Source organism: Anomaloglossus baeobatrachus, chromosome 3 (assembly GCF_048569485.1).
Source record: "Anomaloglossus baeobatrachus isolate aAnoBae1 chromosome 3, aAnoBae1.hap1, whole genome shotgun sequence".
NCBI lineage: Eukaryota > Metazoa > Chordata > Amphibia > Anura > Aromobatidae > Anomaloglossus > Anomaloglossus baeobatrachus.
The window spans coordinates 409,871,333-410,015,511 of NC_134355.1; the positions used below are offsets into that span (position 1 = coordinate 409,871,333).

Consider the following 144,179-nt stretch of genomic DNA (forward strand, 5'->3'; position numbering starts at 1 on the left):
AACATTATGTTTGTCGTTAAACTGGGCAAAGACTGAACCCAAAGTGTGTTAAGAAGTCAGTGAAAGGTGGTGGAGGAAGTGTCATGGCTTTGAGAATGTTTTCTGCAGCAGGAGTGGGAACTCTCATGCAGCTACATGGCAGAGTGAATACAAGTGTATATCAGAATCTTCTTCAACAACACGTGGTTCCTTACTTGCGTTCATCACTCAATCAGCCAGCAATTTTCATGCAGGACAATGCACCCTGTCACTCAGCAAAACAGGTAAAGAGTTCCTTGAAACAGAAAACATTGAAACAATGAAATGGACAGCCCAGAGTCCTGATCTAAGCCCAATAGAAAACCTCTCGAAAATCATTGGTGACAAAGTTATGGCCAAGAAACCCACACCAGTCAACGAACTGTGGAAGAGGCAGGAAAAGTGGACCAAAATCACACCACAGCAGTGTGAGAGACTAGTGATGTCCTGTTGCTGCAGATGTGTTGAAGGCATACAAAATAAAGGCCTATATGTGACGTCCTGGATAGAGTTGAGCGGATTGGTCATAATCCGGGTCCGGTGGATCCGGATCGGGTTGCCGCCGAAGTCCGGATCCGATCCGGAATCCGCAGCCATACAAATAAATGGGGAACGGGATCCGGGACGAGAGAGAGACAGAGAGAGAGAGAAGAGAGAGAGAGAGAGAGAAGAAAAATAAAAAAAAACGGATCCGGATCGTGCACCCCGAATCCTGGGTACTAGTCGGACTCGGATCGGGCCCTCAAACCGTGCGGATCCGGATTTTGCAGATCCAGGTCCGCTCAACACTAGCCCTGACCTAGTCAGGTCATCCCAGGTAGTCCCATGCACACACACACCTCCCCTTAGTAAGGTGACAGCAGCCAAACTACAAACTTTTGTCACCACCCTCCGGGTTTAATGTTCACACCAGGGTGGCGGAGCCAGGTGGTTGGCTCCGCCTACTGAGGAGTTCACAGGCCCGGAGGCGAGAAAACAGTCTAGTTTAGTCTTGACAGTGGAGTCAAGTGGAGTCAAGTTCAAGGGCAGACCTGTGCTCAGGCCTGCCAAAGTCTACACCAGGTGTCTGGGTTGGAGCCCAGTCACCTCTGGCAAAGAGGCAGACGGTGGTGGTCACCTGCAGGAGCTGGGATTACAGCCGGTGGAACCGTAGGGACCAGGGACGGGTGGTGGCCCACCAGTACCGAACCGGGGAACTGATTGGAAACCGGAGCACCAGGAGGGGTACTCAGACCCAGTACGAGGCCCAGAAACAACTAGGCTAAGTCAAATCAACTGATTGAGGACTGGACTTTAGGACCTTTCCCACACAAGACCCGACTGAAGACAACAGCCCAACCATTAGGATAATGCCACCGCCAAGGCATAGAGACCCAAGGGGCCAGCGTCTGCAGGCAAACAGGGTTCTCTCGACACATAGCAAGCCGGGGAGCAGACTACCGTTGCTTAGGCATAAGAGTCGCAACTTTTACAACAGAGAGGTGCAGGAGAAAGGCGGAGACCACCAACCTGTTAATCGGAAACTGCAGCCGGCTGTGGGCACCATTCACCATCCTGTTTGGTTTACCAGAGACTCCAGCGTGTTTATCATAGTGAGTACACCAGTGCCTTCGCGCCGCGCGCCGCACCGCACCGACACCCCAGCACGCATCCATCCCCTCGCCTCAGCACCTCCCTTGGGCCCCCGGGACCATCACCCCCTACCCACGGAGGGGGTCAACACCAAGCTGTGCGACACCATCCCCGGGAGCCTAGTCAATGGCAGCGGTGGTGTCCATCCATTCACCACAACCCGTGGGTGGCGTCACAAACTTAAATCCCCTGCAAACCACGGCGGCTCCGGCTGTGGACCTCCCCACTGAAGTCCCTACATGTAGAGCCAACCCCCTTTCAGAGTGACGTGACCCCCGGGTCCGTGGAGAGCTCAAGCCACCCACCGACGAGCACGGATCCGAGCGGCTCGGCAGCCGACCGATTCCCGGGGCGGTACATATACACTTCCTACTGATTGGTGACTGTTGTTATCTTCAGAAAATTTACTTAGAATTTTTCCCTGTGCTACAGTCATCATTGTTCTCTAATTATGATCATCACGTTTTGGGCAAAATAAAGTTTTATTTTGATAAACTTTGGATCTTTTGTAAAACACTGTTCTAGTGACATGATGTACCCCTTACAAAAAAAACCCTTACATAATTTCTGGAAAAAAGCAAGTGATCAAACATTGTTGTCTAATTTTTTTCTCTAGTGTAACTACAGTGTTTCTCTGAAAAAAAGAAAGGTTATTTTTATTCATTTTTGCTCCAAAAGATGCTTTTGATCTTATTTTTAGGGGATCTCTTATTTTTCCATGAACAACAATCTACCTTTATTCTTGAACAAAAACATAAATCATAATTTATTCAAATATAGTCGTAACCATAGCCAAACCCCAGTGTTGTGTACCCTCACAGTGCTGTATACCCTAGTGATGTTTGTGCTTCACCAGCTCTGTCCGTGACCCCCTAGTGCTGTCTGTGCCCCCCTAGTCCTGTGTGTGCCCCCATAGGGCTGTTGGTGCCCCCCTAGTGCTTTCCACGCAGCCGCCATCAGTGCTGTCCTTGCTAGTGCTGTCCATATCTACAAGTCCTCTCTGTGCTCCCTCAGTGCTTTAAAACTCCCAGTGCTGTCTACCACCCCAGTGCTTTGTGCCCCCACAGTGCTGTGTACCCTCACTATTGTCAGTGGGTCCCAGTGCGGTCAATGCCCCCCAATGTTGTCCGTGTCCCCAAGTGCTGTCCGTGCCACCGCCAATGCTGTCCAAGCTGCCGCCAGTGCTGACCTTGTTCCCCAGTCCTGCCTGTGCCCCCAAGTGCTGTCCGTGCCACCTCCAATGCTGTCCATGCTGCCGCCAGTGCTGACCTTGTTCCCCAGTCCTGCCTGTGCCCCCCAGTGCTGTCCATGCTGCTCAGTGCTGTCCGTGCCACTACCAGTGCTGTTCATGCCATCCAGTGCTGTCCGTGCTCCCTCAGTGCTGCCTGTGCTCCCCCAGTGATCTATATGCCCCAGCCTCTCCTGCGATATATATGCCCCAACATCTCCTGTGATGTATATGCCTCCAGCATCTCCTGTGATGTATATGCCCCAGTGTCTCCTATGATGTATATTTCTCAGCCTCTCCTCTGATGTATATGCCCCCGCATCTTCTGTGATGTATATCCCCAGCATCTCCTCTGATGTATATGTCCCAGGCCCTCCTGTGATGTGTATGCCCCTAGCCCCTCCTGAAATGTATATGCCCCCAGCGTCTCCAGTGATATATATGCCCCCAGCATCTCCTGTGATATATTTGCCCCCAGCCTCTCCTCTGATGTATATGCCCCCAGCCTCTCCTGTGATGTGTGTACCGCCAGCATCTCCTCGAATTTATGCACCCCAGCATCTCCTGTGATGTGTATGCCCCCAGCCCCTTCTGAAATGTATATTATTTATTATTATTATTTATTATTATAGCGCCATTTATTCCATGGCACTTTACAAGTGAAAGGGTATACGTACAACAATCATTAACAGTACATAACAGACTGGTACAGGAGGAGAGAGGACCCTGCCCGCGAGGGCTCACAGTCTACAGGGAATGGGTGATGGTACGATAGGTGAGGACAGAGCTGGTTGCGCAGTGGTCTACTGGACTGAGGGCTATTGTAGGTTGTAGGCTTGTTGGAAGAGGTGGGTATATGCCCCACCTTCTCCTGTGATGTATATTACCCCAGCCTTTCCTGTGATGTATATGCCCCAGTCCCTCCTGTGATATATGTGTCACCAGCTCCTCCTGTGATGTATGTGCTCCCAGCATTTCCTGTGATGTAGATGCCTCAAGCCTCTTCTGTAATGTATATGCCCCCAGCCTCTTCTGTAATGTATATTGCCCCAGCCTCTCCTGTGATGTGCCTCCAGCCCCTCCTGGGATGTGTATGGCCCACCCCAGGGCTTTGGAGTACTCGGTCGCGGGCCTTGTATTCACCGGGACGTATCACGGGTGGCCGTTGCCCGGTTCCGTGACCCTGGGGGTCGCTTAAAAAAGGGATTTTGTACAAAGGATAAATAAAAATAAATTGTTTCCCGTGACGCCACTTGCGGTATGTGGCTATATGGGGAAAGCCGCCGCTGCAAAGTATTTCACTGCTGGGGCTGATGGTTTTAGGCAGCTTAGGTGTTATGGCCCTCCGCAAGTAGAGCTAGGCCCAAGGGGAGAATGATGGTGGTTGTAGTGTGGTGCTGCAGACGTACAGGAAAAATTCAGACAACACAGGGGCTGCGGTTTAACTTGTACTTTACTCACTAGTTTGGAGTTGCTGCAACCCGGCTGGTGCTGGTCTTTACCAATCCGGTTTTCCCTTTGTTCCAGTGCCGGTGTAGTGATCTGGTGAGCTTTACTTCCTTGCACCCGTCTGTAGTTGGTGGGTCCCAGTGGCCTGGAGCATTTTGGGGGTCTCCTCCTATTGTCACTGTCTTGGCCCGTATGGCAGGCAGCTTGAACCTCTCTTGGGTCGGACCCCTGTCCACGTTCCCAGGTTCCCTCTCTGCTGCTGTGTCCCGGACACTAACGTCGGTGAGGTCCTTGATGGTCCCCTCACCGGGCAGGTTGTTATCAGGTGAGCCTGTAGCGTCTTCCTGAACTAGGGCCCTGTGCCCCCCCAGTGCTTGGTCCAGTGAGTACTCCCTGTACTCTCCCTGGCAACCGTACTCCTTTTACTCAATCAGTCACTTTACACTTCTCGTCTGTGTACTGACTTCTGACTTCACAACTTGCTGACTGAACATCTAACTGACTTCTGTCTAACTGACTTCTTTCTGACAAGATGTTCGTCTCCCATTACTCCACTGACTAGCCCCTCCTCCTCCCAGGTTTCTGACTAGTGCATTAGCTTGTCATCCAGTCTGGGGAAAAGGGTGTGGATATGTGTGTTTGTGGTATTTTACCAGCACTGGCCTTCCAGGAATCCGAGGTTAAATGTAGTACCATGTAGCACCTGACACTCAGGGGCGCCACATTCCCCCATGGTAAATCCCAACATGTCCTCGGGCTGCAAACATAAACAAAAACTTATCACATTTTTTAATATGCAGAAAAACTTAAGAACTTTCTTCCCTTGCAAGAGAGGCATTTTTCTTTGAATGTTGCAATAAAATATAACATTTATACATGAGACACCCCTTCTGCCACCCACAAGCTGGAGTCCTTGGTCTCCTCTTCGAAAGACTATGTTGCAGAATTAGGGTCCTCTTCGAAAGACTTTGTTGCAGAATTAGGGTCCTCTTCGAAAGACTTTCTGCCTTATTACGCTGGTAGTTTGCACAACTGGTGCAACTATTTACAAGGCAAGTTCTTGCTACTATTAGTCCAGTAACTGGTGGTCCATTTTTATAAACATTATCAAAATATCACATTATTATATTTAAACTGTAATCAAGAAACAAACTGGTAGCAACCTGGTTTCAGCTCCCAGGGATTTGGAAAACAGGGATCCGGGTCAGCTGGCCTCCTGGGATCATCACACAGGGTTTGGGGGCATTGATCACGTGCACCTCTACTGCCACCTGGTGGTATGGGCGAGATTGGTGCTGGTAGGGAAGCGAGGACTGGTGATGCTGCGCAGCCTCTGCTGGACATTTCACCATGTCCAGGGCGTACCAGCCCCACTCTCCATAGAGCCGGTTGTATAAGACCTCATCACCCGGGTGTAGGTCTCATCCAGGGTGTCCTTTTGGGAGGTGGGCCGTCACATCCCGCCAGGAGACACAGACCCCTTGTCCCCGTCCCGACTCCACAATGAAGCCCCACCCCTTTACAGGGTTAAATGTCTCCACCACACGCTGGTACAATGGCCCTCCGGCCTTGCTAGTTGCCCACCGGAGGTGCTGCTTCTTCTGCAGATTACGGGCCTCTATCTGTGCCTTTTGGGCCTCCCGCTGCTCCTGCTCTCGGGCCAGCTGGTTGATCATGGCCTGGCACAACACCCTGGCACAACACTCCTCATCAATGGCTACCTTCTGTTGGGCAATCACTACCCCCCCACTCCAGATCTGGTTTGAAGGCCTCCGGGTCTGGTGCCGGGCCATCCTGATCTGAGTAGCTTGCGGCCGGGTCGCCGACAGCAGCTTGGGGCGGTACCTGGTCTGTTGCGGCTGGGTCTGATGGCGGCGTTGTGGCCTGGTCCTTCACGGCCAGGTCTGATGGCGGTGTTGCGGCCTGGTTGAGGAAGGATGCTGGTAGACGGATAGGTGATATCAGGGAGGGCTCTGTTGTCACGTCCTCCCTCTGCAGCTCTGCAAGCGGTGCCTGGTTCTCGTGGGCCCGCAAGCCACCACCGTCTCCATCATGCCCGCTCACCACTCCTCTATCTGCTGGAGCTGCTATGCCCGCATTTCCCAGCACAGCCGATGGACCTCTGCTTCCAGCCTCTCCGCAGCCCACAGCCTGGAGCAGCCAGGTTCCCCTCCGCAATCCCTTTGGGCAGACATTCTCCTTCTGCATCTGGAAACATTCTGTAGTAGGGTTCCGGGTTCCCTGCACTAGTTTTACTTTTACATGGCTTGGTGACTCCCAGGGGGCGGGATTTTACTTTGCGCCCTTTTAAAAGCCATTCTCTTAGCAGGCAATTGCACAAGTTCAATCACAAACACAGCCCATAAGGCGCACGTCACCTGGTGTTACTGGGTATAGTCCTATCCTGTTCGTGATGCCAGAAAGCTGACCCACCCCAGGGCTGATGGTTTTTAGGCAGCTATGGTGTTATGGCTCTCCGCAAGTAGAGCTAGGCCCCAGGGGAGGATGATGGTGGTTGTAGTGTGGTGCTGCAGACATATAAGAAGAATTCAGACAACACAGGGGCTGTGGTTTAACTTGTGCTTTACTTAATGGTTTGGAGTTGCTGAAACCCGGCTAGTGCTAGTCTTTACTAATCCGGTATTCCCTTTGTGCCAGTGTAGTCACCTGGTGAGCTTTACTTCCTTACATCCCTCTGTAGTCGGTGGGTCCCCGTGGCCTGGAGCGTTTTAGGGTCCCCACCTGTTGTCACAGTCCTGGCCCATATGGCAGGCAGCTTGAACCTCTCTTGGGTCGGACCTCTGTACCCATTTCCAGATTCCCTCTCTGCTGCTGTGCCCTGGATACTAACGTCGGTGAGGTCCTTAATGGTCCCCTCACTGGGCAGGTTATTGTCAGGTGAGCCTGTAGCAACTTCCTGAACTAGGGCCCTGTGCCCTGCCGGTGCTTGGTCCAGTGAGTACTCCCCGTACTCTCCCTGGCAACTGTACTCCTTTTACTCAATCAGTCACTTTACACTTCCTGTCTGTGTACTGACTTCTGACTTCATGTCTTGCTGACTGAACGTCTAAATCACTTCTGTCTAATTGACTTCTGTCTGACAAGATGTTCATCTCACTCCACCGACTAACCCCTTCTCCGCTCAGGTTTCTGACTAGTGGATTGGATGAGTGCCGACCAATAGGTGGCCATCCATCAGTTCCATCTCTAGCTTGTCACCCAGTCTAGGGAAAAGGGCGTGGATATGTGTGTTTGTGGTGTTTTACCAGCACTGGCCTTCCAGGAATCTGGGGTTAGATGTAGTACCCTGTGGCACCTGACACTCAGGGGCGCCACATGTATACCCCCTGCATCTCCTAGAATGTATGTGCACCAGTCTCTCCTGTTATGTGTATGCCCCCAGCCCCTCTTGAAATGTATATGCCCCAGCCTCTCCTGTGACATATATGTCCCAGTGTCTCCTGGGATGTGTATACCACAGCATCTCCCTGTGATATAAATGTCCCCAGCCTGTCCTGTGATGTATATGCCCCAGCGTCTTCTGTGCTGTGATGTGTATGCCCCAGCATCTCCTGTGATGTGCATGCCCCAGCGTCACTTGTGATGTGTATGCCCCAGCGTCTTCTGTAATGCGTATGCCCCAGCCTCTCCAGACCGAGACAAACCTGGAAATGCAATTGTGAGAAGCAAGATGATCAATATCACTGAACATCATGGCTGCAGCAAAGAGAAGCAGCTCAAGCCACCACAGTTGGGGTGAGTTAATTAATTGTTTGATCAAATATAGATGCCCACCCATTACTAACCTCTGGGCTTGATGTCAGCTGTCGATTGACAGCTAAGATCAACTCCATTAACTATTACTCTGATTTCCACCACACTAGGGCAATCAGGATGAGCCGGGTAAAGAACCAGATTTGGAGCATCTAATTAACTTGCCATTTGTTGGGTGGCTGCAGGCCTTTATTTTTAGGCTGAGAAGAGCCAAATAACCATGACCCTTCCCACCTTGATAATACCAGCCCTCAGTGGTCTACTTTACCTTGATTGGATATTGAAAATATGTTTTTTAAAACAGCATAGGATCCCCTCTATTTTTAATAACTAGCCACAGTAAATCAGACAGCTGGAGGTATGCAGTGCAGCCCATAGCTGTCTGTTTTACCCGTTCTTATTATCAAAAATAGGGAAGAACCCCACTGTCACGGTTTTTCCTCCCCGACCACATGGCTAGGGGGCGGAGCCTTTATCCTGGGCCTCTCTTCTGGATCGAGGAAGCTTTTTATAGTGTCATCCCCGGTGAATCAGCACCGGCTATAAGCTTAGCGCTGGTCTCCTGTGATTGCTGGTCCCTGTAAGTGTTGATGCTGACCTGTTCCTCCTGAGCCCGAGCCCTCTGTCTATGTCCGTTCCCCGATCCCACCTCCGTTACTCCCTCTAGCTCCGGTTGTTTTTCACCCTTCCTACCTCCCCCTCTCTGTTGTTCCTCTGGTATTGACCTCGGCCTGACCCCGACCTCGCTTCTGCTTGTTGCTTCGGTCTTCGTACTCTCAGCTTAGTGTATGACCCGGCCTGCCTGACTTTCCCCCGCATGCCTTATGGCATCTGCTTTCCGGCTTGTGCAGAGAGTTACTGCAACAAGCACACACGGCGTGCCTACCTCCTCACTGACTCGGCACTGTTTAGCTTCTGCCCTGCAGGGCTCCAGCTTCCCCTAGTGGCAGTCTGACGCACACATCATTGTTTTAAATTATTGTTGTTTATTTTACACTAATACAGCTGACTGACTGCAATCAATCACAGATGCATGCACAGAGAGTGGGCAGCGAGGGGCGTGTATAGCAGTCTGACTGTAATCAATCAGAGATGCTGGCACAGGGGGCAGCATGGAATATTCATGTAGTTTAATGAGTAGGCAAGAAAAGAGTCTGAAGGCCATGTTATCTTTTGCGAAACACGGTACGTATGATTGTCCTGCTCTTAAGCCCATTTTGCTTCCTTTTGCAGCCCCCTAAACCTTACCATGACCATTTTACAACTATCTTACAGCACAGAGGTTCTGGTACCCATTAACTTGTATGGGGTTCGTTTTTTGGGGCTCAAGTTCGGGTCAAGTCCAGTTCCCAAACCGAACTTTTTATAAAAGTCCGGCTGAACATGACGAACCTGAACTTCCAAGCGTCTGCTCAACTCTAAACAGGTATACTTTAAGGATCTAGGTACACAGATTTTAGAAAGGAAGGTAAATTTCACAGTGAATTACCGTACTAAATTTTAGCTCAATGACAGTGAAAATACAGTGGTTGTACCAGGGATTGGTTATTGATTGAAAAAGTGCATTGCGTGCTATGTAACAAAATATACTAGTCAAACAAAAGTGTCTTATGTATAAAATGTAAAAGAAAGGTCACTGGGAAACAAGGTTTTTTAGGATTCTGTCCATGATCACCATGTATTTTGTGTACATATAATTAACATGAACAGAGCGCCAAACAAATCACCTTTTGCACACTTTTTAATTTTTGTGTTGTTTGATATAATTATTATTCTGCTCTTGGTCACTGCTAATCCAATAGGAAAAATAACTTCCACATAATACAACACAAGTGCTCCATGACGTAAGAAGTATACAATAACACAAGAGTCACAGAGTGGTGGAGCCCTCCCTGTAGGCGGTGGAATGGGCAGCTGAGGTGGAGTCAGTTTAAAGCTCAATATTCACATGGTTTGGTCTCTTCTCAATGTGAAAGGAAAGGCTTTAGGGACATCTCTCCGGTGACAGGTGCAGTCAGGTGGCAGTGTCCGGAGACTGTTTGGTGTCATTCAGCCCTGTCTGAGCCTTGACATTTTCTCTGCTTGCAACAAGATCACAGCTTGAGACCACATCTGACCTAAAAGGGTAAGCTGTGCTGAAACTTTGATTCTGCCTTTTGTGTCTACTCTAACTTTTTCTTATGTATGGCTTCTGAAGACCTTTCTGAAATCGCAAAAAATAAGGTCTAGATGTCATTGGATACATAAAGTTCTTATATAAAATTATAATCACTGACAAATATGAATTTAAAAACACATTTTATTTATATACACATAGTATTTATACTGTATGACCACCATCTATCTATCTATCTATCTATCTATCTATCTATCTATCTATGACTATCTCTCTATTAATGTATTTGTTCATTATTTATTTATCTATCATCTAGCTAGCCATCTATCTATTTATCTATCTAGGGACATTTATATACACATTCTTCTTTTCTGTCTTTAAGACAATTAGATTTATGCTTTGCACATGAAGCGCTAGGGAGCCATTGGAATGTGTCCGCGTTGAGCTGTGACCTATCTTGGGACATGCTCTATCTGGGCACTCTGCTATTTCTAGAACTGACGCTGATCTCTTGTAACAGATGCAGCTAGTGGAATGTGAAGTAGGGGGGCTGAAAGCTGTTTTGGGAGGTTGGGAAGATATCAGTCAGCAGGTGATCCACAGAATTGACATGACACTAATAGACTGTATACAACTAGGCCTTTCATGCTGTCACTTCTTAAAGACAGTATAGCTAAGATTACAAAATCCAATATGAAGTGATCCCAAAACCAAATGCCTAATAAAGAGATCCCGTTTTTTTATTTAATTTTTCTTGACTAGTTTATTTTCATCCCTATATTGTTCTGTATGCCCATTTTTTATATCATTATTTCGTCTATATGTTCGTTTTTGATATTTGTACGACATCCATTTTTTTACATCCACAATTTAAAAAATAATAAAAGGTCCAAGTCAGTTTCTTATTTAATATTTGCAGTTGATCTTCATTGTTTTTACATACCAATCTACAGAGACATGTCCTAGAGTACTCTAGCCAGTTTAAACAATAGAACAAGCCCACTGATGAAAAACTATTTGCTTCTCACAAATATTAAAAAAAAATACTGAGGCGTGAATAAGGCCCCAGTGTATGGCAGATACCCGATCATAATTGACAACATTTTAAAACAAAGCAAAAATATATTCTGGCGCATTCAGGTATATCACATAAAATCAAAGCACTGTTCTCCATTTTGAAGGACAAGATAAGAGTAATTGAGGCGCAAATTTGGGGAAATGGTTATGCTATCATTGACTAGAAATAAACTGGAAAACAAAAGAAACACAAATAAGGTCTTTTCCGAGGGGTACTATGGATTAATAACACCGAGGGTGCTCATCTTGAGGGGCTCTGATTCACAACAACTAGACGCACATGTCAAACCAGCTGCTGCAGCCCAATGTGGAACCAGATAAATCGCATGGGGTCAAATGCCGCACTGCCGAAGTAAGGAACAATCCAGAGGATTCTGTTCCGTGACTTTATTTCTTCACGTTCCGGACACAACTTTCACCTTCTTCAGTAAAAAAAATCATTTGACTTTTCCTGAAGAACAAAAAAGATTTCTCCGGAACGTGTCGAAATAGTCTACTGAAAAGAATCCACTGGATTGTTGCTTAGGGGTGCTTCACACACAGCGAGCTCGCTGCCGAGATCGCTGCTGAGTCACGCTTTTTGTGACGCAGCAGTGACCTCATTAGCGATCTCGCTGTGTGTGACACTGAGCAGCGATCTGGCCCCTGCTGCGAGATCGCTGCTTGTTACACACAGCCCTGGTTCGTTTTTTTCAAAGGCGCTCTCCCGCTGTGACACACAGATCGCTGTGTGTGACAGCGAGAGAGCGACAAATGAAGTGAGCAGGGAGCAGGAGCCGGCGTCTGGCAGCTGCGGTAAGCTGTAACCAAGATAAACATCGGGTAACCAAGGTGGTTACCCGATATTTACCTTAGTTACCAGCCTCCGCCGCTCTAACGCTGCCTGTGCTGCCAGCTCCGGCTCTCTGCACATGTAGCTGCTGTACACATCGGGTTAATTAACCCGATGTGTACTGTAGCTAGGAGAGCAAGGAGCCAGCGCTAAGCAGTGTGCGCGGCTCCCTGCTCTCTGCACATGTAGCTGCATTACACATCGGGTTAATTAACCCGATGTGTACTGTAGCTAGGAGAGCAATGAGCCAGCGCTCAGTGTGCGCGGCTCCCTGCTCCCTGCACACACAGCTAAGCGGTGTGCGCTGGTAACTAATGTAAACATCGGGTAACCATACCCGATGTTTACCTTAGCTACCAGTCTCCGCAGCTTCCAGACGCCGGCTCCGTGCAAGCGCAGCGTCGCTTGCACGTCGCTGCTGGCTGGGGGCTGGTCACTGGTCGCTGGTGAGATCTGCCTGTTTGACAGCTCACCAGCGACCATGTAGCGATGCAACAGCGATCCTGACCAGGTCAGATCGCTGCTGCATCGCTAAAGTGTGAAGGTACCCTTACTTCAGCAGTGCGGCATTTGACCTCTTCTTATGCTATTTATCATTGATTAGAGGACATTCCCTCCGTCTGGGGAAACAAATGTACAATCTCTATAGAGGTAAAGCTTGTTTACCATAAGAGCTACTCATCTGTTCAACATAAAAGCCATGATATAAATATCTATTTAAAAGTTCTTGGTCTTGTAATGTTAATCCAGTCGTTCGACATTCGGGATCAGGAGTGAAAAATTTGCTCTTTTGCTGTAAACAGATTAATTATAGTTGTTCCTATACCTTTCTCTTTATTAATTCCCTGCCCTTGGTTGACCTTGACAAATGTGTGTTTATGTATATAAACATATATATACATATATAAACATATATATATATATATGTTTTATATATATATATACATATATAATATAACATAACATACATAATATATATATATACATATATATATATATATATATATATATATATATATATACATATATATATATATATATATATATATAGCCACAATTAAATTTAACATCTCCACCACACTAAGCTGACACATGTTCAGGGACAAAAATTTCCAGGAAGACTTGTTTGAAACTAGATACTTTCTCTTGAAATGTGGGACAGCTGATGTCCAGGTCGGGTTGTATGACAGCAAAGGCCTAAACATATGCCTGGTTATACAATTTAGAGACCATTTTAGCAGACAGCCCCCATATAGTAATACAACATTACAAATGAAGTTTCATATTTAATTTTGGGAAATGAAATTTAAAAAGTGTCTAGTCTGAGGAGATTATAAATACACCATGATTTTAGGTGCATATTATATTATATCAAATCATAACTGCATTATAGATTAGTTTTTTATTAGTTTGAGAAGAACACTACGTAGGTCTTAAATGCTCAATTGTCATAGTTTTGGTTCAGGGCTCTTTCTGGTGAGCGCATTATACCGTCATTTTCTGTCCGTGTGCTCCATGGACTGCAGCACCCATTATAGCCTATGTGCCAATGCACATGACTGATTTTCCATATGGACCAATGGCTTCTATGGAAAAACCCCCACAAAATGCACTACTTTGTAACTGCCAGGCAGCTCCTACACTCATCTGGTATATGGATGAGCACATGGATCTGCACACAGAGCCAATCATATTTGCAATTTGTGAACTTGACTGGCCTGAGTATTAGGCTGGAGTCACAAGAACTTATGAAAAAACGGTACGATTGTCATCCAGGAGAGTAGGACAATTTTTTCTCATTTGTCATCTGTGTGCTGTACATGTGCAATCTGTCTTTTTTCCCTCAGCAGCTATTAGTGATTTACAGGACCATTTAGAGTGTTCTGTGCTACATGATAGTAATGTATCCATAAAAACAGACGTCACTATGATAGTCCATGTGATCAGCGTCAGACTGGCTACTGGAGGAATCTCCAGTAATGCCAGGCCTGGATTCAGTTACCAGCATTGCACTCTCACCTGAGCTCCAGAGTGCAGCCTAGACTGAACCGTGAGCGCCGAGTGATTGATTCCTCGGTGATTGCGACAGCGAGCGCCGAGTGATTGATTCCTCGGCGATTGCGGTTCTGTTCATGACAGCTGCAGACATCCCGGGCTGCTCTCCGGTGCTCTCACCTGAACTCCGGAGTTCAGCCTGGCCTGTCCGCAGCTGTTATGAACTGAACCGCAATCGCCAGGGAATCAATCACTCGGCGCTCGCAGTGCAGTCCTGCAAACTCTGAGATCAGTCCAGGCTGCAGGTGAGAGCTCCGGAGTGCAATGCAGGTATCTAAATCCAGGCCTGGCATTTCTGGAGATTCCTGCATGTGATGTCCGTTTTTTACTTGCACCCATTAACTTGTATTGGCGAGTCTCGGATGATTTTGGCAGCAAATCATTATGTTGCGACTTTTCTCTCATCCAGAATCTGGATGGGAGAAAAGTTGACTAACTGCTCTCGCTCATTGACTAACATTGGTCCAAGTGTAATGACAGATTTTCTCACATTGAACTCACCCGATTCATACGCTTGTGTGAGTGTACCCTTAGGATGACTATCTAAACCTGCATTGTATTAGAAATTCTCAGGTTGGTTTCCAAATCAATGCAAACTCACTGTTGTACCCCATTGCCTTAGTTTGTGAGATTTTAGCATTCTTGATGGCAAGAACATTGAGTGCAAACTGCCATATTCCTATTCTCAAACATACCAGTAGCACACCAGAACTCACAACCATGGTTTTTCACTCAAGTGTAAATGGAGAATGAGAATTAAAAAGGAACCATTGTTTTAAATTTTATTTTACAAACCAATAGTAAACATGAAAATAAGCAACTTTGTAATATATCTTATTAGAGAAATCTGCATTTTTCTCCTCCTGTACTAATCTTTCACTCTCAATTCATGGCTAAAATCTGAATTTAGTGACGAAAGATTTTGTTATTACTGAGATTTGACAGTTGGGACTCACACTTTACACTACATTATGTGCCTATATACACACATTTAATTAATAAAAAAACTTTATGGGAGTGCTTATGTAAAACAACAGCTATTTTTTAAGTCTTTATCTGTTCTATCCATCTTGTTCATTAAATTGTTTCCACATATTCATTAAGGCTGGTTTCATATGTCCAATATTCATGGTCAAAGTGACAACCATGATGTCTGGACTAGTCACGGGTCTTCTAAAACTAACTCAATAGACTCATAAACAAATAACTTGCAAACAGGCTAAAGATTTCAGTTCGTAAATGGACTGTGAATGTTGGCCTAAAGCGGGCTTTACACGCTACGATATATCAAACGATATGTCGTCGGGGTCATGTCGTAAGTGACACACATCCGGCATCGTTTGACATATCGTAGCGTGTGACAGCTACGAGCGACTGTGAACAAGCAAAAATAGTCACCTTATCATTGGTCGTTGACACGTTGCTCTTTTTCTAAAAATCGAACGTCCGGTTGTTCATTGTTCCCGAGGCAGCACACATCGCTCCGTGTGACACCCCGGGAACGATGAACTGCAGCTTACCTGCGGCCGCCGGCAATGCGGAAGGAAGGAGGTGGGTGGGATGTTTACGTTCCGCTCATCTCCGTCCCTCCGCTTCTATTAGCCGGCCACTGTGTGACATCGCTGCGACGCCGAACGTCCCTCCCCCTTCAGGAAGTGGATGTTCGCCGCCCACAGCGAGGTCATTTGGAAGGTAAGTACGTGTGACAAGGGGTTACAACTTTGTGCGACACGGGCAAGAAATTGCCCGTGCCGCACAAACGACGGGGGCGGGTGCGATCGCACATGCGATCGCACGAGATATCGACGCATGTAAAGCAGCCTTAAGGCCGCCTTCCCACAGTCAGTGTTTCGAGTATGTGTGGTGTCAATTTGCACCTGTACTGGAGACTCGTTCTCACACATACTCATTAAAATCTCTGTCGATTTTCACACCTTGTTTTTACATGGATCATGTGTCCATGTGCACCACACATGTGTCCGTATGATCCACAAGGAGACATGATTGTTTTTTACTATAGGCCAATAGAAGTCTATGGAACCTTGAAAGAAACGTATAGCACACAAGTGTAAAGAGGAAAGCGATAGAAAGACGATAGCTAAAAGATTGATAGATAGAGGATAGCTGATAGAGAAAAAGAGAGAGAGAGATGATAGAGAAATAGATGATAGACAGCTAGATAAATTTTGCAGCTATTAACCAAATAGATAATTAAAAGAAAAAAATGATGTAGGGTCCCCCCATTTTTTGATAAAGAGCAAAGGTAAATCAGACAGATGTGAGCTGATATTATCAATCAGGGAAGGTTCATGGTTTTTGGGCCCTTCCCAGACTAAAAAATACCAGCCCTCAGCCATCCCTGATGTGGCATATAATATTAGATGTGCCAATTGTGGCACTTTGCCTTGACTTTTCTCAATTGCCCAGGTGCATTGTCATTCAGGGAAATGGTAGCTGGGGTTGATGTCAGCTGTCCAAAGACACAGCTAACATCAAGCCCTAGTGTTAAGAATGGAGACGTGTCTATCAGACACCCCCATTACTAATCCCAAAAAAAACACTCCTTGATACTCTCCTTCCCCTGGTTCACCACTTAAAAAAAAACCAAACAAGCAGGTCTGCCATTGTCTAGTCAGTCTGACACCGTCCAGGGAATTCTATGTAGTCCAAAAATGGAAACCTGAAAAACATAAAAAGAGAGAAATAAAAACAAAAGAAACTGTCTCTCGTTCACTAATTTATTAGAAAGCAAAGTTTCCAGGTCCGACGTAGTCTAACACTTCCCACGACGTTCCTCTATTACATTGATCAAACACTATGGAGGCATAGAACGAGGCTCGGTGGGCTTTGAGCAGCAGCCTCTCCCGGGTCTCACTGTGATCCACTAGACCTGGCGATGGTGATGAGGTGTGACGTTACTGCTTTTTCACAGTGATGAACGGTGACATCAGTAAAGTCCACACTTATCTCTGTGATGAGCAGTGACATCAGTAATGTCACTGCTCATCACAGTCATAAGCGAAGACATTACTGACGTTCCCAATCATCACAGTCACCATAGCATTTGATAAACGTATTCAAAGAATGTTGTGGGAACTGCCGGAATAGGTTGGATCTGGGAACTTTGCTTTCTAATAAATTGGTGAATGAATGACACTCTCTTGTTTTTCTTCCTCTCTTTTTATGTTTGTAATGTTTCAATTTGTGGCTGTATGGGTTTTTGCTTTTTTTATAAATTGGTGAACCAGAGAGAGTTGGGCAGTGATTTTTTAAATGAAGTTGTTTTTTTTTTTTAAAGTATTTATGTTTGTCTGTTTATTGTTTTTTTAACCTACTGGGTTAGTAATGAGGGTGTCTGATAGACACCTTTTCATTACTAACACCAGGGATTAATGCCAGCTGGCACTACACAGCTGACATCAAACTCAACTACACTTACCTTGATTGTAACCACGCCAGGGCAATCGGGAAGAGCCAAAGGCAAAGCGCCAGAATTGGCACATCTAATGTGATGCGCAACTTTTGGGGTGGCTACAGGCCAGTATTTTTAGGATAAGAAGGGCCCAATAACCCTGATCTTTTCCAGCTAATAACCATGGTCCTTCCAAGGTAAAGCAGACATCTAACAGCTGTCTGCTTTACTTTTGCTGGTTATCAAAAATGGGGAGATCCCACATCGTTTGTTTCTTTTAATTATTTATTTGGCTAAATAGTTGTACAATCGATCTATTAACTATCTATCTATCTATCTATCTATCTATCAATCATCTATTATCTATTTTTGCACATCTTTTACACATCCAAATCATTCATTTCAGTGTTATGAGTTTTTTCCTGTACATATCACAAGGATGTCACACAGATGTCACACAGACAGCACACATACACATGGAAGACATTCAGATGACAAACACACACACACACATAATCCCACAATTGAACAAAAAGGTATGTGCCACAAGTGCATTTTTTGAGTGTATATGTGAAGGTGGCCTTCGCCCTAGACTAAAGCGGGCTTCACACACTGCGATATCGGTACCGATATCACTAGCGTGGGTACCCGCCCCCATCTGTTGTGCGACACGGGCAAATCGCTGCCCGTGCCGCACAACATCGCTCAGACCCGTCACACCTACTTACCTGCCCGGCGACGTCGCTGTGACCGGCGAACCGCCTCCTTTCTAAGGGGGCGGTTCGTTCAGCGTCACAGCGACGTCACAGCTGCGTCACTGAACCGCCGCCCAATAGAAGCGGAGGGGCGGAGATGAGCGGGACAAACATCCTGCCCACCTCCTTCTTTCCGCATAGCGGCCGGGAGGCAGGTAAGGAGAGGTTTCTCGTTCCTGCGGTGTCACACGGAGCGATGTGTGCTGCCACAGGAACGAGGAACAACTTTGTTACTGCTGCAGTAACGATATTTGAGAATGGACCCCCATGTCACCGATGAGCGATTTTGCACGTTTTTGCGATGATGCAAAATTGCTCATAGGTGTCACACGCAACGGCATTGCTAATGCGGCCGGATGTGCGTCACCAATTCAGTGACCCCAACCACTTCGCATTAGCGATGTCGTAGCGTGTAAAGCCCCCTTAAGGTAAAATATAATTATTGATGGTATACTGGGAAAAGGGAAACAATAATGAAAAATTGCTCTTAGCTCTCAGTTGTAAAAATTAGACTAAAGGGGGCTTTACATGCTGTGATATCGTTAGTGAATTATCGTCGGGCTCACGGTGTTTGAGACGCACATCCGGCGTCATTAACGATATTGCAGTGTGTGACAAGTAGAGTTGAGCGCGGTTCGTGGTTCGTGGTTCTCCAGTTCTAGGCTCGAGTGATTTTGGGGCATGTTCTAGATCGAACTAGAACTCGAGCTTTTTGCAAAAGCTCGATAGTTCTAGAAACGTTCGAGAACGGTTCTAGCAGCAAAAAACCAGCTAAATCCTAGCTTGGTTTCTGCTGTAATAGTGTAAGTCACTCTGTGAATCACACTATTATGACATTTCAGTGTATAGTGTGCGTGAACAGCGCCTTCAGATCACTGCTGTTTCTATAATGGCGATCGCCATTTTTTTTTTCTTTTTCTTGTCTTCCTTCCCTAAGCGCGCGCGTCTTGTGGGGCGGGCCAGCATGTCAGCCAATCCCAGACACACACACAGCTAAGTGGACTTTTAGCCAGAGAAGCAACGGCATGTGTGATAGGATGTCCATGTCACATGTCCCTGCATTATAAAAACGGACATTTTCCTCCAGGACGCCATTATCTGCCTTCTGCGTCTTTGGTGTCAGACATCACTGTCGCAGCTCCGTCCTCCTGAGTCCTATCGCCGATACAGCTGTATGCGCTGCATACACAGCGTTAGACAGCTTAGGGAGAGCACTTTCTAGCAGTCCTTTTAAGGGCTCAAACCGGCAGGGTCAGAGAGCCATAGGTGACAGGTCCTGAAAACAGCAACAGCGTCTGTGTAGCCAAGGTCAGGGATTTCCTCCCTGCATTTCACCATTAGGAGGGAATAGAAAGGCAGGCTTCCATTCCTCTACCCAGAGCCCCACAATCCTGCCACTGTACCCTCTTGTCCTCTGCACACTCCAACTCATTATAACTAAGCCATTATACTAGCAAACACTCAGTGTACCTAGTGGCATCCTAAACGTGGCTATTGGACTTTGCTATAGTCCCACTAGTGCAAAGACATTTGCAGAGCACGTCTGCCTGCATTGCACACTCCAACTCATTATAACAAAGCCATTATACTAGCAAACACTCAGTGTACCTAGTGGCATCCTATACGTGGCTATTGGACTTTGCTATAGTCACACTAGTGCAAAGACATTTGCAGAGCGCGTCTGCCTGCATTGCACACTCCAACTCATGATAACTAAGCCATTATACTAGCAAACACTCAGTGTACCTAGTGGCATCCTATACGTGGCTATTGGACTTTGCTATAGTCCCACTAGTGCAAAGACATTTGCAGCACCTCTACCTGCATTGCACACTCCAACTCATGATAACTAAGCCATTATACTAGCAAACACTCAGTGTACCTAGTGGCATCCTATACGTGGCTATTGGACTTTGCTATAGTCACACTAGTGCAAAGACATTTGCAGAGCACCTCTACCTGCATTGCACACTCCAACTCATTATAACTAAGCCATTATACTAGCAAACACTCAGTGTACCTAGTGGCATCCTATACGTGGCTATTGGACTTTGCTATAGTCACACTAGTGCAAAGACATTTGCAGAGCGCGTCTGCCTGCATTGCACACTCCAACTCATTATAACTAAGCCATTATACTAGCAAACACTCAGTGTACCTAGTGGCATCCTATACGTGGCTATTGGACTTTGCTATAGTCACACTAGTGCAAAGACATTTGCAGAGCGCGTCTGCCTGCATTGCACACTCCAACTCATTATAACTAAGCCATTATACTAGCAAACACTCAGTGTACCTAGTGGCATCCTATACGTGGCTATTGGACTTTGCTATAGTCACACTAGTGCAAAGACATTTGCAGAGCACCTCTACCTGCATTGCACACTCCAACTCATGATAACTAAGCCATTATACTAGCAAACACTCAGTGTACCTAGTGGCATCCTATACGTGGCTATTGGACTTTGCTATAGTCCCACTAGTGCAAAGACATTTGCAGCACCTCTACCTGCATTGCACACACCAACTCATGATAACTAAGCCATTATACTAGCAAACACTCAGTGTACCTAGTGGCATCCTATACGTGGCTATTGGACTTTGCTATAGTCCCACTAGTGCAAAGACATTTGCAGCACCTCTACCTGCATTGCACACACCAACTCATGATAACTAAGCCATTATACTAGCAAACACTCAGTGTACCTAGTGGCATCCTATACGTGGCTATTGGACTTTGCTATAGTCCCACTAGTGCAAAGACATTTGCAGCACCTCTACCTGCATTGCACACACCAACTCATGATAACTCAGCCATTATACTAGCAAACACTCAGTGTACCTAGTGGCATCCTATACGTGGCTATTGGACTTTGCTATAGTCACACTAGTGCAAAGACATTTGCAGAGCCCGTCTGCCTGCATTGCACACACCAACTCATTATAACTAAGCCATTATACTAGCAAACACTCAGTGTACCTAGTGGCATCCTATACGTGGCTATTGGACTTTGCTATAGTCACACTAGTGCAAAGACATTTGCAGCACCTCTGCCTGCATTGCACACTCCAACTCATGATAACTAAGCCATTATACTAGCAAACACTCAGTGTACCTAGTGGCATCCTATACGTGGCTATTGGACTTTGCTGTAGTCACACTAGTGCAAAGACATTTGCAGAGCGCGTCTGCCTGCATTGCACACTCCAACTCATTATAACTAAGCCATTATACTAGCAAACACTCAGTGTACCTAGTGGCATCCTATACGTGGCTATTGGACTTTGCTATAGTCACACTAGTGCAAAGACATTTGCAGAGCGCGTCTGCCTGCATTGCACACTCCAACTCATGATAACTAAGCCATTATACTAGCAAACACTCAGTGTACCTAGTGGCATCCTATACGTGGCTATTGGACTTTGCTATAGTCCCACTAGTGCAAAGACATTTGCAGCACCTCTACCTGCATTGCACACACCAACTCATGATAACTAAGCCATTATACTAGCAAACACTCAGTGTACCTAGTGGCATCCTATACGTGGCTATTGGACTTTGCTATAGTCCCACTAGTGCAAAGACATTTGCAGCACCTCTACCTGCATTGCACACACCAACTCATGATAACTCAGCCATTATACTAGCAAACACTCAGTGTACCTAGTGGCATCCTATACGTGGCTATTGGACTTTGCTATAGTCACACTAGTGCAAAGACATTTGCAGAGCCCGTCTGCCTGCATTGCACACACCAACTCATTATAACTAAGCCATTATACTAGCAAACACTCAGTGTACCTAGTGGCATCCTATACGTGGCTATTGGACTTTGCTATAGTCACACTAGTGCAAAGACATTTGCAGCACCTCTGCCTGCATTGCACACTCCAACTCATGATAACTAAGCCATTATACTAGCAAACACTCAGTGTACCTAGTGGCATCCTATACGTGGCTATTGGACTTTGCTATAGTCACACTAGTGCAAAGACATTTGCAGAGCGCGTCTGCCTGCATTGCACACTCCAACTCATTATAACTAAGCCATTATACTAGCAAACACTCAGTGTACCTAGTGGCATCCTATACGTGGCTATTGGACTTTGCTATAGTCACACTAGTGCAAAGACATTTGCAGAGCGCGTCTGCCTGCATTGCACACTCTAACTCATGATAACTAAGCCATTATACTAGCAAACACTCAGTGTACCTAGTGGCATCCTATACGTGGCTATTGGACTTTGCTATAGTCCCACTAGTGCAAAGACATTTGCAGCACCTCTACCTGCATTGCACACACCAACTCATGATAACTAAGCCATTATACTAGCAAACACTCAGTGTACCTAGTGGCATCCTATACGTGGCTATTGGACTTTGCTATAGTCACACTAGTGCAAAGACATTTGCAGAGCGCGTCTGCCTGCATTGCACACTCCAACTCATTATAACTAAGCCATTATACTAGCAAACACTCAGTGTACCTAGTGGCATCCTATACGTGGCTATTGGACTTTGCTATAGTCACACTAGTGCAAAGACATTTGCAGCACCTCTGCCTGCATTGCACACTTCAACTCATTATAACTAAGCCATTATACTAGCAAACACTCAGTGTACCTAGTGGCATCCTATACGTGGCTATTGGACTTTGCTATAGTCACACTAGTGCAAAGACATTTGCAGAGCACCTCTACCTGCATTGCACACTCCAACTCATGATAACTAAGCCATTATACTAGCAAACACTCAGTGTACCTAGTGGCATCCTATACATGGCTATTGGACTTTGCTATAGTCACACTAGTGCAAAGACATTTGCAGAGCGCGTCTGCCTGCATTGCACACTCCAACTCATGATAACTAAGCCATTATACTAGCAAACACTCAGTGTACCTAGTGGCATCCTATACGTGGCTATTGGACTTTGCTATAGTCACACTAGTGCAAAGACATTTGCAGCACCTCTGCCTGCATTGCACACTCCAACTCATGATAACTAAGCCATTATACTAGCAAACACTCAGTGTACCTAGTGGCATCCTATACGTGGCTATTGGACTTTGCTATAGTCCCACTAGTGCAAAGACATTTGCAGAGCGCGTCTGCCTGCATTGCACACTCCAACTCATTATAACTAAGCCATTATACTAGCAAACACTCAGTGTACCTAGTGGCATCCTATACGTGGCTATTGGACTTTGCTATAGTCCCACTAGTGCAAAGACATTTGCAGAGCGCGTCTGCCTGCATTGCACACTCCAACTCATGATAACTAAGCCATTATACTAGCAAACACTCAGTGTACCTAGTGGCATCCTATACGTGGCTATTGGACTTTGCTATAGTCACACTAGTGCAAAGACATTTGCAGCACCTCTGCCTGCATTGCACACTCCAACTAATTATAACTAAGTTGCATTGTCAGGGATATTTATTCTTTATTATTCTGCTGTTAATAAAGCTAGACCACCACTGCAATCTACAAAACCTCTCAATTTTTACTACCACATTTTCAGTCCACAATCTTGTCGCAATCAACATGAGTGGCAAAATGACAGATGCTGGTGGAAAGGGGAAGAGGCGTGGTGGAAAAGGCAAAAAAGGTTTTGTCCGTGGGGAAGGTGGCAAAGCTCCATTATCATCTGCTGAAGATAGACCATCTACCAGCAAAAGTAAGATGTCTACTACTTACCGTGGACAATCCGATGTGCTCCCTTTTTTACGGACACGAACAACAGGAACAAAGGTAGATGATGGGCAAAAAAGGAAAATGCTTGAATGGATCTCAAGTGGTCCAACAAGTGCCCTCTCAGCCACTTCAAGTACCGCATCCAAAAAACACCAGTCCTCTGAGTTGTCATCCCAATCAAACTTGCTTTCTCCCAGCTCTGAAGTCTCCATCAGCCCTGCACAGTATGGTGGAACTGAGATGGCTGAGTCTGCAGAGCTGTTCAGTCACACTATAGCCTGGGAATCAGAGGTCTGCTCCCAAGCTACAGTGAGTACAGAACAGGAAATGGTCTGCAGTGATGCCCAGAACCTTTGTGACTCTGATTCAGGCCGTGAGGACCAAGTTTCTGAGCATAATGTTGACCCTTTGTCACAAACTGTAACACCTGTGGTTATAGACAATGAGGAACATACTGATGAAGATGAGACGCAGATACCTGATTGGGATGACAACTTAAATATTCGGTCAGGGCAAGAAGAGGCTCGGTCTGAGGGGGAGGGGAGTGCAAACACAACAATTGATGATGAAGTTCTAGATCCCACCTACTGTCAACCCACAGTCAGACACTCAAGGAGGTCAACAGAGGCGGTGGAGGAGGATGCAACCGACGACGAAGTTACCTTGCGCCTTCCTGGACAGAGTCAGAGCACTGGTAGCACGTCTACAACTGCATCCTCAGCCACCACTCTGCCTATGAGCATTATTCGGGGTGGATCAACAGGTCGCATGGCCTCTAAGCCTTGCCTAGCCTGGTCCTTTTTTGACATAGAAAAAGATCGCCCAAATTATGTGATCTGTAAACTTTGTCATGATTCTCTTAGTAGAGGTCAAAACCTCAGCAGTTTGACAACTTCTTCCATGAATCGTCACATGAATAAATATCATAGGTCCCGGTGGGAAGCTCACCGTGCTGCAATGCGGCCTAGCGGAGCGAACCATCCACCGCCTGCCCCTTCCAGTGCATCCGCGCGCTCTTCATCTTCTAGGACTGTGGGGACAGCTGTCACACCTGTTTTTCCACGCACAACTTCCACCACTGTAACCGCAACAGGCAGTTTGCTTGGTAGGTCGTCAGTTGGTTTGGAAGGGGAAACAAGTGAGTGTGTACAGCTCTCTCAGACATCGATAGCACCAACGTTGGATGAAGGCAACATCATGTCTCCGCCTGCACTTTCCTCACAAACCTGCATTTTTCCAGGGACACCCTACTCAACACCGTCTACACACAGCAGCCAGATCTCTGTCCCTCAGATGTGGTCAAATAAAAGGCCACTTCCTGCGACCCATGACAAAGCTAAGAGGTTGACTCTATCCCTCTGTAAGCTGTTGGCTACCGAAATGCTGCCTTTCCGCCTAGTGGACACACAGGATTTTAGAGACCTTATGTCTGTCACTGTGCCCCAGTACCAGATGCCTAGTCGCCACTACTTCTCTAAGAAAGGTGTGCCCGCGCTACACCAGCATGTCGCACACAACATCACCGCTTCCTTGAGAAACTCTGTGTGTGAACGGGTGCATTTCACCACCGATACTTGGACCAGTAAGCATGGACAGGGACGTTACATGTCGCTGACTGGGCACTGGGTAACTATGGTGATAGATGGTGAAGGGTCTGCTGCACAAGTCTTGCCGTCCCCACGACTTGTGTGTCAATCCTCTGTCTGTCCAAGTTCCGCCACTGCTTCTGCATCCTCCACCTCATCTGGGTCCTCCACCTCCGCCCCAAGCCTGCCTGGTCAGGCCACCAGCGTTCTCACTGCGCAGAAGGAATCACGCACCCCTCATTACTATGCTGGCAGCAGAGCGCAACGGCATCAGGCGGTCTTTAGCTTGACATGTCTTGGGAATAAGAGTCACACAGCTGAGGAGTTGTGGTCAGCTCTGCGGTCCGAGTTTAATAAATGGTTGTCTCCACTCAACCTGCAGCCTGGTAAGGCCGTGTGCGACAATGCTGCAAACCTGGGTGCGGCCCTTCGCCTGGGCAAGGTGACACACGTACCTTGTATGGCTCACGTGTTGAACCTTGTCGTCCAGCAATTTTTAACACACTATCCCGGCCTAGATGGCCTTCTGAACAGGGCACGAAAACTGTCTGCTCACTTCCGCCGTTCAAGCGCCGCAGCTGAGCGACTTGCATCGCTCCAGAAGTCTTTCGGCCTGCCGGTTCATCGCCTGAAATGCGATGTGGCGACACGCTGGAATTCAACTCTCCACATGTTACAGCGACTGTGGCAGCACCGCAGAGCCCTGGTGCAATACGTCATGACGTATAGCCTGGGCCAACGAGATGCAGAGGTGGGGCAGATCACCCTGATGGAGTGGTCTCAGATCAAGGACCTATGCACCCTTCTGCACAGTTTCGACATGGCGACGAATATGTTTAGCGCTGACAATGCCATTATCAGCATGACGATTCCAGTCATTTACATGCTGGAGCACACGCTAAACACTATTCGGAGTCAGGGGGTGGGACAACATGAAGGGAAGGAACTACAGGAGGATTCATATGCGCAAGGGACAACAACATCACAAAGGTCCAGACGTTCATCATCACCAACGCAGCAGGCATGGGACCATGGGGGACAGGGATCGACAAGGGCGCATAGTAGCAGGCGAAATGTTGAGCAAGGTGCATGAGAACATGAAGAAATGGAGGACGAACTGGCCATGGACATGGAAGACTCAGCGGATGAGGGAGACCTTGGTCAAATTTCAGTTGAAAGAGGTTGGGGGGAGATGTCAGAGGAAGAAAGAACGGGTAGCACCTCTATGCCACAAACACAGCGTGGACTTGATCCGCATGGCTGCGCAAGACACATGAGTGCCTTTTTGTTGCACTACCTCCAACATGACAGTCGTATTGTCAAAATTAGAAGTGACGATGACTACTGGATTGCCACACTATTAGATCCCCGGTACAAGTCCAAATTTTGTGACATAATTCCAGCCATAGAAAGGGACGCACGTATGCAGGAGTATCAGCAGAAGCTGTTACTCGATCTTAGCTCGGCTTTTCCACCAAACAACCGTGCAGGTGCAGGGAGGGAATCTCCCAGTTGTAACTTGACAAACATGGGACGGTCTCGTCATCTTCAACAGTCTACCCGTACCAGTAGGACCGTATCTGGTGCTGGTAACAGCAATTTTATGGAATCTTTTCATAATTTTTTTAGACCCTCTTTTGCAAGGCCACCAGAGACAACAAGTCTGACACATAGTCAACGGCTGGAGAGGATGATACAGGAGTATCTCCAAATGAACATCGATGCCATGACTTTGCAAATGGAGCCTTGCTCCTTTTGGGCTTCAAATCTAGAAAAATGGCCAGAGCTCTCCAGTTATGCCTTGGAGATTTTGTCGTGTCCAGCTGCCAGCGTTGTCTCTGAACGTGTCTTCAGTGCTGCTGGGTGTGTGCTGACAGATAAGCGCACGCGTCTGTCCAGTGACAATGTGGACAGACTGACGTTCATCAAAATGAACAAGTCATGGATCCAGAAGGAATTTACTACCCCTGTGTCATCCTGGGGAGAGTAAATGCTTGTGGATTTGGAATGTGCTTGATGCAAATCAAAACATCCTGTTTGCAACTAGGGCACAAGTGCTGCCACTGATGGGGTGTCTGTGTGGCCCAATTTTTGGAAAAAAGGGAGACTCCGCTTGGAGTAACCCTTGCTTGATGTGTTTTTAAAAGAAGCCAAGATGAACAGAGCTGGGATCAGGAAAGACTTTGCTACCTACCCCGGTGTCATCCTGGGGACGGATAAGAATGGCGTATTTTTGAATGTGCTTGATGCAAATCTAGCTGTGAAGTGTACAACTGGGGCACAACTGCTGCCACTGAAGGGGTGGGTGTGTGTGGGGCCCAATTTTTGGAAAAAATGGAGACTCCGCTTGGAGTAACCCTTGCTTGATGTGTTTTTAAAAGAAGCCAAGATGAACAGAGCTGGGATCAGGAAAGACTTTGCTACCTACCCCAGTGTCATCCTGGGGACGGATAAGAATGGCGTATTTTTGAATGTGCTTGATGCAAATCTAGCTGTGAAGTGTACAACTGGGGCACAACTGCTGCCACTGAAGGGGTGGGTGTGTGTGGCCCAATTTTTGGAAAAAAGGGAGACTCCGCTTGGAGTAACCCTTGCTTGATGTGTTTTTAAAAGAAGCCAAGATGAACAGAGCTGGGATCAGGAAAGACTTTGCTACCTACCCCGGTGTCATCCTGGGGACGGATAAGAATGGCGTATTTTTGAATGTGCTTGATGCAAATCTACCTGTGAAGTGTACAACTGGGGCACAACTGCTGCCACTGAAGGGGTGGGTGTGTGTGGGGCCCAATTTTTGGAAAAAAGGGAGACTCCGCTTGGAGTAACCCTTGCTTGCTGTGTTTTTAAAAGAAGTTAAGATGAACAGAGCTGGGATCAGGAAAGACTTTGCTACCTACCCCGGTGTCATCCTGGGGACGGATAAGAATGGCGTATTTTTGAATGTGCTTGATGCAAATCTAGCTGTGAAGTGTACAACTGGGGCACAACTGCTGCCACTGAAGGGGTGGGTGTGTGTGGGGCCCAATTTTTGGAAAAAAGGGAGACTCCGCTTGGAGTAACCCTTGCTTGCTGTGTTTTTAAAAGAAGCCAAGATGAACAGAGCTGGGATCAGGAAAGACTTTGCTACCTACCCCGGTGTCATCCTGGGGACGGATAAGAATGGCGTATTTTTGAATGTGCTTGATGCAAATCTAGCTGTGAAGTGTACAACTGGGGCACAACTGTTGCCACTGAAGGGGTGGGTGTGTGTGTGGCCCAATTTTTGGAAAAAAGGGAGACTCCGCTTGGAGTAACCCTTGCTTACATTGTTTTTAAAAATGATCAAAGATGCACAGCGCTGAGATCAGGAAAGACTTTGCTACCTACCCCGGTGTCATCCTGGGGACGGATAAGAATGGCGTATTTTTGAATGTGCTTGATGCAAATCTAGCTGTGAAGTGTACAACTGGGGCACAACTGCTGCCACTGAAGGGGTGGGTGTGTGTGTGGCCCAATATTTGGAAAAAAGGGAGACTCCGCTTGGAGTAACCCTTGCTTGATGTGTTTTTAAAAGAAGCCAAGATGAACAGAGCTGGGATCAGGAAAGACTTTTCTACCTACCCCGGTGTCATCCTGGGGACGGATAAGAATGGCGTATTTTTGAATGTGCTTGATGGAAATCTAGCTGTGAAGTGTACAACTGGGGCACAACTGCTGCCACTGAAGGGGTGGGTGTGTGTGGGGCCCAATTTTTGGAAAAAAGGGAGACTCCGCTTGGAGTCACCTTGCGGTGTTTTACATGACTTTAGAAGGGCGTGCCATGCCTATATCTGTGTGTCCTCCTCTTTTTCCTTGTCCAGCTGTTTTGTTTTCGCATGAGTATATGTCCTTGTCACTTTCCCATGTGTTTGTGTTGTGTTGTGAGTTGTTTGTCACCTTTTGGACACCTTTGAGGGTGTTTTCTAGGTGTTTTTATGTGTTTGTGAATGCCTGCCATTGTTTCCTATGCAGTTCGAGTTCGGTTCGTCGAACGTTCGACGAACCGAACTCGAACGGGACCTCCGTTCGGCGAACCGACCTCGAGCCGAACCGGGACCGGTTCGCTCATCTCTAGTGACAAGTATGAGCGACCTTAAACGATCGCAAAAGTGGTCAAAATCGTTTGCCGCTGAGAGGTCGTCCTGAAACCAAAAATCGTTTTCTGCTTATTAGCGATGTTGTTCCTCATTCCTGCGGCACCACACATCGCTATGTGTGACGAACATCTCCTTACCTGCCTCCACCGGTAATGCAGAAGGAAGGAGATGGGCGGGATGTTACGTCCCGCTCATCTCTGCCCCTCCGCTTCTATTGGATGCCTGCCCTGTGACGTCGCTGTGACAGGAAAGGAGGCGGTTCACAGGCCAGAGCGACATCGCAGGGCAGATAAGTCCGTATGACGGGTGTTAGTGATGTTGTATGCCACGGACAACGATTTGCCCATGTCGCACAACCGACGGGGGTGGGTATGATCGCTTGCGATCTTGCTAGCGAGATCGCAGCGTGTAAAGTACCCTTTATAGGGGTGGCTTTATTAAGACTGATATTGCACATTTAAAAATCACGGACCATGTTTTCATCAAACAGCTGACTAAATTGTTGGGTCCCCTAAACAGAGTTAACTATCTCACAGGCATATATAAAGCCGCTGGCTCAGGTCAGGTAACCAGGAGGTTGGGCTGTGTATTGCAAACAATCCAAGCAACGTCTAGGTTTCACAGACATGTGAAACCAGCTGAAGCGTGACATTTCATATGCTAGTTGTAATATGATGCACCTTGAACTAAAGGCCATCATACACATAAGATGGCTGTCGGCAGAATGATGATTTTAGCATCTACACAGGCACTCCCATACACAGGTTTTGTCGATTGACAGAATCTGGGAAACAATTTGACTATCAATTTGATATCAGACAAGCCAGATTGATATTCCCGCAACAATCAGTTGTCCAGTGCTCCCATACACATTAGACAGTCAACTGATATCATTGGGTTTGGCTGACATTAGCCTAATGTGTTAAGACCTAAACATGTGCTTTTTTTTCATAGGTGAATACCTCATAATAAATTAGGTACATCTCTAGTTTTTTGTGTGCTATAATTTGGCACTAATATCTGACATAAATGAGAGTAAATATGTTGGACTGTGTAATATTGTGTCGTCTCTCTCTAAGATCCAACCACTTTTCAAAAAGTTGGTTATAACACTGAAAATCAGCAGAAAAAGTTTAGCTTTTTGCCACTATAAAGCTTTCTTAATACAACTAATAAGTTCCCCCCACAGCAGGGGCATACAGTCTATAGCAGCAGACTATGCAGTTGCTATGATGCCCATGAGCTGAGGGTACTTAGTGCCGGCACTGTCCCCATCCTTTACCCTTTGCACAGGACATTTTAATTTCAATAGTATCTTTATCCTCAAGATGCAGATACCATTGAATACAATAATGAAAGAGGAAGCCAGGACTCCTTATTTCATCCTTCTCCATATTTGTCTGAACCATTACAGTGTGTGAGGAGCTGTGGGGTCCATCATAGTGTGTATGGGACTGTGGAGGCAATCATAATTAGTGTCAGGGGCTGTAAGAATAAATCATACTGTGTGGTGGGTTTGGGGGGGAAATTATAGTGCGTGGGGGTTTGTCGGGTCCATCATACTGTGTTAAAGACTGTGGAAGCCATCATGCATGGTGTTAGGGGCTGTGGGGGTCCATCCTACTCTGTGTGGGACTGTGTGTAGAGCTGTGGGAGCCATCATACTGTGTTGGGGGCTGTGAGTAACTATATTGTTTGGTAGCTCGGGTGCCATACTGTTTGGAGGCTGTTAGATAGTCATCACACATTGTGTCAGGGGCTGTGGGGTCAATTACACTGTGTAAAGAGCTGTGGGGGCCATCATACATGGTGTGGGAGTTTGTGAGGATCCATCACACTGTGTTAGAGACTGTTGAGAGGCCAACATACATGGTATGGTGGGCTTAGGGGATCCATCATACTGTGTAAGGTGCTATGGTCTCTTATACATGGTGTGGGGTCTGTGTGGTCCATCATATTGTGTGGAGAGCTTTTGAACCATCATACCATATGGGGGAGGGCTGTGAGGACATTGACGGGTGGAGCCAGGTGATGGCCGGTAATGCTCCACTCCCTTTTCTCACTCCAGTGTTGTGCATGTGTTCCGCCCCAGCTGGGGGTGCGACACTTACTTGCGCCTTCGATGGCTCCTCCACCATCCTGTCATTGGTCACCGCCATAGACATCGTACTTGGACATCAAAGAAAGTTTTCCTTGAACGCAATCTTAACTTTTTTATTCAGTATAGAAGCTTTCTGGGAGACATCTTCATAACAGAAATTTCAATCTTCATAACAACCTTCCTAGGACAGACATGCCACTTTCTGCTGTGCTACTTTTCTGCGGCCACTGCTCAACGGGCTAACCTTCTGTCCAGAACTCACTCTGGGCACTATTCCTCCAGCAGCTGAGTCTGACTTCTATGGTCCAGGTCTCTTGCAGTCGTGCCCGTAGGACACAATGAAGGATTCCTCCTGAAGGCCTGGGTAAACTCTGGAACAGAGTTTGTGGTCCCAGGAGCTCCTGTGCAGCACTGTTCCATCTTCATAAAACTGAACTGAGCTGCTTTCCTTGCTCTGTCTGAAATTACAAACTTTATCCCTCCCACTGTGCTCTGTCTCCCTGGTTACCAATGTACCGATGTCCAGCTGGTCTGATAACATTCTGCACATCCTTTTGGTAAGGCTGTGTGCCCACGCTGCGGAAAAGTCGCAGAATTTGCCGCAATTTTTTCGCGCAAATTCCGTGCATTTTTCAAAAATCCACAGTACAGCGAGTCCCCAGCCATTTCTATGGCATTTGGGGAGTGCTGTGCTCCTGCTGTGTTTTTTTCCGCAGCGGAAATAATGCGGATTTCCCTGTGGAAAAATCTGCAGCATGTGAATTATTCCTGTGGATTTCTCCGCAAGGTCCCATATTTACCTACCTTGATAGCAGACACCGGAATCACTTCCTCTAGTGCAGAGGAGCGCAGTGGAGACAGGAGCAGGAAGGAGGAGGTGGGCGGGGCCTGCATAAGCTCCGGTCATGTGACAGCCAGAGCTAGTGCAGGCCGGCCCACCTTCTCCGGCAATGTGCAGACAGACACGGCCGGAAAGTGAAGTGCTGCGTGATGGAGGTAAGTGTGAACTCCCCGATCACTCAGCACTTGTTCTGCATTGAGGATGCAGTGCCGAAGCCATGGTACTGTATCCTCAATGCAGAATGACCGCAGCATATCCGCAGGACATTCCGCAATACAACCGCAGCATGTAAACAGACAAAGTTGTGCTGCGGTTTTCTGTGCGCTCCTGCGGAATGTCCTGCGATATATCCGCAGGACACTTTCCCCATGGGCACATAGCCTAACACTCTATGAACACACTATCAAACACTGAACTGTCTGCACCTGTCCTACACTAATCTAAGCACGTTGCTAACTACTCCTATCATCCACTCCAGCACGCTTGTTTCCCTACATGTCTACAATAAGACAATTAACACCCTATCTTAATATTCCTATGACTGTTACTTACTATAGTTTACTTCATATTGCCGCGGCAAATTTTTAGGCCACGCCCCCTAACCACACCCATTTCACAGTCACGCCCATATCCACTCCCCATCCACACCCATTCAGCACGGACACGCAGGCAGCCGGCGGGCCTCCAGCACGGACACGCAGGCAGCCGGCGGGCCTCCAGCACGGACACGCAGGCAGCCGGCGGGCCTCCAGCATGGACACGCAGGCAGCCGGCGGGCCTCCAGCACGGACACGCAGGCAGCCGGCAGGCCTCCAGCACGGACACGATGGCAGCCGGCGGGCCTCCAGCTCGGACACGCAGGCAGCCGGCGGGCCTCCAGCACGGACACGCAGGCAGCCGGCGGGCCTCCAGCACGGACATGCAGGCAGCCGGCGGGCCTCCAGCACGGACACGCAGGCAGCCACAGTGAGGCGGCCGGTCGCCCGCACAGTGAGGCGGCTGGTCGCCTTCACAGACAGGCGGCCGGCCGCCCGCACAGAGAGGCGGCCGGCCGCCCGCACAATGAGGCGGCCGGCCGCCCGCACAGACAGGTGGCGGGGGGCGCCCGCACAGACAGGTGGCGGGCCGCCGCACAGAGAGGCGCGGGCCGACCGCACAAAGAGGCGGCCCGAACAGAGAGGCAGCCGGTCGCCTTCACAGACAGGCGGCCGGCCGCCCGCACACACAGGCGGCGGGGGGCGCCCGCACAGACAGGCGGTGGGGGACGCCCACACAGACAGGCGGCGGGGGACGCCCGCACAGACAGGCGGTGGGGGACGCCCGCACAGACAGGCGGCGGGGGGCGCCCGCACAGACAGGCGGCAGGGGGGCGCCCGCACAGACAGGCGGCAGGGGGGCGCCCGCACAGACAGGCGGCAGGGGGGCGCCCGCACAGACAGGCGGCAGGGGGGCGCCCGCACAGACAGGCGGCAGGGGGGCGCCCGCACAGACAGGCGGCAGGGGGGCGCCTGCACAGACTGGCGGCGGGGGGCGCCCGCACAGACAGGCGGCGGGTGGCGCCCGCACAGACAGGCGGCAGGGGGGCGCCCGCACAGACAGGTGGCGGGCCGACCGCACAGACAGGCGGCCGGCCGACCGCACAGACAGGCTCCGGCCGGGGGTGAGGGGGGAGGGAGGGAAATCAGCGCTGGGGAGATTAGTTTACTGTACCAGCAGCAGCACAGGCAGCGCTCCTCTCTATGCCACGTCTACTAGGATGGTAGGAGGGAAAAGCAGGGAGGCGGAGAGAGAGTGGGTGGGCGGAGCCCGGGAGCCGGCCGTCCCGCCCGTGGCAACGGGACAAACAACGTAAAGCGTGAAAGTCCCGCTGTATCCGGGACGGTTGGGAGGTATGCAGCATGTTAGAATGTGTATATAAGATCCCACTGGTGGTGGCCGCAGCTTATAGGCCCCAAATCTGGTGACAGGTTCCCTTTAAAGTGAACCTGTCAGGTGCAATATGCACTCAGAGCCAGGAGCAGTTCTGGGTGAATATTGCTAATCCCTGCCTAACCGTCCATGTATACGCTAGCATAGATAAAGAGATCAAGAACAAATATTTTTAAAGATCTTATATCTTATGCTAATGAGCGCGGGGACTAGTCACAAGGGCGTTACTTCACTTGGCTAGTCGGCTCGCATAGCATGTTAGCATGTTATTACGCCCCTGTGTGAGTACTCACACGCTATGTGAGCCGACTAGCCAAGTGAAGTAACGCCCTTGGGACTAGTCCCCGCGCTAATTAGCATAAGATATAAGCTCTTTAAAAATACTTTTTCTATAGATGCCTTTATCTATGCTAGTGTATACAGGGACAGTTAGGGAGGGATTAGCAATATGTACCCAGAACTGCTCCTGGCTCTGAGTGCAGATTGCACCTGATAGGTTCCCTTTAAAGGGAACCTGTCACCAGAAATTTAGCAAAAAAAATAAAAGATTCCCCTCTGCAGCTCCTGGGCTGCATTCTGGAAAGGTTCCTGTTGCTATTGTGCCCCCTTTGAGACCTAAAAAAATACTTTATGAAGTCTTACCTTTTTGTATGCAAATCTGTTTTTATGGTCACGGGGGCGGGCTGCCTGGCGTCCGTTATTCCCCCTCCTGCCGCTGTACGCCGTCCCCCATTGCTCATTTCCATACATGAGGACGCCTTCCTCATGTAACTGTCCTCCTGAAGTTTTGTGCATGCCCAGTGCCACTCTCGCGGGACTGAGCACTGTGCAAAGTGTAAACGCTTTTGAGGTGATTGCGCAGGCGCGAGATTATGGGCGGCGCTGTGATTGTCATCAGCAGCGTCATCCAAGTACCCACCCATAATCTCGTGCCCACGCTTCTCACTCTGCCTCCACCGTTTTGCGCAAGCACTGTCCATATGAACCATGTTACCTATTACCGTGGGCGTGAGATTATGGGCGGCGCTGTGATTGTCATCAGCAAAGTCATCCAAGTACCCGCCCATAATCTCGTGCAAGCAGTAATAGGTAACATGGTTCATATGGCCAGCGCTTGCGCATAACGGTGGAGTCAGAGGGAAAAGTGCGGGCACGAGATTATGGGCGGGTAGTTGGTTAACGCTGCTGATGACAATCACAGCGCCGCCCATAATCTCGCGCCTGCGCAATCACCTGAAAAAGCGTTCACATGCGCAAAACTTCGGGAGGACAGTTACATGAGGAAGGCGTCCTTGTGTATGTAAATGAGCAATGGGGGACTGCGTAAAGCGGCAGGAGGGGGAATAACGGACGCCAGACAGCCCGCCCCCGTGACCATAAAAACACATTTGCATACAAAAAGGTAAGACTTCATAAAGTATTTTTGTAGGTCTCAAAGGGGGCACAATAACAACAGGAACCTTTCTAGAAGCAGCCCAGGAGCTGCAGAGGGGAATCTTTTATTTTTATTGTGAAATTTCTGCTGACAGGTTCCCTTTAACTGGTAGGGGAGCCAGGATAAAGCAGAGCTGAACCTGTTGGGAAGCCAGGACCCAGCAGCTCCACAGGCAGGAGACCACTGATCGGTAAGCTAATAGAAGCCTGCAGATGTCACTCTGCATAGGTTATTACTGGCCAGTGCTATCTGCAGGAGAGATAAGCGCTGATTGCAGGGTCTCCTCAGCTTCCTGATTCCCCGTGTGTCTGCAGCAGTGAGAAGCCGCAAACAGGGAGTCAGAGAACAGCTGCAGAGAAACGCAGGCTCTGGGGCTGGGGATGTCCGCTCTGGGGAGGGGGGGGTCGGCTCTGCTGCAGGGGGGGGCGGCTCTGCTGCAGGGGGGGGGTCGCTCTGCTGCAGGGGGTGATTCATACCTCAGCAGCCGTCACAGGAGTTTCAAGGTGCGCGCTCGACTCTGTAATGAATAGAAGGGAGAAACAGCGAGGCGGGGCTACAGTGGGTGGGCGGAGCCACGGGACAAACAGCCTCACGGGCGGGACTCGGGATCAAAGGCTCAAAAGAGGGACTGTCCCGCTGTATCCGGGACGGTTGGGAGGTATGTAATAGGAAGGGGAGCAAATCGACCACCTCCTACACCATTATACTGTATGGAGAGCTGTGGGGACATCATATTGTCTGGGGGCTGTGGTGGGATACATCATTCTCTGTAGTGGAGCTGTGGGGTTTATCATATTGGGAGGGATATAGGGCCATCAAATTGTGTGGGTGGGCTATGAATCATCATATTGTGGAATGGGACTGCGGGTCATCATACTATGTGGGGGGTTCATTGAGTATCATAATGTTTGTGAGGAGCTGTAGAGCATCATGCTGTTGTAGAGTGATGTGAAGCATCATACTTTATGTGAGGGGGCTGTGGGACATAATACTGTGGGGGCCTGTGGGACCATCATACTTTGTGTGGGTTATTGTGGGAGAAAATCATATAAGTGAATTTCATAAGGTATCATACTATGTATGGAGGAATGTTTGTGGGCAACATGCTCAATGAAAGAGGTATCATAGTTGGTTAAAACACTAAGGGGCTTCACCAGGGGCACTATGTCTGTGTGCATGCAGCTAAACATGTCTCTCTCCAATTCAGACATATGCTTTTCTGTGACTGCAGCTATGTGCTTCAACCCCACCAACTTCATTGATTTTTTTTCGGAGGTGAGGAGACAATATGGACTTTTGCCACAGAGTCCAATTATTTATATGTATGCCACTAGTCTATAGTATTTACTTTATAGTATTTGCCTTTAAACTAATGTTTAAATCAGTTTTTATCTGATTATGCTCTAATCTGGCTAAAATTCATTGTGAAGGAAGGGAACGGGAAGGAGGTGAACTGTTACATCACTAATGTGAAAAGGAGATACTGTGATATACACTGTAAAAAGAGGTATTAGTTATTGTAGAGGAAGAAAAAGAGCGGAGCTGCAGCATCACCTGTTTTCTACTGTATGTAGGCCTATAATAGATTGAAATGTAGCCATTATATACTAAGCAAAAAAAATCTCCATTTCATCTCTACTACAATTTTGGACACTGTCTACCTATTTTTGGTCACCTACATTGTAGTAACTGAGCTTGATATGTCCCATTTTCTTCACTTAGAGAGGCTTCAGGGCTCTCACAGCCACCATGATTTCTTCAGCACTTATCAAATAATATTGTGGTCCTTTTTGCATTTCCACTCCCAAAGTAAAGGAAATGGGTTTTGATATTTTAGGATTGCAACTTCCAATAGGTGGAAATAGAGTTCTTGTCTTCTCCACTCCGAAAAAGCTGTTTGCATATTTAAATTCCCAGAAGAATATTGCGTGGCCTATAAGTCTTCTTACACCGACTTGCCCTTTCCACCAAGCAGAAATGTTATACCTTAGATTGAATGTGATTATTATTATTCATTATTATAGTGCCATTTGTTCTATAGTGCTTTACTTGTGAAAAAGGCATATACATAATAAAAACAAGTACAATTATCATGAACAATACAAGGCACAGGCTGAGGGAGAACGAGAAAGGATCCTGCCCACAAGAGCGCACAGTCTACAGGGGATAGATGAGGATACATTAGGTGAGGGTACAGCTGGTCTTGTAGTGGTAAAGTGAAATCAGGGTTACTGCAGGCTGTAGGCTTGTCAAAAGCAGTAGGTCTTCAGGTTCCTTTTAAAGATTTCCACTGTAGGTGAAAGTCTGATATGTTCCAGTGTATGTGGGATGCTCAAGAGAAATATTCTGTGCGATTGTGGGAAGATGAGATAAGAGGGAAAGAGCGAAGGAGATCTTGTGAGGATTGGAGGTAGGTACCAGGTGACTAGGTCACAGATGTATGGAGGAGATAGGTTTCGGATGGCTTTGTATGTCATGGTTAGCGTTTTGAACTGGAGTCTTTGGGCAATGGGAACCCACTGAAGGGATTGGCAGAGTGGAGAGGCCAGGGAATAGTGAGGTGGGAGGTGGATTGGTTTGGTGGTAGTGTTTAGGATTGTTGGGATGTAAGAGTGCTAGAAGGGAGGCCACAGAGTAGGAGGTTGCAGTACTCAAAGAGGGAAATGATGAAGGCATGCACTAATGTTTTTGCAGACTCTTGGTTAAGGAAAGTATGGCTCTGGCAAACATTTCTGAGTTGGAGTCAGCAGAAGGTGGAAAGGGCTTGGATGTGTGGCTTGAAGGAGAGAGCAGAGTCAAGGGTTACCCTGAAGTAGCGAGCTTGTGGGACTGGGGAGAGTGAGCAACCATTGATTCTGTTGGGGGAGTTGAGTGTGATGGACAAAAGATGATGAATTCTGTTTTGTCCATGTTAAGTTTTAGAAATTGAGCAAAGAAAAAGGATGAAATAAGAGACAGATATTGTTGGATTCTGGTTAGTGAGGAGGTGATTTCATGTCCAGAGAGGTAGATCTGCGTATCATCAGCATAGAAATTATACTGAAAGCCGTAGCACTCTATGAACTGTCCCAGGCCAAAGGTGTAGATGGAAAAGAGGAGGGGTCCAAGAACGGAACCTTGGGGGACACCGACAGATAGGGCCAAGGTGAGAAGGTAGTGTGAGAGTGAGAAATGTTGAATGTCAGGTGGTTAGTATGAAGAGATTCAACACAGTGTGTGATGCCAAGGGATGAGAGAATCTGTAGTAGGAGGGATTGGTCCACTGTGTAGAGGGCAGAGAACAGGTTCAGAAAGACGAGGACAGAGTACTGTCTCTTGACTTTGGCGGTTAGTAGGTCATTGGTGACTTTAGTTAGGGCAGATTCAGCTGATTGATGCAGTTGGAAGCTAGATTGTAAACGGTCAAAGAGGGAGCAGAAAAACTGGGAGGACAGTTCAAGATGGACATGTTGTTCCAGTAGTTTTAAGAAATACTGTGGAGAAACAGTGCAGTAGCGTCTTACCCAATAAAAGAAAATGGTAAAGAGAGCAGGCCACTCACCTGGTGTTGTTGTGTGACACGCAACCAATATAGAAGCAAAAACACATCTCTCGCAAGATACATGAGCCTTAAGGCTGAAGGTTATGGAAAGAAGCTGGAAGAAGCGTGGAATGATCTGCGCTGCTGTAGATAAACTGAAGGTCCAGTCCGTGAAGTGGATGAAAAGGTGCTTTATTTTAGACGTTTCGGAGTGAAACCCTACTCCTTCATCAGATCAGGCACCGAATTACCAAACTGTACCAATTGGTAATTTGGTGCCTGTTCTGATGAAAGAGTGGGGTTTCACTCCAAAACGTGAAAAACAAAGCATCTTTTCATCCACTTCACAGACTGGACCTTCGGTTTATCTACAGCAGTGCAGATCATTCCACACTTCTTCCAGCCTCTACCTGTAACCAGTAGTTTTAAGGCATAGGGGAGAAGTGATACGGGGCGATAGCTAGACAGAGGATGGGTCAAGGGAGGGCTTTTTGAGGATGGGTGTGATCGAGGCATGTTTAAAGCATGAGGGGAAGACACCAGTTGTTAGTGATAGGTTGGAGAGATGGCTTAGGGTTGGGACTGCATGCATACATTACTGTACTACTGTTCTTTGGCAACTCTTTCTAGATCCTTCATTTCATGATAAATATCAGTCACATATCATGAAAAATACAATTTTCAGGAATAAACACTCTGTTTGTGACAAAAAAACATATCTCCGACACCATATGGAGGATTTTAAAAGCAAAAATTAGATTATTCAGGGAAGTAGTAGGAATAAAATAAGAACAAAAATGGTCCACTGTTGACATTGTGACAGGTCTTCTTTAAAGATTCCCCAAAGTATAACACAATGATATATCCCTTGCCCTCATTGTTTCTTTGGTAGAGGTCTGACCATTAGAATCCCCATGAAAGAAAGTTGTCATGCTTCCATATGATTCCTGTATTCTTCTCTTCTCCATATTGGGAAACACTTGCAGTTACACAAAAATACCTGAAAACTACTTGTTGCAGTGTTTATAACTGTGTACAACCTGGTGTTGGGACATGGTGTATAGAGTGCCATAAGTCAATTTATAGTTTGCTGTCAGGTGAGTATTAAAGGGACCCTGTCAGCAGAAATTTTGCTTTAAACCTAAAAGTTTCCCCTTCTGCAGCTCCTGGGCTGCATTCTAGCAAGGTTCCTATAGTTTTTGTGCCCCCTTTTAGACCAAATTAAATACTTTATAAAGTTGTACCTTTTGGTATGCAAATCTTCTAAATTATCCATGGAGGCGGGCTGTCTGGTGTCCGTTACTGTCCCTCCTGCCGATTTACGCCGTCCCCCAACGCTCGAGATTATGGGCGGCGCTGTGATTGTCATCAGCAAGTGCCCGCCCATAATCTCGTGCCCGCGATTTCCCCTCTGCCTCCAGCGTTCTGCGCAAGCGCTGGCCAGATGACTGATGTCACCTCTTTCCTATCGTGCCCTGGAGCAGGAAATAGATGGGAGGAGCGGAGCAGGACACCACCGGTTACAAGAGGTAACGTCGGGTCATCTGGCGAGCACTTGTGCAGAACGCTGGAGGCAGAGGGGAAAGGGCTGGCACGAGATTATGGGCCGGCACTTGCTGATGACAATCACAGCGCCGCCCATAATCTCGAACATTGGGGGATGGTGTAAATTGGCAGGAGGGACAGTAACGGACACCAGACAGCCCGCCCCCATGGATAATTTAGAAAATTTGTATACCAAAAGATACAACTTTATAAAGTATTTAATTTGGTCTAAAAGGGGGCACAAAAACTATAGGAACCTTGCTGGAATGCAGCCCAGGAGCTGCAGAAGGGGAAACTTTTAGGTTTAAAACAAAAGTTCTGCTGACAGATTCCCTTTAAGAAACATTGAGGCTATGTCTGCACTTTGCTTTTTTGCTGCTTTTTCAACTGCAGCGTTTAATGCCAAAATGGATGTGTTCTGCTTTTCAAGCAAAGTCTATGGGAATTTGGGTTTCTTGTGCGCACTATGCTGTTCAAAATGCTGCCTTTTTGTGGCAGAAATTTGGGTAAAAACTCTGCTTTTCAGTTCAAAACGCAAATGGCAAAAACAATTGACATGTTGCTTCTTTGAAAAGCAGAGTTTTTGCCCAAATTTCTGCCACAAAAAGGCAGCATTTTGAACAGCATAGTGCGCACAAGAAACCCAAATTCCCATAGGCTATGCTTGAAAAGCAGAACACATCCATTTTGGCATTAAACGCTGCAGTTGAAAAAGCAGCAAGAAAGCAGGTAAAAAGCAGGTAAAAAGCAAAGTGAGGACATAGCCTAACCGGAATCTGTCAGCAGGATTTTACTATTTAATCTGCAAGCAGCATAAGTTAGGGACAGAGACCCTAATTCCAGTCATGTATCACTTAGTTTACTAGGTTCAATAGTAGTGTAAAATCATAATTTTCTCTGTTGCAGATTTAGGTAGAGCTTGAATGTTGAACTGTGTATAACCTCGCCCTCATCACTGATAGACAGCTTTCTGTGAACATTGTATATTGACAAAAAGATGATAATCAGTGGTAGGGGTGTGCTTGTACTACAAGGCACTAAATCAGCTGTCCTGCAGTGATAATCTCCTGTTGACAAAACACTGATTTTATTGAAAACACAGGCCAGTATGTGACATATCCCTGAAATCAGGCTGTCTGCTACCATTTCATAGCAAAAACCTGCTGACAGATTCCCTTTATACACTGTAATGTATTAGGACAGTGATTTATCAAAAATTGCTGATAAAACAATTGTATAATAATGTATGTAGAGTACTTGTAAACCAAAAGACAATTTAAAATGCTCCAATAATATCATTAATATTTGAAAAAACATATATGGATAAAGCTAAACAGGACATCCACCCAAACATTAAAATGTTAATCTTGCAAAAATATCTAAGGTGCTGTATATGTTTTGTACAATTTAGGTTTTATGAACAAAGTGTAAGGCGGGCTTTAAACGTTGCGACATCGCTAGCAATTGCTAGCGATGTCGAGCGCGATAGCACCCGCCCCCGTTGTACATGCGATACCTGGTGCTTGCTGCCGTAGCGAACATTATCGCTACGGCAGCTTCACATGCACATACCTGGTCGGCGACGTCACTGTGACCGCCAAATAATCCCTCCTTCAAGGGGCAGGTGCGTTCGGCGTCACAGCGACGTCACCGAGACGTCACTAAGCGGCCGACCAATAGAAGCGGAGGGGCAGAGATGAGCGGGACATAACATCCCGCCCACCTTCATCCTTCCGCATTGCTGGTGGACGCAGGTAAGGAGATGTTTGTCGTTTCTACGGTTTCACACACAGCGATGTGTGGTGCTGCAGGAACGACAAACAACATCGTATCTGCAGCAGTAACGACATTATGGATATGAACAACGTGACACAGATCAGCGATTTTTTACGCTTTTGCGCTCGTTCATCGTCGCACCTAGGATTTACACATTGCAATGTTGCTACCGGCGCCGGATGTGCGTCACTAACGATGTGACCCCGACGATATATCGGTAGCGATGCCACAACGTGTAAAGCCCGCCTTAAACTCAGTAATATACAGCTCTGTCAAAAATTAAGAGACCACTGAAAAATTTTCAGTTTTTCCTCTTTATAGGTATATTTTTGAATAAACTGTAAATTGTTCTTTTATTCTATAAACTACTGACAACGCCTCCGAATTTCCAAGCAATAAATTTTGTATTTATTTTCTGAAAATGAAAAATGGTCAAAATAACAAAAAAAATGCATTGCTTTCAGACCTCAAATAATGCAAAGAAAACAAGTTCATAGTCATTTAGAAACAACAATACTAATGTTTTAACTCAGGAAGAGTTCAGAAATCAATATTTTGTGGAATAACCATGATGTTTAATCACAGCTTTCATGCGTCTTGGCATGCTTTCCACCAGTCTTTCACACTGCTTTTGGATGACCTTATGCCACTCCTGGTGCAAAATTTATGCAGTTCTTTGTTTGATGGCTTGTGAATATCTATCTTTCTCTTGATCACATTCCAGAGGTTTTCAATGGGGTTCAGGTCTGGAGATTGGGCTGGCCATGACAGGGTTTTCATGTGGTGGTCCTTCATCCACTCATTGATTGACCTAGCTGTGTGGCATGGCGCATTGTCCTGCTGGAAAAAAAAACAGTCCTCAGAGATGGGGAACATTGCCTAAGCAGAAGAAAGCAACTGTTTTTCCAGGATAACCTTGCATGCGGCTTGATTCATATGTCCTTCGCAAAGTTTAATCTGCCCAATTGGACAATAGGTAAGGTAATCTTCTCTGATGAGTCTAATTTTCAATTTTGCCCAACATCTGGTCGTCTAATGGTTGGACGTAGACCTGGAGAGGTGTAAAAGCCACAGTGTCTTGCACCAACTGTGAAATTTGGTGTAGGATCGGTGATGATCTGGGGATGCTTCAGCAAGGCTGGAATTGTGCAGAGCTATTTCACTTTATTCATTTTTTTAAAGATATAAGTCCACATTATGCACATAAACTTAATGGGTGCCAATGACGATGAGCAGGACTGTAATTAGTATTTCTGTTCTATTTAAATGAGATGTGAATAAAACAATGGGCAAAATTGGCTTCTTGCATAGAGTTAAAGCAGCATTTCGTACTCTAAAAGATATTAGCCAAATTAGCATTTAAAGGGGTTATCCAGCACCTCTCACGTCTGTATCGGGAGTCATTGGCCACTTGTCTGGCATCATCTATGTCCGGCAGTTATTGTGCATGAATCTTATTTTATTATAAAGAAATGAATGATACATGATAAGTGACTGGTAGATGGCATAGCAGTGCTTCTCAGCTTCCCATGCACCATTCTAATTGTGTTAACCACACATAGTAGAACTTTAAAAAGAGCAAGATAATAAGTGTTTTGTGGACAAACAAACATGTTAAGCAAACTTAATGCAAGCATGAAGGAACTAATGCGGTACCTTCAGATGTAGAGTGGCGCAAAGCGATAGGCAAGGGATTGACTATGAACACCAAGGCATGCTATGTAAAATACCTGGTTCTGGCTTGGTGTCTGGACTTCAGCTGTGTGGGCTGGGAATTCATGTAGGCTACATATTGCTGCTGGAGTTGACTAGCCAAGAAGAGATGGCAACTTAATTGCACAAGTAGACCAACTATTGACTTTAAACCACAACTCTTTACTGTATGGTTCATTGTCATTTTCAACTTCACACTTCAGATAGAGGGCACATATCTTCCAGAATGTTATATTTTCCCTCTGCATTAACAGACACAATTCATTTTCCCACTGGATTCAGTCCAATCTAACTGGGCCGGTGAGTCCCAGTGCAACCCAGTACAGTAACAACCACCTTCCCTTCATGTAGCCCAAAAAAAAATGTTTATCCAGCAGCAATATGGATAAAACTCTCAAATTTATTGAAACTGTTTTTTAAAACATTATAAAACACAGGACACTGACGCGTTTTGGATGTCGGTCTTTAGTAGTAGGTACGTCCAAAATGCGTCAGTATCCTGGGTTTTATCATATTTTTTAAAAAAATAAATAAATCAATACATTTGAGAGTTTTATCCATATTGTTGCTGGACAAACATTTTTTGTCTACTTCCTGTGTAAATCAGCCACGCATCTTCGTGCACCTGCAATTCCTCTAGATCAATACAGCGGCTGTTTCAACATTCAACAGACTGTTGATAAGCTGATCATTTTGGCTTTTTTTTCCTCTTCCCTTCATGTAGGCCCACATCTGGATGTCTAGCAGAACACCACTTGGTTGGTTGGGTTGACTACACCACATGGCAGTTGAGGTTAACCCAGTACCTTGACAGCTAAGGGGCCTGGCCATCAGAGTCCAGCACCAGTGGAATTCACGTGGTACCTTGCCAGTTAAGAGGCCTGGATGTACGGAATCTGCTCTCTGGATCCTATAGCCTGGAGTCACTCTGTGTCTCTGGCCCTTCATACTATCTTGCGTTCTGTCTCCCTTGCTCCTTTGCCACAAATTACCCACTGTATGTGACCTTTATGATCAACCTACTACACATCAGTCACATTTGCTCACTAGGCCTTCACTGATTCCTTCTAGAATGAATCATACTTTCCCTGTAAGCTGACCTCTCCTGGGGTGGGCTAGTTCCAACGTTATCTGTTTCTGTGCCTGCGGTCTGTTGCATGGCAAACATATCCTTTTACTTATATTCCATTATCTTCGTTACATTATGCTATCAACACTGCTACAGCTTACACATTACTACACCTTACATTACACATTCCTATATTATACACGATGCATTATACTTTATATCTTATATCCTACAGAACTACGTCTTATACACTACATTACACCTTATACTATACATTATACAGGAACATATCACACTATTAATGCTTATCACACTCTGTATCACAATACAACACAACATTTACAAAAGATGCAAGACATAATTCAAATTGCACAATATTGATGCGATTGGTGTCTTCAGGGGCAGTAACGCGATAGCAAATGTTCACCACTCTTACACAGATGTGAAATATAGTAATATTTGCCAAGTATCATTTCCCTCTAGGTTTAATGAGTGGTTTTAATAAGGTGTGCTCTGAACACACTTATAAGGCTTACTCAATTGCAGCTTCAGCAAGTGGTGTAACAGAATAAACACCAGCTGTCCTGCCATGAAACACAATCACTTACATGTCGGCAGGGAATGTACCACATATATCCCATATCTGTGCTGTGAGGTCAGCATATGGATGAACAGCAAGGGATTAAAGGGATTGTCTCAACTTAAAGGGAATCTGTCATAATAGTGTCTGGGCCCTGGACAAATGGGGGCCCTCTCATCATCCGACGGGCAGGCTGGACAGGGGGGTTAGGGGGAAATCCGCCCTGGGCCGCTCCACTGGGAATTATGCAGGACTGCCATATGGCTGTGCAGGGCTCATTGCTTGACGACTGTCACTTTAACAGATATGGGCATGCACAGTGCAATATACAGCTGTGTCTGTGACCAGTGACGAGGCAGGGAAGGCACACAAGCAAAATTAAAGGCGCAATGCTGTCATCCCTGCAATGATCAGCCTCCTCCCAGCAGGGATGCTGACCCACTCACCTCCGCAGCTGGCCCGCACTTGCCTGCTTGGCTTCCCCGCAGTCCCCCACGTGGGTCTATCCTGCTTTCTCTTCCCGGGGCCTGCACATGCTGCACAGGTCCTCCTGGAATACACCTTCTGGTTAAGGGCCTGTGCACAGCAAATCTTTTCCTGGAAATGCCCCTCAGCCTGTCGCTAAGAGGCATGGGGTACTTAAGGAACTCTCCCTCTAGGGGAGGTGCCTGAGCAACATGGTTAGTTGTCTGTTCCCTAGCGAGCTAGTTTCCAGGTCCCTTTGTGCACTGTCCGTATCCGTGCGAATGTACATTTTCTGATTCCTGTTTCCTAGTCCCATCAGTATTCCTGGTGCCTGTCCATCCTGACCATGCCATCAGCTTCAGCCACCCTGGTCGTCCCTGTCTATAGTAGTGACTCTGCCTGTCTGTCCCAGGCATGCTATCTACCTCAGCTGTCCCCGTCTACACTTGTGACTGCCAGTTTGCGCTTGTGTCCGTCCTTGTCCTGGCGGTCAACTGCCACAGTTCCAGTTACTGCCCTGGGGGTGGCATCTGGCATCCGTCTCATGGCAGGCACTTAATCAAGCCCCTCCCACTTAAGGGTAAGCTTGGGCTTCACCTGTGGTCCAGTGGGTCCACTTCTGTTTGCTGCCTTCCTATCAAGAGCGGTGAACATTACCCTGTTAAAGTGACCAATCAAGCAGCGAGGCCTGCACAGCCACATACCTGGAATGAGCTAGACGAGAAACAAACCGGGAGAGGTCTTAGTACCAACTGCGACGTTCCAGAAGCAAAGCTGACTCTGCTTGTTGCATGGGAGAGTGCAGAGTTCAGACCAGCCATGCAACCATGCCAGTGCTGTGAGCTGTCAATCTTCAAAAGCACACTGCCCCCTGGCAAGCAGAATACCAAAGTGGTAATCTCATAAAGAAGGAAGACAAGGCAAGCCCTTAAATTTTAACCTTATACTCCCAAAAATTACTTTAACCTCTTCACAACATGTGCGGTTCATGTACAGCACTGTGAGAAGTGCGTTCCTGCAAGCAGCTGTACATGTACAGTACAGCGCTGCAAGCAAAGATGGCTTTTATCTCTGACAATAGGCAATCCCTGTATGTTACCACGGAGGGCTGCACTGCCCCCCGCATCGGCAATCACTGTGATTAGCTGGTCAATTCTTACTAGCCAATCACAGCGTGCTAGCAACATAGTTCGTAAAAATCGAATGTGTCAAGCTATGATTGGTGATGTCTGAGACAGCATCAATCATAGCAGTTAAAATGGATGGGGTGATCGCAGAGGCACATTTATATAATACAACTTTTAGCACAGAACGGCTAATCAATGGTAATTGATTAGGCACATTTGCAGAAAAAAATTAAAAGTTCTGGGTAGCCTCATAGGGTGTAAGTGTTGTGACTATCAATTTAATTTTTTCATGCAAATTTTTTTTTTACTTCTCCTGATTTTTCTTTTCATGTTTTTCCTCTATTTTTTTCTGTTGTTTCTTCTATTTTTTTCCTTTTTTCTTTTCTTTTCTACGTTATTTTGTTCTTTTTTTTCTTTAATTTTTTTATACATTTTTTTCTCTACTTTTTATAGTAAATATATTAATACAAATATGTATAATAGCATCATTTGCACAAACATTTCCACTGGTTAGAAGAATAAAATAATGGCCCATTTGTCAAGAAGATGCTATTCAGCAGAGGAAGCATACGCTTTTCTTGCCTTTGACACATACAGTATTAAGACAGTGAGGAAGATCCCATATTTCTTGATTTTTCATCTTCCTCCTCATCCTCTTCCTCCTCATCTAGTGAGGAGGGACACCAGCAAGGCGCCCTAGAACCAAGGCAACCCCTTCTACCTCTTATGGACTCAATCCCCTGAAATTTATCTGCCTCTAATTCCAGATTGCTTGGGCAGCTAAGAAATACAACTTCATGATCCAGGACTCACTGAAATTGACTTTTTCAAAGTCTTCTTGAGTGAGGATATCATAAATCTTATGGTGGCCCAGACAAATTTTCATACCTATCAATTTTTCACCCAGAATCCCATATCATCAGATGGACCCCTGTAAATGCAGCAGAAATTATGACATTTTGGGTCATTGTGCTGCATATGGGCATAGTGAAAAAATAGAGCTTCAGCAATACTGGAGTACTGATATACATCATTATTCCATATGGCTATGACAAAAACTGACTAACATGACTAAAAGCACTATAGTCAGTGTTCCCACTTGCAAAATTTTTATAAAATAGCAAAACTTTACTTAAGACCGTTGACAAAATTATAAAGCTGTAAATCTCATCTAATTGGCAAGTTGTCGCTTTTTTTCTAAGAGAATGTTAACACTGTCGAGGTTACTTGTGTCTAGTGTCCTTTAAAGGGAACCTGTCAGCAGAAATGTCCCCTAAAACCTAACAGATTCCCCCTCTGCAGCTCCTGGGCTGCATTCTATAAAGGTCCCTGTTATGATTGTGCCCACTTTCTGACCGAAAAAAAGTGTTTATAAAGTTGTACCTTTTTGGCTTCTGATTCTGTAAATCCGTCACGGGGGCGGGCTGCCTGATGGCCGTTATTCTGCCCCCTGGTCCTGTATGCCGCCCCCATCGCTGATTTCAATACTTCTGGACGCCGCCCACTGCTCCAGCCATCCCCGCGCATGCCCAGTGCCCATCTCTCGGGGATGAGCACTGTGCCCAGCGTCACCGCTGGTGACGTGCACGCAGGGTTAAGATTATGGGCGGTGCTGTGATGTTTATTCCTAAGCAACCGCCCATAATCGCGGGACCGCGCTTTCGGTGTAGTCACTGCTCCGCGCTCTTCCCATCTATTTCCTGTCTCGGGGCAAGATGGGAAGGAGGCGAAGTGAGGTCAGCAGCAGCGCGCTTGCGCAGAAAGAAGCAGGCCGAGGGGGAAAGCGCGGTCCCGCGATTATGGGCGGTTGCTTAGGAATAAACATCACAGCACCGCCCATAATCTTAACCCTGCGTGCACGTCACCAGCGGTGACGCTGGGCACAGTGCTCATCCCCGAGAGATGGGCACTGGGCATGCGCGGGGATGGCTGGAGCAGTGGGCGGCGTCCAGAAGTATTGAAATCAGCGATGGGGGCGGCATACAGGACCAGGGGGCAGAATAACGGCCATCAGGCAGCCCGCCCCCGTGACGGATTTACAGAATCAGAAGCCAAAAAGGTACAACTTTATAAACACTTTTTTTCGGTCAGAAAGTGGGCACAATCATAACAGGGACCTTTATAGAATGCAGCCCAGGAGCTGCAGAGGGGGAATCTGTTAGGTTTTAGGGGACATTTCTGCTGACAGGTTCCCTTTAAATTGAAGTCTCTTGCTTGTCTCCCATGACTTGCATAAACATTTTAGACAGAATATAAACTTGTTGTACTTTTTAATTAAAGTTCTAATTCTGGAAGCAGTGATCCATATATCTCATGGGTAATAAGCAAATCCGACAAGTCATTTACCAGCGGCCACACGTATAAGAAGGAAATTAATCATACAATAAATGCATGATTCATTAGTTTTATTTAAAAGTAAGAAACTTTGTGATAAAGATGTATATACTGTAAATCTCAACTACTTATAGCCTTTACCTAGCTTTATTTCAATGCCCTAAAGCTATTGCGGATTGTACCAAATGGTTAACCCTAGAACGCATACCTGGGGCCTCGCAGGACTGCTAGGTCACTTGTTTTCTATGGTAGATTTCGCTTTCTAGCGTTAAAGAGAACCAATCACCAGGATTTTTTTATATATCCTAAAGCCAGTTCTATACTGGCACTATCAGGCTGATTCTATACATACCTTTAGTTGTCAGCTCGGATGTTTAGGTTTTGAAATCCAAAAAAGTAAGATTTATAAAATCATCAGCTTCTTGAGTGACTGCAGCTGAGGATCAGATAATAGCTGGGGTGGTATTCATAGTTATCGCCTCCCCCCGTTAGAACAAGCATAAGTATTATGCAATCGATTTACTTTTTCACTAGCAGGACCTGTGTGAGGTCATACCCATGTGACCAGAAGGGGTGGGGCCTCAGCCAACAAAGCTGATATAATAATAATAATAATAATAATAATAGGAATACTGATACTAGGAAGCAACATTTTTCTGTTGGCTGAGGCCCCGCCCCTTCTGATCACATGGGTATGACCTTACACAGGTCCTGCTAGTGAAAAAGTAAATCAATTGTATAATACTTATGCTAATTCTAACGGGGGAGCGGATAACGATGAATACCTCCCGCTATGTCTGATCCTCAGCTGCTGTCACTCAAGAAGCTGATGATTTTATAAACTTTACTTTCTTGGATTTCAAAGCCTAAACATCTGAGCTGACCACTACAGGTGTGTAGACAATCAGCCTGATAGTGCCAGTATAGCACTGGCTTTAGGTTATATACAAAAATCCTGGTGATTGGTTCCCTTTAATGGATTTTTTTCAGGATCACAATATTGGTAGTCTATCCTTAGAATAGAACCAGATTGGCATGGACCTGGTTCTCAGAGCCCCAGTGACCAACTGTTTGTGCGAGCCACTTTAAAGGGACAGACATAACTTTGCATGTATCGGTACGTGTTAGACACATGTGCACACATTGAGTATTTGGTGAGTTTTACCTCTATATTTGTAAGCCAAAGCCAAGAGTGGATAATAAATACAGAAGTGGTGACATGTTTCTATTATACTTTTCCTTACTTATCCCACTTCTGGTTTTAGCTTACAAACATGGAGGTAAAAACTTCACAAAATACTCAACGTACAGTATTCACGAGATCTTTATCAAACATTTACCTTTCTACAACCCTGTAAGTGATGTCTATAGCACTGATACAAAGTGATTGGTACAGCATACGAAGTATGAGTCTAATACTAGGTCTAGTGACGAGTAAAGCCTGCTTTACAAGTTACGATTCTGCATACGATATCGTATTCGATCGTAACCGCCCCCATCGTATGTGCGGCACGTTCAATTTTGTTGAATGTGCCGCACAAACGATTAACCCCCGTCACACGTACTTACCCGTCCATACGACCTCGATGTGGGCGGCGACATCCACTTCCTGGAGTGGGAGGGACGTTCGCCGTCACATCGACGTCACGCGGCAGCCGACCAATAGAAGCGGAGGGGCGGAGATGAGCGGGACGTAAACATCCCGCCCACCTCCTTCCTTCCGCATTGCTGGCCGGGAGCCGCAGGACGCAGGTAACATCTGTTCATCGTTCCCGTGGTGTCACACACTGCGATGTGTGCTACCACGGGTACGATGAACAACCTGACGTTCAATTTATGAGGAATGAACGACGTGCGTGCGATGAATGTTTTACCATTCATTCGCAATCACATGTAGCTGTTACACACTACAATGTACCTTACGATGCCGGATGTGCGTCACTTACAACGTGACCCCGCCGACACATCGTAAGATATATTGTAGTGTGTAAAGCGGGCTTTAGATAATCGTAAGATTTCTAATGGGATTTTTTTTTACATGAAATTGAAAGAAAAAAATATAAAAACAATTAGGTCATCTGCGGACGATGCATTCCTACATAAGAAATGTTTCTAACTGTCGAGACCTCAATAGAAAAAGCCTGAAAAATGTTGTGATCTGTTAATCATAAAGCAGTGTTGATTCAAAATATATGCATGTCCGCAATAAAAATCCAAGGCAGAATTTCAGGTAAATACAGTTTGGTGTGAAGTTTAAAGAGCTGCGGGACCGCACAAGGATTTACTCATTTTTCAGGAAGAAACCACAAGGAAACTGCTTTGATAAGTGCCATTAAGTGATACACTTATTAGAGCAGATGCCTATCATTTTGTTAAGTGCAACATTGCTGCATGCTAATATTTTCTTATCACCAGAGCTTCTGACATCAAAGCAAGGTTAGTCTTAAACAGTATGTGGGCAGGACTGACACACTAAATTAAATACAAAAAATGGCCATAATATGATACAACAAGGGCATAGCTCAATAGTATCACCTGGGAGAAATGCCTACTCCAAAAGGCATGATGAACAAAAGGAGAAAAAGGAGCTGATGCACAAAATATTGCAAAATATATTTTATTGAGTTTAAAAATCAATTAGAAAAATATTATTAACAACAAGTGATGCATGTAGGATAGGTCTAAGATGAATGTGGAAAAAGAGGGGGTTTATTTAGAGGTAAAGGAATTACCACACAGAACCAACCATAAATAATAACAATATGCGTATAGTCTATATGTTTAAATTTTAAAGGTTACACACCAGCATAGTATTGGATTAAATGAGGTGGCAGACAAGAGGGGGCACGTGTAGAAAATAATTTAAATATATATGTACCTGCAATCAAGCCTATGAAAATTGTGCCCCATATAGAACAATAACTGTTGTCTGTAAACAAGGTATAAATGGTTCCCTAACAAATGCACAGCCCTGCCATAAAGGCACACTCCAAGAGAAATAAATAGGTAGTAGATGCTCAAGATTAAAGGGCTGTCCAGGTGAGAGGCTAAGACCATGTAAAATACCAGAGGAGACTCGTACAATACCTGGTGGTGTGAAAGGAGGTTGGTTCTGGTGGTAAAAGGGCCTCCTGACAGCTGTTTCGCAGCATGCTTTCTCAAAAGGAAGTGTGGTGTATGCGGTGAGAAACCAGCTATAGTGGGAGCGGGGAGGTGAAAGCAATCAATCCTGATTGCGGTTAGTGATGCGCGTGCGCCAGCAGCCGAGAATGGGCGGCAGCAAGAGACGGAAACACAGATGTGTACGTCGCGTGCGCGGGACCACAGGACGCGTCAAAATGTTTCCCGCGTCCTGTGGAAAGACGTGAGGAAGACGCGCATAACCGCAAGCACGTGAGTATGTAATATGTGAATAGACATATGGGAAGTACCAAGTACATTAAAATTGAATAATGAACAAGTGAAAAAACAAGGTAGTCCACAGAATCAAAGTGAGCCCTGATACAGTCAAAGAGATGTTTTCTGTCCCAATATCCGTTGGAATAGATAGACCTAAAGGACTGACACACTGCAGATTTGTCCACATAGAAAATCTGCAGAAAAATCTGTAGAAGAAAAAAATACACCAACTCATGTTTTTGCTGCAGATTTCTTTGTGGAAATGCTGAAGAATTTATTACATATTTCATTGTTAACATTAATTATATAGTTACATAGGTTGAAAAAAGACCTAGGCCCGTCTAGTTGAACTTTCCTCCATCAATTATACATTTCATCACTAAATCATTTATAACCAACAATGTTATGTGTACTGAGGAAATCGTCCAACCCTTTTTTAAAAGCTGTTATAGTATCTGCCATTACTACCTCTTGTGGTAGGGCATTCCACAGTCTGATTACTCTAACTGTAAAGAACCCTTTCTAATTTAGTTGCTGGAATCGCCTTTCCTCTACTTGCAGTGACTGCCCCTGGTCCTTAGTAATGTCTTTGAAAGGAGTAAGTCATCTGCCAGTCCTTTATATTGATCAAACATGTATTTTTATATATATATATATATATATATATATATACATATATATATATATATATATAAAAGACATCTTTTATTTTAAGCTAAATAAATCCAACTTTTTCAACCTCTCATCATATGGGAGGCCTTCCATTCCTTGTAGTAGTCTAGTTGCCCGCCTTTGAACTGACTCTAACTTCTTAATATCCTTTTTAAAATGAAAATGTGGAGCAAAAATTTGGATCACATATTCTAGATGTGGCCTTACAAGTGATTTATAGAGGGGTAACAATATGTTGGGATCAGCTTTTGCAGCTGCTGCTTGACATTGAGTACTGCTGCTCAGCTTATTTGTAGCCAGAATACCCAAGTTCTTCTTCTGTTCTGTAGTCCCGAGTTTACTTCCATTTAATGTATATGTAGCTATAGGATTACTCCATCCTAGGTGCCTTACTCTACATTTATCAACATTAAATCTTATTTGCCAAGTATCTGCCCATTCTGACATCTTATCCAGACCTTTTTGTAATATTGTACTATCAAGGTCAGGTTTTAATATTCTACATAGTTTGGTGTCGTCAGGAAAGACTGACAATTTACTATCAATCCCAACCACAAGGTTATTAATAAAGTGATTAAAAAGAATCGGTTCTAGCAAAGATCCCTGCAGTACCCCACTGCTGACTATAGCCCAATTAGAGAATGTACCATTTATGACTACTCTTTTATTCCTATCTTTTAGCCAATTCCTTACCCATCTGCTTATAGTTTCCCCTAGTCCTTGCTTCTGGAGCTTTAATATAAGGCTATTATGTGGTACAGTATCAAATTTGTAGCATAGCGGACATGACATGCTGCTGACTGAATATCCGAATAATCAGGTCACGTTATATGGCAGATGTTGACATTTAGGATAGCTACTTCCAATAGGTTCCTGTCTTCTTTTCTCTAAATATCATGAAATCATTAAATACCAGGAGCTGAAAAAATTAGACAGCAAAGGCTACAACACAAAGGGAAGTTAACATATTACTAATATTTACTACTGTAATACTTTCTGCATACCTAACTGCATAATAAGCTAATATTATTGAATGTGAACACTGTTTCTGTACTTCTCCTTTTGTTATCATTTTGCTTAAAGAAGTTTTCCACTTTCTTACCTTAATTACTGGTTTTGAAACAAATGCCTAAAGATAATGCCCCTAATTATCCCCTTATACCTTTTCTGCCAATTTTCCTGTTGTTTTATGTCGTTCTTCTTTACTTCCAATGCCCTGGCATAAGCACTTTTATCACAACCATCACTTCCTCTTAAGAATCCTCTGCTCCCTCATGTGTCACACAGAACGCAAACGGGTCACACGTAACACACACTGACCATATGGATGTGTTCCGTGTGACACGCATCGGAGAGAGGCTATGTGTCTATTAAATAAAAAAAAAAAACTTTACTCACCTTCTCCTGCCCTCCTGGCTCTGCCGCTGCTGTCACTTGCTGCCGACCGCCACTCATTATGGTCATTTAATATTCACTTCACTGTGGCCGGAAGCAGCAGCAGCGGGGAGTCGGCAGGATCGGAGACCGAAGATCAGAACCACGGACAGCAACGCCAGGGACAGGTGAGTAGAAAATTCCCGTTCTCCATGTGTTATCACAGATAACACACGGAGAACACATGTGAGCCATAAACACGGCTCACGGAGGGCAATACGCATCTTTGACACGTCCGTGAAACACGTGCGTGATTTTCAAGGGCGTGTGAAAGAAGCCTAAGGCAATGTAAGTCTTTAGAATATAAGTCTGCAATGGCAAGGCCCTCTCCTTTCTGTACCAGTCTTTCATTGTTAGTTTGTTTTCTATATTTTATATTTGTATTTTGTGTGTAACTTCTTCTCATGTACAGCATTATGGAATTAATGGTTCTCTAAAATGAAATAATAAATAACTTCTTTTTACATTCCTAATATTAGAAACATATTATATTATCCAGTTTATATTATAAAAAAAAGTAAAATTATTAATGCTTAATTTATTTATTTTTATTTACATTGTAATTTAAAATATTAATTGTTATTATTTGTCATCTTACAGAAAGGTCTTGGCTGTGATTCCCGCATTGCAGTCATGGCACCAAAAAAGAAGAATGTTAAGAAAAACAAATCAGACATTAATGAGATGACTATCATCGTAGAAGACAGTCCACTAAGTAAACTCAATGGGCTCAGTGGCTTAATTGATGGGGGAAATGGCTTTAGTTACATCTCCACAGAGGTTTCTGACTCATCATATGGAACCAATCTCATGGAAGGGTTAAGCAGCATGAGACAAGAGAGTTTCCTTTGTGACCTCACCATTGGTACCAAAACAAAATCATTCATGGTCCACAAGGTCGTGATGGCATCCTGCAGTGAATACTTCCACAACATTCTGAAGAAGGATTCATCCACTCAGCGAGTCGATCTTAATGATTTATCTCCTCTCGGTCTAGCTACAGTAATAACCTATGCCTACACTGGTAAAATTACTCTGTCTTTGTATACCATCGGTAGTACCATATCTTCAGCCTCCTACCTTCAGATAAACAGCCTTGTAAATATGTGCTGTGACTTTTTATTGCAAGAGATTAATGTTGAAAACTGCATGTATGTCGCTAATATTGCAGAAACCTATGCACTTAAAAGTACAAAAGAAGCAGCACAAAAATTCATCAGGGACAATTTTATTGAGTTCTCCGAAACCGATCAGTTCCTAAAACTAACATATGATCAAATAAATGAACTTCTAATAGATGATGAGCTGCAACTACCATCTGAAATTGTTGCCTTCCAGATTGCAATGAAATGGCTAGATCATGATGAAAAAAGAATAAAGTATGCATCCGGTCTTTTAGGAAATATTAGATATGGCACTATCTCAGCTCAAGACTTGGTTAACTATGTCCAATCAGTGCCAAGAATGATGCAAGATACAGATTGTCATAGGCTTTTGGTTGAAGCCATGAATTATCATCTGCTTCCATATCATCAAAACACCTTACAATCAAGAAGAACAAAAATTCGTGGAGGAACAAGGGTTCTTGTAACTGTAGGAGGCCGACCAGCGTTGACCGAAAAGTCTCTTAGCAGGGAGATCTTGTACAGGGATCCTGAGAATGGATGGAAAAGGCTTACAGAGCTTCCTGCCAAGAGTTTTAACCAATGTGTCACAGTGATGGATGGCTTTCTCTACATTGCTGGTGGTGAAGACCAGAATGATGCTAGGAACCAAGCAAAGCATGCAGTCAGCAATTTCTGCAGGTAATTGTAGATTCAAAATCTAAAAAGTAACCTAGCACTTTAGTACATTTTGAATGTAGATATATATAAATTTATTTATTGGACACATAAATCCTTAAGGGGGTTTTCCTCCATCTTTACCTGGCAATAGTGAAAGGATCATTATAAACTAAAGATGTCTTCCTTAAAGGAGTTGTCCGACATAAACTCAAAAATCTTTGGTAAGCTAATTTGTGCTGTATTGTCATATAAAACACCCCTACATTGTTGTTTTTTGTTTTCTAACTTTTGTTCCTCTTGAATTCCCCCTTTATTCTCTGCAGCACCTTGTTTACATTCAGCAAAAGCAAACTGACCACTTCCTGTGCAAAACCTCAGTCAGAGCTGTCACCGCCCAGCCTCAGTGTCCAGCCCCTCCTCAGTGTCCAGCCTCGCCCCCTGCCCGCCCCCTGCACACACATTCCCTGTCAGTATTCAGCCTCAGCACTGACCTGTTATCACTACAGAATTGCAAATAACAGCCCCACATCAGGCTCTGCACCACACACCACATCGGGCTCTGCACCCCACACCACATCGGGCTCTGCACCCCACACCACATCGGGCTCTGCACCCCACACCACATCGGGCTCTGCACCACACACCACATCAGGCTCTGCACACCACACGCACACATATGGCTCTGCACACCACACACACACATATGGCTCTGCACCACACACACGCACATATGGTTCTGCACCACATACACGCACATCGGACTCAGCACCGCACGCGCACATCGGACTCTGCGCCGCACACGCACATCGGGCTCTGCACCACACACGCACATCAGGCTCTGCACCGCACATGCACATCGGGCTCTGCACCGCCCACGCACATCGGGCTCTGCACACCACACGCACATCGGGCTCTGCACACCACACGCACATATGGCTCTGCACCGCACACGCACATCGGGCTCTGCACCGCACACGCACATTGGGCTCTGCACCGCACACGCACATCGGGCTCTGCACCGCACACACACAGGGCTCTGCACCGCACACACACACACACATATGGCTCTGTACCGCACGCGGCGCTCTGCACCAACCCCCCCACCCCCATCCCCATCGGGAACACATGTAGGGAGTACATACTCACCCGTCCTCGGTCCCCGCCGCTCCTGCACATTCGCGTGCAGTCTGTGCTCTGGACATATCAGCACAGTAGTGACGTCACCACTGTGCTGAAGAGAGCACAGACAGCGGGACAGTGTTGAGAAGCAGCGCTGCGCTGCTTCTCATCAGCACTTTTAAATGTACCGGCATCTGTGATCTGTGATGCCGGTACATTTGAATGTGCGATCCTGAGCAGGGGGCCCGGTGCTGGCGCTGACACCACGGCAGCCGCCGCCAGGCCCCTCCCCCAGGTCACGGACCCCACAGCAGTGCAGGGGGAGGTTGCGGGGAGAGTACAGGTATGGGGGAATGTGTAGGAGGGTGCAGGGAAGGGGGGCGGGGCTCATCGCACTGTAGCCGCCCAGCAGGGCAGCAACATGCTGTTCCAGATTTGCATGTCAACATGGCCCTGCCCATGTTGACATGAAATGACCGGAAGCAGCAAAATCGCGGCAGGAGCGGTCACATGACCACTCTGAGCCGGGGGAGAGGGGCTGACAGCAGGGCAGGTAAGTGCTCTCTATCTACTTACCTGCCCCAATGTAGCCCAATAGGGTAATAAAAAAAAAAAGTCAAAAGAAGCCGGATAACCCCTTTAACAGTACAACCTCAGCCTCTCAAGTGATGATGTTCCCTTGGATGCATTCATGCCTATATAGTCATCTAACGCCATAGACCACTTATTGTCTGCAGAATAGGCTGTCAGATAGATGGGGCATGATCACATACAGTTGGTTGTCAGCAGCCAAGCACTAGCCTAAAGGCCCCGTTACACGCAACGACGTATCTAACAATATATCGCCGGGGTCCCGGATTCCGTGACGCACATCCGGCATTGTTAGCGAAGTCGTTGCGTGTGACAGCAAGGAACGAGCGTTAACGATGGAAAATACTCACCTTATCGTCCATCGTTGACACGTCGTTCCTTTTTAAAAAAAATCGGTGATTGTTGAGCACGCAGTTTGTTCGTCGTTCCCGAGGCAGCACACATCGCTACGTGTGACACCTCGGGAACGACGAACTGCAGCTTACCTGTGGCTGCCGGCAATGCGGAAGGAAGAAGGTGGGCGGGATGTTACGTCCCACTCATTTCCGCCCCTCCGCTTCGATTGGGTGGCTGCTTATTGACGTCGCTGTGACCCCGCACGAACCGCCCCCTTAGAAAGGAGGCAGTTCGCCTGCAACAGCGACGTCACTAGGCAGGTAAGTACATGTGATGGCTCCAAACGATTTTGTGCGCCATGGGCAGCAATTTGCCCGTGACGCACAAATGACGGTGGCGGGTGCTTTCACCCAATCGCTGAGTGTAACACCCCCTTTAAAAGCTTGGTGACTGTATGGACATGACTATGGACATGACATCATTATTTTCAGCCTTGATTGAGACTATAAAAGTGCTGTCACTAAAGTGATTGGGGTTCAGACCAGTAACAAAGTAAAAAAATAAAAATAAAGGAAAAACAAAGACAAAAATTAGCTGAAAAAATAGATGAATAAAAATACAAACTTTATTAAATCTTCATGTACAAAAATCACAAACAAAGTGGTGGCACAGTTATTGAAGCATCTTGATGGCGTTAATTATAACATCATCATGTTACGATTATGATCATAATATACAACACACAAATAAATAGATTAAAGCAGCTCACTCAGTAATGTAGCCCGTGTGGATGGAACACAGAATTGCTCTGACAGGTGTAGAGAATCCAACTAGGCAAAGAGAAAAATTCAGCTCCAAAAATTCAGCTAAAATCAGATAGATTTATTAACAAAATGTAAAATACAGAACACAGATCCATGTTAAACCCAAAAGAACTGCGGCTTGAAAGATGCAGTGGCCCATGGCTATGCATTTGGATGAAAAAAAAGAGATCCTTTTGTCCAAGCTTACACAAAGGACATCTTTTTTGTCTGGAACACATAACCATTGGCCATTGCTTCTTACGAGCTGCAGTTCTTTGGTTTTAACATGGATCTGTGTTCTGTATTTTTGTTAATAAATCTATCTAATTTTAGCTGAATTTTTGGAGCTGGATTTTTCCCATTGCCATAATATACAACACAATGGCTTAATTTCTAGCAAGATCACCATTCTGTTTAGGTTTTATTATAATAATTATTTCCCTTTTCAGGGAAAATCTCTTTCATTCTGTTAATTTTGTTTTTTTTCTTTTCCTTGGTATCTCTAGGTATGACCCACGTTTCAACACATGGATTCACCTTGCAAACATGAGCCAGAAGCGTACCCATTTTAGCTTGAATGTTTTCAGTGGTCTCCTTTTTGCAATTGGTGGTCGCAATTCTGAAGGTTGCCTAGCTTCAGTTGAGTGTTATGTGCCTTCAACTAACCAGTGGCAGCTGAAAGCACCACTGGAGGTTGCAAGGTGCTGCCATTCCAGTTCAGTCATTGATGGTAAGATCTTGGTCGTGGGTGGATACATAAATAATGCATACTCTCGCTCTGTCTGTATGTATGACCCATGCAATGATATCTGGCAAGATAAGGCAGCACTGAGTACACCAAGAGGATGGCATTGTTCTGTTACACTTGGTGACAGAGTGTATGTGATGGGTGGTAGTCAACTTGGTGGTCGTGGTGAGAGAGTTGATGTCCTCCCGGTTGAGTGCTTTAATCCTCATACTGGTCAGTGGAGCTACGTTGCTCCTCTACAGAATGGAGTGAGCACCGCAGGTGCTTCTGCACTAAACGGTAAAATCTATCTGGCTGGAGGTTGGAATGAAGTGGAAAAGAAATACAAGAAATGCATTCAGACCTACAACCCTGATCTTAATGAATGGACTGAGGAAGATGAATTACCAGAGGCAACTGTAGGAGTATCTTGCTGCACAATCACCATGCCAAATTTTAAAACAAGAGAATCCAGAGCAAGCTCAGTCTCTTCAGTGCCAGTCAGTATATAAATGTTTACTACTAATAGAAAGTTATTAAAAGAATCCAATACACCAACTGTAGCACATTGCTTCTCAGGCACTAGGCTAATATAACAATAAAGAGGGTAAACATGTAATTATATTATTCTTTAAGTTGTCTCAGCTTGCTCATTTTTATAACTTGGTGTATGAGATATCAAGGAGAACATGATGTAGACAAATAATTATTTATTAGTAACAGTGAAGGGAAATATTAACTGATCCATCAGAAAATATATCAATAACAACCTTAATATTGCTTTGGAAATTGTAATAATTTGCCCGTAAGGCATTGTAGCATGCTTTTCATTTACAATGAAGATAAGAAAAAATATAATAAATAAGTTAGAACAATATTTCACAGTAATGAGAATTGCCAGAAGAAGCAAGATGATGGTGTAAGCTATTTTGGTGCATGAGAAGTGATTGTTTTTCTTGTACATTAGAGCAAGTATGCAGTGAGTAATTTCTGGAAGATTTTTTTTTCATTAAAAATAATCATAAATTTAAAAGGCATTTAAGTGTTAGGAGCTTAGCTTTTGATTTCTGGGTGTACGATACTAACAAGGAGTATTTTTAGGATTCCATTATTGTTGTGTAATAACACAAACATAAAATCACCCTAAACACTTGTATATAATATTAATATAATATTAATCTATTGACCTTCATAACAAAACTGACAACTGATTATTATCAATCAAATCATTTTTGTTACCATGTCATTTTCAGTCTCATTATTCTACTAATTTTATTTTTGGAGCTTGGTCATTCTTCCAGTCCATAAATTGTGACCTACTAATCACTGTTTAACCTTAATGAATGAAGACCTAAGGAACCAAAGCACAAATTGTGTAAACCCAGTGGCATATGTACAGGGGTCCAGAACACTTAATATATGGAAAGTGGTTAGTGGATAGTTTAAAGATGTCCTCACCAGGACATAAGAGACAGAAAAGTGCCCCCGTGCAAGAACAATATTTGAGCCATTTGCAATTCAAAAGCTTATCATGATGCACAATGCCCCCTACGTTGAAGATGAAAGTGGCTCCCTTAACTCTTGTGCCCCTGTGCGGCTTCACGGGTTGCAACAATGGTATCTGGTATATGGTATGGTCTTCATACTGTGATGATGATGCAGTAGTTGTCCCTTGATCTAAAGACATTGTGATCACTTGTATTTTAATTTTATTTCCCAGCTCTAAAGATCACATCCAGGTTCAAATCTAGGTTTATCAGACCTCCTCCGTGCTACTGCATTCAATAATGACAACCTTTTTTCCGCTGCAATCCTATACTTTAGCTTCCTAGATCCTTGTGACTATGTCATTAGTGGAATGAGGTATCATAATTGGCACTGCTCTCTAACTAAAGTGAAACTAATCCTTAGTACAGTCTCTGAAATTACCTAAAGATCAGTGGTAACTCCTGATGCCCCATCAATTGCTCAAAGTGTGCAGCTCAGGAGGCAGAAACACAGCTCCTGCCTGAATGCACACACAGAGCTGAGTTCAGCGGCACACTTCTGAGTGGTCTTTTGAAAAATCATTGGAATCCCAAATGGGTTGTCCACTACTCGGACAACCCCTTTTCAATCCATATGTTTCTTGAACAAAATTTAGTTTAAGTGGTGCTTAAATATATCTATGGTATATACCAGAATTGAGCCGATTGCTTCTTGCAACCACACTTCACAGTCCAGGTCAATGCACTCTAGCAATGGAAAGGAGCCGTGCGAATTTCTTTATCCTTTGGGATCTCAAGCTCGGCTTAAAATTAGTCAAGCTGGCAACACATCAACTATGCAGTGCATACTGCACAGGTGATGTCACATCAGGCTGGCAAAGAAGATACTGTACCAGGGAACCTGGAAGCTCTAGAAATTCATGCACCTCTGGTCCATGGAAAGCAAGTATTGACTTGAACCACAAACCGGGATTTCCTAGTTTAATAGTTTTTAAGGTTGAAAGTAGAGTTAAGTCCATCAGGTTCAACCCATAGCCTAACATATTGATCCAGAGGAAGGCAAAAAACTCCATTGTGCAGATAGTAAGTTCCACATTAAGAGAACAAATTCCTTCTCGACTCCACATACGGCAATCAGAATAGTTCTCTGGGTCTATGCCCAGGTTCAGAATCTAAGGGTTGCAAGAAGTGATACACTTAACTCTAGTATATAGTGTGTATCATATTGTACAGTATATCACAAAAGTGAGTACACCCTCACATTTTTGTAAATATTTTATTATATCTTTTCAAGGTACAATGCTGAAGATATGACACATTGATACAATGTAAAGTAGTCAGTGTGCAGCTTGTTTAACAGTGTAAATTGTTTATGCCATCTAAATAACTCAACAGTCATTAATGTCTAAACTGCTGGCAACAAAACTGTGCTCAATTAATAATAATAATAATAAGTTTATTCATTTATATAGCGCTATTAATTCCATAGCACTTTACATACATTGGCAACACTGTCCCCATTGGGGCTCACAATCTAGAGTCCCTATCTGTATGTCTTTGGAATGTGGGAGGAAACCGGAGTACCCGGAGGAAACCCACGCAAACACGGGGAGAACATACAAACTCCTTGCAGATGGTGTCCTTGGTGGGATTTGAACCCAGGACCCCAGCGCTGCAAGACTGCAGTGCTAGCCACTGAGCCACCGTGCCGCCATTTTCCCTTCACAATTGCATGTGACTCATTAGTTTTCCAAGTTTTCAGGTGTGAATAGGCAGCAGGTGTCTTAAATTTGGTGTTATCACTCTCACAATCTCTCATACTGGTCACTCATACAGTTCAACATGGCACCTCATGGCAAATAATTCTTCAAAGATCTAAAAAAAATAATTTTTGTCCACATTAATATAGCCTAGGCTCTACGAAGATTCCTAACACCCTGAAACTGAGCTGCACCATGGTGTCCGACTATACAGCGGTTTAAAACAACAAGTTACACTCAGAACAGACCTCACCATGATTGTCTAAAGAAGTTGAGTGCACATGCTCTGTGTCGATCCCAGAGGTTTTCTTTTCAAAATAGATGGATGAGTGCTGCCAGCATTGCTGCAGAGGTAGTAGGGGTGGGGAATCAACTTGTCAGTGCTCAGTACATATGCCACCAAACACGGCATTAAATTGGTCTGCATGGCTGGAGTCTCAGAAGGAAGCCTCTTCTAAAGATGATGCACAAGAAAGCAAGAAAACAGTTTGTTGATAAGAAGCAGACAAAGGGCATGGATTACTGTAACCATGTCTTGTGGTCTGATGAGACCTAGATAAACATATTTGGTTCAGATGGTGTCAAGCGTGTGTCATGGCAACTAGGCAAGGAGTACAAAAACAAGTGTGTTAAGCCTACAGTCAAGCATAGTGAAGAGAGTGTCATGGTGGTTTGGGGCTGCATGAGTGCTGCCAGCTGTGGGGTTCACTGAGTGAACCATGAATGCCAACATGTACTGTGATATACAGAAGCAGAGCATGATCCCCTCCTTTTAGAAACTGGGCCACAGGGGAGTATTCAAACATAATGACCCCAAATACATCTTCAAGACGACCGCTGCTTTGCTAAAGAAACTGAGGGTAAAGGTGCTGGACTGGTCAAGCATGTCTCCAGACCTAAATCTAATTGAGTATCTGTGGGGCATCTGCAAACAGACAGTGGAGGAGTACATGGTCTCTAACATCCACCACCTCTTTGATGTCGTCATGGAGGAGTATAAGAGAATTCCAGAGGCTCCTGGGAAGCTCTAGTGAACTCCATGCCCAAGAGAGTTAAGGCAATACTTGAAAATAATGGCAGCACAAAAATATTGACACTTTGAGCACAATTTGGCCATTTTAACTTAGGGGTTTACTCACATTTGATGCAAGCAATTTAGACATTAATGGGTGCTTGGTGAGTTATTTAGAGGGCACACCAAATTTACACTGTTATATAAGCTGTGCACTGACTACTTTACATTTTATCAAAGTGTCATATCTTCAATGTTGTCCCATGAAAAGAAATAAAATATTTTTTTACAAAATGTATGGGGTGTATTCACTTATGTGATATATTGTATATCTTCGTTTTATAAATACTAATATTACAATAAATTCTGCTAATTTTGCCATTTGCTTATTGTTAACTATGGTAAGTTAATTTTGTATTACTTGATACTGGATAAAAATTAATAAAGCACGTACGGCATGCATTCAATACAAGCAATCTTCTTGTAGGATTTCTTTTTAGCGAACATATTTAAGTATTTTGTATGCTTCATGGTAAATAAAATTGCTAGCATTGCCTTTTTCGAAATGAAGCAACAACCAATGAATTTGCAAAGCAATATAATGTTGATTTGGCGCAGTACTGCCCAATGCAAGATAGAAAAATGAATACATAATGCAGGCATTAAATTTCCATTACTATTTCCATATCTTGACTTTTCATGCTTATTGAAATCTCAAACAGGCTGAAAACGTAATAAAATGTTATACTTGGTTTCTAAATGAAACATAATCACAGTAGCAGAACATAAAATTATAAATTGAAATCCAAAAAACAACTTAAAATTATGCAAATTAAAATTATGAAAAAAACACAGATTTTTAATGTTATAATAAACACGATGACAAATGTATCAAAACTTCAAAATAGAGGATATCTTTTTTTATATATAAGTAGTGTAAATTTTTCTAACGACGACAAAAAATGTCTTTGAGATAACTAAAAGTTTTAGAAAAATAAAGTTCTATAAAATCCTAGGTAAAAGTAAAATAGGTGGCTGGAAAGTTTAGTATCTCCTGCTTTCACTGTGGCTGAAGAAAGGAAATCTAGTTTGCTTGTTCTCTAAAGCTTAAAATTTATTTTTCTACCTTGCGGTATTTCAGTCTGGATACAGTCACATATTTCTATATATTTCATATCAAAAATAGGACACAATTTTTCAAAAGAAATTAGAAAGAGTTTCCTTAAGGAAAAGTTTTCTACTTTCCTTTGGTCAAATTTCTTCCTTTTTTGGTAAGAAATATTTTAATGTAACAAGATCTGAAAAGATGGCTATGTAAAGGCTCCTTTATGGGGATATTTGCTTCGTCTTGCCTGATGTAGGTTTATGTGCTAAGAAACTATTTATTATATAAGAAAAGTAAAGTATCCCAAATTAATGTGAATATCTTTTATTTTAATAGTACCAAACCTTAAAGGGAGTTTCCATCTAACAACATTTGTCCAGTTTGGGGATAAGCAATAAATGTTAGATAGTTTAGGGTCTTTCTGCTGGGAACCCCACTAATCACTACTGTGGGACATTCCAGTGTCCTATCTCCAACACATCAATGAAAACAGGATAGAGGAAAGGGTTAACCCACGCTGCCATGGAGATAAGCAGGAGATGACTCGGGAGGTAAATTTTTTGTGATTTTTAATTTTCAATGCGTTTCGGAGTCTAACTGACTCCTTCATCAGGAATCAAAAACCACTGAATGTGAATCTGTGTTTTTTAACACCTGATGAAGGCGTCCGTCAGACTCTGAAATGCACTGAAAAATAAAAATCGGAAAGAATTTACCTGCGAAGTCATTTCCTGCTCATCTTCACGGCAGCGTGGGTTAACCCTTTCCTCTATCCTGTTTTTATCAATGTATCAGCCGGGTCTGCGGCAGCCAACGTGGTGTTATACTATACTTTATCGGTATTTGTGACCCTCACAACTCCTCGAGGTGAGTGTTTCCGAGCTCTTTATTCTGGTTACACTGGGATAAGACACCATCTGCTCCTTTTGTCTCTTCCAGATATTACTTTATTTATCACCAACACAGTAAGGAAGAGTAGGAGGAAAAGGGCAAAATGGCACGAGCGCTTTCACTGCTGCTCTGCACAAATCTGTAGAGTAACCATTGAGAGTGATTGCTTGGGACCCCATTGCAAGCTATCTCACATTTATTATTAATTCTATAAATAATGAAGGTGATAAATACTATTAGTGGTAAAACCCTTTAAAAGCATTCTCTCCCAAATTCGGAACATTTTTTGGAAAAATCATTCTTGAGTTTTCGTCTTGTGAGTAGTCTATCAAAATCCTCTTAAGTCCCTTCAGAGTTACTTTGCAATCTACACAATGAGCAGATGTGGGACACAAACAACATAGTGTCCTTATGGTTTTATTCAGCTTTCTAAAGACCCTGACCTGGCCTTAGCATAAAAGAACTATATTTGACAATGGAAAGCCTTTGGGAACTACAATAAATTCCACTAATGCTTATCACTCAGCTTCTGTAGGAGATCAAGATAACTTATGAATAACTGAGAAACTTTATACAAGACCACAATTGAGGACTAGAATGTCAGGTATTTATATTTTAGTGGAATGTGCTTTAGGAAACATATTTTTGTTTATTGGGGTTAAACAAACATTACCAAAACAGACATTTAGAGCAATAAACTCAATTTCTTTATTTCCCCATTTGTTTACAAAATGTTGGATTAGAAGGTCGATGATATATTGACTTTTCTAAATGAATGTCAATTTATTGAAATTTATATTCCTTTAATGAAAAGCTTTGTCCATTGGACTAATAATGGATTAAATGAAGTGAAGGCGTTGGCATTAGACAAGTGGCAAGACAAGCATTAAGCAGCAATCCTTGGATGGAGTTGTGGAGGTTGTTGATAAGGAACACTTTTAAGAAGTGTTCACTACTTAGATTTGACATAATGTACAAATCAGTGAAAATCTGTGAGCTTTTCCCTTTATGCAGCACATGTATGTCCAGTATCTGCAATGTAAAAATGATTCTGAAATCTGGTAACCCTTAAAGGGAGGCTGCCTTCAGTTCTAAACTGCTGCAAAACCACTGACACCACTGGATAGGAGAAATGTAAAGGTTTCAAAAAGCACCATTCAATAAGAGTTTAGCAGCTGCATATTGAAAAAATCCTCTATCAACTGCTCTCTGGGTGGTCCATAATTCTGAAGTGCCCTTGGGTCTGCGCAGTAAGCGCTCCACCATTTTTCTGCTTTGCTCTTGAGTGAGGCCTGTCACAGGCTCCTGTTTGGAGGTGCCATCAGAGATGGGAGATTGGGGAGCAGATATTGCACAGACCCTGCACTTCAGGGCTAGGGGCTGCCCAAAAAACACTTGCAGGAGAGTTGTGTGCCAGACTAAACCTAAGCTTTCTCATACTGCTATGTTTAAACCCCTCAACACTTCTATCTAGCTCTGTCAGCAGTTTCGCAAAGTGGTCATTTCAAGGAGAACCTCACAACAAAATATTGTGGGCAGCTGCACAGAAATTTGTAATTGGGACAGATGGTTGGTGATTGACAAGTGAAATATAATGCTCTATGACTAAGCTTATTAATTGGGAGTTAAAGAAACAAATCTCACAAAGATTGAAATCATAAGGCTTATTTCACTATACTGATGACTTTGATCTCTGTATGACAAATAACATTATATAATAGTTATATTATCAGCTTAAAGAGGTTGTCCACTACTTTTACATTGATGGACAATGCTTCAGATAGGTCATCAATGTCTGATCGGCTCGGATCCGACACCCCCCGTCCCCACCGACCAGCTGTTCCCAGTCCTGGCGGAAACGTTCCGTTCCGGAGCTGCTCTGTCTTCTGATAGCGGACGCTGTTGGGTACTATGTCTTCTTATAGAGGCCTCCTATTGCCTATAATGCAGGCTGTCTGCTGCCACCGCTGGGCCCGAAAACAGCTTATCAGAGGGTGCCGAGTGTTGGACTCTCACCGATCAAACATTGATGACCTATCCGAAGGATAGGCCATCAATGTAAAACTAGTGGACAACCCTTTCAATAAACTAAGGTGTCTACACATTTTCATTCTCTCTTTCTGGAGGACCTCACATTTCCATGCTTACATGGTCAGCCGATGTATTTTAGTGGGAACTGTATAATACCTCCTTTTCCATGGGGTGGCACTGCAGAGAAATGAAACACTTTCCTAAGAGTTTATATTTAGGAATCTTAGTAGTTGAACCCTCTCAGCAAAAAGAGTTTGTTAAAAGTGGACAACCCCTCTAAAAACACTTTTCTATAAGAACCTAATATACCGTAAGTATTAGGAATAAATCAACATATCTATGTAAAATGTGAGATAAGACTTATGATATTTTCACAGTGACAGGTTGAGAAATCTCAATTTGTCAGTAGGTTAATATAGGAAAACAAAAGGTTTGCAATATCGTACCTACAGAATACACTGTATTGAATAACTTCTGCTTAAGGGTTTTATTATGTATGATTCTCACAATATCAGTTGTATTAAAATATATTTAAAAAATGATTCATTGATATTTTGCCAAAAGGGAACAGAAAGCTTTATACTGTAGTAAATTGTAAAGAGAAAATCCTTTTTTAATGGAGAGTATTATTTTTAGCTTGACTAAAGAAATGATTATACTTACCCAGTATGAAGATTCAAAGATATTTATTTATCTGGATTTGGTCCATAAAAAAACTAATTCATCAACTGTGATGCCGCATTGTTATAAGCGGTGATAGTAAAAATAGACATCAGTGTCAATTATTCTTTTATATGTTATTATTGAATTATACAGTGACACTTTGGTATAATTATAATAACTGCTACATACAAATCTGTTGAAAAAGAAAATGTAAACTGGAATAATCATTTACAAAATTGTTATTCATGCAAATAAAGGAAATATGAAATCTGAAAGTTATGAGTATAGTGACACAATGATGTCAGAAAACCAGGTTGTAATCACCAAAATCTTCTTCTTATTTCAGATATGAAGGGTGTAGGATTTGTAAATAAATATAGGGACATCAGAGTAGTTTATCTGGCACAATGACCACAATGGTGATGTCTACCAGGCTGACACATAGGCACTTTGTCACTTCTAGGTATTTTTTTTGACAAGCCATGAAAGGGCCCATGCAATGCAATCAACTAGATATCATCTACGCACCCCCCAAACCTATAAACATTTGACTCTGTTGAGTGTTCAATGTTCATGAGCTTTTAATGGAGAGAGGGGAGAAAGTCATTGCCAAATACTTCTGGCAGCAGCAATATTTTTCTAGAGAACAAAAAAAAACAAGGTTTTAAAATTGGAAGTTCTAATACATATTAGATGGTCATCTATTCCTTCTGAAAATCAGACTACTTTAATTTAATATGTATGGGGCCTAAAGGGGTATCTGTCATCATGTCTTTACATATGAAAGCAGTGGTATGGGTGCATACTCTAGGAGCTTGAGTTCCAATAAAAATACTTTTTTGTACAGTTCTCATGAGAAATCTAGTGTAGTCATATGCAAATCAAGCTGGAAGTGGTGTGGAGGTGACTGTTTCAACTCCACTGACATGTCCATGTGCTTGCAGTCTGATTTGCATATGACATCTAGACTAGATTCTTCATGACTTGTATATTGGATCCTTATACAAAAGGTGTCATTTTTTGGAAGGTACATTTGCCTGTACAGGCATACTTCCAATTCCATATGTAAAAATGTGCTGACAGGTGCCCTTTCCATGACTTGTCTCTACTGTTAGTTTCTACAGCTTCAGGCATTATTGGTGTGTATATCTGATGAAGAACAAGAGAGATGTTTATAATGTAAATATATCTTCCTATCTGCTGATATCATTTTGCTTTCATGGCCCATACACCCTAAACTAACGTTGCCCGAACCTGCTGATACCAGGAGGCTAACAAAAAAGAATTCATAAAAAATTAACTTTATTAAATATGCTTAAAAACACCCCACCCAAAGGTGAACACAATAATTGAGATAAATAATAGACATCAGCTTAGCATAGTGGATCATTGGTATTGATACACATACATGTGGACTGAATGTCATGAAAAATGGAAAGGAATAGTGTTACCTCTATCCCTTCTTTTTTCATGGCCCTCACCCTATCACTTCCGTGGAGTTGACACCCTAAAGAGTGGTGCTCCAGCTCAACAGTGACTTTCTCTCCCTAGAAGGCCCTAAATTGACATAGGATAAATATAATTGTAATGCCAGCATCATTGCACTGTCCCGCCTCCTCTCCTCAGCAGGGATGCCAATATATTCAATGCCATGCCCGGCCTGCTCACTCCCCTGCTCCTTCTGCAGTCCCCATGCTTCAGGGCCTGCACATGTTGTACAGCTCTCCTGTCAACCTCCTTAGGGCGTGAGAGTGCGGTCCCCGTCTCTAAAAGGGGCAGCGAGCACTTAGTAGTGTTACCAAGCATATGGTTGGGAGGCACAAAGTATTTAAGGCACCTTCCTTTGTATGGAAGTGCCTGAGCAATTAGTTTCCCAGGGTTCCTGGACCTGTCAGTACTCTAGTCTGTATGCATTCCTGCCAGTCTCTGATTTCGTCCTCTGTCTGATTGCTCTGTTCCCATCCTGTCAGTCTCATCTGTCTCCCATACTTGAACCTGTCCAACCAGTCTATCTCCTGTACCTGCTCTATCCTTCCTGACCTCTGTACCTGTGTTCCTGACCTTTGAGTCCGCTGCTGCAGTACCAGGGACTGCCTTGGAGAGGTGCCTGGTGTCTGCCGGCAGCCCATCCCATCCTCACCATCAGAGCCTCTAGTGAAAACTCGGTAGGCACTTATTTACGCCCCTTCATGATAAGTTCATTCCATGGCACAGTTGGTCTACACCCACTAAAGTGACAGTAGGGGTACAATAATTCGATATAATTGAGAGTTAGTTGCAGTTAAATGCACAGGGTGCTGCTAGGATGATCTTATGGATTAAAACCCACCAGCATTAGTAAAAAGGAGTATTGCTCTGTGGTTAAAGAACTGTTGGAACCCAGCAAATGTCATATAGTAAAATTCACCTTGATAAGAGTGTAATGTAATAAAATCAAGGTAGCTTTTCATGCAAAACAGTAATCAAACATCTGATAAGGATTGCATCCACTATAAAAGTATAACTAGATAAATCAACATGAGTTGAGTTTACTTATATGAACCCTATGTCATGCCTTGACACCAGTGGCGTAACTAGAGTTTGATGGGCCGCGGTTCAAAGTTCAGACCTGCCCCCCCTCTCCATGTACACCAACACTTGGGGTATGGGACAATGACACTGACACTTGGGCTACAGAATAATGACACTGACACTTGGCCCTTACCCTCAGCACCCAGGTTTCCCATGATCTGAAATCCCTCTATCAGCACCCAGCTTTCCTATGTTCTGATATCCATCTTGTCCTCAGCACCCAGCTCCCCCATGCTCTGCTATACATCTTTCACTCAGCACCCAGCTTTCCTATATCAGAGTATGGGAAAGATGGGTGCTGAGGGAAGATGTACAGAAGAGCATGGGAAAGCTGGGTGCTGAGGGAAAGAGCTTTTTTTTCCCTCAGCACAAAACATTCCTATCCCCTGCTTGTGTCTTTGTCCCCCCTTGTATATAGTTTTCCAAATACTATAATGGCCCCCACATAGCCTTCCATATAGTATAAAGGGTCCCACATAACCCTTCATATATTAGAATGCACCTCCATAGTCCTCCACATATTATAATGCCTTTGCCATAGTTCTCCAAGTATTATAATTCACCCCATAGTCCTCCATATATTATACTGCACCACATAGTCCTCCATATATTATACTGCACCACATAGTGCTCCATATATTATAATTCACCCCATAGTCCTCCATATATTATACTGCACCACATAGTCCTCCATATATTATAATGCACCCCCATAGTCCTCCATGTATAAAGTAGCCTTCATAACCCTCCAATTATTATAATGAATTTCCCATAGTTCTCCATGTATTAGAATTCACCCCATAATTCTCCATATATAATAATTCACCCCATAATTCTCCATATATAATAATTCACCCCATAATTCTCCATATATTATAATTCACCCCATAGTACTCCATACACGCTCATCTCTATTTGTGACTCAAGGAACATTTTTTTTTTCCCAAAAATGTATTAGTTTTACTTTGCCACTTAACTAAAACAAAAACTATACGTGTTTGGTATCTGCGTGATTATACTGATCTGGAGACTCATAAGGCTAGGTCAGTTTTATGGTAAAATGAATGATCTAAATAAAAAACTATTCAAGAAGTTAACTTTTTTTGCATCACTTGCAACTTTTTTCCAGCTTACCATTACATTGTATGATCAAATGAATGGTAATAGGTGGCGCTGTGCTAGAGTTTGTCTCCTTTCCTGGAGAGACAATTTGAATATTTCCCAGAGGGGCATTGCAGCTATAAGTCCCCTTACTGGCAGCCAGACTGGCTTGCAAAATCTCCTTAAGGAGAATAGTGTTCCCCCGTGGTCCCCACAAAGCTTCTCATGAGTCGGATCAGACACTCCATACTTTGCACTGACGAGGGGCAAGCACCCCGAAACACTGTGTCTGCAAATTGGGATTCTAATCTGGCATAAATCCTAAGTCATATGCAAAGGATTGTTAAAAATCCACTTTTGACCTTTAGGATCGCTACTTCCAATAGGTGGCGCTGCGCTAGAGTTTGTCTCCTTTCCTGGAGAGACAATTCAAATGAATGGTGTCATTCAAAAGTAGAACTCATGTCGCAAAAAATAAGCTCTCACACGGCTATGTTGACGGAAAAATAAAAAACAAAAAAGAAACATTTGCACTCTGTAGTACTAAAATATATGGAACAAAATAATATAAGGATATAGACATGCAATACTGCTATGAAAAACATATAAAAATTGAGATACTTAGTACACAAAAATTGCCAGTTTTATGTGAGCCCAACAGCCAACGCCAATGCGACCTCTTAAAAAAGTAAATAAGATCGTGAACAAATATTACGGGTCTAAATGTCCACGTAGAATTACTATGTTTTAGTTATCTTACATGTCACATTTATGGTCATACACTTTAGATTTGTTATAATATTGCACTCAGCTTATGTTTGTTATAGATTAAATCAGACTTTTCCATCAAGTTTAGTCTGATGTGTATGGGAATCTTTGGGGTCCATAAAATTGAGCACCTGCATCAGTTTTCAGTAACCTCCGGTCATAAATATTATTATCATATTTAGTAATCTGACCATAAAAGAGAATTGTTACTGAATAACTTCATGTTTATCTATGAGACTAAAGCGTTTGGTTCGGACCTAGGGGAATTCCATCAACAGTTCTGCAATTTTACAATTGTTCATTACTGATTAAACCCTATGATTGTGGTGTTAAATCATTTACAATATGACATAATAAATGAGTAATAGAGAACACAAACAGTATTGGCAACAATCAGAACAATTTTCCACAGGAAAAATCATTCCAATAATTGTAGATTGCTGCAGGATTTGCTCCAATGTATAAAACGTTGGTCAGTTAAGAGAAAATTGACCAATAAAAAACTAAGGATAGCTGATATTGCTTTGTTTGCTTAGCTAAGAGATTCCTGAGATATACACTTTGGTGCAAAAGGGTACAATGTTTTGACTTTTGACTTTCAGGCTCCATATCTCAACATCCACTACAGCTTTGAACGTGAGCCTACCATCATTTTATAAACAAGCAACCTGGCTATTTCAGGCATAAGTTTGAATTGTGTGGTGCCCCTGACCCGGTCAGGCACCACTGAGTACTGCACGCATGCTGGGACAGTACTGCCAGGTAATCCAAAAGGCCAGAATGAGGTTTGTACGCACAGACACATAGCAACCAGTTCTCCCACACCATTAGATGGGACCCTTGGGCAGTCCCTGGAGAAGTCTGGCCTTTAATTCTTATCAATGGGTGTAGTGGAGGGGCTGGGAGATAAGGTGCAGAGGTTGTCAAGAAAAGAGTGGAGTGAGCCAGTCTAGTAGTGGAGCGCGGCACTTGCTAAAGGATGCGTGGTCAGTCAGAAAGACAGAGAGAGTCAGTTGAGTACGGGGACTGCTGGTGACAAGGCATGTATGGGGTACAGGTCCCTTGAGTAGACTTCAATTTATTATTCTGCTAAACCTGCCGGTGAGGGGAACTAGAGGTACCTCACCAACCACACAGAGTCCGAGCCTCAGCAGCAACGCAGGGACCCATAAGGAGACAGAGCCAGACGCCATCTTACCTGTTCCACGCTGCCGGCAAACGTTCCAAAAAGGGAGAAAAGGCAGTTGCGACTCCCTGGATAGACCCCACGGTACTTCAAGTCAGAGGTTATCCGAATATAGAAGTGCTAGGAAGGCGAGCAAACTAACTAGACTGGTCCGAAGGAGCCCTGGTTCAATCTGGTTTATCACAGCATCGCCCGGGTCAGCTCACCATAACACCTGAGTGAGTAAAAACAGTTGAAAGACTTTTGGACTGAGCCTGAGTTATTCTGGGACCTGTTGTTCTACACATCTGAGCCCCTGGGGCCTGCCTCACTCAGGGGAGGCTACACCATCTAACTGCAGACCCCATCAGCCCCAGACGCTCATAAAATCTGCAGCGGCGGTCATCCATATCCCTGACCACAAGCTGTGAGTTGCGTCACGATACATAAAATAAAACTGACATTACCTGTTTACCATACTGGAGAAGTCCTGTGGCGTCCCTGAAGAGGATCAGCATCCCTGGGGCGACACAATTGCAACTATTTACCTTATGATTAGTTATGCAGATTCTTGTCATGTCACTGCATTGTTTTGCTTCTGGTGCATGAAAAATCTTTTTCCTCCTGTATACTATAAATTACAACTTGTCCTCACATTCCCTAATTGCTCAGTGTGTTATTAGATTGACTGCCAAGTTGAAGGTCACTGGTTTGAATCAAGGAGTAGCGATGAAGAAAAGAGAAACCGCATCATCTAGCTGGGGGGCACAGATAGACCTGGAGGATGCTTGGGGCACAAACAGACCTGGGGAATGCTGCTGAGGGCACAAACAGACCTGGGGTACTCTGGAAACACAAACAGACCTGGGGATGCTGGGATCACAAATAGACCTGGGGATGCTGGGATCACAAATAGACCTGGTGGACGCTGGGAGCACAAACAGACCTGGGGTACAATGGGGCAGAAACAGACCTGGGGGACACTAGGAATACAAACAGACCTGGAAGATGCTAGGATTACAAACAGACCCGGGGAATGTGGGGGGCACAAACAGACCTGGAGGACGCTGGGAACACAAACAGACCTGGGGGATGCTGGGAGCACAAACAGACCTGGGGGACACTGGAAGCACAAACAGACCTGGGGGAAGTTGGGGGCACAAACAGACCTGGGGGATACTGGGGGTACAAACAGATCTGGGGGCACTGAGAACACAGGCAGGCCAGACAGCCCTAGGGACACAGACAGACCTGGAATGAGCACTGGGGGATGCTAGAGGCACAGAGAGCACTAAGGGACACTGGGGACACAGACAGACCTGGGGACCAGCACTGAGAGACGCTAGAGTCACAGAGAGCACTGAGGGACGCTGAGGACACAGACAGACCTAGGGGACGCTGAGGCAGACGCTGCTCTTCTGTAGGACGAGAACGCATCGCGCTTCTACCCCACCCAAAAGTACCTCCTCACACTGGCCCTGGCCAGCGTGAGGACATACTCCTCCAGTTTAGGCATCGCAGCATTCAGCATTGAATGCTGCGTGCATCGTTTAAAGGACCAGCAGCCAGCAAGATGCAGCTGCCTCATGAGCATTGCAGTCCCTGGGAATCTGCTCTGGGACTACAGAAAATGTCATCAGGGGCAGCATACGACCCGTGGGCCTGAGGTTCCCCACCCCTGCTGTAGTGACTGGTGAGATATGGCCACTGTAAGTCAAAAGTTCAAAACACTGTTACCCTTTTTCTCATCAGTGTAACTATAGTTACTCTATACATTTGCAAAATACAATCATATTTTGATAAAATAGTATTTTAAATACATAAATGCTTTTTAAATAAAAATTATAATGTTAAATACTGTAATTTCACAATTACTATTTAAAAGGTTATTTTTAGAGTTGAGCGAGTGCCTAACTATTCGTACTCGCTATACTCATAACGAATACTGTCACAAAGTAACGAGTAACCCGAATGCCGTACTAGTCGTGCAAGTTGCAAATAGTGCGGCATTTGGGTTACTCGTTACTTTGCGAGTTTTCCCCATTGACTTGCATTGCACACGCTATTCAGAATGAATATGTGAATATTAGACAGTATTCATTATGAGTATAGCGAGTACGAATAGTTAGGTACTCGCTCAACTCTAGTTATTCTCAAAATGACAACATAGTCTCAATTTTCTGTACATATAGAAATAATAATGGGTGAATACCAATACAAGATATTTTTAAATCTTCACAGTTTTGAAGCTATCACCTCCCAATGATGACCCTTGGCTTTTTTCACAGTCTGTTGCCATTGAATCAGTCTTTCAGTCATTCTAATGCTGCTGATTCAGCATACTCAGAGGCACCTAGTGTCCCTGTCTAATAAAACATCTGGCAGCAGCTGATTTGACACAGCTCAGCTATGTTATGTCATAGATCCCAATGATATTAGCTGCATTTGCACCTAATGACCTTATCTAATTTTAAAAAAAAAAAAACAGATACATTTATGACCCTTTCTAATAACATATCCCCCAGACTTTCTCATGGCATCCCCATTGCCCTGGCTGCTAGCTAGTAACACAGCTAAGCTATGCTATGCTTGTCTTTGCTATGAATGCAAGGAAGAGTATGATCCTGCTCTTAAAGGGAACCTGTCACATCGGATGACACTATTTACCTGCAGATATTAAGGTTAATTTGCATTTTAATAGCATTAGAAAGGTTCTTGGATGCTGTACTGAAAACATGGCTCTTGGGAAAAAATAATTTAATTCCTCCCAGGAGCTGTCAGCTTTCAGTCATACAGGCAAGCCAGCATGGTACAGTCACCACTCACAGCACTGTGAGCGGCAGCTGTAAATATGCCTCGGCTCTTGGATCTACGGACGGCTCTGTAGTGCATCAGCGTAGAGCTGACTGTCAGAGTGCCATGACGTGCATACGGCCACCGATCATTTTGTACTTAGCAATGACTGTAGCCATGCTGGCATGCCTGTATGACTGAAAGCTGCTGACTCCCAGGAAGAATAAGGTTCATTGTCTCCCGAGTTCCACACTTTCAGTACAGTGGCCCAGCACCTTTCTAATAGCGTCATCTGACATGACAGAATCCCTTTAAGATCTCCATGAAACGCCAATGAATGTGGAGTTTGTAACTAGTAATAAACATTGGTCAAATAGTGGGTTACTGTCACTACGTTAAAAACTAACAAAGGTCACCTCATCCATATAAATACAAAATTTCAGATCTATCTCTATTGGAAAGCACAAAGGAGAGCTGTGGGAGAAGCAAGTACACTGAGGAGGAGCAAGGGCTGCTGGGAAATGTAGTTTTAGCAGATAAGAACAGGACCAGCCACTGTGCTATGTAAAACTGGATGCAGAGCAGCATATGACGATGAAAATACACACAAATGTACAAGAAAAAATAAATAATTTGGGGCTTCCACTGTATATTAACAATAGTAATGCAGATACTGTGTTTTGTAGAAAAAAATATTGCCATTTTGGAAATAATCTCACTTTTGCAATGCTTTTGAGATGTAATAGTGATCCCTTAACATATCAACCGCGAGCAATAAAATTCCGTCATTGCAGTGATAGTGTTAATTTCCCCCGGCTGCTGCCGACAGCCAGGGGAGGTCAGCGCATATCTCAGCTGATTTGTACAGCTGACAATATAATAGCGATCTGTTAGGGCCAGGTGGACGGGCAGACCCAGGAGGTGGATCCACTGGGCAGAACACCTCACCGAGGACAAGGTGCCCGGTAGCCAGAGCACTAGCAGGACAGTCCGTTTAGAGGAGTGGAGTAAAGAAGTCCCTGGGACCACGGGGTCTCTGATGGTAGTCCGGGTGACGGAGCTCAGGTTCGGAGGCCGAGATGTTGTCAGGCAGAGTCCGGAACCAATGGAGCGAGATGGTGGGTCACCACAGGGATCGGAGATGGCCGGAACTGACGGGATGGCAGGCCGTCACCGTTCGGGGTTCAGGTATCGTCAGGACCGGTTGGCGAGGCAGGAACGGCTCTACGAGAGAGATAGGTGAGTATATCACAGACACAAGGAGACCTGACTCCTAGCTTAGAAAACACGAAGAACAGGCCCCGCCCACTTGGAAAGGATCCCCCTATATACCCAGTACCTGATCCTTCAATATCCTGTTTGAGGACACTGGCCCTTTAAGAAAGGGTCAATGACCGCGCGCGCGCCCTAATGCGCATGCGCGAGGCCCGGGTGCCAGAAGCCAGGGCAGGGAGCGGTGAACAGGAGGCAGGACAGGACCGGGCCGCCTGGAGACCGCCGGTGATGGGGCCTGGAGGCTGTGGAGCGGGGGACGCCTGACAGAGGAGCCGGGGAGCGAGGCAGGGAAGCCGGGGAGCGTGGCAGGTGAGCCGGGGAGCGTGGCAGGGGAGCCGGGAAGCAAGGCAGGGGACCCAGGGAGCGTGACACGATCGTGCTATAACATTACTCACAGGTCGATACCGGAAGTCACATGACGTGATCACGTGGATCCGGTATTTGTCATGGCAGCACAGAGTCATTTGATGACTCCTGTGCTCACATGATTCATATCCTGTAAGAAACAGTCGAGTACTGCTTGTTACAAGAGATGATTGCTTCTCCCGGTATGAGCGGTGCTGCTCTGATCAGGAGAAATTAATGAGCGATCAGACAGCTGATCGTTATAGCCCCCTAGGGAGACTAGTAAAATAAAAAAAAGTTTAAAACAGTTTAAAAAACTAAAATCACCTCCCATTCGCCCCATTGAAAATTAAAGGGTTAAAAAAATAAAAAATATACACACATTTGGTATCGCCGCGTTCAAAAACGCCCAATCTATGAAAATATAAAATCAATTCATCTGATCGGTAAACAGCATAGCGGCAAAAAAAAAATTTTAAACACCAAAATTACATTTTTTGGTCGCCAAACATTTTGTGCAACATGCAATAATAGGTGATCAAAGTATAGCATCTGCGCACAAATAGTACGGTTAAAAACGTCAACTCGAGATGCAAAACATAAGCCGTCACTGAGCCATAGAGCCAGAAAAATGAGAATGCTATGAGTAGCGTAAATTGGCGCAAAAACTCGCACCGACCTGAGGCATCACAGCCACACATCAGTTTTACCATATAGTGAACACTGTGACTAAAATGTCTCAAAAACAATAGTTCAAGCCCATTTTTTTTGCAATTTTTCTGCATTTGGAATTTTATTTTTACATTTTCAGTACAATATATGGTAAAACTCATGGTTTCATTTAAAAGTACAACTGGTTCTGCAAAAGAGAAGCCCTCACATGACCATATTGACTAAAAATAAAAAAGAAGAATGGCGGAAAAAAACGTAAAGTGCAAAATCGGCCGGTCGTGACGGGGTTAAGGGACTAGTACTACGCACTTTGACCCCCACGAACACAAATGGAGAGGTATTTATCCACCTAAAATTCCCTCCATTTAAGGCCACGTTCACACATTCAGTATTTGGTCAGTATCTTATATCAATATTTGCAAGCCAAAACCAGGAGCAGAATAGTCAGAAGAAAAGTATAATAACAACACATGCACTTCTGCATTTTTCACCCACTACTGATTTTGGCTTCCAAATACTGATGTAAAATGCTGACCATATATTGATAAAAACTGTTAAATGATTCTAATGCAGCCATACCAAGAGACCACTAGGTGTCACTATTTCTCTAAGAAACATTCCCTTGCTTTGCAGTTTCAGTTTGCTTCAATGAATAACACCGAGGAGGTGCCTAATCAAAGCATCAAAGATAGTGCAAGGGCAAGAGAACAGTTGTCTAAAGCCACCAAAGAGGTTACTGATTTCATTTAATTAAGGGTCAATGAAATAAAAACGGAGCTGGAATCCGATTGGAAACAGCTCTACTTTTTGTTTGCAACATTTTTGCTAAATCCTCTCCAGAGAGTTTAGATTTTAAATTAAGATGCTTAGATGCCATATAGATTTAATACTGAATAATTCACACAGGCTGGCCAGACCAATCCTAACTACCACTTGTTGCCACTGCAATAGATCCAGCTAAGGCTACTTTCACACATCCGTTTTTTCCTGTGCAGCACAATCCGGCGCTTTGCAGAAAAAACAAAAAACGCAACCGGGTTTTTTTTGCCGCCGGTTAGACTTACATTAGTGCCGTATTGTGCCGTATGGGATTGCGTTGCGTCCGGTTTTTGGCGCATGCGGCAGATTTAGCCAATGCGGCGGCCGGCTGGAATGTTGCCTGGCACGTTTTTTTGTCCTGCAAAAAAAACGCATCACGACGCATCCGGCCGATGCGGCGCAATTTGCAATGCATGCCTATGGACGCCGCATGCGGTGTCCGGCAAAGAACGCATCCGGCCGCCGCATGCATTTTTTTCCACTGCGCATGCTCAGTAGCCTGCCGCAAGCAGCAAAAACCGGACGAGACGCATGTAAAAAACGTATGCAAAGGATGCGGTATTGTCGCCGCATCCGTTGCATAGGTTTTAGAGCCGGATTGGTGTGAAAGCAGCCTTACACTAGCACAATAAAGATGTGAACATATTAAAAGCATGGCTGGCCTTAGCTGCAACCGATTTCTGCCAGGCTTCAGTGGATGGGGGGTGCCACAGAGACAGAAAATTAGCTTCACTTGCTGCCTGCGCTCTGACCTGGGTGCATTTATTTTCTACCCCACCTCTCACGTTATCACACTGCCCAAAAGAGAGGTTTGTGAGAGTGGGGAAACCGTCCTCTGCTCTGATGTGACCGGACTGCCTACAGCAGACTCAAGTTGAGAAAAAGGTAATGCAGCTCTTCAAGTTGAGGTAGTTTTATTTTTAGAAAAATAACAATTTACATGGTATAAAGGTTTAAAAAAAAACACGTTTCGGCCAGTGGCGTAACTACCGCGGTCGCAGCGGTCACTATTGCGACCGGGCCCGGGGGCTTAGGGGCCCGCAACCGCCCGGCAGATCAGCAGCCAGCTCCTTTCTGTGAGAGAGATGCTGCGCTGTTCTGGCGCAGACCACGCAGCCGCTATATGACCCGGTCGATGCCGCTGACACCGGGCCCCCCTGCTATGATATTGGATAGAGCGGCTGGAGCCGCTCTATGCATCATCATTCTTCCCCCGTGCCTGCGTGGTGACGTCACTCCTGTGCGACTGCTGTGCTGAGAACACAGAGCACAGGACGGGAGGACGCCGACTGGCGCAGTAGGGGAATGAAGACAGAGGTGAGGATGAGCAGCGTTGAAACAAGTAGAGGTGAGGACAGAGCAGTGGTGGAAGGAGAAGAGAGGTAAGTACTTGTTTTTTTATTGTTTTTTTTTTTTTTAAATCAGTGAGTACATGGGGAGGCTAGCTGCAGGACACATGGAGGCCTTGGTGAGAGGGGCTAGCTGCATGACTCATGGAGGCCTGGGGGTGCTGGCTGCATAATACATTGAGGTCTATGGGGCTGCATTATACATGGAGGTCTATGGGGTTGCATAAAAAACATGAAGGACACCTTATACATGGACTGAAGAGGTGCATTATACATGGAGGCGTATGGGGCTGCATAATACAAAATGAAGAACACCTTATACATGGAATATAGGAGTGAATGATACATGGAGGAGTATGGGGCTGCATAATACAATATGATTTATGGGGCTGAATTATAATACATATAGGACTATAGGGGCTACATTATAATATATGGAGGACTATGGAGGCTAACTTATACATGGATTATGGGGGTGTGTGGCGCCCCTGGACTAGTCCAGGGTGTCATTGGGAACTGCACTACTCTCTATCCTTGGTGCAGGGCCCACCCTCCTTGGTTCCGGGGTCCGCAACAGTGATTCTGTACCAAAAGCACAAATCCTAGTCACCCAAACACTACACTTGCCAGGCACCTGGGGGCGTGGTTCCAGCTGGGAAAGGAACCGCCCACCTATGAGTCAGACGGGCTGGTGGGAGGAGTTAGTGAGTCAGTTGGGAGTAACGGTCAAAGAGAGAGGACCGGGGAAGTGGGAGCTCCCTCAGGAGAGTCTCGCTGGGTCGCAGATGGTGGCCTGAACCTGATGAGACGGAGACCCAGTCGCGGGGAACTGGAGGACAGGGCTGGACGGGTCAAGAGGACTGTCAGCCATCGGATCCACAGTAACCGGTCTTGGCGCCGAGCACACAGCGGGGGACAGGCCCCTAAGTCGGGAAGTAGCTTGACGCAACCCGGCAATTAGCCTGCAGTGGGTAGTAGCTTCACGTGTTATCTGCAACGGCTCAGAGATTAGCGGTGTCAGCACAACAGAGGGATAGGACTTCCCACACAGAGAAGTCCACAGAAATCCCACGTGCCAGCTGCTAAGAGCAGGTCCCCAGTAAAAAGAGGGACGGGAACCGGAGGTTTCAAGCCAATGGGGCCAGGGACACACCGAATACACAGTGTACGGAGGAAGGCTCCAGTCCACCACAAAATGACTGAAAGGGACCACCGGACGTGCCGTCACCGAGGGCAGCGATACCCAGAGACTTGGTTTATCTCAGAGTCTGTGTCCACTGAATGCGTCATCACACCTGAGTGAGTACCCTGGCTCCCCAGCACCCTGCCGGCCCAATAACAATATACACTTCCTTTGCACCTTCCCCCCATCCAACATCAAGAGGGCCCATAGACTGTTGATACCTTTTCTCTACCCTGAGTCTCGGGGCCTCTCTACCTGCGGAGGGAACCTCCATCACGGCTGCCTCACACCATCTCCCCCCGGCACTCCTGTGATGCCCTGGCAAAACCAGGTAGTCACAGAAGTAGTCCGTCCTCCTTGATTTCAACACAAAACCCACACTCAGGTACAACACATAGCCATTAAAGCCTAGTCATCCCCACATGACAATAGGGACACGCCAGTGGACGGGACCAGGTGGATGAGAGCACCCACCTAAGGGTCCTGAGGTGTCAGGGGCGGGAACAGAACAGAATGCAGAATGGAGTTGACAGTTGACAGTGGAGGAGTGTGGAAGTGCAGTGGAGTCAGGGGTTGGGGCCCCTGGAGTACCGGACTAGGTGGCAGATGGCAAGCAGGACCATAGGCGACGGAGATCCGGTCGCGGGATACCTTAAGTGAACCGGGGCAGGGTTGTAGCTTGCCGGTGCCGACAGCGGGAATCCGGTCCGGAGGCCGTGCACAGTCGGGGTACCTGGACCCTAGGACGAGGACGGTCGCAAGCCCCCTTGTTAATTGACCAGCCGGGAACAAAGTTTCAGGCCTTGTTCCACAAAAGCCCAGAGAGCAAAACGGCAGCCCAACGCGGGGGATAGGGTGTCCGTCAGAACCCACAGAAATCCCAAGGGTTAGATTTCGCGGGCCACAGCTCCCAAACATACACAGTACTGGGAGTGGACTTCCCCGTTCAAAGCGTAGTCGTCCGAGTGAAGACACAAACATTGAAGTGCAGGAGGAAGGGACCCCTGTTTGCTACACCCGAGTGTGGGACCCAAATACACCCACCGGAGGCGACCGGTCACTGGCAATTTGGTTTACCACTGGACTTGTGTGTGATTCTTTGAACTGTGAGTACACCATTTACCCCCAGTCTAACCCAGCATGCCACCTCCAGCAGCCATTACTCCCGTACACCTGGGCCCAGGTACTACACCTCCCCTAACCGTGGAGGGAATTCCATCCTGCTGCCCCGCTCCATCAGCCCCGTGCGCCCCCGTCATCAGGCTGCGGCGGTGCTACCAACTCTCACTGCAACCCACGGGTGGAGTCACCGACAAACCAATCCCCTGTAAATACTCCCTTCCTACGGTTGTGAGCTCGGGGTACGGTCACCACTCGAGCCGCAGTAACAGATCCGGATCCGAGCAGCCCCTGCAGCTGCAGCGGTCCCCGTCCGCAACACTCCCATACGGTAGCGGCGGTACTCCTCATTACCGCACAGAGCAGTTGGCATCACGAACATTCTTCCTTGTAAATAATCCCCCTTTTTATCGAAGTGTCTGTCGAGCAGTCCGACTGCTGCTAGGGCATCACACATCGATTTTTGACGTCACGAACAGCATTGGACTTGGCCCACTAACCTGGGTGACGTGCGCCTTCTCCAGAACTGTTGAGCCCGAAGTGAAGGAAAAATTTCAGTTGCCGCCATCTTGCTGCTCGTTTTGGCGCCCAAAATAACGGCCCCACCATCTCCTGGCAGAAAGCGCACGAAGGAGCAAGCCCGCCCCCAGCCTGAGAGCGCGGACGGAAATCGGAAGCGCAGAACCCGGATGTTCCCAGTGATCCTTTGCGTAAAAGGGCTTGCCGCTGAAAACCAAGGGGGCGTAGAAAGATGTAGGCGCTGGGTGAAGCGAGCGCAGCGGCGGTTCCCCCTCAAGATCAAGGTGACATGGGCTCAGCAGGGGCCGCTCCGGACGCACGAGCGACCGCGCCGATAATGTCAATGACTTTACCGTATGTGCCAGGCGCTGCCTGGCTACCCCAATATGATGGTTCCCCTGACGCTCTGCAAGGATTCAAAAGAAATATCCTCACCATCCTGGATATGTATGGGATGAATGACTGGCAGCAAGCGTCTGTAGTACTCGGCCAGATATCAAGCGCCGCAGAGCTGGAGGTGGAGACCTGGACAGATCAGGACCGGGCCTCAGTAACTGCCATTTTTGAACTTCTGCGACTTTCCTTTGAAAACTGCACTGAGGCGGAACTCCGGATAAAGTTTTACAACTGCAAGCAGCGCCCACAAGAAAGCATAAAGGCCCCGTCACACGCAACGAGGTATCTAACGATATATTGCCAGGGTCATGGATTCTGTGACGCCCATCCGGCATCGTTAGCGGCGTCGTTGCGTGTGACACCAACGAGCGACCGTTAACGATGGAAAATACTCACCAAATCGTCCATCGTTGACACGTCGTTCATTTTAAAAAAATCATTGATTGTTGAGGTCGCAGGTTGTTCGTCGTTCCTTAGGCAGCACACATTGCTACATGTGACACCGCGGGAACGACGAACTACAGCTTACCTGCGGCCGCCGGCAATGAGGAAGGAAGGAGGTGGGTGGGATGTTAGGGTCGCTCATCTCCGCCCCTCCACTTCTATTGGGCGGCCACTTAGTGACGCCGCTATGATGCCGCCCGAAAGGAGGCAGTTCGCAAGCCACAGCGACGTCGCTAGGCAGGTAAGTCCGTGTGATGGCTCCGAACGATATTGTGTGCCATGGGCAGCGATTTGCTGAGGCTGCAATCAGTGCTATGGACTCTCAAACTAACCAGCCCCATCAGTGATGCTGAAGGAAACAAGATGCTTGTTGAACAGTTTCTGCAAGGCCTGGGGTCAGTGGAGGTCCGCAAACAGCTACGGCTGTGGGCCCTGGAATATCCTGCAATGGACTTTGCTGTTTTAAAAGACAGGGCCATCAAGGCTTTACAAACCCCAGAGCCAGCTGATTCTCCTGCTCCATCCTGGCAAGCCAGCTCTTCTCCTCTACATGTGCCACCTCCTGTTAGAGCACTGCCAGAGCCAAAGACCCCAGCAGTGCCTGCAGGCGGTACCAATGATTTGTCTTTACAGGTGCAGCAGCTGAGCAGTGATGTTGCAAGGATCCTAGAGCCAATGCAGCTCCAGCCCAAGACCAAGCCGGCGGAGAAGATCCAGCTTGCTGACCGCCCATATGACGTCCCTTGGATGACAGGGAGGACCTCGACATACAGAGGAAAGAACCGTGACCGGTATGAAAACCTTGTTTGTTATAGGTGCAACAAAACTGGTCACTACGCCCGTTATTGTCCTTTAAACGGGCCACCCCTGGGGCCAAGGGCAACTCCCCAGGACTAAATCAACAAGGCCCAGCAGACTGGCGGGAGCGATATGTTGGAGGAAGGCCCATCGTTTCCATCACCTTGGATGGGATCCCGACTTCAGCACTTCTTGATACCGGCTCCCAGGTAACAACTATACCCCAAGTACTGTATACCAAATTTTGGTCAACTGAGGAACTCGCCCCACCGGACAATGACTTCACCATTTACGCTGTTTATGGTTTACCAGGAAAGCAACTCGGGTTCAAGGAGGTGACCATCAAGGTGGGCAGGGTGGAGTTAGCACGCCAAGGACTCATAGTAGTGCAGAATGACCCTAGTGACCAGAATCCTAAGATGATTTTGATGACTAATGTTATTGAGAATTATATGGGGGAAGTATTGTTTCTGCTCCAACAGCTCTCTGAAACTGCAGAAGTGGGATGCCAGAGGGTCCTGCAAAGAGAAATCCAGGCTCTCCTGCAGCGGCAGCAGGTAAATTTGTCTGGTGGGGAAATTGGCAGTGTACGGGTGATGGATGCAGCTCCTCTTGTAGTACCCCCGCGGAGTGAAATGATGATATGGTGCAGGGCAGCTGTAGGCTCCCGTGGACAAGATTACCAGGCAGTGGTAGAGGGCCTGCCCTCAGAGCACTGGCCCACGGAATTGATGCCCAAAGGGGTAGTTGATGTCCGTAAGGGGAGGGTGCCCATGCGAGTATTAAATTGCGGGGAGGAGGAGGTTAAATTGCCCAGGTACGCCACTATTGCTAAATTGTACACTGTAAATGGAGCTTCCATCCAGGCAGTAGAATCCTCAACCACACCAGACCAGTCAGCCAGTGACAGTTCCCAGGGTCAGGCAGAGAAATGGTGTCAGGAGTTACATGTAGGTACTGACTCCACACCACTACATCAGAAACAAGGGGTCTACAGGGTAGTACAGGAGTACGAACACGTTTTTAGCAAACACCCATTTGACTTTGGGAGGGTGAAAGGGGTGCAACACCTCATCCACCCATAAAGGAAAGGTACAGGCCCATACCACCTGCCCACTATCAATGCGCCAAGGATATGCTGAAAAACATGAAGGAGGCTGGGGTCATCTGTGATAGTTGCAGCCCCTGGGCAGCCCCGCTAGTCCTAGTGAAGAAGAAAGACGGCCCTATGAGGATGTGCATGGACTATAGGCGAATTAACAATATCACACATAAGGATGCCTATCCACTGCCCAGAATTGAAGAGTCCCTGGCTGCATTAAGATCTGCAAATTAAGCCAGCTTTACACCTTACAATTAGGTATGCGATCTCGTATGCGATGTGACACGCCCAGGTCGCATATGCGATCTTATGAGATTGCACGTAGGTCGTTCATTTGCTGTCACACGAGCGTTAGCAGTCTATGTTAAATTGATCAATTTTGTGTGCGATCCTTTAGATCATGTGTTCTGTGACGTATGCATTGGGCACCTTTTTTTTTTTTTAATTTATTGACTTGCCAAGCGTGTGTAATGTAGGGATGCGTTTTTACTATGTCATCTGCCATTCAGCTCTGCTACATGGCCGCTGACAGCAGCCACAGACAGCCATGTAGCAGCGGTGAATGGTAGTTGACAGCAGACACAGACAGAGCCGCACTGTCAGAATGAACTCGGGTGAACTTCACCCGACTTCATTTTCATGCTGCGGCTCTGTCTGTGTCGCGTCCCGATTAGCGGTCACCAGTGAAGGACTCACCGGTGACCGCTAATCTCCTGAGTGACTGAAGTGAGCAGCCCTCTCTCATACTCACCGATCTCCGGCACGGCGCTGCACGGCATTCACACTGCTCCGGCGGCTTTTACTATTTTGAAAAAGCCGGCCGCCCATTAAACAATCTCGTATTCCCTGCTTACCCCACCCACCGGCGCCTATGATTGGTTACAGTGAGACACGCCCCCCACGCTGAGTGACAGGTGTCACACTGCACCCAATCACAGCAGCCGGTGGGCGTGTCTATACTGTGTAGTGAAATAAATAATTAAATAATTAAAACAAACGGCGTGCGGTCCCCCCTAATTTTAAAACCAGCCAGATAAAGCCATACGGCTGAAGGCTGGTATTCTCAGGATGAGGAGCTCCACGTTATGGGGAGCCCCCCAGCCTAACAATAACAGCCAACAGCCGCCCAGAATTGCCGCATACATTAGATGCGACAGTTCTGGGACTGTACCCGACTCTTCCCGATTTGCCCTGATGCGTTGGCAAATCGGGGTAATAAGGAGTTATTGGCAGCCCATAGCTGCCAATAAGTCGTAGATTAATCATGTCAGGCGTCTATGAGACACCTTCCATGATTAATCTGTAAATTACAGTAAATAAACACACACACCCGAAAAATCCTTTATTAGAAAAAAAAACACAAATACATTCCCTGGTTCACCACTTTAATCAGCCCCAAAAAGCCCTCCTTGTCCGGCGTACTCCAGGATGGTCCAGCGTCGCATCCAGCGCTGCTGCATGGAGGTGACCGGAGCTGCAGCAGACACAGCTGCTCCGGTCACCTCCATACAGCAACTGAAGACAGCCGTGCGATCAGCTGAACTGTCACTGAGGTTACCCGCTGTCACTGGATCCAGCGGTGGATGCAGCGGTGGCCGCGGGTAACCTCACTGACAGCTCAGCTGATCGCGCTACTCACCTCAGTTGCTGACTGGAGCTGACCGGAGCGGTGGTGAGTAGCGCGATCAGCTGAGCTGTCACTGAGGTTACCCGCGGCCACCGCTGCATCCACCGCTGGATCCAGTGACAGCGGGTAACCTCAGTGACAGTTCAGCTGATCGCGCGGCTGTCTTCATTAGCTGCGTGGAGGTGACCGGAGCGGCTGTGTCTGCTGCAGCTCCGGTCACCTCCATGCAGCAGCGCTGGATGCGACGCTGGACCATCCTGGAGTACGCCGGACAAGGAGGGCTTTTTGGGGCTGATTAAAGTGGTGAACCAGGGAATGTGTTTGTGTTTTTTTTTCTAATAAAGGATTTTTCGGGTGTGTGTGTTTATTTACTGTAATTTACAGATTAATCATGGAAGGTGTCTCATAGACGCCTGACATGATTAATCTAGGACTTATTGGCAGCTATGGGCTGCCAATAACTCCTTATTACCCCGATTTGCCAACGCACCAGGGCAAATCGGGAAGAGCCGGGTGGGCGGGGAAAGCAGGGAATACGAGATTGTTTAATGGGCGGCCGGCTTTTTCAAAACAGTAAAAGCCGCCGGAGCAGTGTGAATGCCGTGCAGCGCCGGGGAACGGGGATCGGTGAGTATATGAGAGAGGGGGATAGACTGACATGGACAGAGAGTGAGGGACAGAGATAGTGACCGACTGACAGAGATTAGTGAATGACAGACATTGTGAGGCGCTTCAGAACGCAGCTTTTCAGCTGCGCTCTGAAACAGACCTTTTTTAAGCTGCGGTGCAGAGCGCACACCTGCGCACATAGCCTCAGACATCAAAATCGTATGAGGGATGTCACACGTTACAATTGACTAGTTTCGTACTACCAAACGTCCAATGTATGAGGAATAAACGACGTGTATGCGATCACCGTATTTTCGTTCAATCTTGATCGCACTTAGGTTTCACACGCAAATACGTCACGAACAATGCCGGATGTGCGTCACTTACAACTTGATCCCGACGACGGATTGAAAGATCTATTGAAGCGTGTAAACCAGGCTTTACTTCTTTACCCTTGACCTCACTAGTGGATACTGGCAAGTGTCCATTGCTGAGGATGATCGCGAGAAGACCGCCTTCACCACCCCGAAGGGATTATGCGAATTTAACAGCATGCCATTCGGATGTGCAATGCACCTGGTACGTTTCAACGACTCATGGAGTGCTGTTTGGGCCATTGCAACTTCGAGACTGTCCTGCTGTACCTTGACGACGTGATCGTATATTCCAAGACCTATGAGGAGCATCTGGGACATCTAGCAGAAGTATTTGAAGCCCTCTCCAGGTACGGGATGATGAAACTAAAAGGCTCCAAATGTCACCTGCTGAAGCCCAAAGTCCAATACCTGGGGCATGTAGTGAGTGCTGAAGGTGTGGCCCCGGACCCTGAGAAAATCACGGCTATCCAGATCTGGCCCAGACCTCAGAACATCAAAGAGGTGCGCCAATTCCTGGGATTGATGGGGTACTAACGGAGGTTCGTGAAAGGCTATAAAAAGATGGCATTCCACTTACAAGATCTCCTAATCGGACAAACAAAGCACGGCTAGACTTCTGGCCCTCCATTCACATGTGGTGAGTGTGCAACCCCCACGACAGCCAACTGGCTGCTCGGATCTGGATCCGCAGTGGCTCGAGGGGTCTCCGGACCTGAGGCGGGGTCGCACGGATGCTCAAAATGAAAAAGGGGGGAATATTTACAAAGGGGCTGAAAAACAAAGTTTGTGACGCGACCCACAGGTCGTGGTAATTTGAAATACCCCCACTGCCGTGTTTGGGGGAGCGCCTGGGAGTGATGAGATGGCAACTTGTGATGTTAACCCCTCCGTGGGCAGGGGGAAGGTATCCCGGGGCTCTGTAGTGGAAGGATGGGAACCCGACGAAAGGAGAGGGGCACAACGTACTCACACAGTCCAGGAATTCTGACACTGACAACAGGTAAACCAATGTCCTGAATGCCCTGCAGATGTTGTTGGAGCACGCTGGGTCCGTGCCCTTTTGGCGTTGCTGGTTCGTCTGAAGCCTTGTCCTTTGGCACTGTGTTTACTCTCTGTGGATCCCTTTTGCCTGAAACTACTCGGGTTCCGCTCACCCGTGTGACTAACGGAGTGAGCTTGCTCTCAGGGTTCACGCTTGGGATTTTATGGACGGTTTTGGGAAGTCCTATCCCCCTCGTTGCGCTAGTACCCCAATTTTGGAGCGGGTGGAGAACGGCTCGTATAGACTCCGTCCTCGTCGGGTAAATTACTGGGCTGCGTGAAGCTACTTCCCAGCCTAGGGTCCGCGTACCCCGTCATGCCCTGGCCCCTGCTCGGTTGTACCACAAGGCTGCCGAACTGCCCTCCGTGGCAGTACCGTGCCCCTTGCCACTACCCACTTGTGACCAGGGTTCCAGCTCCTTCCAGGCCAGGCCAACGTCCGGCACCTGGGACGGGTACAGGAGCCCAGCTCCGCAGCGTGACCTCTCACTGTCACTGCTGCCTACTGACTACTGAATGACATTTCTGGCCCTCCTTCTACCACCCCTCCATCTGGGCGGCCCTATTCCCATCAGGCTGCCCAATGGGTGTCTGGTGGGTGTGGTGCAAAGTGTTCCTCAGGATTTGTGTATACCTGATCTTAGCAACACCAAAGGGACAGGACCCGTAACCAAGGAGGAGCAAGTACCATGCAAAAGGGCAGATTGCACAGTACCCTTGTGACGACCTGATAGGCCAGGGCGTCACATGAGGAGCAGGAAAAGTCCTTCAAGTGGATGAAGTCAGCTTTGACAGGAGATGAGATTCTGGCATATCCTGCCTATAACCTCCCATTTGTGCTGTACACTGATGCCTGTGTGGCGCCCTGGACAAGCCAGGGGCCACAGAGAACAACACCTACACACCCCACACTCCTTAGGCACACCAAAGTCAGACACAAACCCTTGTTGCCTTCCTCCAGGGGCTGATGTTTACACCAGGGGGTGGGCCAGGTGGTTGGCCCCGCCCACCGAGGAGTTCACAGTCCTGGAGGCGGGAAAAGCAGACAGTTCAGTTCGGTGAGGAAGGGAAAGTGAGAGGAAGGAAAGAGGCAGTTGAGCAGACTGAAGTTGGTCCGGGTGTGTGGCCCGGACGGATCAGCAAGGTTGGCAGACGGTGGTGACCGTCTGCAGGAGTGGCCTATCGGAGTTTACCGTAAGGACCGTGGACGGGCGGTGGCCCGGCGGTACCGGACCGGTACACAAAGAGAAGTCAGCACCATCTGGCAGGGGCTTACGGACCCCGGCAAGGCTAGGAGTCGCCGTGAATTTGACAAATTCGTTAGCGAAGGGAACCTCCTGGGTTTCCCAGCAGCCAAGTCCCAACAGAAGGCAACAGTCCAACCGAGAGAGGGAAACACAGTCACCGCCAAGGCTAAAGTTCCCAGTGCCAGAGCCTGCGGGCAAAAGGGGCTCCTCCAGCCCATATCCAAGCTGGGGAGCGGGTTACCGGTGGGAACCCATTGGAACCGTTTACAGTACACAGGTGCAGGGAAAGGCAGTCACCATCAACCTGCCGGGAGAAACAACACCGCAGCCGTCTGTGGGACCCGTCCATCCAGCCGTGTGTTTTACCGAGAACTGTGTCCTCATCATTGGCTGAGTGAGTACCACCGTGCCGTGCGGCACAGCGCTGCCCCCGCGACCCTGCACCTCACCAGGCACTGTAACCCGCCTGTCATCCATCCCTACCCCATCACCGGGCCCCGGGACAACCAACCCCCTACCCACGGAGGGGAGAACTAACAACAAAGCTGCTCCTTGTCACCGCTCCCGGGATCCCCGTCTAGAGCAGCGGTGGTGTCACCAATATCACCACAACCGTGGGTGGCGTCACGGACAATAACCAAATCCCCACAATCAAATCCCCTTTTCACTCACGGGCGAGGAACGCCGCTCGAGTCCCTGGGATCCGGCCAACCGCTCGAGCCACCACCGAGCAGCAGTGGCAGCAGCAGCCGGACCCGAGCAGTGGGAGAGCGCAGCGTCCCCTCCTCCGCCCACGACAACTTGGCGTCACGAACAGGATCCTACCGTTCTACCAACAGGTGGAAGTGCGCCTTGTGTGACCGCCGGAGGTGTCCGGCTGAAAAATTTGTGAAGCCGCCATCTTGGGCGCGAAGAATTCCCGCTCAAGCGTCTCCTTGAGTAGTGGAGGCGCGAAGGCCAAAACCCCACCCCTGTAGAGGAGGAGCCGGAAAGAGACTAAGGGGGGACTGATGGTGTCTGGCCGCATGTAGCCCGCGGCTATAAAAGCAGGGATGCCAGGACCCTGCGGCCATCTTGTTCCTGGAAGAGGCCGCCGGAAAGATGTACATGCCGTCCCGTAGCACTGTAGCCCCTGCGCCTGGAACCGCAGCGTGGGTGGAGATCTGGACCACGCAGCTCCAACAATGGCTGCAGGTCAAGATTAGAGTTGAGCGCGGTTCGTGGTTCGAGGTTCTCCAGTTCTAAGCTCGAGTGATTTTTGGGGCTGTTCGGGATCGAACTAGAACTCGATAGTTCTAGATACGTTCGAGAACGGTTCTAGCAGCAAAAAGCAGGGCTTTTTACAGCTACAGTGTGCAGGAGCCATCGCTGGCAGCCTGCCAGAAGCTGGTAACCAAGATAAACATCGGGTATCCAAGCAAAGCGCTTTGGTTAGTAACCCGATGTTTATCTTAGTTACGTGCAGGAAGCCCACACTTCCCGCTCAGCTCACTCCGCCCCCTCCTGCCCGCAGCATGTACACATACATATACACACACACACACACACACACTCTCACTCACGCACACCCCCCCCCCTCCCAGCTACAGTGTGCAGGAGCCATCGCTGGCAGCCTGCCACAAGCTGGTAACCAAGATAAACATCGGGTATCCAAGCAAAGCGCTTTGGTTAGTAACCCGATGTTTATCTTAGTTACGTGCAGGAAGCCCACACTTCCCGCTCAGCTCGCTCCACCCCCTCCTGCCCGCGGCATGTACACATACATAAACACACGCACACACACACTCTCACACCCCCCCCCCCCCCCGCTCGGCTTACCTGCGGTGATGAAGTCCCGCCATCCCGACCTAAGCGCTGTCACTGTCCTCCATGGCCGCCGCTTGTCACATCACCTATCGCTTCCGACCCGAGACTGACACTGGCGGTGACGTCACGGACCTCTCACGATACTTGATGTGAAGGCGCCGGTCATTGACCTCAGTGACAGGGGCTGTCAGTGTGCTGGAGATCAGCGCAGGTAATGTACCTCGCTGACAGCAGCACTTGTCATCCCCTTCAGTGACCTGGGCTGACCCATTGATGTTAGCTCAGGTCACTGCACTGCTCTCCCAGCCAATGGGGAACATTCTGCTCTTCATTGACTGGGACAGTGTGGATCGTCATGGCAACCCCTTGGATTACACCAGACAGACCTGGATTTGTTTTTCTTTCTAATAAATTGGTTAAAGAGGGAATGTTTTGGGGAGTGTTTTTTTCAAATAAAAATGTGTTTGTCGTCTATTTTTTTTTATTACTGACTGGGTTGGTGATGTCGGGTATCTGATAGACGCCTGACCTCACCAACCCCAGGGCTTGATGCCAGGTGACATTACACATCTGGTATTGACCCCATATATTACCCCGTTTGCCACCGCACCAGGGCGCGGGATGAGCTGGGGCGAAGCACCAGGATTGGCGCATCTAATGGATGCGCCACTTCTGGGGCGGCTGCGGCCTGCTATTTTTAGGCTTGGGAGAGTCCAATAACCATGGACCTCCCTAGTCTGAGAATATCAGGCCCCAGCTGTCTGCTTTACCTTGGCTGGTGATCCAATTTTGGGGGACCCCTACGTGTTATTTTTTTTTTAAATTATTTATTTAATTTAAAATAACAGCGTGGGGTGCCCTCAGTTTTGGATTACCAGCCAAGGTGAGGTTGCCAGCTGTGGTCTGCAGGCTGCAGCCGTCTGCTTTACCCTAGCTGGCTACAAAACTAGGGGGAACCCTACGTCATTTTTTTTTTTCATTTTTTTGGCTAAATACAAAGCTAAGCACCCCTTAGTGCCACATGAAAGGCACCAAAGGGTGCTCCACTTTTTCTCCATTTTTTCTCCACTTTTTCTCCACTTTTTCTCCACTTTTTCTCCACTTTTTCTCCACTTTTTCTCCACTTTTTCTCCACTTATTCTCCACTTTTTCTCCACTTTTTCTCCATTTTTTTCTCCACTTTTTCTCCATTTATTCTCCACTTTTTCTCCATTTTTTTCTCCACTTTTTCTCCACTTTTTCTCCACTTATTCTCCACTTATTCTCCACTTTTTCTCCATTTATTCTCCACTTTTTCTCCACTTTTTCTCCATTTTTTTCTCCACTTTTTCTCCACTTTTTCTCCACTTTTTCTCCACTTTTTCTCCACTTATTCTCCACTTTTTCTCCACTTATTCTCCACTTTTTCTCCATTTATTCTCCACTTTTTCTCCACTTTTTCTCCATTTTTTTCTCCACTTTTATTCCACTTTTTCTCCACTTATTCTCCACTTATTCTCCACTTTTTCTCCATTTATTCTCCACTTTTTCTCCACTTTTTCTCCACTTTTTCTCCATTTTTTTCTCCACTTTTTCTCCACTTTTTCTCCACTTTTTCTCCACTTATTCTCCACTTTTTCTCCACTTTTTCTCCACTCATTCTCCACTTTTTCTCCACTTTTTCTCCATTTTTTTCTCCACTTTTTCTCCATTTATTCTCCACTTTTTCTCCACTTTTTCTCCACTTTTTCTCCACTTATTCTCCACTTTTTCTCCACTTTTTCTCCATTTTTTTCTCCACTTATTCTCCACTTATTCTCCACTTTTTCTCCATTTATTCTCCACTTTTTCTCCACTTTTTCTCCACTTTTTCTCCATTTTTTTCTCCACTTTTTCTTGCATTTATTCTCCACTTTTTCTCCACTTTTTCTCCACTTTTTCTCCATTTTTTTCTCCACTTTTTCTCCACTTTTTCTCCACTTTTTCTCCACTTATTCTCCACTTTTTCTCCACTTATTCTCCACTTTTTCTCCACTTTTTCTCCACTTATTCTCCACTTTTTCTCCACTTTTTCTCCATTTTTTTCTCCACTTTTTCTCCATTTATTCTCCACTTTTTCTCCACTTTTTCTCCATTTTTTTCTCCACTTTTTCTCCACTTTTTCTCGCACTTTTTCTCCAATTATTCTCCACTTATTCTCCACTTTTTCTCCATTTATTCTCCACTTTTTCTCCACTTTTTCTCCACTTTTTCTCCATTTTTTTCTCCACTTTTTCTCCACTTATTCTCCACTTTTTCTCCACTTATTCTCCACTTTTTCTCCACTTTTTCTCTATTTTTTCTCCACTTTTTCTCCATTTATTCTCCACTTTTTCTCCACTTTTTCCTCCATTTTTTTCTCCACTTTTTCTCCATTTATTCTCCACTTTTTCTCCATTTTTTCTCCACTTTTTCTCCATTTTTTTCTCCACTTTTTCTCCATTTATTCTCCACTTTTTCTCCACTTTTTCTCCATTTTTTTCTCCACTTTTTCTCCACTTTTTCTCCACTTTTTCTCCACTTTTTCTCCACTTATTCTCCACTTTTTCTCCATTTATTCTCCACTTTTTCTCCACTTTTTCTCCCATTTTTCTCCACTTTTTCTCCACTTTTTCTCCACTTATTCTCCACTTATTCTCCACTTTTTCTCCATTTATTCTCCACTTTTTCTCCACTTTTTCTCCATTTTTTTCTCCACTTTTTCTCCACTTTTTCTCCACTTTTTCTCCACTTTTTCTCCACTTATTCTCCACTTTTTCTCCACTTATTCTCCACTTTTTCTCCATTTATTCTCCACTTTTTCTCCACTTTTTCTCCATTTTTTTCTCCACTTTTTCTCCACTTTTTCTCCACTTTTTCTCCACTTATTCTTCACTTTTTCTCCACTTATTCTCCACTTTTTCTCCACTTTTTCTCCACTTATTCTCCACTTTTTCTCCACTTTTTCTCCATTTTTTTCTCCACTTTTTCTCCATTTATTCTCCACTTTTTCTCCACTTTTTCTCCATTTTTTTCTCCACTTTTTCTCCACTTTTTCTCCACTTATTCTCCACTTTTTCTCCACTTTTTCTCCATTTTTTTCTCCACTTATTCTCCACTTATTCTCCACTTTTTCTCCATTTATTCTCCACTTTTTCTCCACTTTTTCTCCATTTTTTTCTCCACTTTTTCTCTATTTATTCTCCACTTTTTCTCCATTTATTCTCCACTTTTTCTCCACTTTTTCTCCACTTTTTCTCCATTTTTTTCTCCACTTTTTCTCCACTTTTTCTACACTTTTTCTCCACTTATTCTCCACTTTTTCTCCACTTATTCTACACTTTTTCTCCACTTTTTCTCCACTTATTCTCCACTTTTTCTCCACTTTTTCTCCATTTTTTTCTCCACTTTTTCTCCATTTATTCTCCACTTTTTCTCCACTTTTTCTCCATTTTTTTCTCCACTTTTTCTCCACTTTTTCTCCACTTATTCTCCACTTTTTCTCCACTTTTTCTCCATTTTTTTCTCCACTTATTCTCCACTTATTCTCCACTTTTTCTACATTTATTCTCCACTTTTTCTCCACTTTTTCTCCACTTTTTCTCCATTTTTTTCTCCACTTTTTCTCCACTTTTTCTCCACTTTTTCTCCACTTTTTCTCCATTTTTTTCTCCACTTTTTCTCCACTTTTTCTCCACTTTTTCTCCACTTATTCTCCACTTTTTCTCCACTTTTTCTCCATTTTTTTCTCCACTTTTTCTCCATTTATTCTCCACTTTTTCTCCACTTTTTCTCCACTTTTTCTCCATTTTTTCTTCACTTTTTCTCCACTTTTTCTCCATTTTTTTCTCCACTTTTTCTCCATTTATTCTCCACTTTTTCTCCACTTTTTCTCCACTTTTTCTCCATTTTTTTCTCCACTTTTTCTCCACTTTTTCTCCACTTATTCTCCACTTATTCTCCACTTTTTCTCCACTTATTCTCCACTTATTCTCCACTTTTTCTCCATTTATTCTCCACTTTTTCTCCACTTTTTCTCCATTTTTGTTTCTCCACTTTTTCTCCACTTTTTCTCCACTTTTTCTCCACTTATTCTCCACTTTTTCTCCACTTTTTCTCCATTTTTTTCTCCACTTTTTCTCCATTTATTCTCCACTTTTTCTCCACTTTTTCTCCACTTTTTCTCCATTTTTTTCTTCACTTTTTCTCCACTTTTTCTCCATTTTTTTCTCCACTTTTTCTCCATTTATTCTCCACTTTTTCTCCACTTTTTCTCCACTTTTTCTCCATTTTTTTCTCCACTTTTTCTCCACTTTTTCACCACTTATTCTCCACTTATTCTCCACTTTTTCTCCACTTATTCTCCACTTATTCTCCACTTTTTCTCCATTTATTCTCCACTTTTTCTCCACTTTTTCTCCATTTTTTTCTCCACTTTTTCTCCACTTTTTCTCCACTTTTTCTCCACTTATTCTCCACTTTTTCTCCACTTTTTCTCCGTTCTTTTTCTATGGTCGGTCTACCCATTAGCTCTGCCATGCATACTGTAGCTCTACACCTACTGCACATGTTACTTTATGATTGACATCTCTTTCGTACCAGAGCTGTCTAAGTCTACTCTGACCCCATATTTGTCATTACTATATTGTCCTTGTACTGTATTATGACATTTGTATCATGTGTTTCATTTCTTGCTGTGTTGCAATTTTTTTGCTGCATGCCAATTGTACCTCTACATTGTTCGAGTTTATGTTATTGTTCTCTCACTCTTATGTGATACTGATTATTGTCATTTTTCATGATTACATGCAGATAAGTCCAATCTGACGAAGGCTCAGGCCGAAACGTCAATTGTAACTTGTTTTGGACAAAAACATATATGCTTATGAAAAAGAAATGTTCTTAATACGGACCAATAAAGAGTGATTTTGCATTACTATCCATTGGGACTTACTGACTTAGTCTGGGAGATTAGAGTGCCGAGGTTACTCACTAATTTTATCTATTATTACCTCTGAGCACCTATATACCAGTGAGCAGAGCTTCCTCTACAGTAGTTCTCCTGATTAGGCATGCCCTTACCTCATGAGCAGGGCATTGCAGCTTTGGTAGCAACCATTACGACATGGACTCTGCTGCTGTGGACCCGGGGAGAGTGAGTGCAGATTCATTGCACCCACACTCCTCACATGAAGGGTCCGCACTCCTAGAAAATGGGGGATACGTTCCCTGAGTGTCTCCCCCCCATATTCTAGACGGTCCAGAGTCGTCGTGGGACCCCTTTATTTTTTTTCTTACAATAAATTGGTGAAAGAGGAAATGTTTTGGGGACTGTTTTTTCAAATTAATTTCTTTTGTCGATTTTTTGTTTTTGTTTAGTAGTAGTAGTTAGTAGTTATGATGTTGGGTATCTAATAGACGCCATGACATCACAAACTGCTGGGCTTGATCTCAGGTGACTTTACAGCTAGTATCAACCCGATTTATTACCCCGTTTGCCACTGCACCAGGGCACGGGATGAGCTGGGGTGAAGCACCAGAATTGGCGCATCTAGTGGATGCGCCACGTCTGGGGTGCCTGCGGCCTGCTATTTTTAGGCTGTGAAGGCCCAATAACTATGGACCTTCCACCCTGAGAATACCAGAGCACAGCTGTCCCGCTTTACCTTGGCTGGTGATCCAATTTGGAGGGGACCCTACTTTTTTTGTGTAATTATTAATATTTATAAAATAATTATAAAAAAGAGCCTGAGGGGACCTCCACATTGGATCCCCAACCACGGTAAAGCTGCCAGCTGTGGTTTTCAGGCTACAGCCGTCTGCTCTTACCCTAGCTGGCTATCAAAAATGGGGGGACCCAACGTCATTTTTTTTTTTTAACTATTTTTTAAATAGAAAAAATTAATGGGCTTCCCTGTATTTTGATTGCCAACCAAGGTAACGGCAGGCAGATGGGGTGGCAACCCATAGCTGTCTGCTTTATCTGCGCTGAGAAGATTTATTTTTACAGCACTGTGATGTCCAGCAATCAAAATACAGGGAAGCCCATTTTATTTTTAGTTATTTACATAAATAATTAAAAAAAATAAATATGGGCTCCCGCTGCATTTTTTGTATTGCTAGCTAAGGGTAATCTAAGCAGCTACTGGCTGCTAACCCCCACTGCTTGGTGTTACCTTCACTGGCAATGGAAAATCCAGGGAAGCATTTTTTATTTTTTTTGCCAAAAAACTACAAAAAAAGGACGTGAGCTTCGCCATATTTTTGTATGCTAGCCAGGTATAGCAGGCAGGTGCTGGAAGAGTTGGATACAGCGCCAGAATATGGCGCTTCTATGAAAATGCCATTTTCTGAGGCGGCTGCAGACTGCAATTCGCAGCAGTGGGGCCCAGAAAGCTCAGGCCAACCTGTGCTGCGGATTCCAATCCCCAGCTGCCTAGTTGTACCTGGCTGGACACAAAAATGGGGCGAAGCCTACGTCATTTGTTTTCTAATTATTTCATGAAATTCATGAAATAATAAAAAAAGGGCTTCCCTTTATTTTTGGTTCCCAGCCGGGTACAAATAGGCAACTGGGGGTTGGGGGCAGCCGTACCTGCCTGCTGTACCTGGCTAGCATACAAAAATATGGCGAAGCCCACATAATTTTTTCAGGGGGCAAAAAACTTCTGCATACAGTCCTGGATGGAGTATGCTGAGCCTTGTAGTTCTGCAGCTGCTGTCTGTCTGTATGGAGAAGAGCAGACAGCAGCTGCAGAACTACAAGGCTCAGCATACTCCATCCAGGACTGTATGCAGAATTTTTTTGCCCACCAAAAAAATGACGTGGGCTTCGCCATATTTTTGTATGCTAGCCAGGTACAGCTGGCAGCCACGGGCTGCCTCCAACCCCCAGTTGCCTATTTGTACCCGGCTGGGAACCAAAAATATAGGGAAGCCCGTTTTTTTTAATTATTTCACTTATTTCATGAAATAATTAAAAAACAAATGACGTGGGCTTCGCCCTATTTTTGTGTCCAGCCGGGTACAACTAGGCAGCTGGGGATTGGAATCCGCAGCACAGGTTAGCCCGAGGTTTGTGGGCGCCTCTGCTGCGGATTTCAGTCCGCAGCCGTCCCAGAAAATGGCGCTCTCATAGAAGCGCCATCATCTGGCGCTGTATCCAACTCTTCCAACAGCCCTGGAGCCGGGTGGCTTGTTGGGTAATCATGAGTTAATACTGGCTTTGTTTTACTAGCCAGTATTAAGCCAGAGATTCTTAATGTCAGGCACGTTTGACCCGGCCATTAAGAATCTCCAATAAAGGGTTAAAAAAAAGACACCACACAGAGAAAAAATACTTTAATAGCAATAAATACACAGACACATTAGAGACTCCATCTTTATTACCCCCTGTCAGCCCTCCACGATCCTGCTCTTCTGTCTTCTTTCTTTCTAGTGTAGTAGTAGTGACGATTGTAGTGAGGATGAGGTGCACCAGCTCATCACTTGGGGCTGGGGAACCTCCATCCTCACTACAATCATCACTAGTGTAGTAGTAGTGACGATTGTAGTGAGGAAGGATGAGATTCACCAGCTCATCACTTGGGGCTGGGGAACCTCCATCCTCACTACAATCATCACTAGTGTAGTAGTAGTGACGATTGTAGTGAGGAAGGATGAGGTTCACCAGCTCATCACTTGGGGCTGGGGAACCTCCATCCTCACTACAATCATCACTACAATCGGGAAGCAGCGTGCAGCCTTCACTCCGTGAGTGATCAGTGCTGGCTGCTAGCGGTAACAGCGGTAACGCTGACAGACGTGTTACCATAGCAACGGTGCTCTCGGAGCCGCGGTTAGCGGTGACGTCACCGCTAACTGCGTTGCTATGGCAACGGTGATCTCCGTTAATGACCGGCTGTGTCAGCCGGTCCCTAACGGAACGGGGAGTCGACCGTGTGCTAGAGCATGTCGCCGGTACACGGCGATACACATATGTGCACCGTGTACCGGAGAGATGCACTCGCAGGTCCTACATGACGTGTCATAGTCATGTGACCAGTCTGTAGCCAATGAGATAAAAGCCACGTCACTGGTCACATGGCTATTTTGACGTCACGATAGGTCCTGCATCTCTGCTGGCAGTGCAGGTCACCGGGAGGATTCAGCGATCATCGGATGGAATGCCGGCAGGAGACAGAGTGCAGAAGGGATCGCGAGGACCGGTAAGTGTTATGGCAATGTTTATTAACTGTTTGTGTACATTTATAATGCATTTTTATGTGTTTGTGATTGCCTCCCATTATAGCCTATACGTTCGAGTTCGGTTCGTCGAACGTTCGACGAACCGAACTCGAACGGGACCCCCGTTCGGCGAACCGGCCTCGAGCCGAACCGGGACCAGTTCGCTCATCTCTAGTCAAGATGCAGCTCCTCTTGGAGGAGTGGGAGGCCGACATGGCGGAGGTTGTAGCGACCGTGCGGAGATGCGAGGAAGAGGAGCTTCGGAAGGGAGGGTGAGTGACCCACGCCCCTGTACCCCTAGTGGGTCGGTCATCGCGGCCGAGGGACCCGGTCCACGCCCGCTCGCCCTGCTACCTCCCCCACTATCCGTACCGGCCGCCGCGGCCCCGCCACTAGCCCCGCTACCCCCCGCAACCGGCAGCGGTACCCTGCATGTCCGCCCAGGCGGATCGACCTGTAGCCGGAGCCCGTGACCGACCGGAAGTTCTACCCTGGAAGGTGCAGAAGCATGAGCCGGAGGCATCCCCCGAAAGACTCCCCGAGCAGGAGCCGACAGACCGCTCCGTGCTGATGGCCCAGCGGAGGAAGGCCCCTGTGCCCATCCCCCACACCTCGGCTGAGGTTGCGCCGGGTTGCCGCTGCAAAGCAGCACCCCAGGCCAAGTCACCGCGGGACCTTCCACCCAGATCACCAGTGGTGGGCAGTGTCCAGAAGGTCTCGCGGGGCCCGACCCGTGCGCCGGAGCTCGCAGCAGCACCGTACTGGGATAGGGAGCCGACACCGCTGGGCCCGGAGATCGCGGAAAGGGAAAGGAAGAAGGCGGAGTTGGTGGCCCGTACGATCCGGGAGAAAGAGAGCCTCCGCCAAGCGACCTTCCGTGTCCGGGGCCCCCTGTATGAAGGGCAGGTGAGGCGGTTCGATGTCCGCCGGGGCTATGGCTTTATATATGAACCGGGCCTGGAGGCCGAAGTCTTTATAGCCCGGCGGGATGTTAATGCCCACCTGCCAGAGGAGCATCCAGGCCGTAACCTAATGCCCGGAGACCTGGTACAGTACACCCGTCACTGCGGGGAGAGGGGGTGGTTTGCGTTAGATGCGAAGTTGAGGGGCAGCCAAGAGGACCGTGTGTGCACCGCGCCCCCTCCCCCAACCGATGCCGAGGAATCCAAATAATGGCAGCGGAGTCCCGTTGCAGTTGTTCCCCGTTGGGACCACCAGAGTGCTGTTTAAAGTTTTATGAATGATAAGCCAATTAACAGAGGAAAGTCACCTGATTTGCTGCTTGATTAGGTCGTTGCCGGCAACTGGTCCCCGCAGTACCTCCCGATGTGGGAAGATGTTATTTTAATTGTAATCACTGTTTTACCGTCATCTTTTCAGTTTGTGAAAATAAAACTGGTGATGGACGGGCAGCCCGCGGACGGTCTGCATTTTACTAAGGGGGAATGTGGTGCCCTGGACAAGCCAGGGGCCACAGAGAACAACACCTACACACCCATAAAGAGAAGAAAAGAACTGCTTATTACGGGAAGCACACCCAGTCAATATTAAATAGAAGGGTTTTTATTGAATCACACAAAAAATATTAAAAACATTTAAAACCATATACCCCACACCTGGGTGTCTCCATACACCATAATTATCTGTATAAAATACAGCTTGCAATGAATCACAAACACAGTGCAGTAGAAAGTATATCAACACTTAGTATGGCAGATAAAGCAATAAGTTCATTAGTGCAACCAATGTATCAGTTCAACATATATAGTACCTAACATTCCAATTGGAACCAAGGAGTAAAGTGCCCTAACTAAATGGTGACGAACCAATGGTGAACCCGGTCAAAGCAGGTAACCTCGCTGCGTGGAGACCCCCAGGGATACGCCCCATGCGTATCGCCGCTAGGCTTCCTCAGGGACAGACATAGTGGTGATTCAAGTACAGATCCCCTTTATATAGTATGCAAATTGTAATTATAATTACATCTAGCACTGTGTCACCTGTGTTCCCCGGTCCGGACCGTTTTGGAGCGAGTGACGTTCCACGTGTGCAGATCGTCGGCCATGGTAACCGCAGCCCATGGCCGACGCCGCGCAGGTATCTCTTACAAAATATCAAGTCCCGGCTCCTGTGTGTGAGCTTGTATCGCGCGCATGCGCATGTATGCTCCCCATGCCGTCAGCGTCCCTAAGCGTCATACGCTTGAAGTTAACAAACAGAGGGAGGGGAACTGCCACTTGCGCTTGCGCAGTCTTGCCGGAATCATAGCATAGAGGATATTTCTGAAGGAGAAGTGTCATAATACCCTAGTAAATTCAAGAAAAGGGAAATGCATAAGATATCTGACGTCGCAGTAGGCATCTCATACTCATATTGCATGTGTCATGTAACCAAAAGGGGGCAGGTCATGGGACCGATATATACAATATATCGTCCCTATCTGTCCATAGATGATAACAGCATGCTACAAAAGGACGTAAAGAGGGCAAATCATTGTGTTAAAACCTCACTTTAACCTCTTTGGATAAATGACACAGCAGCAATCTGCGTTCCCATTCCACATCAGTATCAATATAGCATATGGTCAATAGTGCACCCGAGATCCCTATAATATATTACAAGGACATACTGTCGACTCATTGTATATTTATCAAATCCTCATTTTATCCTCTTTGGATAAATGACACAGAAGAAATCCGCATTCCCATTCCATATTTATGCAACATATGGTCAGTAGTACACCTGAGATCCCTCTAATATACTACAAGAGCATACTGTCAATACATGACCAAGTGCACATCCAGAGTCCCATAACATCCGTTATTCCCTCCAGTTTTTTGGGGTTATGCAGATATCTTCTGTTCTATGGTCCTCCATCTTCTTTTGTTCTCTGTCTCTATTTATGTCCCAGATGAGGAGATGAACATGATCCATCATAGTAATCCAATAGACGTGGTGTCCTTACCAGATCTTTTGTATGGAGTGTACTAGCCCATCCGTCATGTCCAAACTTCATATCCAACCAAACTTGATGGCCTCCATCATCCAGATCAGCATATATGTTGTTTCAGCCCAAGAAACCTGTGAAAAGAAGTTCTTCATTAAGACCATGCGGTGTGATGGAATTTAACTCAAAGATCCATCTGGATTCTGTCTGCAGCAGCCATTTATGGCAGGAGCCTCCCCTGCCATTGCCCCTGAACTTTTGTAGCCCCAAGATGCGTATTCCTCTAGGATTAGACCTATGATGTTGGAGAAAGTGGGCAGCTATAGGGGTAAGCAACTTACCCTTCCTTCGATCCGAGGCTGCTAAGTTGATAGTGGAAATGTGTTTTTGAATTCTTTTCCTCAGCTCTTGTGACGTCTGGCCCACATATATTAAATTACAGGGACAAATTATAGCATAAATGACATTTCTTGATTTGCAGTTAATATAGGATGTTAATGTATATTCCTTGTGATCTCGGGGATTGCAGAATTTATTTCGGGTAATTTGCATAAATTGACAAATATTACAATCACCACAAGGGTAAGAGCCAATAGGATTATATCCTCTATTCAATTTGATCTGGGGTCTCACAAAGTGACTGCTCATCAAGGTATCTCGCAGGTTCGGTGCCCTCCGTGCCGTTAAAAGAGGGCGTTCACTAACCACACTACGCGTCTGAAGATCTGTGGTTAGGATGGGCCAATGATCTTGTAAGATACTTCTGATATTGTTCCATTGATTATTATATACGGTGATGAGTCTCACCTGCCGTTCGTGCTTCTTCAATTTCGTCCCGATCAATGACAATTGAGACTCTTGATTCGCCCTCTGGAATGCCCTCGAGATCACATTCTTGGGATAACCGCGTGCCCGGAATCTGTAGGTTAAATTTTGGGCTTGTGAACGGAAATCTTCATCATTAGTACAGTTTCGTCTGACTCTAAGAAACTGACCTGTTGGTACGCCGGCCTTTATATGCGTAGGATGGAAGCTACTGAATTCAAGCAAGCTGTTCGTCGCTGTTGTCTTCCGGTATAAGTTGGTCATGATTTTCTCGTTATCTCTTATTATCTCCAGATCCAGGAAGTTAACCTTAGAGGATGACATGGTACAGGTGAGAAATATATTCAAATCGTTGTCATTCAATTGTGCTATAAAATCCTTACACTCTTCCTCTGTCCCATTCCAGATAAAAAAGACATTGTCTATATATCTGGACCAGTGCGTTATGTGTGTTTTAAACTGGTCCGATCTATAGACCCATAGCGCTTCCCACCATCCTAAGAAAAGGTTTGCAAACGCCGGTGCACATTTCACTCCCATGGCCACTCCAGAAATTTGTTTATAAAAAATATGATCAAACAAAAAATAATTATGCTGTAACACAAAATCTAAGAGATCCAACAAAAAAGAATCATGCATCCGATCTGAGTGTATTTGTTTGTCAAGGAAATACGTGACTGCATGCATCCCCTGATTATGTCCAATATTTGTGTATAACGACTCAACATCGCAAGTCACTAAGAGTGATTGCGATGTGAGTTGTATATCTTGACAGATCTTTATAAAATTGGATGTGTCACGGATGTAGGAGGGAGTAGACGTGACCATGGGCTGTAGAAAAAAATCTACGTAGTTGCTTGCCCTTTCACAGAGACTACCGATGCTAGCAATGATAGGTCTCCCCGGGGGGTTTGTCACAGACTTGTGCACTTTAGGGAGCATGTAGAAAGTGGGTATCACAGGATGTTCCACCCACATATATTTTTTCTCCGTGTTGTTTATGATCCCATGTTGAAATGCAGTGTCCAAGATCCTGTGAAGTTTGGTTGTAAACACCAAGGTCGGGTCAGAAGGCAACCGGGTATAAAACCTAGAGTTGCTAAGCTGACGCCTAGCCTCCTCCACATACATCTCTGTGGGCCACAACACAATGTTGCCCCCTTTATCTGCCTCTTTTATAACAAAGTTATTATTTTGTTTGAGGCTTTTGATGGCAGCTTTATCATAATTAGTCAGATTAGATATTAGGGGTACATTTTTTAGTTGTAGTATATCTTTTTTGGCCAATTCAAAGAAGATACGGACCGATGGAACCAGGGAGAAACATGGTAGCGCTGTGGATTTGTTTTTAAAGGGAAATTTCTTTCTACCTGGAGTCTCTTCATTTTCTTCCAGTAGATCCAAGAGGTCACGAAGGACTTGTTGGTCATCAATTGAGAGATTATTTAGCATTTCTGGTTTATGGTACATCACCTGGAACACAAGATTACGGCAGAAGAGATATAAGTCTTTAATCAGCACAAATTTGTCCAGACTCTTTGTGGGAGAAAAAGTTAATCCCCTTTGAAGTACTTTGATCTCTTGTTCAGAAAGTATATGGTTAGACAAATTGATGATTTGTAAAGCCTCATCTCTCACCTGTTGGACATGATTCGGTTGGATATTCTCCGTGGGCTGGTCTAACGTCTGGCTCGGGCACCGGTCTTGTATGGCCCCGCCTGTTTTCTTGGTCTGGTCATTCTTCGATTTATTGCGCCGATGGCGCCCACCTCTGCGGGTCCGACATCTGTTTCGCTGCCGGATTTTGTGTTACAGCATAATTATTTTTTGTTTGATCATATTTTTTATAAACAAATTTCTGGAGTGGCCATGGGAGTGAAATGTGCACCGGCGTTTGCAAACCTTTTCTTAGGATGGTGGGAAGCGCTATGGGTCTATAGATCGGACCAGTTTAAAACACACATAACACACTGGTCCAGATATATAGACGATGTCTTTTTTATCTGGAATGGGACAGAGGAAGAGTGTAAGGATTTTATAGCACAATTGAATGACAACGATTTGAATATATTTCTCACCTGTACCATGTCATCCTCTAAGGTTAACTTCCAGGATCTGGAGATAATAAGAGATAACGAGAAAATCATGACCAACTTATACCGGAAGACAACAGCGACGAACAGCTTGCTTGAATTCAGTAGCTTCCATCCTACGCATATAAAGGCCGGCGTACCAACAGGTCAGTTTCTTAGAGTCAGACGAAACTGTACTAATGATGAAGATTTCCGTTCACAAGCCCAAAATTTAACCTACAGATTCCGGGCACGTGGTTATCCCAAGAATGTGATCTCGAGGGCATTCCAGAGGGCGAATCAAGAGTCTCAATTGTCATTGATCGGGACGAAATTGAAGAAGCACGAACGGCAGGTGAGACTCATCACCGTATATAATAATCAATGGAACAATATCAGAAGTATCTTACAAGATCATTGGCCCATCCTAACCACAGATCTTCAGACGCGTAGTGTGGTTAGTGAACGCCCTCTTTTAATGGCACGGAGGGCACCGAACCTGCGAGATACCTTGATGAGCAGTCACTTTGTGAGACCCCAGATCAAATTGAATAGAGGATATAATCCTATTGGCTCTTACCCTTGTGGTGATTGTAATATTTGTCAATTTATGCAAATTACCCGAAATAAATTCTGCAATCCCCGAGATCACAAGGAATATACATTAACATCCTATATTAACTGCAAATCAAGAAATGTCATTTATGCTATAATTTGTCCCTGTAATTTAATATATGTGGGCCAGACGTCACAAGAGCTGAGGAAAAGAATTCAAAAACACATTTCCACTATCAACTTAGCAGCCTCGGATCGAAGGAAGGGTAAGTTGCTTACCCCTATAGCTGCCCACTTTCTCCAACATCATAGGTCTAATCCTAGAGGAATACGCATCTTGGGGCTACAAAAGTTCAGGGGCAATGGCAGGGGAGGCTCCTGCCATAAATGGCTGCTGCAGACAGAATCCAGATGGACCTTTGAGTTAAATTCCATCACACCGCATGGTCTTAATGAAGAACTTCTTTTCACAGGTTTCTTGGGCTGAAACAACATATATGCTGATCTGGATGATGGAGGCCATCAAGTTTGGTTGGATATGAAGTTTGGACATGACGGATGGGCTAGTACACTCCATACAAAAGATCTGGGAAGGACACCACGTCTATTGGATTACTATGATGGATCATGTTCATCTCCTCATCTGGGACATAAATAGAGACAGAGAACAAAAGAAGATGGAGGACCATAGAACAGAAGATATCTGCATAACCCCAAAAAACTGGAGGGAATAACGGATGTTATGGGACTCTGGATGTGCACTTGGTCATGTATTGACAGTATGCTCTTGTAGTATATTAGAGGGATCTCAGGTGTACTACTGACCATATGTTGCATAAATATGGAATGGGAATGCGGATTTCTTCTGTGTCATTTATCCAAAGAGGATAAAATGAGGATTTGATAAATATACAATGAGTCGACAGTATGTCCTTGTAATATATTATAGGGATCTCGGGTGCACTATTGACCATATGCTATATTGATACTGATGTGGAATGGGAACGCAGATTGCTGCTGTGTCATTTATCCAAAGAGGTTAAAGTGAGGTTTTAACACAATGATTTGCCCTCTTTACGTCCTTTTGTAGCATGCTGTTATCATCTATGGACAGATAGGGACGATATATTGTATATATCGGTCCCATGACCTGCCCCCTTTTGGTTACATGACACATGCAATATGAGTATGAGATGCCTACTGCGACGTCAGATATCTTATGTATGTCCCTTTTCTTGAATTTACTAGGGTATTATGACACTTCTCCTTTAGAAATATCCTCTATGCTATGATTCCGGCAAGACTGCGCAAGCGCAAGTGGCAGTTCCCCTCCCTCTGTATGTTAACTTCAAGCGTATGACGCTTAGGGACGCTGACGGCATGGGGAGCATACATGCGCATGCGCGCGATACAAGCTCACACACAGGAGCCGGGACTTGATATTTTGTAAGAGATACCTGCGCGGCGTCGGCCATGGGCTGCGGTTACCATGGCCGACGATCTGCACACGTGGAACGTCACTCGCTCCAAAACGGTCCGGATCGGGGAACACAGGTGACACAGGGCTAGATGTAATTATAATTACAATTTGCATACTATATAAAGGGGATCTGTACTTGAATCACCACTATGTCTGTCCCTGAGGAAGCCTAGCGGCGATACGCGTGGGGCGTATCCCTGGGGGTCTCCACGCAGCGAGGTTACCTGCTTTGACCGGGTTCACCATTGGTTCGTCACCATTTAGTTAGGGCACTTTACTCCTTGGTTCCAATTGGAACATTGCCCCCTCTTTTATTCAGCTTGCCCATGTGATGGGTTTATATACTGGGCTTTTTGGTGAACCTAAACCTCATTTATAATACTCAGTGCTTGCATGCGTTGATTCACATGATCTGGTTTTTCACTTGGTCTGGCGCATTATTTGGTTGCAACAAATCCATTAGGACTATGCATTAATCTATTCCTTTAGTGGAAAATATATTTTGATCTTCCATGTTAGGTACTATATATGTTGAACTGATACATTGGTTGCACTAATGAACTTATTGCTTTATCTGCCATACTAAGTGTTGATATACTTTCTACTGCACTGTGTTTGTGATTCATTGCAAGCTGTATTTTATACAGATAATTATGGTGTATGGAGACACCCAGGTGTGGGGTATATGGTTTTAAATGTTTTTAATATTTTTTGTGTGATTCAATAAAAACCCTTCTATTTAATATTGACTGGGTGTGCTTCCCGTAATAAGCAGTTCTTTTCTTCTCTTTATGTATTATATTCAAACTGCTTGTGGCAGCACCCTGTTACCTTTCTAAATGTCAACAGTGCTGTGCACCCTTTTTTCAAATACAACACCTACACACCCCACACTCCTGGTCAGGCACACCTAAGTCAGACACAAACCCTTGTTGCCTTCCTCCAGGGGCTGATGTTCACACCAGGGGATGGGCCAGGCGGTTGGCCCCGCCCACCGAGGAGTTCACAGTCCTGGAGGCGGGAAAAGCAGACAGTTCAGTTCGGTGAGGGAAGGGAAAGTGAGAGGAAGGAAAGAGGCAGTTGAGCAGACTGAAGTTGGTCCGGGTGTGTGGCCCGGACGGATCAGCAAGGTTGGCAGACGGTGGTGACCGTCTGCAGGAGTGGCCTATCGGAGTTTACCGTAAGGACCGTGGACGGGCGGTGGCCCGGCGGTACCGGACCGGTACACAAAGAGAAGTCAGCACCATCTGGCAGGGGCTTACGGACCCCAGCAAGGCTAGGAGTCGCCGTGAATTTGCCAAATTCGTTAGCGAAGGGAACCTCCTGGGTTTCCCAGCAGCCAAGTCCCAACAGAAGGCAACAGTCCAACCGAGAGAGGGAAACACAGTCACCGCCAAGGCTAAAGTTCCCAGTGCCAGAGCCTGCGGGCAAAAGGGGCTCCTCCAGCCCATATCCAAGCTGGGGAGCGGGTTACCGGTGGGAACCCATTGGAACCATTTACAGTACACAGGTGCAGGGAAAGGCAGTCACCATCAACCTGCCGGGAGAAACAACACCGCAGCCGTCTGTGGGACCCGTCCATCCAGCCGTGTGTTTTACTGAGAACTGTGTCCTCATCATTGGCTGAGTGAGTACCACCGTGCCGTGCGGCACAGCGCTGCCCCCGCGACCCTGCACCTCACCAGGCCCTGTAACCCGCCTGTCATCCATCCCTACCCCATCACCGGGCCCCGGGACAACCAACCCCCTACCCACGGAGGGGAGAACTAACAACAAAGCTGCTCCTTGTCACCGCTCCCGGGATCCCCGTCTAGAGCAGCGGTGGTGTCACCAATATCACCACAACCGTGGGTGGCGTCATGGACAATAACCAAATCCCCACAATCAAATCCCCATTTCACTCACGGGCGAGGAACGCCGCTCAAGTCCCCGGGATCCGGCCCACCGCTCGAGCCACCACCGAGCAGCAGCGGCAGCAGCAGCCGGACCCGAGCAGTGGGAGAGCGCAGCGTTCCCTCCTCTGCCTGTGACACCAGCAACGTGGGACTGGGAGCTGTTCTATCCCAGGTACAGGATGGCAAGATAAAGGTGATCGCATTCGCCAGCAGGAAACTCTGTCCAACAGAAAGAAATCCTGAGAACTAGAGTTCTTTCAAGCTGGAAGTCTTAGCACTTGTTTGGGCCGTGACAGAGAAGTTTAAGCATTACCTCGCTTCTACAAAATTCACCGTGTATACAGACAACAACCCATTGACACACCTGGACACGGCGAAGCTTGGAGCTTTGGAGCAGCGGTGGCTAGCACGACTGGCAAATTATGATTTCACTATAAAGTACAGGGCTGCTCGCAAGAACGCTAACGCTGATGCGTTATCCAGGATGCCCCATTTGTGTCATAATGGGAGGGATGAAGATGACCTGGAGGAGATTGAGATACCTGCTTTCCATCGCCCTACTGATAGAATGAAACCCCAATATCATAGTGATCAGCAAGAGGCGACCTTCAACCTATTAGTTCCACAAAGTCAACTATCACTGCAGCCTCCACCAGTTGGGCCCAACGGAAGCCTCTCCTCAGTGCAAGACATATGAAAGCCTGCATAATGTTTGCAAAAGAACACACAAAGGACTCCCAGACTATGAGAAATAAGATTCTCTGGTCTGATGAGATAAAGATAGAACCAGGCACTGCTCATCACCTGCCCAATACAATCCCAACTGTGAAACATGGTGGTGGCAGCATCATGCTATGGGGGTGATTTTCTGCTGCAGGGACAGGACGACTGATTACAATTGCGAAGGGAATGCGGCCAAGTACAGAGATATTCTGGAAGAAAACCTCTTCGAGTGCTCTGGACCTCAGACTTGGCCAAAGGTTCACCTTCCAACAAGACAATGGCCCTAAGTACAGAGCTAAAATAACAAAGGAGTGGCTTCAGAAGAACTCTATGACCATTCTTGACTGGCCCAGCCAGAGCCCTCACCTAAACCCCATTGAGCATCACTGGAGATACCTAAAAATGGCTGTCAACCAACATTCACCATCCAATCTGAAGGAACTGGAGAGGATCTGCAAGGAAGAACCATGGGAACGCTACCGGTTGTAGTGGTAGCCGGTGGCTCAGCCTACTCCGGTGCAGCCCCTTCCTGCAACAGTCCATTCCCATTGTCCCTCTACCTTCAACCCGCCACCCAAACAACCTGTATCCCCCCATTGCTTGTGACGGTCTTGAAGCCCTAGAGGTGTAAAAGACGACTCTAGTAGGCGCATGAGGCGCAATTATGTACAATAGCACAAGTTCATGCTGGCTGCTGCCAGTCCCGCAGCCATGGTCCGTGTTAATTAGCAACGAAATAGAACAGAGTCCATGCACTAGGTGCAAACTGTATATCAGATAAGGTACTAAGGTAATTGGTATTTTTTTAAAACATTGGCAATCAATCAATATTTTCAACATTTCACATCAACATTAGCAGCATAGAAACTTAAACTTTATACCTGGAGTAGTCGGGTTCCGCTACCATTGCCGCTGGTAATTCACCGTAGAGGCTGGCATGACCTTCTCATCAATCATGACATGCCGCTTTACCTCCAGGGCATACCAGCCCCGCTCTCCACAGTGCCGACAATAAGACACCATGTCTCCTGGCTCTAAGTTACGGCCCGGGTGTCCCTTTGGGAGGTGTCCCTCCTCGTCTCTCCGGGAGACGAACACCCCAGCTGTGAAGCCTGCTTCCGCAATAAACCCGCATCCTTTAACGAGATCGAATCGCTGCACTAGGCCACGGCACCATGGCCCTCTGACCCGCTAGGTGGTGTTTCTCAGGTGCTGATTCTCTTTATTAGTGCGGGCAGCAATCTCCCGCCATTGCTGTTCTCTAGTGGTGATCTCTAGATGCAGCCGTTGCTGCTCTTTCCCAGTAGGGGGCATCAGCGTCCGGCCTCGCCTCCCTTACAGGTACTGGTTGAAAATGGACTCCTGCGGCCCCGGCGGCCACCAGGATGCCGCGCAGCGGTGGAGCTGGCATTTCCATAGGCTCTGCCTCCGCTTTGGTGGGTAAAGAAACCGGCTGTTCCGCAGCCAGGATTGCAGAGTCCGGGTGCTCCGTACAGATGTACGGGCCCGGTGATGCGGCCGGGCCTGATCGGGCCGCTGCTGGGACTAGCTGAGTCGCGGCCTGGTCCGGTCTGGCCGGTGGTGAGGCTGGAAACATTGCAGCCTGTGCTCTGTAGACTGGTAGTGGAGGTTCTGCTGTCGGTGTTTGAGGTAGCGGCTCGGCGTCCGCCAAGGGCGAGGGTGGCTGAGTGCTTGCGGTGGCCAGGGGCAGATCGGATCTCGCAGCCGGGTAGGCCAGGTCAACACCGGGACTAGGTAGCTGCTTACCTGCTCCATGCGCGGGACCTCCATCTCACGGGCCCGCACCACCATAGCCAGACTCCTTATCTCTTCCCTCCAATGGTCCAGGATGTAGAGGAACTGTGTCCACATCCTTCTGCAGAGTTGCTCGGTCTCTTGTTCAATCCAGGTTGCGATCCCAGGAGCAGCGTGCCCTGGTGACCAAACCCTTGCTGCCGCCATCTTGCCTCTGCGGTGTCCAGGAACTTTATGAGCAGAGTCCTGGCGTCCCTGCTCCACTTCCGCTGCTACATCTCGTCACGCCCCCTTGGTTTTCGGCAGCCAGCTCTCCAGCTTCCGGCTGCACTCTCTGGATGAGGGGCGGAGCTTCAGTTTTGCGATCTTTTGGCCGGGAAGATGGCGTTTTGGCGCCAAAGATGGCGGAAAATGTCGGAAATGTAATTTTGACACTGCAGCTTGGATTTTCAAGGCGCATGTCACCCAGGTTAGTGGGCCCAGTCCGTATCCTGTTCGTGACCCCAGAAATTTGAGGTTTGCCACCCCTACAGCGGTCGAACCGCTCAGATCCAGGGATTGCTGTGGCTCAAGGGTCTCCGGACCCAGGGGCTTACGGCCACTTCAAATGAAAATGGGGTATTTACAGGGTATAAGAGTTCGTGACACCACCCGTGGTTCACAGTAACGGGAGTACCGCTGCTGCCGATGGGAGTACCTGGGGGAGATGGAGTGGGGCAGCCAGATGACGTTCCCTCCACGGGTAGGGGAGGACCCGGGACTCTGGATACTGGTACTCACTCAGGCAGTGTTGGTAGTGATGCTACCGCAAAGCTAGGTAAAGGTAAACCAAGTCTCTGGGTGCCGCTGACACTTCAGGGGACCTCGTCCGGGAGTCCGCTCCCTTTGGTATTGTTGATGATCTGTACCTTGCCTCAATGCACTGTATTTTAGATGTTCTGAGTGACCCCTATGCTTGAAGCTGTCGGGGTCCCGCTCCCCACTGTTAAGTAGGGAACCTGTGCTCTCGAGGCCTGACACTTGGGATTTCAGTGGGCCACATGAGCTTGAAAGCCATATCCCCCTCGTTGTGTTGATGCCTTCAATCTCTGAGCTCTTGGGAAAGTCTATAATGATACTATCCTCCACAGGTTAATTATCAGGTTGCGTGAAGCTACTCCCTGATCTAGGGTCCAGTACCCCACCGTGCTCGGTACCGGTTCGGATACTAGGTACTCCGGTGCCAACCGTTCCCCAAAACTAAGCCTGGCACCTTTCTTCAATACCCTGTGACCAGGTCTCTGACTCTTTCGGTCCCGACCACCATCTACGACCTAGCCAACATCTCCCAGGGAGCTCCAACTCCCCCTAGCTCCTCACTCTCTGAGGGCTACCACTGAACTAACTCTGCCCCTCCCACCAGTCTGTCTGACCCCTAGGTGGGTGGCCCTGTTCCAGCTAGACCACCCACTGGTGTGACTGACAGGGTGTGGTGTGAGGTCTGACTAGGATTTGAATGCTGATAGAGCAATACCAAAAGTTAGGATCCCAGAACCATGAGGGGTTGAGTCCTGCACCAGACATGAAAGACATGCAGTACCCTGTGACAGCCTGACTAGTTCAGGGGCGTCACACTAGCTTTGTTTGTTTGTGGTCATGTGTGTAAGTGTAATGATGGTAGTCATATACTCAACGTTCTCAGTCTTATGCCGTTCAGCAATGATCCTGCGTCATCTGCTGCATTTGTGACCTGCCAAATCACACAGTGGTTGCTGTGCGTAACAGAATTCACTTTTTGAATTTTCTTAGTGCATTTCTATGAGACTCAGAACTAATCTAGACAGCTTTGTTTTGGGTGCCTAAGGCCCAGATTCATGATGACCAGCAATTTTAACATTAGTTTTGATGAGGAGTCAGATTCCTGATTCATAAAGAAGCACACACTTCTTATTGAAACAGGAGAGTCTCAAAAGTGGCGTGCACTTCCATGTTCCTTACCACAAATCTTACTCCAGTCAGTAACTGAAGTAAAATTTCTGGCATAAGTAATGCCACAGCTCGTCATGACAGGCCGTGGTGTGATGTCCCCTTTGAAAGTGACAACGACAAAACTAGCAACATTTTTGAGCAACTTGAGTTGTGTGAGCATTTTACAATACTTTGAAGATTTCCGTGCAAGTTGTCTAGGTCTTAGACTTATGATGGAAAATCGATCTGTGCTCCAAAAAGTGAGTCAGAAGGTTACAGATGCATTCATGAGATTGGAGTGTCACTGAAATCGGAAGGAAACAGTGAGTATATTATTATACTTAATAATAACTACTTACTTAATACTTACTTAATACTTAATAATAACTAATTATATTACTATACTATATTACTATATTACTTACTAAATAAACTAATAATACTTAATACTTACTTAATAATAACTAATTATTATATATATGTAATGATGTACGGTAATTATAATCATTACACTTATACATATGATCCCTAACAAACATGCAATTAAAAAAAAATTGCCGCTGCGGGGCTTAATATGCCTAACCTCTTGACAAGTAGAAGAGGACACAAAGCTCATATAGGACATTATCCATATATACTGTAAACATTAGTGGGATGCTGTAATTGCTCACCTGGTCAAGTTGTGAAAAACACAACTTTTATAAAGGTTCAGTCATATATTCAGCTGTTGTCACACAGTGTTCTGCTCTAAACTCACTAAGCGTCATGGTGACTTTTGACCCTTTTCACAGTGCAAAGTCTGACACGCCACCAGGTGCTTTTGAGTTGCACAATCAGACTCAGGCATCGACCAGTTGTGTGCTTATTAGTGATCAGTCTAGCAGGAGTTAACTTCTGCTTGCCTGTGGATTTCTACTAGAATCACAGGTTACTGGAGACCTAACACAGCCACCTCAACCCTTTAAAAAATGGTGGAGCATGCTCCTCGGTGATGATTATAGCTTCATTTAGCAATACGAATCCTTGAGCTGTGGGGAACCTGTTCTGGTGATCTCCTGTGCGTTATTTGGTGTGTTGTGGAAATAGCCTTGTTGTATGTTTATTTCCTCCCTGATTCTTTATTTCCTTCTGAGCATGTATTGTCTTATCTCACTGTGTGTGTGCAGTCAGTTTGTGTTTCATATTTTCCTTGTCCATTTGTGTGGGATAAAACCACTCCAATCCCGGCCCTCCCCAGAGGCGGGGGTGAGGGGGTATAGACCAGGGTTATTTAGGAGCTATGGTTAGGAAGGTGGAGTAAACATCGTCATGTGTCGCCCAGGGAAGGGGGTACTCGGTCCCGGGCGGTTGCAAATGGGAATGTCACTCTGGTGGCCGTTGCCCGGTCCCATGCCCTGGGGCTTCTCTTGTAAAAAGGAGGATTATTTTAAGTAGAGATGAAAGTTAGTGCACGTGACGCCACCTGCGGGTTGTGGTTAAGGGTGGAGAACCGCCGCTGCTGAATGTGGGTACTCCCAGGGCTGGTGGTGGTTGGGGCAATGATGTTGGGCCCTCCGCAGGTAGGGCCGTGCCTGAGAGTTGTGAAGGGCAATAACAGAGACCACACAAGGTTGTAACCAACAGTTTCTACTTATTCCGACCCGTGGATGACTGGTTCCGGTCTCATGGAGTATCAGTGTCAATGTAGTGAACCAGGTTGCTCTGTCCCTGGCACTCTCTGTTGATTGGGTCCCCGTAGCACAGCGCGTTTGGGGCCCGATTGTCCCTTTTGGGGTAGCAGTCTCCTTCTCCGTACAGCGGGCAGCGTGGACCCTGTGGGGGGGTAAGTGTCCGAACCCCAATCCTAGTTTACTGCTGATGCCCCCGGATTATTTGGTTCCGTGAAGTCCATGAAGGTGTCCACACAGTGCAGGTGATTATCAAGCCATGTAGAACTGGTGCCTGATCTAGGGTCCTATGCCCCATGCGTGCTCCGGCCCCAGAGGTACTTGTCCGTACCTGCCCTGGCGACCTCTCTCCTGTGCCCCTGGGTCACAGTTGCATGGACCCAGCTCGAGCACATCCGCACACCTCTCTGTGTGCCACTGTTCTCTCTGTCTTACTGTGTGTGTGTCCCCTCCCACCAGGCTGGCTAATCCCAGGACTCATTCCTAACTCTAGGCGACCACCACTTACTTGATAAACCCTTTAGCCATGGTGTGGAGTGGAGAACTAGGATTTTGGTTGTGCTTTGGTGGTATCGGCACTGGTACTCCAGGTCCCAGGGGGTAGGTCCTGCATCCCCAAGAGGATGCAGTTCCTTGTAGTGCCCTAAGTGGCTCAGGGGCGCTACAGTCACCATTAAACGTATCTTTAGTAACAGGGACAGCTAGGGCCACCCTAGCCATAGGTCCAGTTTTGATGCCCCTGTTCCAAGTTACCTCGTCACAGCCCGTGACAGCTGCTCCTGTTCCACCAGTTGGAAACCCCAATGCTTTCTGTGGTCTTCCTAAGAAAGAAGTCAGATCACCCTCGAAATACATTGAAAAAAAACCGCATAGCCTTTATACATCAAGAATCCTGTAATTCTATATTTAACAGCAGCACAGCATTATCCACTTTTTAGTTATTTGTTTGAAAACTTCTTGACAAGAAGTTACACTGCTGCAATCCGAGATAGAACTGATATATGGAATAGGCTCATGTTCTAAGACCACTGAAGTTCGTAGGTACATGCGTGTTGTAAATTCATGGCATTATTGCTAAAGGGGCAAACCTTATTTGTATAACTAACATCCCATGATTGCACCCACTTTTTAAATATGCCTTATAGCATTTCCCATACGATAAACCTAATTATGGCCTCTGTCTTAATGCCCCTAAGACAAATGTGTCATTATTGGGAGTAGTAGTATATCCACATCAATGTTTTTACATGGTTAATCCTTGGAATTACAGTTGTTTGTTTAGCATTTGCCTTGTATTAATGTAAAAAAACCCACAAATCTTGATTTTGGCAGAGAAGCAAGCACAGAAACAATGCAAGTACGTGATATTATTCTTATCATTAGTAAGACGGGCAGAAGGGTGTGCTCAGATATCTTAAAGGTTATTTAAGTTCATTTAATTATGCAAACTGTTACAATACAGAATATATTCATGCATATTATCGAAAGTACTATTCTTTTGTTTATGCACACTATGCAGGTTACTACTATTGTCCAGAAAATAATGTAAATTCTGAAATTAAAGACATTGAGTTTATTGCACTGAATGACTGTTTTGGTAAGTGGACCTTTAGACATACATGCAAATCAGAGTACAAAAACTAATGCTTGCATTGGCCATAGTTTTCCCGATCTGAGCATGACCACTTCATACAGTGGGGAAAATAAGTATTTGATACACTGTCGATTTTGCACGTTTTCCCACATTCAAAGAATGGAGAGGTCTGTAATTTTTATTGTAGGTACACTTCAACTGTGACATAATTTTAAAAAAAGTACAGAAAATCACATTGTATGATTTTTAAATACCGTAATTTGTCTGCTTTTTATTGCAGGAAATAAGTATTTGATACAATAGAAAAAGAGAGCTTAATATTTGGTACATAATCTTTTGCTTGCAATTAGAGGTCAGTTGTTTCCTGTAGTTCTTAACCAAGTTTACACACTGCAGCGGGGATTTTGGCCCAATCCTCCAAACAGATTTTCTCCAGATCTTTCAGGTTTTGGGGCGGTCACTGGGCAACATTGAGTGTCAGCTCCCTCTAAAGATTTTCTATTGGGCTTAGGTCTGGAGACTGGTTAAGCCACTCCAGGACCTTGAAATGCTTCTTACGGAGCTACTCCATAGTTACCCTGGCTGTATGTTTCAAATCATTATCATGCTGGAAGACCCAGCAACGACCCATCTTCAATGCTCCAGTTACCGGCACTACTGAATGCAAAACTCTAGCTCAGGTGTTCATCAATGAAATTGTGAAACTTAACAGGGTTGCTTCTGATGTGGTCTCAGATTGGGGAACCCAGTTTGTTTCCAAATTTTTTGTAGCATTTTGTGCTTGTCTGGGGGTGTAGTTGTCTTTCTCTTCTGCCTAACAATCTCAGTTGAATGGTCAGACTGAACGTATAAATCAAAATTTGGAAACTTACCTCACCTGTTTTGTCCCAGAGAACGAGTAGGATTGGGCATCTTACTTTCTGTTGGCCGAATTTGCTATAAACAATAGTCACCAGGAGTCTACTGGCAAGTCGCCATTTTTTCATGCATATGGTTTTCATCCGCAGTTTGGTACCTTTAGTAGCAGGGGTGCTTTGGGGGTCTTATGCTTCATCGCTTTCTTCTAAATGGCAAGGGGTTCAGAATGATTATGTGTGGTTGTCTACCTCGAATGCTAAGTTGAAAGTTGCTTCCTGGAAGCTGGGCCCTAGGTTTAGTGGTCCCTATAAAGTTATCACTGTCATTAAGGCCCCTTTCACACGTCAGTGATTCTGGTACGTTTGGGCTTTTTTTTAAACGTACCAGAATCACTGACATACGCAGACCCATTATAATCAATGGGTCTGCTCACACATCAGTGATTTTTCACTGAACGTGTCTCTATGCAGCGTGCACCCTTGGCCGTGATTCTGCACGGAGACATGTCAGTTTTTGTCTGGCATCACTGATGACCCACAGACCACACTATGGTGTGATCCGTGTGTGATCACTGAAACACGTACAAGAAAATCACGGACATATTAAATATTAACCCTTTAGTGACAGAGCTAATTTTCACCTTAATGACCAGACCAAATTTTGCAATTCTGACCAGTTTTCAACTTACCTTGCCTGCGATTCGCTCTGCAGCCTCTGATTTCGACAGCTCCTGCCTGGCTCATGAATATTCATGAAAGCAGGAACTGCCGACCAGGAAGTAGGTGCTGAGAGCGGCGGGCGGACGCTGCAGACCTGAGGAGATCAGCACCATGGACAGCAGCAGTGAAGACAGGTGAGTAATGTCCATGTGCAATCACGGGATCACGGATTGCACATGGACAACCCACGTGTGTCGTGAATCACGGAACACGGAGGGACATGTGCGTGTTTTACACATCAGTGAAGAACGTCAGTGTTTTTCACTGACGTGTGAAACGGGCCTAACCCAGTGGTGTTTCATCTGGAGTTACCTCAGGCTCTTAAGATCCACAATGTGTTCCACAGATCACTGCTCAAGAAATATGTTGTACCTTTGGAGCTGCCCCCTTGCCGCTGGCCCCGGTAATGGTTGATGTTAATTTGGAATTCCAAATAGCTAAGATTGTTGATTTTGACTTTCTACGTAGTTCCCTTCAGTACTTGGTGCACTAGAGCAGTTACGGACCATAGGAGAAGATGTGAGTTTCAACCTTGGATATGAATTTCACAAGATAGGTTTGTTCATTCCATGCATCCTATCTGGATAAACCTGGTCCTGAATGTCCGGAGACTACTCGTAGAAGGAGGATACTGTTACGGGTGTGTCATGGTTGACATACAACTGTGTGGTGTCCGGCTACAGACGGACGCTGCATTTAGCTGCACAAACTGCTCCTTGATATTCTATATTTTTTTCTTTGGTGTGAATGGAATTCTATGTATCGTCTCTGTTAGGGTTAACTCTTTCCCTTTTGTACCCTGTAGATATTTTGGCAGTTCAGCTGCAAATCCTTATCCTCACTCCCTGTGTCTATATATTTATATGTATATATATATATTGTGATGTGATCACTGGTGATGTGCACGAGGGGAGATATGTGTCGCTGCGACTGCTGCAATCAGTGATGTAAACCCGGATGTAGTACTAAAGCACATTAGGTGCTGAGAGGGTTAATTTGTATTACCTGGGCCAGGTTTGTTGTGGACAGCTAAAGAGATGGGTGGGATGGCTGTTCACCATATCTCCACCTCGGGGTGTGGTCCCAGAGGTAAAAGCCAGGCTTCTGGACACACTCAGGGTCTTCTGTTTGGCTCTGTATTTTCCTGTGCTGGATGAAGTGGTGCTGTCTTTTTGTCAATGGACTGTGACTGATGCTAATAAACCAGGCTGAAAATCGATACGTGAGGTGTTCCTGCATCCATCCCCTACTGCTGAGAGAGTGGCTCTACCACAAGTGGTACAGACTGCGGGCAGGCATCCAGGGGCTGTTTATACCTGCTACAGAGGAGCTGGATGTCCTGGGTGAAGGCAGCCATGAGCCAGGGAACACAGTCAGACACCATGGAGGACCTGATTAAACACCTGGTGTAAGCCCAACAATAACAGCAGCAGGCCCAGCAGGAGATGACCAGGTTGTTTATACAGCAGCAGCAGCTAGCCCAGCAAGAGACAAACAAACTGTTGATACAGCAGCTGCAGCAGCAATGGGAGCATGGGAGCAACAGCAGAAGCAGATAGATGTCCTAGCAGAGGTAATCCGTGGCAGAGTGACCAGTCCAGGTGATGACGCTAACGTCCTGAAGGCGGTAAGGCAAGCTATGCAAAAGATGACTCCAGAGGATGATGTTGAGGCCTTCTTGACTGTGTTTGAGAGAGTTGCTGAACGAGAAAAACTCCCGCCGGAGCAGTGGGTGGAGGTATTGGCGCCATATTTAAGTGGAGAGCCACAAAAGGCCTATTATGATCTTGCTTTACAGGACGCTAAGGAGTATGACAAACTAAAGGCTGAAATTATGGCACGCCTGGGTGTGACTATGACTGTTAGGGCACAACGGGTCCACCAGTGGGCATATCATGGCGACAAACCCCCTCGCTGGCAAGTTTGATTTATTGCATCTGGTACAAAAATGGTTGCAGCAAGAGTCCTCCACCACAGCGCAGATGGTGGAGCGGGTCGTAATGGACAGGTTTATTCCCTCCCTTCCGAAGCCAGTGCAGACTTGGGTTGCCCAGGGAAACCCCTTGAATGCTGATGACCTGGTTGGACTGGTGGAGAGATACCAGGTGATAGAGAGTTCCCGGGGGAAGCCACGGGAATTACCATTTCTCTATTGGGGGGTTTTCTTCAGGGAGCGACACCCAAAAGAAGGGTACAAGAGCCACAGGAGGGGGGAATCCAAGGTCCCAAGTGGCAAGTGGAGGCATGCAAAAACCACCAGTCAGTAATATTATCTGTTGGAGGTGCCAGGGACTGGGTCACTTTGCTGCCCGTTGTCCCTTGACCACCGAGCCGATGGACTGCAGCATGGGTCGGTGCTCTTCGTATTATGCGTACCCAGCCTGCAGTGTGGACAGTCAACCCAGTGAGGGGCCACAGGCATGTCTTGTAGAAATAAATGGTACCAGAATAGTGGGACTGACTCCGGGAGTTTGGTGACCCTCGTGAGGGACACACTTCCACACCAGCTGATTCCTGGGAAGAGGGTGGGCGTCCGCTGTATTCATGGGGATGCCAAGGACTATCCTGTGGCCGCTGCGACTATAAAAACAACTTGTGGGTCGGAGTCTCATGAGGTTGGAGTGGTAAAAGATCTGTTGCACCCAGTAATAATAGGGCGAGTCTTTGCTTTGTTCTGGGAGTTTTGGAGTAGAGGGGTGGAACCCTGTGTCTCAGATGAAGGACAGGTAGTCCTCAATGATAAGACTTCATTTCAGTCGGAGGCGGATGAATTCCCCCTATGTGTGTTGGTGGGCGATGTGGACGAGGCCGAGTCACAGGAGGTTGACATGCCGGAGTTGGCCGTTTCCGAAGGGAACTTTGGGACTGTGCAAATGAGGGACCTGAAACTAAAGGGGGGCATTTGAAAATGTGACTGTCATAAACGGGGTTGCTCAAGAGCCGAGGGCTGACACCAGATTCCCTCACTTTGCAGTAAATGGGGAATTATTATATCGGGTTACCCAGTTGAGAGGTGAGATAATTGAGCAACTATTGGTACCAGGGCCTTATAGACGCCGGGTGTTAAACATGGCCCATTCTCATGTCCTGGGTGGTCACCTGGGGGTAGATAAAACAGAGGAGCGGATTCTTCTTTGGTTCTACTGGCCGGGGTGTCATCGAGAGATTCTCAATTATTGTAGATCCTGTCCCACCTGCCAGCTAACTGCACCAGTTTCACACTTTCGAAATCCCCTTGTGCCATTACCTATGATAGAGGTCCAGTTTGACAGTATTGCCTTGGATTTTGTGGGCCCCCTGGTAAAATCCGCTAGAGGGCACCAGTATATCTTAGTGGTTCTGGACTATGCGACTCGATACCCTGAGGCGGTACCATTGAGAAATTGTTCCTCTAAGAATATAGCCAGACAGTTGGTCAATATCTTCTCTCGGACCGGACTGCCAAAGGAGATCCTGACAGACCAAGGGACCCCTTTTATGTAGAAAGTCATGAGGGAACTGTGTAAGGTGCTGTGGATTACACAACTGAAGACTTCATTCTATCACCCGCAGACAGACGGCCTTGTGGAGAGATTCAATAAGACCTTAAAGTCCATGCTTAAGAAGGTCATGGAGAAGGATGGCCGAGATTGGGATTCCCTGCTCCCATACTTGCTCTCTTCTATCAGGGAAGTTCCACAAGCCTCTACCGGGTTCTCTCCCTTTGAACGTTTATATGGTCGACATCCCCGAGGGTTGCTTGACATAGCCAAAGTAACCTGGGAAGCAGAGGTTATCCCCCATTGGAGTGTCATTGAGCATGTGGTCCAGATGCAAGAGAGGATGGCTGAGGTGATACCCATCGTGAAAAAGAGTCTTCTCCGGGCTCAAGAGGCACAGGCGAGAGTATATAATCGCTTTGCCAGGGTGAGACAGTTCAGCCCTGGCGACCGTGTGTTGGTGTTGATCCCTACTGTGGAAAGTAAATTTCTGGACAAGTGGCAGGGACCCTATGAAGTGGTCGAGAAAACTGGGAGAGGTGAATTACAAGATGCACCAACCGGGTAGAAGGAAGCCCTACCAGGTGTACCATATTAATCTTATTAGAAAGAAAAGAGAGATCCAGTGCCAGGAATGGGAAAATTAAAAATCCATTTTATTGTGCCAATGCATATTAAAATTCCAGCAGGTATAGCATATCAGTCGGATGGCAACAGAACAGTTCTGTCAAGGGCCCAAAAGCAGCAGTGTCGAGAGTTGCGTTATCAAAATCGAGATCTCTTTCAGAATTGCCGGGGTGTACACAGGTTGTGGAACATGACGTTCTGACGGAACCACACGTGAGAGTAAGGGTGGCTTTACATGCTGCGATATCCGGCCTGATATCGCTAGTATGCGACCCACCCCCATCGTTTGTGCGAAACGGGCATATCGCTGCCCGTCGCGCACAAAATCTGGCACCCCGTCACACATACTTACCTGCATAGCGACGTCGCTGTGACCGGCGTACCGCCTCCTTTCTAAGGGGGCGGTCCGTTCGGCGTCACAGCGACGTCACTAAGCGGACGCCCAATGAAAGCGGAGGGGCGGAGATGAGCGGGACGTAAGATCCCGCCCACCTCCTTCCTTCCGCATTGTGGCCGGAGGCAGGTAAGGAGATGTTCCTCGTTCCTGCGGCGTCACATGTAGTGATGTGCACTGCCGCAGGAACGAGGAACAACTTCACCCCTGCGACAGCACCGATAACTGGCAGTGGATCCCCATGTCAACGAGGAGCGATTTTGGACGTTTTTGCAACGATCCAAAATTGCTCCTAGGAGTCACACGCTACGACATCGCTACAGCGACCGGATGTGTGTCACAAAATCCGTGACCCCAACGAGATCGCTGTAGTGAAATCGTAGCGTGTAAAGCCCGCTTAAATCTGAAGCCATACCGGATCCCTGAAGCCCGCCGAGAAGTGATCTCAAAAGAGGTGAAGAGGATGCTGAGCCTCGGCGTGATTGAGGAAACAGGAGGTGGCTGGTCTAGTCCTATCGTCCTTGTGCCAAAGCCGGATGGAGAATGGCGATTTTGCAATGACTACCGCAAGTTAAATGAAGTCTCAAAATTTGACACTTATCCGATTCCTCGAGTCGATGAGCTTATTGAAAGGCTTGGGCCAGCAAGGTATATTACCACCCTTGACCTGACAAAAGGGTACTGGCAAATACCCCTGTCTCAAGCGACCAAAGAGAAGACGGCTTTCTCTACACCTGACGGATGTTTCCAGTACACCAGGATGCCGTTTGGGTTGCAGGGAGCCCCAGCCACCTTCCAGAGGGCCATGGACCGGATCCTAGTTTCTCATCAGAAGTACACAGCGCAGCTTAAGCGGGCTTTACACGCTGCAACATCGCTAGCCGATGCTAGCGATGGCGAGCGTGATAGCACCCACCCCTATCGTTATGTCGGTATTTGAAGATCGCTGCCGTAGCGAACATTATCACTATGGCAGCGTCACACGTACTTACCTGCTCGGCGACGTCGCTGTGACCGGCGATCCGCCTCCTTTCTAAGGGGGCAGTTTGCTCGGCGTCACAGCGACGTCACTAAGCGGCCGCCCAATCAAAGCGGAGGGGCGGAGATGAGCGTGACGAACATCCCGCCCACCTTCCTTCCTAATTGCTGGCGTGTGGCAGGTAAGGAGAGGTTCCTCGTTCCTGCGGTGTCACACGTAGCGATGTGTGCTGCCGCAGGGACGAGGATCAACTTCGCCCTAGCAACAGCGCCAATAATTGGAAATGGACCCCCATATCAACGAGGAGCAATTTTGGATGTTTTTGCAACGATCCAAAATTGCTCCTAGGAGTCACACACAGCGAGATCGCTACAGCGGCCGGATGTGCATCACAAAATCCGTGACCCCAACGAAATCGCTGTAGCGATCTCGTAGCATGTAAAGACACCCTTATCTGGATGATATTGTGATCTTCACCCCGGATTGGGGGAGTTATCTACAGAGGGTCCAGGCGGTGCTGGATGCATTTGTAAGGGCCAGGAGGACGGGTAGGCCCAGGAGGTGGATCCACTGGACTGAGCACCCCACCGAGGGCAGGGTACCCGGTAGATGGAGCACTACGGGTAGCAGGACAGTCCGTTCAGAGGACCGGAGTGAAGAAGTTCCTGGGACCACAGAGTCTCTGAAGGTAGTCCGGGTGGCGAGGCTCAGGTTCGGACGCCGGGATGATGTCAGGCAGAATCCGGAACCAGCTGAGCGAGGGTGTCGGTCACCACACGGATCCAGGGATCGGAGACGGGAGGGACTGAAGAGATCGCGGACAGTCACCCTCTGGATTTCTGGAACCGTCAGGACCGGTAGGCGAGGCAGGAGCGGCTCTACAAGACAGATAAGTCAGTAGTGGACAAGGCACAGGGGGACCTGACTCCTAGCTTACTAAACACGAAGAACAGGCCCCGCCCACTTGGAAAATAAACCCCTTTATACCCTGTACCTGTGTGTTCAATATCCTGTCAGTGGACGCTGGCCCTTTAAGAAAGGGTCAATGACCGCGCGTGCACCCTAACGCGCATGTGCGAGGCCCGGGTGCCAGAAGCCAGAGCAGGAAGCGGTGCACAGGAGGCAGGAGTGCCCGGCAGAAGGCTCCGTGTCGCGGAAGGGTGCCGGGAGCGGGGATCAGGACACCTGGAGGACACAGGTGAGGGAGCAAGGAGGCTGTGGAGCAGAGGACCGGGGAGCGTGGCACGAGAGCCGGGGAGCGTGGAACGGGAGCCGGGGAGCGTGGAATGGGAGCCAGGGAGCATGGCACGGGCATGAAGGCAATAGCGCGATCAGCTGTATTCAGTGTTGGCCGCCAGTAACCTCACTGACAGCTCAGCTGATCGCGCTATTGCCTTCATTAGCTGCGTGGAGGTGACAGGAGCGGTGGTGTCTAATCGCTGCATCCTCCCGGTAACCAGCACTGATGATAGGACCTATCATGATGTCAAAATAGCATGGGACCAGTCTCATTGGCTACAGACTGGTCACAAGGCTAGATGTCATGCTAGGTCCTGTCAGTGCATCTCTCCGGTAAGCGGTGCTTGTTTGAGCATGTCCTTTTACTGGAAAAATGCTCTGGCACATGGTTGGCTTCCCCGTCCATGCATGTCGGTGTTCTTTACAGAGTCAGCCAACATGCAAGGACTGGCTGCCACAGCCAATGAATAGCGGCCCCGGGAATCACGTGATCGGAGCACCGCTGCTATTGTAACCCGCCTGTCAGCGGTGACGTCACCGCTTACAGCCCGCAGCCTCTGCTCACTCTCACTGAGTGAATAGACTGCACGGGAAGCAGCAGCGTCTTCCTCCCAAGCAGTGCTGTCTGATGTAGCAGACCTGCATGGGTTGAAGGAGAAAGAAGACAGAAGACCAGGATCGTGTAGGGCTGACAGTGAGTAATAAACATGGAGTCTCTAAGTGTGTCTGTGCATTTATTTCTATTAAAGTATTTTTTCTCTGTGTGGTGTCTTTTTTTTAACACTTTATTGGAGATTTTTAATGGCCGGGTCAAACTTCCCTGATATTAAGAATCTCTGGCTTAATACTAGCTAGTAAAACAAAGCTAGTATTAACTCATTATTATCCAGCAAGCCACCCGGCTTCAGGGCTGCTGGAAGAGTTGGATACTGCGCCAGATGATGGCGCTTCTATGAAACCGCCCTTTTTTGGGGCTGCTGCGGACTGCAATTCTCAGCAGACGGGCCCAGAAAGCTCGGGCTAACCTGTGTTTCGGATTCCAATCCCCATCTGCCTAGCTGGACACAAAAATGGGGCGAAGCCCACATCGTTTTTTTTTTTTTTTAAATTATTTCATGAAATTCATGAAATAATTAAAAAAAGGGCTTCCCTATATTTTTAGTTCCCAGCCGGGTACAAATAGGCAGATGGGGGTTGGGGGCAGCCCGTACCTGCCTGCTATACCTGGCTAGCATACAAAAATATGGCGAAGCTCACGTAATTTTTTTTTATTTTTTTTACAAAAAAAATAAAAAATGCTTCCCTGGATTTTCCATTGCCAGTGAAGGTAACACCAAGCAGTGGGGGTTAGCAGTCAGTGGCTGCTTGGATTACCCTTAGCTAGCAATACAAAAAATGCAGCGGGAGTCCATATATTTTTGTTTAATTATTTATTTAAATAACTAAAAAATAAAATGGGCTTCCCTGTATTTTGATTGCCTAACATCACAGTACTGTAAAAATAAATCATTAAAAAAATGACGTAGCGCTCCGCAGTATTTTTGATTCTCAGCGCAGATAAAGCAGACAGCTATTGGTTGCCACCCCCATCTGCCTGGCGTTACCTTGGCTGGAAATCAAAATACAGGGAAGCCCATTAATTTTTTTTATTTATAAAAATAGTTAAAAAAAATTACATGGGGTCCCCCTGTTTTTGATAGCCAGCTAGGGTAAAGCAGACGGCTGTAGCCTGAAAACCACAGCTGGCAGCTTTACCGTGGTTGGTGATCCAATGTGGAGGTCACCCCAGGCTCTTTTTTATAATTATTTTATAAATAATAATAATAATTACAAAAAAAAAGTAGTGTCCCCCCCTAAATTGGATCACCAGCCAAGGTAAAGCGGACAGCTGTGGTCTGATATTCTCAGGGTGGGAAGGTCCATAGTTATTGGCCCTTCACAGCCTAAAAATAGCAGGCAGCAGGCGCCTCAGAAGTGGCGCATCCACTAGATGCGCCAATCCTTGCACTTCACCCCAGCTCATCTCGTGCCCTGGTGCAGTGGCAAACAGGGTAATAAATGGGGTTGATACTAGCTGTAAGGTCACCTGACATCAAGCCCAGCAGTTTGTGATGTCATGGCATCTATCAGATGCCCGACATCACAAACTGTCAGTACTACCAAAAAATAGACAAAAAAAATTTATTTGGAAAAACACTCCCCAAAACATTCCCTCTTTCACCAATTTATTGTAAGGAAAAAACAAATAAGGGGGTCCCACGACGACTCTGGACCGTCTAGAATATGGGGGGGCACGCTCAGGGAACGTATCCCCCATTTTCTAGGAGTGCAGACCTTCCATGTGAGGAGTGTGGGCGCAATGAATCTGCACCCACTCTCCCCGGGTCCACAGCAACAGAGTCCATGTCGTAACTGTTGCTACCAAAGCTGCAATGCCCTGCTCATGAGGTAAGGGCATGCCTAATCAGGAGAACTATAATAAATTTGCTAATAAAGATATGTCCTAATATTATTACTATTCCACCTACTATATATTCGGGATAGGATCTTGGAGATGGAATACCCCTTTAAGTCCAGTTATCCTGCTGAATGAATACTAAACAACAGAGCTCGCTATTTAGACATGTTTTCTTGTGGCGTATAATGGACTGTCATGTTTGGTAGTTGGTCAGCAGGGCAACTATAAAATCAAATACCTCCATTTGGAAATGTAGTATAGTTCTCCTGATCAACTATGTTCCTTACCTCATGAGCAGGGCATTGCAGTAGCTTACAGATGCATGGTTACCGCCACTCACTGTGTGTGAACCCAGGAAGCTGAGCTGACAGCCGCTCTGTGCATGGGGCAGTGTCTATTGTGAAGGAGGGGGCCGCGGGGATCAACGCTGCACAGGTACCGTGGGACACCGGGGAACACTGGTGAGGTTATAGGGGGTGACCTGGCAGGGCCTGAGGGGGAGTTTTCTGTCGCATGTGTCATGGCACATGCGACAGAAATCAGAGGAGTAGGGTGAATGCGGCCGGCGCGCTGCTGTGCGTGCGGCCATCTTGGATTTCCGGGAGGGGGTCGGGGGGGGCACTTTGGCGACACCGGGGGACCGAGGAGGAGATTTATTTCCCATCTCACATGTTTGTTCATGCGAGATGGGAGATAAATAATTTTTTACCGGCGTCATTTACTGTAACGTGATCATCGGTATACGGTGTATACCAGTGATCACGTGAGCGGGGACCGGAAAAACCGGCCTGAATCATGATCTCCAGGGTCTCAGCTACCTCCTGAAACCACGGAGATTTTCTGACACTGGGGGGCACTATTCACTTATTTCTGCCTGCTGTTTATAAACGGCAGATCAGAATAAGGCTACATTCACACGACCGATCCGTTTTTGCGGTCCGCAAAAAAAAGTCCATTTTTTTCACGGATGCATCTGTGTGGCATCCGTTTCCATTCTGTTCCGTATACGGTCCGTTTGTCATCCGTGTGCCTTCCGTTTTTGTGTGTACCGCAATAAAACTGAAGGAGGGAAAATACATAAATTTACCCAAGATCCATATCTTCAACCTACTTGAGGCGGTCACATGTTCACTCCAGTGCCATTTTCTACTGCTTTTCACAGCGTAGAGCGCTCTGGTGATTTTCTTGTGCTTGTACACTTCATATCAGTCTTTTCTGTCATTATAATGGCAGAAAGACACATAATGTCCCACACTCCTGCATTTTGTAATTTTTCACCCTTTGGTTCCTTTCATGTGTATTTAGCAAAAAAAATAAATAAATTTTTAAAAAAATGACATGGGGTTCCCCCTATTTTTGATTGCCAGCTAGGGTAAAGCAGACGGCTGCAGCCTGCAGACCACAGCTGGCAGCTTCACCCTGGCTGGTAATCCAAAACTGAGGGCACTCCACACTGTTATTTTAAATTAAATAATTTAAAAAAAAAATACGTGGGGGTCCCCCCAAAATGGGATCACCAGCCAAGGTAAAGCGGACAGCTGGGGTCTGATATTCTCAGACTAGGGAGGTCCATGGTTATTGGACTCTCCCCAGCCTAAAAATAGCAGGCCGCAGCCGCCCCAGAAGTGGCGCATCCATTAGATGCGCCAATCCTGGTGCTTCGCTCCAGCTCATCCTGTTGCCCTGGTGTGGTGGCAAACGGGGTAATATATGGGGTTAATACCTGATGTGTAATGTAACCTGGCACCAAGCCCTGGGATTTGTGATGTCAGGCGTCTATCAGATACCCAACATCACCAACCCAGTCAGCAATAAAAAAAAATAGACGACAAACACATTTTTATTTGAAAAAACACTCCCCAAAACATTCCCTCGTTCACCAATTTATTAGAAAGATAAACAAATCAAGGTCTGGTGTAATCCAAGGGGGTCCCATGATGATCCATACCATATTCAATGTCCCAGTCAATGAACAACAAAATGTTCCATATTGGCTGGGAGAGCAATGCAGTGACCTGAGCTAACATCAATAGGTCAGCCCAGGTCACTGCAGGAGATGACGAGCGCTGCTGTCGGGAGGTTAGAAAACTACATTACCTGCGGTGATCACTGCACTCCTGACAGCAGAGCTGTCACTGAGTTTAATGACCGCCGCATTCACAAACCAAGTATCGTGGGAGCCTGTGACGTCACCTCTAGTGACGGTCTCGGGTCGGCAGCGAGAGGAGATGTGACAAGTGGCGGCCATGGAAGACAGTGACAACGCTGAAGTCAGGAGGGCAAGACTTCATCACCGCAGGTAAGGAACTTTACTAATCTCCTGACGGCAGCGCTTGTCATCCCCGCAGCTGCTGTCACTGCAGTGTGGGCAGCTGTGGACACCGTACAGTGCGGGCAGCTGCGGACACACTACAGTGCGTGCATATGCTGACACTGCAGTGTGGGCAGCTGCAGACACTGTACAGTACAGGCAGCTGCGAACACTGCTGAGCGGGCAGCTGCGGACACACTACAGTGCGGGCATATGCTGACACTGCAGTGTGGGCAGCTGTGGACACCATACAGTGCAGGCAGCTGCGAACACTGCTGGGCGGGCAGCTGCGGACACACTACAGTGCGGGCATATGCTGACACTGCAGTGTGGGCAGCTGCAGACACTGTACAGTACAGGCAGCTGCGAACACTGCTGAGCGGGCAGCTGCGGACACACTACAGTGCGGGCATATGCTGACACTGCAGTGTGGGCAGCTGTGGACACCATACAGTGCAGGCAGCTGCGGACACTGCTGAGCGGGCAGCTGCGGACACACTACAGTGCGGGCATATGCTGACACTGCAGTGTGGGCAGCTGCAGACACCGTACAGGGCAGGCAGCTGCGAACACTGCTGAGCGGGCAGTCACGGGGCTGGGGCTGGAGCGGGACACAGACTGCAGCAGCATCCGACGGAAGTCACACGGAAGTGCTTCTGTGTGGCTTTCGGAGATTTTTGCACACATAGCCAGGGTACACATCGGGTTACTAAGCAAAGAGCTTTGCTTGGATACCCGATATTTACCCTGGTTACCATCTTACCGCAGGCTGCCACCGATGGCTCCCTGCACACGTAGCTGTGAAAAGCCACGCTTTTGGTGATGGAACCATTCTCGAACGTAACTCGAACTGCCGAACTTTTAGCAAATCGTTCGAGTTCGTCAAACGACTCGAACACCCCCCAAAATCACTCGGACATGAAATTGCTGAATCTCGAACCTCGAACATCGCTCATCTCTATTGCCAGAGCCAATGAGAAATCTCATTGCCAGATTCTCGTTAACATGACCTGGTTCTCCGCCTGGGACAGAGTGTCGCTGCGACCATGAGGATCTGAGGAACTTGGAAGTAGGTTACTAGAGCAACCATAAAACCTATGTGGTATTAATGTCTCAGTCTCCTTCTTGTCCATGTATGACCAGTAGGTGGGTTGCAGACCCGGAAGATTTGATGGCATTACTGAATGTCAGGCAGGACAGACCGTAACTAGACACTTCTCATGACAGAACTGACCCCATCTGAGCACTTCACTAGAGCTCCAGTCCAAGTCAGGCTTGTACATTTAAAGCCACAAAAGGACCAGTAGCAGTGAATGTGAAAGGCCTGGTAGCACATAGAAGGCAACATCCCCACCCGAAGCTCTACTTGCTCAGTGATGACTTGGATGGCCTCGGTGAGTGTCTTTCCATAGATAGATAATTGGCAGAAAAGGATGAAATTTGCAGTGTGTGGTGCACTGCTGATCAAAATGATAGGCAGTGACAATGAGGCTGAGGAAAAATAATTTATTAATAATAAGTAAAATGACAGTGGGAATAAAAGACACTACGTGTTACGGGGACGAACAGGCTCCTTCCTCAGGTGTCTGTCTTTTCTCTTTTCTTTCCATACACAGATGACACCACTAACAGTGTTTGAAGTTGCTGGATTTACATCTGATATCGATCCACTACTGCCTGTTGCACAAAATTTCCTGCAGAAAAGGAGTCAAGGTAGACCGACTCGGGAATCGAGTGAATCGGGAGTTGCCGCAGGATATGGATACAAACAGAGACAGAGAGCGAGAAGACTTTTTCACACCTAGGGCAGCCTCTCCCTCGGACCCCAAGCTTGGGAGTTTTCCAGCTTCACATGATAGGAACGGATCTGGTGTTTAGGACTTCGCAGAAGAAGCACCTTCCCGAAATGCAATGGTCCTCTTGGTAAAGCTTTGCCAAATTTACTCAATCCACTTGCATGAGTTTAGGAGAAGCAGTGGGAACCGCGGACTGCAGCATGATGTGTCTTTGGAAAATTGGATCAAGATGCAGCAATCTACTTCTTGGCTCACCTCTTTAGAGCGTATTTGGAATCTGAGGTCAATCCAGAAAGCCAGAGATACCAGGTCATCCAAGGACGTAGAAACATCTCGGCCTGCAAGTTCATCCTTAATTATCATGGACAGACCCTCTCAATCAGCGCCTCATTATTTCAGCCAAGTTTTGAGAACAAATGTGGAAACAGATATCATACTGGTCTATGGTGAGACTTCCCTGGCACAGTCTGAGAAGCGAAGTTGCTGTTGATGTGACTCAACCCGGTTCGTCAAATGCTTCGCAGAATTCCTCCAAGAAGGTTTGCAAATTTCAGACAACAGATTCGTTTCACTCCCATAGCGGATTGATCCAGGCGAGGGCCTCACCAGACAGATGAGAGATCAGAAAGACCACTTTGGCCCTATCTGAAGCTAGCTGGTAAGACAAAAGCAGACAAGCGGGGACCAAAAACAGGAGCTAGGTTTACTGCCGGAGTAGACATTGCAGCTGGGACAGAATCAAGTGAAGCCATTGGTGTCAAAGCATGCAGATGGGTATCCACTGACTGAAAGTGGTTCAAGATTCAATCTTTTTGCTTCCATTGATGGACTAGCTCTTGTTGTATAAGTGAAGAAATAAAGTCTGGCTCACTATTTAGAAAAATAGGTGCCACCGAGAAAATATCACAGTCTAGAAAAACAATAACTCGGGCACTCAAAAGAAGGTAAGAGTCTGAGGCAGAATAATGCTTGAAATTTTTAGTTTGCTTGTTTTTATTGATGCAAAGGTCCAAAGAAAAATATTCTAACATTTCGGCCTTAACATATAGGCCTTCGTCAGAGATAATCTATAATACAGATATACAGAAAGAAAATGATCAATTAGTTATCGCATATGTAGAACACAATATTCATAATCAGAGTGTAACTTTTACATGTGTCACATGATAAAGAATACAACAATATATACAAGGTCATAGATGCTAGTGATTAGTCGTCATTCAGAAAAAAGAAAACAACATGTACCTATATGCATATGACTGAAAACATGTTCTGACGAGGAGGTAGCAGTAAGACCATATTGCTCAGGCATCTTGAATAGAGGGAGGATGTCTTAAGTACCTATGACCTATGGCTGAGAGGCATGTCCGGGTTAGGGCACACTGGCCATGTAAGAGCAGGGAGGCACGCGTGCGCCCTAAGCGCACTCCCAGGATACCGGTGCAGCCTGCGCAGGTCCCCGGAGCCGTACGGAGGGAAAAGAGCAGACACCACTTCTTAGCCATTAGGGTGAATGTGCCGGTGTCTCTGCCAAAAGGAGGAAGCATGACAGTGTGAGACGCCGGCTGGAGTGTTACGAACGGAATCTGTCACCAGGTTTTTCTGCCCCATCTGAAGGCAGCATGATGTAAAAGCAAAGACCCTGATTCCAATGTGTGACTTACTGGTCTGCATGCTGTCACTTAGATAATATCATAGTTTTATCTGCTGCAGATATACCAGTTCTCTAAATGCTGAGCTCTGTATAACCCATCCTATACCACTGATTGACAGCTTTCTGTGTACACTGTCCTCCTTACCGACGAAATTTAAGCAATGAGCAATAATCAATAAAATAAAAAAACCTCTGTTCTTAAAAATTGAGTGAATCTTAAATAATAAGTCAGTTGCAAAGTTGCCAGATTTTTTCACTTTCCAATTTTATCACTTTGCAATTTTACTAATTTATGATGAGAATAACCCTTTAAGAACAAAAAGTTAATTTTACCATTTCAGAATGGAGTTATGTATATTTTTATAAATTACTTTAATATTTTTTGCAATCTTGTATTCTAGAGTTTCTATCAACTTAATCTAAGATATTTTTCAATGCTTCTCATATTTCACAGAAGAATAAAAAGTATAATAATCCTTATGGCAATATATTTTTCTAGTTAAACATTTCCATATTGTATTTTCATATACAGTGGAGACATGGTCAGATGTTGCCAAAGATCAGGAGTCGGTACAAAAAACATTCAAGAGTTCAAAGATCAAAATCAATGAAACATCCAATAAAATAATTAAACATCTGTAGTTACAAACTAGATCCAAGGCACAAGCACTAAAGGATTACAAAACCTGGAAGATCTTCTAAAAAAAAATAAATAAAACACTGGACTGAAATATGTTTCCCTTGTAGATTTGATTAATGGTATTATTTATTACTTCTTTCTTGAAGTAACTGTTGAGTGGTCTGTTACACATGTCCTTGATACAATACTTCCCCTATGACTCTAAAGGTAATTAAAGTCAGGGAGAAGTATGAAAAGTTCTACTTCTTGCTTCTGTCTGTCTATATAAATGGTGTTTTCTATGAGGAGAGTGCCATTTATTGATACGTACTCAGGGTGGGACTGGGGTGTCTGGGGCCCACAGGGGGAATTGACTCTAGGGGCCCACCCTACAGTTATATGCAAATAGAGAGGGGAGCCAGCACGATCTGAAAATGGCATGCATCATATAAAAAGTGCAAATTCACAGATTTATTCCAACTGTACTGTAATATAAATGAGATTTTTAGCAAATAATTGATCAATTCTTTGAGCCACCCCTGCCAACGTCACGGCAAATCTCAATAGGGGGGTCCTACTCTATATTCTGTATTTCATGTGCCATGCGGCCTCCTAGATAAAGTTAAAAGCAGAACCATAATGGAGCACACATACCTGTAACCTGTATATATAACCGCTTCTATGTTGCAAAAGAGGCAATTGTGGATAGAGGCCAGCCCAGGTCCCAGCATGTGGAGCAAGCTCTACACATACCAGGACTATATCAGAACTGACCCTCCCAGTGCCAGAGAGCAACCATTGATAAAGGCGGACCAGATCCAAGTATGGTGCTTAATTAGCAATGCCTGTGGAAAGGGTGAGGCAACTGAATGTGTAAGAGAGGCGCAATGGCACATGAAATACGTAATATAGGTTAGGACCCCCCTATTGAGATTTGCCGTGACGTTGGCAGGGGTGGCTCAAAGAATTGATCAATTATTTGCTAAAAATCTAATTTTTTTTATTATAGTAGAGTTGGAATAAATCTGTGAATTTTCACTTTTTATATGATGCATGCCAATTTCAGATCGTGCTGGCTCCTTTTTCTCAGTTATATGCAAATACCTCTTAGCCGTTATCCCCGTTATAGTGGAGTGTCAACTGTAAAATACAGAAGATTCCTGCGCATCATAAATGGGATGAACAATTACAATAGTTTGCAGTAAAGGGGTTCTTTGGTGAAAGCAAGTTCTCACCGATCTCCAGGTTAGGTAGGTGATAACTTCTTAATCTGTGGAATCCGACCTGTGGAAACCACACTGATCGGAAGAATGTGGAACTTTTATTCCTAACAGGGCACTTTTATCCCCATTATAAAATGCAATGGCAGGTTGCATGTGTGGTCCTGCACACTGCATGTTGTGCAGGCCTGGACTCCCGCAGTCCAGCTTTAAAGACCTTTGGTGAGTCACATGACTGTGATGCCACCAAAGGTCTTTCTGCAACTGCGAAGACTTTTGTGATAGTACAGAACTTGCCGTTTGTAATTGAAAGGCTGGGGGGCCCTCAGAGCATGGGGGGCAATTGTTCATCTGCCCAGTCTGCCCGCCCCTAACGCCAACCCTGAGAAACAGGGATCGTTAGAAGACCACAGTTACCCTGTACTATATAAGGCACACGGGCGCACTGAGGACCCAGGGCCTGATGGGCCAATCTGACCCTGGATGTACTCTCCTGCCACACTGTCTGTTTCCCTTTCACCAGAAAAAGTGGCAGAAATATTGACATTAACTTATATAGTATATTGCCACCTAGGGTGCAAAGTATAGTGCAATGTGACTGTCCACTTAATGACCTGAGTTCTGATAGACAGACATGCTAAGGGTTCTCTCACATTTGCATTAAAAAATAGAGAACAATGCAAGATTACATTGCTTTGCACTCGCACCAATGTTATTCAATGAGGCAGTGTTCACATGTAAAATTTTCCTCAGCTGTAATCATGCTGAGGAAAAAAATCACAGCAAGCTGCATATGGCTTTGTATATCACATGAGAATTGGCAAAACAAATCAATGGATGCGAGAAAAAAATCGGACGGCACACAGACCATTTATCTGTCATGCAATTTTTGCTCACAAATCTCACAGGAAAAAAAATCTAATAGAAAGCGATAGATAGATAGATAGATAGATAGATAGATAGATAGATAGATAGATGGATAGATAGATGGATGACAGAACAATATTAGATAGACAGACTAGATAGATAGAATAGATATTTTGCAGATATATAATTCCCAACTCTCCTACATATTATAAACGTGCACCCTTTAGTGGCTTTTCTTGTGGCACTAAATGGTATTTAGCTTTGATTAACCTAATGAATAAATAAATAAATAATTTATAAAAACTATGTGGGATCCCTCCTATTTTTGATATCCAGCAAAGGTAAAGCAGACAACTGCGGGTGGATATTATCAGGCTGGAAAGGACCAAGGTTATTGAGACCTTCTCAGTCTAAAAATACCAGCCCACAGCTACCACAGAATTGGCACATCACATTAGATGTATCAATTCTGGTGCTTTGTCTCAGCTTTTCCCGATTGCCTTGGTGCGTTGGAAATCGGGGTCATGGTAGTTGGGGTTGAGGTCAGCTGTATAGTGTCAGTTAGCATCAATCCTTGGTATTAGTAATGGAGAGGCTGCTATCAGATACCCCCTTTAGTAACCCTGAAAGTAAAAAGAAAAAACATACACATACAAAAATAGTTTATTTGAAAAAACACTCCTCGACTCTTCCTCTGTTTCACTAACTTATAAAAAAAAGTAATATTTCTGGAAACACAAAGAATAAACACTGGGACCACCCAAGCACTCAGTGCCGCAAATGTAAAGAAACCCCATTGGTAGAAAAAGGATGTGGTGCAACACTTGTAGAACAAAAGTCGTGTGACATTCAATAAGAAAAATAGAAAGTGGCACTCATAACGAGGACGCAGGGCACACAGACAACAGTCGTTTTGCGTGCTTAACACGCTTCTACAAGTCTCCTGTGCACCCTGTTTTCTCTTTATGCAGTCTTGTCTGGAGTTTTAATGTACTTCCAATAAATAGGTGTTTTACGGATGGTGAGTGCCACTTGATTTTCTATTTCTCTTATTGAATATAAAAAAAACCAAACCCCATGCAGGTCTGAAGTAGTCCACAAATAGGAACGTCAAAGACATAAAAAGTTATGATATACAGTGGCATACTTGCCTTAAAGGGGTCTACTCAAGTTATTAATGCTTTCATTAGTTAATACGGTATGCAACTAAGCAAGATTGCAATTGACTTGCTTTTTTCAGCTGCTGACATTCTCCTGCAATGAGAGCTTTTATCTTACATAATGTACAGCTGGTTTCCATGGAGCTCAGCCACTAATGCCTGACTAGACTTTGGACAAGTATGTGCAGTAGTTACATTCCTGGTGAGAAGTTAACGCACAACATAGCAGCCACTCCTGTTGAGCCCATTCATTTCTATGGAGCATTTCAATCATTGTTTATTGTGCGGTGTTTCTTCATATGTGATGGTAAGGTATACGTTCATACGATTAAATCTATGGAGCAGTTAGCTACTCACCTCCTTCCCCCTCCCTCTCAGCTCCTGATAGGCTTGAATAATACATCTTGCAAAATCATCAGACCCCAGAAATCATGGCTCACATTGTCCTCAATGTCAGGATCTGAATGCTGAATTTAAATGCCTTGATATCACTATATGTAAATATAGTGCTGCAATGTACACTTCAGAGCAAACTACTGATGGTTGAATGTGTTACAGCAGAACATGTGCTGAGTAAAGATGAGCGGACCCAAAGCAGTTCAGTTCGGTGGGCTCAGTCGGAATTTGGATAAACTTCTGTTCTGGACCCGAACTTGACCTGAAACCCATAGAAAGACACTGATTGAGCAATTCGGTCCTCCACCCACATGCAGCCAGCCTTTGCCAGAATACAGGGAGGGTGAGGTTTTTTCTTTTTTTAATAACGCTGATTTTACTCCCAATGCCGTTCAAACCCTGCAAGTGGCTCGCACAGGGTCGAGCATCGAGCATACTTTAAGGTTTGGGTTTGCTCTTCTCTAGTGCTGAGCTATATGGCTATAGCTATATAGCTTTATAGTGTTACTAATGCTATAGTTCTGTTACTCATCAGAACTATCTCTCAAAGAGTGCTAGGAAGCCAAGAAAGAGACTGCAGAACTCTGAGCTACTGAAAAGACAACTTAAGAAAACCACCAACCAAGATCATAAAATCAGAACACTATTCAATGAATGACTTGTCTGCTCCATCAGTTCTTAACCTAATTCTACACTCTGTGTAACATAGAGTGCTGTCCTAGCTGATGGTAGCGATGCCGAGCGCGATAGTACCTGCCCTCGTCGCACATGCGATATCTTGTGATAGCTGCCGTAGCGAACATTATCGCTACGGCAGCTTCACACACTTACCTGCCCTGCGACGTCACTCTGGCCGGCGACCCGCCTCCTTCCTAAGGGGGTGGGTCGTGCGGCGTCACAGCGACGTCACACGGCAGGCGGCCAATAGAAGCGGAGGGGCGGAGATGAGCGGGACGTAAACATCCCGCCCACCTCCTTCCTTCCGCATAGCCGGTGGAGGCAGGTAAGGAGAAGTTCCTCGCTCCTGCGGCTTCACACACAGCGATGTGTGCTGCTGCAGGAACGAGGAACAACATCGTACCTGTCGCTGCAGCGAAATTATAAAAATGACCGGAACTACACAGATCACCGATTTACGATGCTTTTGCGATCGTTTATCGGTGCATCTAGGCTTTACACGTTGCAACGTCGTTACTGGCGCCGGATGTGCGTCACTTTCGATTTGACCCTGACGACATCGCAGTAGCGATGTCGCAGCGTGCAAAGTACCCCTAAGAGAATCTGTGAAACACAGATACCGCAAAAATCAGAAGGCTGCTGATTTGCTGTCATTTTACATCCAAGTTTTATGGATGTTGCTCAGTGACATGTGACCTTCCAAAGGTTTTTTATTTTTTGGCTTGGAAACAAGCACACCTCTTCAGTGGAAAATAATGGAAGAGAATAAAACGGTTGCAACTGGGATGAAACCTGAAAAAGACTTGGTTCTTTTCTTTCTTATGGCAACACTTACAATTACGGTACGCATGAATGTAGCCTAAAAGTCAAAGAGAAAATTCAGCATTGCAAAAATCTATATTTAAACCCTTCTTTTTCCTACAGTTAGGTTAGTGTGCCCATGTTGCGTTCTGTCCCTGCAGACATTTCTGCAGCGATGTTAACAGCACATGTGCACTTCAAATCGCTGCAGAAACACTGCATAATGAATGCAGTGAAAAAGCGTGCTCTGGATGCAGTCCCCACCATAGAGAGCGGGACCTGCATCCAAAGCTCACAAAAGAAGTGACATGTTGCTTTTTAGAACGCAGCGATTTGGCAGCATGCAAATCGCTGCGTTCTAAAACGCAAATTGCGCATGGATTATGCAGAATCTTCATAGATTGTGCAGGGGACGTAGGACGCATGTAGTTATGCTGCAGTGCAATACGCAGCGTAACTGCATGCAAATACGCAACGTGGTGTTAGGACCAGGAGGACGGGTAGGCCCAGGAGGTGGATCCACTGGGCTGAACACCTCACCGAGGGCAAGGTGCCTGGTAGCCGGAGCACTACGGGTAGCAGGACAGTCCATACAGAGGAGTGGAGTGAAGAAGTCCCTGGGACCACGGAGTCTCTGAGGGTAATCCGGGTGACGGAGCTCAGGTTTGGAGGCCGAGATGATGTCAGGCAGAATCCGGAACCAACGGAGCGAAGAGGTGGGTCACCACACGGATCCAGGGATCGGAGATGGTAGGGACTGACGAGATGGCGGACAGTCACCGTTCGGGGTTCTGGAATCGTCAGGACCGGTTGGCGGGACAGGAGCGGCTCTACAAGAGAGATAGGTGAGTACGAGACAATGACAAAGGGAGACCTGACTCCTAGCTTAGCAAACACGAAGAACAGGCCCCGCCCACTTGGAAAGGAACCCCCTATATACCCGGTACCTGATTCTGCAATATCCTGTTGGAGGACGCTGGCCCTTTAAGAAAAGGTCAATGACCGCGCGCGCGCCCTAATGCGCATGCGCGAGGCCCGGGTGCCAGAAGCCAGAGCAGGATGCGGTGTACAGGAGGCAGGAGTGCCGGGCCGGCTCAGGACAGCAGACGGGCGCCGGGACCGGG

At 46.1% G+C, this 144,179-nt stretch overlaps 1 protein-coding gene across 1 annotated transcript; it reads left to right on the plus strand.

Moving 5' to 3' along the window:
• The first annotated feature begins 10,048 nt into the window (after positions 1-10,048).
• KLHL31 (kelch like family member 31) lies at positions 10,049-65,773 on the plus strand. Its single transcript, XM_075340302.1, has 3 exons — positions 10,049-10,226; positions 56,283-57,487; positions 60,822-65,773. The coding sequence occupies exons 2-3, from the start codon at positions 56,316-56,318 to the stop codon at positions 61,552-61,554; spliced, it is 1,905 nt and encodes a 634-aa protein (XP_075196417.1). The 5' UTR covers positions 10,049-10,226; positions 56,283-56,315; the 3' UTR covers positions 61,555-65,773.
• Positions 65,774-144,179: the final 78,406 nt, after the last annotated feature.

What these genes read in the sequence shown, in the direction of transcription:
- KLHL31 (XM_075340302.1), top strand. Translation starts at nt 56,316, where the DNA reads ATGGCACCAAAAAAGAAGAATGTTAAGAAAAACAAATCAGACATTAAT. An exon ending in GCAGTCAGCAATTTCTGCAG is followed by an intron (nt 57,488 to 60,821) that starts GTAATTGTAGAT and finishes TGGTATCTCTAG; the next exon opens with GTATGACCCACGTTTCAACA.